Below are 121896 nucleotides of genomic sequence, written 5' to 3'. Positions count from 1 at the left end.
GCACAGTGAGGGGTGTGGCTTAAGGATTGGGGGTGGAGCTACGTGACATTCATCGTTGAATATATTAATGAATTTGTATGTAACAGGTATCAGAATATCTGGGCAGTTGATACCCCTTCACATTTAGAGTTTGAATATTCCTATATAATACAGTTAAGTATCGAACACGTCACAGATTTTAACGCCGCCGTCCACGCGTCTCCTCCTTCGGGCGGCATCGTTCGTTTTCGTTATTGCGATGAATAAAATCTTTAAAGATGATTTACAAAAAAGAACTGTGTCTGTCCACTACAGTATCTGCTATGTACATCTGTTTAAAAAGCAAGCGTGTTACACAGTCGGCCCTATGTACAGCTAAACTCTTCAGGTTGCTTCTCACCGAATATACATATTTACTTATTTTCACAGTTTCCTATGTTTGCTCATATATTCAATATCAGTAGATTTCATTGCCGTTATAATGAATACAAATCTTTTTCTTCGTGTCTCGGTGGCACTGAGCTCCAGCCCTCCCAGCGTCACCTGCTGATATCGATGAGATTGTTGTCTCTTGAACGCCGCTCATGTCCGTGCAGCGTGGAAACAATCTTGATTGTGGTTCAGTTTTTGTCCGTTCACAGCAATCCAAAAAAAAAAAAGAAAAAAAAGCACAGTTTTGAGTTTCAAGTTTACAGTTTTCAGGTCTTCGTCCGTATCATATTCCATGATATTATTGGTTTTCCTCCCCCCCTCTGTTCCTCTTCCATCGCCGCGGTGGGAAAGGTTCGATTCGAACGTGCGACGCGTCGCCGCGCAGCCGAAGAGTCGAGATCGTTCTGCCTCTGGTTTCCGCAGATTTCTGAGAGAAATCGCTGACGCGCAACAGGTCGTGACCTCCAGCAGTGGGATTTGTTGTTTGCGCCTGTCGGCCCCCCCTCGCCCACCGAAGGAGGCCTGTCGGGTGTGTGAATCCTGTTTCTTTGCGATTAGTTTCCGGTCGTCTCGTGGGCGGTGTGATTATTGTTTGTCTCGTTACTGGAATAAGGCACTTGAGAGGTTTTTGGTTTTCACGGGAGCTCGGAGGAGACCAGGGCGAGGCCGGAGCTCTGGCGGAGGGGGGGCCCGGCGTGGACGGCCTTGGGACAGTCGGGCGTCAGCACCCGTCCGTTCTCCCCGACGCTGCCTGTGATGGACAGGCGGGCCTTGTTCCTCATGGCTTCTGTAAATGTGAGCTGGGGAGGAAACAGAGAGAGAGGTTTGTGTGCGGAGAAGCTGCAGAGGAGAAAAGTGCAGATTGGAGTTTTAGGATGCGTTCATGCCAAATGTGTCTGAAATTATCCTCAATCCAGGTGTTTTACAAAACTTCCTGTAGAGCAGAGACGAAGCTAATGAAGGAAACTGCTCATTTGTCCCTCATATAGTCTTCCTAACGAACCGAAAACCCGAAGCTACGATGAGTTTTGCAGACAGATGAAGCTCTGATCTTCATCTCTATCAGTCTGGAGAACTTTCACTCACAGAAACCGATGAGTTGAGGCAATGAGGCGACATGACATGAAGAAGTCGGAGCAGTTAGAGCTAAACTTTGGACCAGCGTGTTGTTTCAGTTTTGTTGGCTGAAGACACCGTGCAGATTGAGCTCCATTTTAACCCCAAACTGGTCGCTTTTGACTCATTTTACAACGAACAAATTAAAGTCAGACGAAGAATTAACTGCCTGAACAATCAGCCACATGTCTCTCAGGTGATCGGTTGGATTTCGGTCGGTCTTACAGCAGTTCTGTGGTCCGGTTTCCCTCAAGGCTGCTCCTAAAATCTGTCAGCCAGCTTGTTTTAATGTGACTGGATTGATATTTTACAGTTTGTGTCTGTTCTGTTGTCTCGAGACGACAGAACAGACACCGTCTCGTCTGCATCTTGCAGCCATCTGTGGCTCCATATCGTGTCGCGGTCGATCAGCCGATCCGTTAAAACGTGCAGCGGTGAGTGAAAGATGACTGAAAACGCAGCGTGTCCGCCCTGTTTAACGCGTTAGCTCGACCCGACGCGACCGCTGCCTCCAGGAAACATGAGCAGAACTAAAACTCCAATCTGCTTCAACGTTATCTGCAACAGCAGCCTCACAACACACACGGCACAGGTACATGTTTGCACACCGGTGCGGCAGAAAACACCTTTTACAGACATTCAGTACAGAACCAAGCCGGCCCCACGCTGCATGTGAATCCATTACCGACAGAATTATTACACAGTGAGTGATAGTTGCAGGCGGTGGGACAGGGAAGCTGACTCAGCAACAGTCAAGCTAATGAAGAGCTGCTGATGGGGGACACGTAACCACGTTGGACAGATATACACCGAACGTGAAAAGATATTTGAAAGTCTAATGGTCAAGGACCTGAGGGAAATATCCGGAGAAAACAGCTCACATCAATAAAAGCAGCTCAGCTCGAGGGACACTTCACTCTGTTGACTTTAGCCTTTTAATGTACAGTGTTTAAACATGGCGGTGTTATATAGGGCTTCCTGTGTGCTCAGGGCTGGGCTCTCATTAAATTCGTCCTGCGGCTGCACACTGATGCTCTATTGTAACTGACAGACTTGAGACAGTGATGTCCCTGAGCTACAGCGTGTACCCCTCAGGTTTAAGTGTGTGTGTGTGTGCTATGAGAAAACACTGCTGTGGAGCTCCACAGACTGGACATTAGATGGACGAATGCACTGCAGCTTGATGAAAGACATTGGTCCTCATTTAACGCGCCTTTCCTACCTGTTCGAGTGCTGTGAGTCCACAGCTGCAGGTGTGAACGGTTACTCTCAAATTCTGTCAGTCTTACGAGCGTTGTGTTGGTGTTTTAGAAATGTCTACATGTTTTTTAACATTTAACATTTTGATTCTCACATTTTATCCTCGTGAACTCGAAAACATCACTTCCCGATCAAATGGCAGATTCTGATAAAGGCGATCAATCGTTGCATCTATCACGTATATTCAACACTGCTGAATCCCTCTGAATAACAGCATGGATATTATCTTCTGGCCGAGGTCAGGGTGAGTAATGCGATTTGGATTTTGGCAGGAAAATGGGTCACACGTTATGCTCGCTTGATAAATGAGGGCCAACGTCTGCAGCCACACAAGCTGCGAAGCAGCAGAGGCGACGTCACGTCTGAGGATGACTCATCGCTTCCTGTCACATTGAGAAAAAGCGCCGACGCAGACCAGGACGTCACATGACCACACAGCGAGCAGATAAGACAGAGGAGTGGGAAGCGGTTTGCCACTGGTCACGACAGTCACTCAGCACGGCGGAGTTAGCACGGGGACACGACAGGGTTCACTTACAGTCTCTGTGCAGGGGAGCTAGTGAGGGGGCAGCAAAGGCTTGGGCCCTCTACCAAAACCCCAACTACATCTTATCAGCTTCCCCGTCGCTGCCATACCCGTTCAAACCCTCGCTAAACTCGGCTAAGTTGGGGACGCTGGGTCTCGGACTCTGGTTTTGGCTAGGCTCGGGGTTATGGCAGGGGCTGCCTGTCTGGCAGGGGTAGCAGTGGTGGTGGTGATGGTGGTAATGGGGGTGTTGGGACTGGGCCTCCACCTTCATTCTCTTGGCCTCGTTGCGCGACTTGTAGCAGAATTCAATGAGGGCCACCAGCATGGCCAGGCCCAGGCCCCCGACGAGGATGTAGAAGACCCCCGCCACGTTGCTCAGGCTGAGGGCCTGGGACGACTTGTCCTGCAGCCGACGGGGAGGGAACAAAAACACCAAAGTGAGCTCTGGTTTTAGCAGAGGCAGCAGTTAGCACACAAACACTCAACATTTATACACAAAGAAGACGACATGGAAAAAAATCTCACATCAACTTCACATCGTGCACACACACCAACACACAAACACACACCAACACACACCAACACACACAAACACACACCACCAATCACACTCACACAACACTGATCATTTATCACTACTCTGCCTCTCTCCTGTCAGTCTGCTGTGGCCCAGCTGGGTGGAGCCATGCTACCTGCTAACAGCCTCGTGGGGGAGTCGGCGAGCTGAGCCACGAGGGGTCGTTCAACCAAATCACAAAAAACAAGGTTTTCTCTGCACTCACTTCCAGCTGCTCCACATGCAGTTTTGGTTGTATGTTTGGTAACGTGCACCACAGATACGTTTGCCTCCACCTCGAAACAGCCGAGCTACTTGAAACTGAATTTGTGGTACTCGCAGGACTGAAACACGTCATTTGGATTCACCTGAAAGCGCCTTTACGCTGTGAGAGAACAGCTGTTTTTATCACACATCGCACCATGTGAGATAAAGTCCTGGGAGTTTCCATCCAGCTGTTTCTGTGCAGATTTTAATTTTAAACATGAAAAAAAAAGACGTTTTAAGATTCGGCCGAGGTGGAAAAGTTGGTGCATCGATAGAAGCAAAAAGTGCATTAAAAACAGGCGAATAAATCATGTGTATGAAGGTCGTGACTAAAGCATCTGCTGAAGCTTCCAGCATCTTCTTCTGCAGCGGTTTAATGGCACCAAACAGGAGAATGAGCGCCACCTGCTGTTTGTCTCAACAAACCGATCATCACGTCGTGGTAGAGGACAGAAGGACAGAGACACACATTCATTCTCATCTTTTTTATCCTTTTTCTTAAAGTGTGCGTTACGTTTTGATGTGTCAGCCTGATGATGTCATCTCAGGTGCGTCAGGTATGTTTTTTCCTCTAAACCTGTGAACCGCGGCAGCATTTTGCTGCAGATCGGCTGCGATCTGGGATCATTTTGGACTGCTGACCAAACATTTCTCTGACGACTGTCCACTGTCTGCTCTAACTTGCACAGCGTAAAGGGGCTTTAAACCACTTTGCACAGTAGAGATGAGCCTTATGAAACCTGCTGACAGCATCGTCTGTGGATTATCTGAAGCAACGCGGACGCCGTTCCCGAAAAGAGATGTTTCTGTCGATATCTAAAAAATGCAATTAAAATTATCTGCATGGCTTCATTCTGTGACTGGAGGTAAATGAGAGAATGTTTTTGTCATCAGGATGAAGGAGCCCTGCGTCTCTCAGCTCTGACATCCACCTTTAACCCCCGTTTATTCAAATGTATGCAGCTGATCTCTCTGAGCTCTGACTCCTGCTCCTCTCTGCCAGTTATCTCCCTCCCATAAGTCGCCTTCGTCCTTAAGGGGCGTTCAGCTTATTACCTCGACACAGAAAGACTGCCTGTCATGCATGGCATCATTTGCAGGTGATAGTGTGTGTGTGTGTGTCCTGCACTTAATGGTCTGATTAAGAGGACGTGGGCGCTGCATGCTGCAGTATTCTGAACGTGGCGGCCTCTCCATGCTCCTGTGAGTCAACAGCGTGGATCAGTCTGGAGCGTGCTCCTACACCTGCTCATCTAGGTGCGACGCACAGTAACGTCTGAACACGCCCTGGGACCATCTCAGGTGACAACCAGCGTGAGTGTGAGCCTTCATCTGCGGCCGCAACACGTAGCTTAGCTGCTGTAAAACTGTTAGCGCCGCTTGTTTCTGCCACGCTGTATCCCTCAGGCTACGCCTTAAGTCTCCACCTGCACGTCTGTCACTCGCTGTTTCTCAGAGTGTTATGTGTGTGCGTCATCGTGTCATGTGAGCCGGCCTGCTGTGATAACAGAGCGCCGCTGCCGGCGTTAGAAAAGTGTGCACAGAGACAAAGAGAGGAGGGGAGGCTCCCGGGCTGCTGGAGACTGACCTTACTTCCCGAGTCCTTGGGTCCACACTCCCCTTTATCGTACCACCATTTGTTTTTCAGTTTGTCTAAGACTCCTGCTTCACTCAGTTTCAATACGGCAAGGTTTACAGGCGTTCTTCAAATCGCGGGGGGGGCGGGGAAGGGTGGGGTGGGGAAAATAACATAAATAACATCATAGGACATGTTATTTTATGTTATTCAATCAGAAGAAGCCCAACAAGAGCAGCTCAGTACTCTTCACAAAGTGACGAAGCCGGGAAAGGGCCCCACTTACGCTACATGTCTCTTTGCTCACTGGTAGCTGTTGGCAGGGTGGGGTTTGTTGGGGGGTATTACAGGGTGGGGGCAGAGCTAACAGACATATAAACGTGGGGCCCCGGCTGCATCGCTTTTCTGGAACGGGCCCATACTGCCGGGACCTTTCTTACAACAAGCAGGAGGCCAGTACTGTCGACCCAGAACTACTGGCTCAGAAAACGTACTTCATGCTTTGTAGTGCGCTTAAACCCCCCCAGTATGGGACTGGTGTCATACTGTAAGACGCTTTTTTATTAAGCGAGGTTAACTTTCAGGCAACTTTTGAACGGTTTTCTGATGCATCGCTACAGAAGCAGCACAGCGAGTATTTTTGCTTCGACAGTACTCGCTCTCCTCTCCGCATTAATAATTTAAGTGTAATTACGACGGTCGTCCCGGCAGATGCTCCTGTTACCAACAAAACACATTTCTCTTTTACCCGCATCAAGGTCACATGGGCATAGCGACATAGCGGCTAACCTTCTCGCCACCGCCTCCGCTGCCACACTCTCCTTTGTCGTACCACCACTTGTTTTTCAATTTGTCCAACAGGCCTTGCTCATTGAGTTTTAACACTGCCAGGTTAACTGCACTTCTTGAAAACGATAAAACATATTTGGTGAGAGGGGGTGAGTATGCTGTCCAATTTGGGAGGGAAGGAAGAGAGGGGGGAGAGGGGGAGGGAGGAGTAGCAGTAAGAGAGGGACAAGGGTGGAAAAGTGCATTAATGCTCTAAACGGTTACATCCCAGGACCCGAACACACACTGAACACAAACCTCTCCCTTTCAATGGTCAAATAACTTTACACAATATTAATATTACACAAGCTGACAGAAGTGTGTCACTTTTTATTTAAAATCTGATATAAGTTAATGTTATCTGTGTCTAAAATTAAGGAAATTCGGCAAAATTGTTCCTTTTATATGCAGGAAGCCATCATGTAGATTTTCAAAAAAACTTTAATCAGGTGACGTTTGTGAAACTAATTCACTCAAAACATTAAAAAGTCAGCTGAAGACAATTTTCAGCCAAATCAGCCATCTGTAGTTAGCATTAGCTTAGGCTAGCTAGCTACAGCTGATGAACTCTGCTAACATCCGCCAACAAAACCACAGTCGTCAGCTAATGTTAGAAATTAAGACAGTTTTCAACCAAATCATTGAGGTTTTTTTTTAAGCATTAGCATTAGCATGCACTGGCTAACTCCAGCCATCAGCCTATAACATGAGCTATAAATGAACAGTCTGCTTTTGTTTAAAAAATGACGAATTTCAGGTGTTAAACCTGCTACTGTTTGTAGCTGATTGTAAACTGAGTCTGTTGACTGTTAACACAGTTATTACTCTTTGCTTTTATTTTTAAGCATTAGCTTAGCATCGATTAGCGACATGGCTCTTGGGATGGTAATGTGTAGTGATGTATTATTTCACTATGGACTGAAATATCTCAACAAATACGACGTGGACCCTTCATGGTCCCCTGAGGTTGATTACTTAAGACTTTGATGATCCCCTGACTATAAATCTAGCGCCACCAACAGGTCATAGTTTTCAATTATCCAGTGAAATATGTCAACATGGACCTGATCGACTGGCACAGACTTTCCTTTAATGTCGTTATCTGGTTTCATTTGTCCAGAAGTTTGCTTTTAGACTAAAGTCGTTTCACCTCTTCAGACCTTGAAAAACTATTTAAATGAATCCAGAGAACTTCAGTCTTTTGTTTGGACTCTGCACTGATGGAATTTGTGACTGGTATAACTTTGCATTGACTTAAAGCTGCTTACAGGAAGTAAATACCCTGAATTCCTTCTGACATTTGATTGAATTCTACTCATGTATACATGCTGATATGTAAGTTCTGCATTGTGTTTTTCTAACAGAGGTAAAAAACACAGGAAACAAAAAGCTTAATTGAATTTTTGTTTTGTTCTGCGTGGAAATTGGACGACTTAAAACATTAAATATTGGCAACGATCGCCGTCAGTCCCGAAATATCTGCATCAGCCGGCGCTTTGAGAAACCGACGCCTCTAAATAATTTGGACCTGTTTTACACATGTATACAGTGAATGTATGTCAGCCAATTCAGAGCTCACAGGATTTCTGAGCATTAAGCTGTTCTGGAAAATCTTGATTGACTTGCATAAAACGACTCTGAAAAGCTGTTTAAAATAAGTGTGCGTTTTAATTTCACGGGCTCTTTGGAGGCTGCTGTCGTGATGTCTGAAGATAGCGTGGAGAGAGAGATTTGCCTCAGCGTGCGTTTTGATCCCTTTAATTCATTTGCATCATTATGAAAAATAAAGACAGTCAGAAATGGAGATGGATCAGAGACACAAAGCAACGCAGCTAATATTTCAGCTTCGGCTGATGATGCCGCTGTTTGAGGAGCCATGTGACGTAACAGCCGTGACCAACAATGGTGCCTGCTCCTCGTGTCGCTGGTGTGTTTCCTCGCTGATATCCGGACAAGTGACTGACAGAAGACGATAATCCCCGAAATAACAAGATGGAGGCCTGGAGGAGGGGACTACCGTGATCTGTCAGGGACTCTTCCTGGTCAAAGCAGTGGCTGAAAACTGGCACCAGCCTGGCTGCGAAACAGACCAGCAGCTGCTCTGCTCTACTTCAGGCTTCACGGGCAGAGGAATTTACAGAAAACAGCTAACAGGCTTTGATTTAGTGGCTGTGAGGAGTTGGCCGCCTGCTCGCATAGAATAAAAACCTTAATGTTTGGCTATTGCTTTCAGTGCATTCTCTAATTGCGGGTGATCAATGATAGCTCGGGCTAATATCTATTTATAGCGCAGAGCTGCTTGGAGCTTTTATAGAAACGTGCTCTTCCTGTTATTTTCTAACGCGTGTTCATTGTGCAACAATGTTCTCGTACCTCAACAGGAATAAATGAAAGTGCGAGCAATCATGAGGCCGCTCTGCACTGGTGTGCAGACGTGAACACACACAACTGTGAAGTTCTGCCTTTCGTATATTTATCCATTCCCTTCAGTGAGACCTTGCCGGCGGGCTTTGATCGATGAGCGTGCGGACTGAAAGTGCAACTCCCCACAGTAATGACACTGTATTCTGTGGCAGGTCTGTAAATTCCACTATGTGCGGGAGGCAGTGACAGAGTCTGGCAGAGTTACTCAGGGCTGAGCATTCAGATGGCTCCCAAAACACTATTTCAGTCATGTCGCTGAACAGAAAGAGCCAGTCAACCGTGAGGGAAAGCTGAAGTAGCATTAGCAAAATATCTCTACTAATTACATCCGTTTATAAAAATGCAAATGATCTAAAATAGCATTTTCTAAGTAAGACATTTTCAGATGAGCTCACTACAGCCTGGAGCGTGGAGCATGCCATTCCAATGTCTCTGCCCAAACAGCAAGCACAAGCACAAAGATTTACCTGGTGTGGAGAGCTGGAAAGAAAAGAAAGCAAATAACCACCCCTGCACCATCACGATGACCCCCACATGCATGCAACACACACAGATGTCAAAAAGCCACAACTTCTGCCCTGAAGCAAACACAGACAACGCCCCACCCACCCACACCGAGCAGTGGAGACACATAGTGATACAAAAGGCGGCACACCAGGGAAGGTGGAATACCATAACAACACGTGGAACATATTGTTACACTATTCCACCCACCTTAACTGTGAACCCTTGGGTGTAGCTACTCCGTAGCCTTTGGAGTCCAAGTTTCCTCCCACTTTCATTGTGTCGCACGGCTTGCGTTGCTCTGTGTACTCGTTCATGGTGGACTCCAGCAGGAAGGCGTATTTCCCTTTGGACTTGCGGACCCGCGCCACGCCCTCGGCCGTGGTCTTGGTGAAGACCGTGGGCTCGGCCGACTTCATGTACCCCCACATCTTCTCGTACACGGCGATTTTTGACCGCTGTGGGGGTTTGATGGAGGTTCAGAGGCAGATGTGGTGTGAGAGAAAGCAAAATGCACAGACAGCTCCAGGCAGAGAAAGCATGGAGGATCAGTTCAAAAGTTTGCATTTTACCACATTTTGGAAACGTGCAGCTGTCCCTGCATGAACTACCTGGATACATAGAACATGTTCTACATGTTGGGTTCTCTGAGGGTCACGTTGTTGCTCTGGGATCCAGCCATGCAGATCATTTTCAGCTTATATGAGCCCTCGACAACTGACTGTCACAAATTCTATGCTAATAATTTAAATAATTTAAAATGCATTTAAGGAGAAATATAACGCCACCAAATGATGTTTCCCATCAGAATTATTATTATTATTATTAAGAATTATTATTACTAACTCATGTGATGCGCAATCTGCTCTTACCAACAAAATCACAACATCTGATTATAAATCCAATATTTATGGACACAGATGCATATGTTTACATTACATTATCTCATATACATATCTATATAATAATACTTTATTATAATTGTGATTTTATATCATTATACGCTATATCACAGTATTTGCTTCTATTTGTTATATATTCTTCATAGTATTGTATTATTACTGTATAGTGTGAGTGTATTACAGCCATATATAATACATATATAACATAATGTACTTAATTACATATTACCACATATATAGAAATGTTATTCATATCTATACCTATGACATAAATAGAGTTGACATGTCATGGCTGCATTACTGGACATCTTTTAAATGATTTTTGCACAATTCACTCATATTGTCTAACATATTAGAGCCTAATTGTACTCATGTTTCCTTTATTCCATGTAAGTAGTGCTTGAACTGTTTTCTTACCTCTAAGATTATCTCCGTGTGAATTTCCCCTCAGGATCAATAAGGTTTTATCTTATCTTTCTACATCCACCCCGACCACCTCTGACAGACCTGCGTGCTCTACAAACTTCCCTAAATTGACAAAACGCTGGCACCAAACATCATCAATAGCAAAACGAATCAGGACCCACTAATTGTGATTTCTAGGACTCGGGGTTGCCTTGGAGACCTGCTAAGCCCCTTTATGTTCCTGGAGATGTTTAACCAACCCCAGTAACACCAACTCACCCTGAAGAACTCTTTGGTGGAGCCAGAGTCCAGAGTGCCGTAGGCGATGTCCGTCTGCTTGGCCAGATCCTCGGCGCTCTCAATGGGAGAAACCATCCTCTCCACGGTGAGGAAGGCAGCCAGGTTGGCCGTGTAGGACGAGATGATGATGAGAGTGAAGAACCACCACACCCCTCCCACGATGCGACCAGATAACGATCTTGGAGAGCAAAAGGAGGGGGGGTGGAAGAAAGAGGAAGAGCGTCGCGGGGGCAGTTTGGAGGGATTAGGAGGCAGAGGGAATGCAGAGGATGGACAAGATTAAAATAAGAGGAACAGAAGGAGGGAATTGCCAGGAAAATGATTATTGGAGTGTTGTAGGAGGTAAAATAAGGGTGAGGGGGCGAGAAGGAAGAGGGATCAGCGGGGTAAGATAGAAAGACATAGAAAACAGTCAGTCAGTGTGGGAAAATACAGTTAGAGGAGACAAACAGAGGGAATGAAATATGACTGTGTAGAGCATGGAGAGACGAGCCACCGCTGTGGACGCCACGAAATGCTGATGTGCCACCACAAGGTGGAGCTCTGACAACACTCAAACCTGCCTGAGCTGTAGTTACCCCTCATTAGTGCAGATTGCCTCATGAAAAAACCCACATGCTCGCGTTGACCAGCTCTGATAAAGAGAAGGTTGGCTACCTCCGCCCCCCGTCCTCCCCGCCTCCCCCCTCTTTTTGTTTATTGGCGGGATGAAAAGAGCTGCAGGTCCCCCGGCCGGCATGGCGGCGGCACTGTTCTTTTCTTGTTTGTTCGCTCAGGGGAGACAGATAGCCCGCTGCTCGGGAGCAGCAGAAGGTCGTGAGGAGAATCTTAAACCATAAATGCTGCATTGAGGAGAACAAACAAGATCTCCCCTCGGTGCAAATCAAACAGCAGAGGATACAAAACCCCCAGGCCTCCTTGTCAGATAGAGAGAGAGAGATGGGGATATGAGGAGGGGAGGAGAGACGCATCTGCAACAGTCAGTGTTTTCTTGGCTGGTGTTTCCACTGTGTCTTATTGCAATCTGGCTATTTTCCATCGTCCCCATACAGAGGGTTTGTTCTCAGTGTATGTGCAGGGTGATAGCATCCTTTCCCTCAACTGATTCCACACCCGGTACATGAGGCTGCGGCCTGAAGAACCTCTTGACGAAAACATTTAGGCTACTTTATTTTTGCCACAGAACCATCAGTTCCACCACAGAATGGGTGAGGAAACCTCCGCTTCCTCGCTCTCTGCCGATGAAAGTGGCTGTAGCGGCTAAGGCGACTTCCAATAGAGGAGTGCTGCAGCAGAGCATGTCTCCTTCCACACACGCAGGAAGCTTTGCCCATGAAATAGACTTACTTGACGTATTAGCTCTGGATTTGAATACAAATGACTTCCCTCTCTTTTTCTCCCCGCGCTCCATTTTCTTTCTCCTTGAGACGATTGAGTATTTCTGCTTCTTTTCAGCACGGAGAATTTAACTGTACAATAATGAGTGAAGGGGTGGAGGGTGTGCATGATAAGATGCCTGGATGACTTCTATCCTCTCTCGTCTCTCTGCTGCTTTATTTCTACTCCATTTCCTTTTTCTACCTGCCAAAGTCCCTTCATTCTCTCTATCAGATCGTCTCCATCGTTCTTGCTTATTTCCCCGCCAGCAGCAGAGGATTGTGGGAGTGTAATAATGGGACCAGAGGAGGAGCGTCTCTTTGCCATCCCTCCAACCCTCTGTGCTGTGTGTTTGCTGGCTGATACCACTGACTTTGATCCACAGTGACACACTGCTGCGTCTTGATGGGCCTGCAGTAAACAGGGAGGACGGGGGAGGACGGGGGAGGGGGGTGAGAGAAGCTTAGCACTGGTAGTTTGGGTAATTTTCAGGCCACATGAGTGGTTCCATTTTTCTCTGAACAATGCTAACACTAATGGAGTCTACGTCATATATATTATGACAATAACGTAACGATCTTTAGATATTATTTATTTGTGATAATCGTTCATCAGAGCTTATTTTTAGAGTTCAGGGGCTGAGGTTTCTTCTAGAGGTCGAACAGGTCGCCTGTTGGGAAAAGTTTCTGTGTTGTCATTTAGTTTATTAAAAAACAAGATCTCAATACGTCCTGTCAAGTTTTCTGTCCTTCCAATCACACTTATTAACAGAGTAAGTCAGTAAGTATGTTGGCCGTTTCCTGTTGTTGGATTTCATGCCAAAGGAACGCTCCTGAGAGGGGCTGTGTGTGACATTCACACCCGCCTCCTGCAGGGATTGGTCAGCTCGCTCTCTTTGCTCAACCAACGGCAGCACTCTGGATGTCTTCCAGGAGAGAGCGTCTGAAAATGTGCACCATTTTAAAACAATTTTTAAACAACATCACAACAGCCTCATTTTCACCCCGCACAGGAGTGTCGCACTATAAACGCTTTCAATTTACAGCGTGGCCGAACACGCCGAAGGACCCGCTTCTGTTCGAGTGTAACCCGACAAATAACCTTCCAGAGGTTCCTCATGCAAAAATACTGAGCACACCGCCTCAGAAGTGGAATATAAACTGAGCGGTGTCATCATAAGGCCCTCATTGTTTCAGTCTATATTGTGCTTTAGCGATGCGCTACATGTTGAACCTGAAGGCATCGCCCCCCCCCCCCCGAGGGTCGCCTGCTGGTTGGTAATCCTGCTGTGCAGCCTCATGCACTGACTGCATGTGAAGCAGTACATGTGCATCCAGCAGCCTTTAAGCAACTAAACCGTCAGAAAACTGAAATCTTGTCCATCAAAAAAAAAAAACTAAAAAATTGAGGAGAAACGTTTGTGAGCTCAGGAGTCGTTAAAGCCAGAGTTGTGTTTTTAGCTCTGAGGGCTGCGGCGACCGTTGAATCCAGTAATGCAAAAAGCCTCTCCGAGTGCGGTCATTACCAGAGTTTTTGTGTGTTTTTGTGCAACATGAAGCTCGGCAAAAAGAAATCTCAAAGTGTTTCACTGCAGTCGGATTCTGCAGACGTGTGAGCTTGACTGTAATGCTGAATGAGCTCGCTTTTCCCACGAGTGGAGGAAACAAGAAAAGCAGACGCGGGAAGTATTAGAAGAAATAAAGTGGAAACAAAACAGAAATTGGCTCCAGTGTTGGGGGAACGGGATTCTTCGCTGCAGTCCGGGAAGCCTCGGGGTATAAAGAAGACTAAATGCAAAAAAACAAAGAGAAGACAGAATAATTTCAGCAATTATACAGCAATTAGTCAGCACCGTTCCCCTACTGGTTAACGCGCTTAAGTTAAATTAATTTGTATTTACTGAACAGGGTAGAAGAGATCTAAAGAGGCCGGCTTGGTCTACATGTTGGTGTGGAGGCATTTCTGCACTCCCCAGGAACAATTTCTGCAATTTATGTTTAATTTATGTCCTCATGTAAATGAGCCGAACAAGAGAGAGAACTGCAACGTCATTATCATGCACGAGAAAGAGTCTGAGCCGTTAACATGCAGTTAATCAGTTTAACTGAGGTGTTCAAAGTGTTCAATCCCATAGAACTTTATTTCAAATTTTATAGTTTTTGTTATAGTTTTATATCACTTATTGATTCCATGTATGCGAAACGTGACAGGATGAATTATGAAATGAAATGATCAGAACATTTGATGCACCTGTGCAGCCATGAAAACAGCGTCCTGCGTTTAAATATTTCACACAGTGTGTGCGTCATATAGCTTCAAAGAGCGGCTGGAACAAGCAGCATATAGAAAATACTGTATACGTTTATTTTCTCAACCTGAAGAAATCTCATCTCCGGCTTAAAACACAGAATGTTTCACATTAATATCAGTGACCAGCCCGCAAACGATGTGTCGTCATGTGACGCGAGAAGAAAACTTCTCTCTAATTTCCTTTGATGTGAGAATAAAACGCTGCTGTCAGAGGCGATCGATCGGGTGGAGAGTGGGTGGAGCTTTTCTACAGGATTTAAGGGATGTTTGAGGGACAGAGAGAAAGAAATGGGGCAGCGACAGGAAGTGGAGGAGTTGATGGAGTGAAGGATGTGGAGGCAAAGGGGGGGCTCTGACCTTGAGCAGAGCCTAAATAAATGAGGAGGTGCTAGTACGCTCCCAGGGTGATGCCCGGGGCGAGGCCGCACTGTTTGACTTATTCATAGCAGACACGCTGTCACTCCAGATTCCCCCCCTCTCCACTTCCTGTCGTCAGCCTCCTGCTGCACCTCGGCTGCAGCCCTGATATCAGACCTCAAATCATCAGACAAACAAAAGCCTGGATTAAAATAAAAACCAGCACGCCAAGTTTGGGTACAAATCACAGGCTGGTGTGGAGTTCTTTCAGAATAATGTACATTTCCATAGCTCTAATACTGCTGTAAGTATGAACAGAAATGTTGACTTCTTTCCACTTCTCTCATCAGAGTTAAGCTACAGGGAGCCAAACTCAGCCCTTCCTGCAGATTTTTCACATTAAAAGCCTGGTCGAAAATGGGGTGAAGATTATGCCCTTTGAGCTGCTGGTAAAGCTTTTAATTTGAAATTTAGGAAGTGCTGAGTTTTGACAGTTGAACATTTTTAAAAATACTGCCGCCCTGAAGCAAAAAGAGAGGGAGCAGATCAGAAACACTGGGGTTCTTACTAAAATCTGATTAAATATGCTCATAAAATTAAGAATAAAGGCTAAAGGCTGCCCCAAGTATGAGTCTGTTTCAAATAAAGGCCTCTGTGTTGAAATAAATAAAGGCCCCGGGCCACTATTTGAGAATTTACACACTTAAACCCTTCATGATCCTTCTTCCTGATGTCTGTCTGCCTGCTCATATGGCAGCACTGGCTGCTGAGAGGGCCTATAGGGTGGAGATGTACCATCAGAGCTAATCCAGGCTCTTTCAGCTGGGATGTTCTGCAGAACCCATCGCTCATGTGTGAATTATCTCCTAAAGAGATCAAATCTGCAGAAGTTTCTCAAACACCTGATGTAGCATCTCTCTGTTCGCCAACCTTGAAGGAAGGTTTGTCTGTTTTATGATGAGTGGGTCCGTTTTTCTGCATTCACATTTTAAACATGTTCAACAAGTTACTTTGAATTCGTCCAGTCTGATAATTTGCTACAGAGCTACAGAGTAATCAGAGAAAAAGTCAGTTTAGCCAAAAAAAAAACCCTATATATTATTTTGAATGAATGTTTTTATCCTGGTTCAACCATGGAAAGTAAATTTGTCTGATAGTTATATTATTTTTATTAGCTTATTTATTTATGAAGCCTGTATAAATATCTAATAAATGGTTTATGACACACTATAATGCAGCTGTTTATTAATGTGTTTGACTAACTAGAACTTTGGTTAGTGTATGAACAGATGATAAATGACAACATAGTAAAACAGTGGTGATAATATAAAATATGTCTTCATTGGAGAAGTTGGTATTATTGCCAAATACTTTCATTAATAAACACTTAATGCCCTTATATCTGCTTACAATTCCATTATTCGAAATAATTTATTAAATGTTTATACATGCTTACATATAAGAGTTAAGGTGCATTAATAAAGTTTATTATTAGGAGCCATGACACCTTGTGTGCTCCTGTTTACTTTATTAATGTGATTTAGTTTCATGAAGTAAACTTTCATCGGGTCAGAATGAACACAAACATGGTGTGAAGCCCCTCGGGAAGCATCCACAGATAAAATCAGGGCTTTTTAGATCATTTCTAGGGCAGGAAATTATAAAAATTAAAATATGTTAGTGAACATTGTTTATTTTCCAGACTCTTCAGGTCTCTCAAAAAAATGGTTCAAATGAAGCACAATTAGTTGAACTGCTCAAAAAATCTCACACTTGCACTCAGTATTAAGGCATCACAAGCAAAAAAGGTTGAACCGAGGTTTCGCAAACAAGAACTGTTTGTGTTTGATGAAAGCTACCTACTGAGCGGTCGGTAACACAACATAAAAGCAGGAAACACAAAACTGGCTCCTGACTTTGAAGCTACAGGCCACATTTGTACATACAGATGCAATCAGAGCCTCGAGCAACGGCAATAATGTGAAAGAGTACTGCAACAAATCAACCGAGTGTGACGAAGGACAAGCACTGCTGACATCAGCGGTGAGCGCCGCTGCAGAGCAGCAGCGTGTCAGCTGGATAACAAAGCTAATTGGCATTGAATTAATAGAATAATGGGAATCTCGCAGATAGACCTCTTGAAAGTCATTCCTCCTTTTCAAGCGCAGCTTTTGTTGGCCTAAACCCACGACTCAAATTAAAAGTTGCGCTTCATCTGTCGCCATCAGGAAATTTGCCATCAGTATGCGCACCCTCTGAGCTAATCAGGATTAATCAAGCCAATCGCCGCATTCTCATTAGCTCGCCAGAAATGTGGCGACTGTGACTCAGCAGAAGAGACAAAGATAATCCATCCGAGGCAATTAGATGGAAGTGACTGACAACACCTGGAACAGCCATGACCAATGAGACGGCGGCGGCGCGGCGCGGCGCGGCGTGGCGGACGACCGCCCTGATATTTGTATTGATATTTTCAGACTTGTGATGCAGTGAAATGAGTCTCAGGAGAAAACACCAGAATAACTTCTGTTCATCTGGGATATGTAGTCAATTAAAAAGACGATCATGTCGCCGTTTCATTTAAGCTCCCCTCTTCTCCTGTTTCCACGGAGACATTACCATTGGAGACCAGGATATTAATCACTGCATTAATTATTATGGGCTGCCTTGAGGGAGCAGAGGGGGTATTAACCCTTATTAAGAGAGAGAGGGGAGAGGAAGACGTTCTGTGCTATGGAGGAGACTCTCCAACACTTGGAGAGGAACTTTAACTACATCTATTTTTTGTAGTTTAATCCGTAAAAACGGTTCAGATTTGATTCGCTCTTCATATGTTTTGTGTGTAAAATCAATTTGAAAAGTAGCTCATATAAAACCTACAGCTAATAAATACATGTAGTGCTGCAAAAGTACAATATTTGCCTCTGAAAGGTAAATTTGTGAACACTTTATCCCCCTTTGCAGTAGCTCATAGATCTCATTTGTGATCACGTCTGTGTGATGATCTGTTGAAACAGCTTTCCGGCCTGGTTCCAGATGTCTGATTCACTGCCCGCATCTCCATCAATAAGTTGGACATCGGCGCCCACGCAGCTATCCGAACAGAAACTGGCTCACGTGAACACAGCACCAGACTGAATGAATATCACATTATCTTAACTATTACCTGCTACATGTTACATGCATGCTACATGATAACTAACCTTTAGCTCTATGGAAGCCTCCTTAGCTCCGCCTACAACAAAACCAGCTGAAGACCAATTAAAATTCACTGGGTGCCAACAAATATGGCCGCTGTTATCATCATCATCATACAGGCTTCTGTCACAAGGCCGGATCTTTTTTCTTATGTGTTTCCAGAGGTGTTTCCCTCAGTGAGTTCATAGGGGTCCAGTAAAAAAAACCACACCTTCAGAAACCAAACTGGACACTCGCTCAGACATTTGGATGCTTCCACAATGTTTCCATGTTTTTAAAAAAGAAATATGGACTTTTACAACAGTGTAGCTTCACAGGAACAATATCAGTACCTTCAATATCGATTCGAAGATGTTTGGTTAAGCAGAGAACGCAGCTCTGTAGCTGGAGTTTGTCAGCTGGTGGCTAATAGGCTGTCGCGGTGGTATTTTGTTTTGTTTGATATCTTTTTTTGGGAATTAAGATTGTTTTAAGAACTCTCTGCTCACTTGTTTTGCTAATCTTGTTCCACGACTGGATTATTATGAATTTTCCTTTAATCTCGGTTGATAATTTTGCGACTGAGGCAGACCCACAAGTGAACAAAGTTATGGCCGTCAGTTATGCTAATGAGCAAACACACCTGCTCGTGAACAGGCGCCGTTCATCAGGTTCAAATGAACAATTTACGACACGTTTGTGCAAGAGGGTGAATTTGACTCGAGACACTCACACGAGCGAGAATACAAAACTCGCTCATATGAGACGACCCTGCACCAGAAACCGTGTGCACGGCTCGTGGAGTTTCCCCGAGCCGCCCTCACCCCAAATTCGTCCCGTTCACCTCTGGCCTCGTCACTCCCTCCACGCCGTCTAATCTCCCCCGTGTGAGGGGATTTGCATGTTGCCCTGTCAGGCTAAACTGGAGTGGAAGCGCTCCTGAGCTCCGGGGCTCGGTGCTGATGGATTGGGAGAGGCCCGTGGGATTAGCAGTGACAGGTGGACCACAGCCGGAGACGGAGAGGCCTGAAATGTAGACTTTTCATTCTGATGCCGACATTGTTGTGCGGCTCTTAAGTCCTTATCTGCTGAACACAGGCAGAGATGTGGTGGGCATGGTGGTGGGTGGGGGTGGTCAGCACACACGTGGACAAAGCAAGTGTACTCCTTAAATGAGTGGCCTCACGGCTGCAGGCCCGCTGTAGTCTCCTCTGTGGGTTGCTTACGTGAGGCCAGGCTAATATCGAAGGTGCTCTAATGTACCTCTGGATCCTCCATCGTGTGTGTTTCTCTGATCTCCTCTGGTGTGGGGGAGGCTGAAAGATAGAGGCTGGTTTGGTCCTCCTTTCATCTCCTAAAATCTTACCAACTCTATTACAGTACAAGATCCATAAGGGCTTAAAGCAGATAAAAGAAGAATTATATGAACGACTTAAAATAACTATAGGAGCCATTTTAGCAGCATCTTAAAATAACCCAAACAACTCATCTGCTGGAACTTTAAGCTCGACAAAGCCATTCAAACAGATAAGAAAGGCTTCACAGGAAATGAGAAGCTGTTAAGAATTACAGGCTTTACCGGTCTATAGGCTTCACCATAACAGAGGATGCTGGTGTGTGATGACGGACAGGAAGCCTGATCTTTGATTGGAAAACAAAGACGACCAGCCCTTAAAGGCTGGAGAAGAACACAAGCCCCAGTTTCTCCACCCTTCCACCAAAGTACGCCACACTTACGAGACACCAGTCTGCTGGCCTGAAGCTCGTGGGACGCCCAGTTTGAGTCTCGTAATTTGGACAAAGGGAAGAGAAGTCACAGACGCGGTGAGAGACAACACCTGGACAGTGTGTTCTCAGCGAATCACACTACGGAGCAGACAGCGAGGCCTTCAGAGCCACGGCCGCTAACGTAACCAGAGCTGGAAGACACGGACACGAGGCGAAGCTGACAGACACCGATGCGACCTAATTCCCTTACAAGCAGACAACATAGTGTGTGCGAGTGAGACAGTGAAGAACAATATGACTGCAGGAGAGAAACAGAGAGACAAGAAATCAATAGCGGCAGAGTCAGGCCGTCTCTCTCTCTGTCTCAAACACACGTAATGAGTGTGATGCCACCGTGCACGTCCAGGTGTACACACAGCATGAGCAGCAGAGCCTGCAGGGCAACACCTGAGGCCACGCCTCTTCATACCTAATACCTCCAAGTTAATACATTCCTCATGCAAGCTAGGTTATGTGCAGTAACTTATCGAAATAATACAAACAGGCTAAAATGTATCATTGGTAGCAGATGAAAACCTCATATTTTCAAGAAAATCAATACATGAAAGACCAAGAAAATAGTTTTTAGAATAGTTACGTTTAAAGGAACAGTTTTTTGGAAAATTTCTTTATGAGCGTGAGATGAAAAGTTTGATATCAGTCTCATGTCTGTGGGTTAAGTAAGGAGCAAAAGCTGGGATGTGTTTAGCTTAGCTTAGCATAAAGACTGGAAACAGGGGGGAAACAGCTAGCCTGTCGAAAGTTCAAATAAACACGTACTAGCACCTCTGCAGCACGAATTAACATGGATCCTGTTTTTAGCTACGCTAGCAGCATCACAGCATCACAATTTATTTTTTTTAAATCATTTTTACATTTTTGTTTGGGTACAGAAACAAACAAGATACATGTAAGTTAGTGAGCTTTAGCGGTTTTGGTAGGCTAGCTGTTTCAACCTGCTTTCAGTCTTTATGCTAAGCTACGCTAACAGTGCACGGCCTGCAGCTCTGCAGTCAGTCTTTCCATCTCACCCTCACTCAGTCCTTCAACCACAGGGTCTCATCTTCAGGCTCACATAATCTTAAACCGGCACAGAGTCACATTATTCAAGTGAAGTCAAGAGTTTGACCGAATTATGACTAATTATGAGGTTTTCATATCGTTAAAGTAACATACTGAGCAAAGTCAAATCACTTCCCACACATTAACCTATCAGACGATTACAGTGAAAACACATCATATGCATAAATTATAATTCTAGTCCAGGTGGATTGTTGTCGAGGACCAACAATAATCAACAATAATTTTCAAGTGTTTTTAAAGTGTTTTCATGCTTTTTGATGGAAGTTTCATCTTAAATGTAAACATCAGTTGTGACTCAAGCTGAGGACAAACTACATTCCTGTCAGGACGGGAACATTTTAATTATCACCTTCATCAGCTGCAGATTTTTCTCCTTGTCCTGTTTAAAACTGCTGGCTTTAAACCAGCGATTTCATTAGTTATTCTCCTTTTTCACTGTCACAGGCTGCTGCTTGTCACAGGAGGGTCAAGACTTGTTCAGTTTGAGTCAATCAAACACGTCTGAAATAACGATGAAGGTCTTAAGTGGATCGGCAGACGCTCGTCCAGACAAACACGGACGCAATCCAATCAGACGTGATGGCACATAGTGATTAGCTTTGGCCTGAAAGTCATGTAATGTGTCTCCAGCCTGAGCACAGAACAGCCGATAACGTGTCTGAGACTTTGCAGCAAACATCCAAGTGCGTCTTACCTGGGGGAGATGTCGCAGCCCTGCTGCATGAAGGCGCCCAGGGAGAACCAGAGCGAGTTGAAGATGCCAAACTCATTGGGGGGCTGGTCGCTTGGCGGACCGTCGGTGCCCTCCTCGGGCTCCTCGGTGTGCCATTCGTACGGGCTGAAGCGGCTGACCAGGAAGAGCACCACGCTCACGCCGATGTAGGCGAACACGATGCACATCCAGATCTCGTAGGCCAACGGGTCCAGGAAGGAGAACACCCCCGGTTTGGATTTTTGGGGCTTCTTGATCATGATGGAAATGCCCAGCGACATGAAGGGCTTGGAGAAGTCGATCACCTCCTCCCGGACCAACGTGATAGTCAAAGGGGCCACGGCGATTTCCGCTTTCTGCGGGGATTCGGACGGAAAGGAATTCGATTAGCCGTCTGATTGAGCCGCTGCGAGAGCACTTCTAAACCCAGACGATGACAGATAAACAAATGCAAATGATGGATCATCTCTCTGGGCTGGCCCACGCAATGATCAAACATCACTTAGTCACAGATATGACACGCCGACGGCTGATCGCCACCCAGCCATCGGTAAACAAAACAACAACAATTACCCCTTTTCTTTTCTCCTCGGCTCGCGTCATTGTATCTGAATTTCTCCCTTGACTGAACAAATCTCAAAGCAATCAAGTTTAGATGGCGGCTGAATACGTCGCACAGCGATCAAGTTAAGACAGAGAGAGAGAGAGAGAGAGAGAGAAAGGAAAGACATTGCAAAAGAAATTCCAAGGCCGTCTCCGAAGCTGAGAGGCTTAACCGAAACTCCGGGAGAATCGGCGAGGAGGATAAAATAATGTGTCAGAGAAATATGCTTACAGCACGGGAAGGCAAAAATGGGATACAGCCACCTCTGAGGTCTGCAGCTGTGGAAAAGTGCATAGTGGCGTGCTGAAAATCCACAAACCAGATTACAGTTAGTGACTTAGCAACACTCGCGACCTTGTCTGCTCGGCTCGGGAGCAAAAGGGCTTAATATCAGCAAGAATTTAAAGTTTCACTGCGACCATCTGACACTTGAGGAGGTCGGAGGGGAGGAAGGGAGAGAAAATGAAAGCGATTTAAGTTCTTTCATCCTCAGCAAAATGCACTAAGACGACAGCCTCGGGGCGTTTAGCGTGCCCTAAAATACACGGCAGGTTAAAAAGGAGGCTGGGCTTTTGTGCCGGCGTTCACGGGGCTTTTGGGGGGAGGACCGCGAGGAACGACCGGTCTCCGAGCAAAGTCAGACGGGAAAGTGCTGACAGCCTCCATGTCCTCAGATGTTCCCATGAACGCTGTAGAAAAAGCTGCCAGCCTCCCCTGCCCCCCCCCCAGACACACACTCTGCAGTGTGGCGACACACACAAACACACAAACAGGTGTGACTGTGCTTGTGAGGGCCCGCCGTCTGCACTGCTCATTCCCTCCCTCCTTCTCCTCACCCGGACGTTTATTCCAAACCTTGTTCTTATTTCTAATCTTAAATCCTTCAGTTTTACCCAAAAATAACCTTGAATCTGTGATGTGGAATACATGCACATGCACGGGCTCAATGAGCAATGAAAAAATCCTGCATGTTAGCGGTGACTTCGCTCTCTTTATTTTGCAACGTTTCAGTCCTCAAACCTTCTTCAGGAAAAATCTGTACAGACCAACAACAGCAGCTGTTTATATTACCAGAGCTGCAAACCTTAATTCAACACCTTGACTGCGACGTTCAAATCCTCATTATAACTCATATTTGAAGCTAATAAGAGTGTTTGAGAGGCGGACAAAGGGAAGTGATCAAAATACACCGTTTTTGGTCAAAGTCTGACAGCTGTGCTTCCTGTCGGAGCATTTATATTTAAGTGATGTTTCCCGTCATGTTTTCCTTTCAGAGCTTTTGGACAGGACGTGTTTCCGCTTGTTAAATGGATGCGAACGGCGGAGAACACAGCTGCACTCTTTATTCCTGTGCTCTTGACCAACCTGGTTAGTCTTTACAGCAGGAGTGCAGCGTACTGCCTGATCGGTCCTGACACATCCCGAGCTGTGCCTCTCCCCGCGCTCGCCGCAGTCGACTTCACAGTGAATCACCGCAGCGCCAAAGAGGAGCAGGCGAGAAAAATGCCACTTTGTGAAAATGCCACTGAGCCGAGCAGAAAAACTGCGGTTCCTCTTTTTGTCTCCGACAAATTGCTGTTGCTGCTCATGTAAACAGAAAACACATCATTTCCTGCACAGCAGAAAGCAAACTGGATAAAGGTTTAATAACTGCTGCTAACGTTTATCTATTTAAATCATGTTTGGACTGTTAATCAAACCTCTAATTTAACTTTAACTGGACCTACATCCAGTTTCAGTTCAGTGAAAGTGACAGAACATTTACTTTGACTGGTTTTCTGTGTCTCCATCCCCGTGACGCTGTTTCTGTCCTTGAAAACATGCAAAAACAAGAACACACACGTTCTGTCCTCACTTTGTTGTCTTGTCAGGCCATGAAATCCCAACATCATCCCAAACCACAGGCTCGCATCCTCTTTGATCCCACAGCAAGGTCAGCATCAGAGAGGCACCTCAGCCCCCCATCAAATCATCACCTCAGACATCCCTTAACAAGCTCCACACCTCTGCTTTTCCTCTTCAGCCCCTCCAAAAGCTCTGCTCTAATGCCCCACTAATTCCCCTCTTCCTGCTAGAATGAAGACCACCAGAGACCGCGAGCCTGTTTACAACTTCATTTCAGAAGGGTTTAATTATCTACACGGCAACCAACACACAGGAGCTGCGATTCAGACAGAGATTAAGTCGAACTCTGCAGATAAAGAAAGACTGTTTGTGCAGAGACTTATTGTCCACTTCGACCTTCTGTAACAGCTAAATTCTACACATAACAGGACATATATATGTTTTAAATGTTAGAAAATCTTTTTTTAAGAACTATAAATTATAGAATAGTGGACCAGAACTGTTATTTACCTCTGCGGACTGCAGCAGAAGCAGCCTTTATATCATCATTTACTCAGATTTCTCATCTGCTGTTGTGTTTATTTCTTATCTTGATCAATTCAGCATCTCAGCAGCACTAATTCCACAAATACAACAACACAACACGCACTTTGCTGCTTCGCTGACAGAAATATTGTTTTCATTCACACATTTTTTCTTCCTTTTATTGCATGTTTCCAAGCTGCTGGCAATGACACTCAAAACGTACTGCACAGATGTTTCACAATAAAAGCCTTGCAGCAGGTTAACCTGCAGAATGGCTCTCGTTCCTTGTTGGCCTTTAATTTGAAACATCTGTGGGTCAAGTTGACTTAACCCTCGTATTGTCTTCCCATCTACTCTGCACCTTTTGTCTTCCCGGTCTGGTTTGACTGCTTGTAAAGCATGAAGTATAAAATAATCATCAAATTCTGTGTTCAACCTTTTAGTCAACTTGTTTCCAACACATCAACATATATTTTACACTTATTTTTGTAATGTATGATATAATAGATGTAATTTATAAAAAATTACACTTCATTTTTGATTAAAAAAAAAACAGAAATTCTGATTATTTTGACTATGGTTATGATCTGAGGCACATAAATTGATGTATTATCACAGACTGGCACATGTCAAAGGACACTTTTGAAATAATGTAAAATTTTTTAATGGCAGCAAATAGTCACACCTGTTGTCCTATAAAGCATGAAGTATAAATGTTTGTGTGTGTGTGTGTGTGTGTGTGTGTGTGTGTGTGTGTGTGTGTGTGTGTGTGCGTTTATTGTACTGGAAAGCACAATAGTATGATCCATTATACCACTTATTGTGGTCGGGTCAAATTTGACCGGGAAGACAACAGATGCTATAAATTTTAATAAAACACACATAATTCAAAGAATATAGTCATAATTAATTTCACTTGCAAAGAGCATCGTATGGAACCATCCATGTCATTTTCAAGCAATTATATGAGAGAAAACCATAGTTATGATATGCAAACACTTGAAAACGGGTCAAAATTGACCCAAAGACAACAGGAGGGTTAACAGGGATCAAAACGTGGGAGTGATTTGAGTTAATTAGTGAATGAAAGCAGCGCGTTTGTTAAATCTCCGAGCAGCAGACTGTGAATGTGACAGCTATGTTGTTTAATACAGCTCATATGATTTTCACCAGGCCTTTATTAGTGACAGGCCCTTATTTATTTGTGCTGCCACAGCTGCTTTAATGGTGAGTTGTTAACAGGGAGAGATATATAAAGTCCACATTTTTATGACTTTACTGTGATTATCACAAGCTCATCAGGATAAGAAATGATGAACAAATTGCTCTATTTAATCTTCTGCCTGCTGAATGAATGAAGTTGAGTCTGGTGACTAATTTCTGGCCATTTTCAGCTTTAAGGAATCGAAAACCAATTGTTCTGTCACAAGCTGCCGTACGAATTTATTATAAGTACTAACAGATTAGAGGAAGACACAGTATTGTCTCTAATTATCGTCATGAATCTTACTGACAGCATCGAATTAAAGTTTGAATGAGATGAGTCAGCGCCGATGAAAAGCTCATTTCTGTCCAAAATAGTGCTTTAGTGAGCTGGAAGACGAAACACTTCCTGTCACCCAAAGAAAACAGTTCTTACCCCGTACACCAGCTCCCCGACCATGCCGTTCCAGATCTTCGTCTCCGGGTCCCTGGCGCCGTACTTCCCGTCGGGAACGATGGAGATTTTGTACTTGATGCCGATGTGTTTGGCGATCTCCGAGGCCAGGTCCACGCAGTAACCCTCGTACTGGTCGTTGCCCTCGTACATCTCCCAGTTCTTCTTAAGCATCACATAGGGACCCTCCTACACAAGGGACCATAACCAGTGAACCAGACCGTGAGACAGAGACACACAGACATGACGGCTGGCATGATGGCTCATCGACACGCCGACAAACAGGAAGACAAACAGGAAGTGTAGCTCGTTAATACCAACCAGGGTTCAGGTTAAGGAGTGTTCCACCACTAGGAGTGCTGTGGAGCAATGTGTTGATGTCGTGTTTGCATTTCATGCACGAGCATGCAGGTGATGAAGCAGTAAACATTCTTACTGATGGTTTCATGCTATTTAATCGATAGACGTTTGGTGGCAGAGAGAAACACTAACTAACTACAAAACATGGATGTACACGATGTACAGTCGGCTTTCAATGTTTTATAAGACAGGAAATGGATTTGACAGTTTGTTCGGCCTCCAGGAGACACACAATATGTTTTCAGAGACAACAGAAAGTGAGCATTTACATTCATTGACATTCGTCATAAAGCAGTTAAAATATAATATTTCATTGACAAATACTTCAACAGAGTTCGGCGTCACCGCTGAGCGGCGCCGCTGGTTCCCTAAAGTCAAGGTGCAGTCGATGATTTCCACCCGAATCAAGTTCACATCACATGATCAACATTCAAATTCAAATTCATTCAAAACTGAATTAATTTAAGTTGCTTCAGGTAAAATAAGCTCTCTTACAAAACGTTTTAAGCTCAGAGATTGGCTCGTACTTTACGTTTCTTCTTCTTCTGTTTTTATTGACACAGATCAGAAACCAGATATTTTCTCCCACAGCTGCTCATCTTTCATGCTGATGATCGAACCGGGAGAATTTCACGTCCACGTCGATAAACTGCATCATGCAGCTTTAACTGTAAAGACTTTAAACTGACTTCAAAGATAATTTGGTGCAGAACAGAAAGGGATGCACGTGGAGTCATGATGACGGCCTCGTGCTGTATGTACGCAGCACAGACTGGAGTTTAGGCAGGAAGGAAAAAAAATCATCAAAGTGTTACTGTGGAAGTCAAAGAGAAGGAAGGAAAGAATGACGAAGCAGAAACGGAGGGCGACATAAAGCTGACGGGAAGTGAGCAACGATCTGCAGTCTCACTGAATGACTTAATACCTAAAACAAGCCTGACTCCACTTAAACACTTCAAGAAATCAAGGGAAGCTACGTCAGTCTGCACCGTGAGCGGCGGCAGGCTGCAGATCGTTAAAGTGATCTAAATCTAAACCTCGTATGATTTCCTAACAGATCCCTTCAGTCGCGGAGGGCCGCCTCTCGCATGTTGAGAACGGGGGCAGTTCATTCCTGTGATGGGTTTTCTTGACATTGCCCCGGGCCGAAGCAAGGTAACCAAAGACTCCTCAGCGGGGAGGGAATGCAAATGCTCGGCCGAGCCTGCGGCGCAACAAAATGTTGATGTGCAATGTAGCGACGCAACAATTTAGCAGTTTCACATCAAAATGAGGCATCCGCAATCTGAAATATGTGTTTGTAACGTAACAACTCATATCGTCACAGACTGAATATAAAGATGGACGACATGTAAACACAATGAGACACATGAGACAGATTAGGAACTACCTTCTTGTTTCAGATTATATTCTGCTTTAGGGAGCGCACGAGCAAACAAACGTGCAAGTATTTAGTTTATTTAAATTGCCACACAGCAAAATTGGGGCCTTTGGGGCCCCTGAGGGTCTGAAGGCTGCCTGTTCTTTCTTTCAAGCTCTAATCTTTGTTCATGAAATCAAACCCCTGTTTTCGACTCTGTCTATAGATGTTCATGTGTTTACATTCTGTCATTACTTCTCTGTGTAGCAGTTTTAAGTTCTCGTGGCGGAGTCAGCCATTCCCGTATGAGATTCAAATTTTCTACCAAACCACGAGAGCTTCACAGCGTTACTGTTCAGAGTTTTATTCCACTGACATCGGCCTCCCTGTTTATCAGAGCAGCTAGAAGTTATTTCCTGCTTCCTCTGTGTCACATTAAAAGCATTAAAGTACAACTGTAGCAGAGATGGCTTTTATTGTGAAGGAGTCACTGGAAACTCAATTTGTCACCAATGTTTTGGTGTTTGATGGTCATGTGACGTCTGGAGTCAGACTGCAGCTCATGACACGATGAAAGAAGACCGATAATTGACTCCTTAATGAAAACGATGAGAGCTTGATTGGCTGCGCTGCAAACGGACACATCCGGCTCACGAAGCAGCCGCTCGAGGAGTTTTCGCTGCCTACAGACTTCTGGGAGATGTAGTATTAAACCACACTAACTGTTGCCATGGTAACGACGACCATCACCAAATCAACCAGGGCTGAAATGTTAAGCAGCACAACTTTAAAATACCTCCTAAATTTTAACAATGGCCAAAAAAATGAATTCATGATACCCGTTTAATGAATCTCAACCATTTTAATGATGAAGCCTTAATTTACAAGTAGATGTTTGCAGATGTGTTGGATGTATTTGGATGTATATCAGAGACACAACAGCGCTAATCCAAGTGATTCATGACAGCGGGGTTTGTGACAGCAGCGGCAGCCAGAGGAGCAGAGGCAGCGGTGGAGATAAAGGATGCAGTCAGTGTTTCTGGCATGAGAAGAGAGCGGCGCTTCAGAGGTCTTCACAGCAAAGGCCAGCGTGGCTGACAGGCTGGTCAATAATCCCAAACACACTGCTTCACTCACCGCCTAATGAGGCTAATTAACATGCCATTAAAAGCACACACACACCCACCCACACACACCACAGGGCCCGCTTGATGTCACAATCCATACGTACGTACGTCAGGAAACACACTTCAGAGCAGCTCGGCCGCCTAAAATCTGCCTGTGTGGTGCGTTTGTGTCGAATAACCAGAAACAAAAAGAAAATGTAAAATAACTTGACCTCCAAAACACTGTTTTCTGAAGCAAACAGTCAGCAAAGCTTCCCAGTGAGTGACTCCTTCCTGGTCACCAGCAGCCACTCGAGGCTCTAATTACATTTTGATTTGATTAAATGTGGTTGTGTGACATTGAAGAGAGGCAGAACATCGAACGCACCAGTAGAAGAAGTATTTAAAACTGTCCTTTTTTTCACAGGACGTGCACACGACCGGCTGCTGCAGCGGGACATCGCGGCCTTGTCATGTTTTTCAGCTCAGCCTGGAGCTTTAATGAATGCCAGCATCGTTAAAGCCGAGCCTCGACCTCATATTCCTGTACACCGGCAGCAGCTTCTGTTTGCTCTCTCTTTATCAGATTAACTCAAACCAGAGGTGGATTTAATTTAATTTAATTTGACGAATGCCAAAATTGGATTATTAGCAGCATTAAAGCACTCAGCTCTTGAAAATGCTACATAAGAGTGAGAAGAAGCATGAAGTCCTGCAGGTGGAGATCAGCACACTGATGTCTGCATATTAAATTATCAAGCCAAACCTCAAATTTACTCCTTGCAGATACAAACAAACAAAAAACAAGCCGTGATTTGATTTTAGTGACGTGTTTAAAGTCCAGTTTCATTCAGATTAAGATGGAAGAATCGATAAACACGTTTTTTTCCCCTCTGTGGACCACTAGTGATTTTGTTCACGACTAAACGATATAAGAGTTTCTGAATGAGGCTCAGCTTCTGTATGTAGCTGCATCGCATCGTCCAAACATGTCGTCCTCCATCAGGATTCATTGAAGAAACGCTAAACTAAAGCATAAAGACGGCAGCATCGTTACTTCTCGCCCTCTGGCAGATTGACGGTGTGCCAGGCTTAGAGTATGATGAAGGAGTTAAGAGCCAAGACACACTTCATCAAATCTTTCAGCCTCGTCCTGCCAGGAAGACGACAGTCAGATGTCGTCTCTGGGAGCTCGCCGTCACGTCCGGGACACACTGCCTACCGTGTGCGCTTCACGGGACCTCCGACCTTTTCATTTCAGAATGTTACAGCGACGCCGCCTGCAGCCGGTGAGCTGCAGCAGCTCAGCGAGGTAGCCGTCACGCACAGGTAGGCGTAGGCAGTGTGTCCCAGGTGTGTCCCCTGTGTTAATGCAGCTCCAGGCAGCTGCAGCCTGAGACACTGCAGAGGACAAATAATAGCGGTGTACACGATAAATGAAACCCGCCACACAAAAGAAGACGGCAGAATAAACGGCCTCGTGAAAGAGATTTCAGGGCTCTGAAACACCGTCTTATCTTTGGCCCCAGTCAGTCCGACCATGTTTGAGATAAAGTCCAGTTCAATTCAAGGAGCTAACAAGCAGCTATCGGACTACTAGCGCCCCCTTCTGGACTGAGTCCCGCTGAAAGGCTGCAGGAGGCAGCTGTGTGCCGCTCTTTAACTGTGTGCTGTTGTCAGATTGGCTGCTTTTATTGGTGAGGAGAGGAAGCGTGTAACTCTGCAGAATACATAGCTAAAATATAGCCTCTGGTTTTGGGTTAGGGTCTAAAATTTGGCACCAGGAGGGTTCGGTGGGGTCTGGTTTGATAAGTAAGGGCCGGGGAAGGGTCTCGGTCTCAGCAGAACTCGGCAGAATTGATAAAACAAGGATGACTACAACAAAGCATCGATGCCACATCTTCTTTTGTTTTTGTTCTATTGTGCAAAAGCCTCACGAGGTGCTTTAAAGTTCAAGTTAAGAGAAGCCAAAAGGTATTTTTTGTTCACTTCCTGCCTGTAAATGTACCGTCAGACGACAAAACTGCTGCTGATCTCACTGCTGAGCGTTCAGGACATAGACGGGTCGACACGCTGAAACCAGAGTCTGCTGACAAACTGGTGCATTTCCCAACGTGTTAAACTGCTCCTTCGTCGCTGCTCCTTACAACTTCCCGAGACACGGAGGCAGCCCGGATGTAATAAAACAATGAGACACTTCATTGAGTTTATGCTAAACAAACGTTACTCTCACGAACATTAAAAGCGGGAGTGAAAGGCAGCCGTCACAATGTAACTGTAATATCATGCTGCATAAAAGCGTGATGGATATGAACTGGGATGATTATGAGAGCATTAGTCTTTCTAAGCTGTTTTAAAGCTTACAGGGAGCCCTCTGAGTGTGTAATGTACCGTACACGCCGGAGCAGGTAGTCGGAGAAAGCGACAGATTTAGAGCAAACAGGAATTCAGTTAGACATAATGTATGTTCACACTCTGGCAGCGCCTCATTTTACAGCTCGGGGTCCGCAGAGCTCTGCAGAAATCACAGATTCAAACCGGGATGGGGTTCAAGCTGTGATCGGCCACACAAACACACCGGGCATGACAATGTATGAGTCCAACACACACAGACAGGTGCAGTGGGAGCTTGTTTCTGCTGGTAAACAGACGCTGTGCTGTTAGCCCCGCTGGCTGTCCGTCCACGAGGACCGTCCTTAAAAGAGACAGTGTCTTTTTCCCTCCGTTTGCATTTCATTTTCCTCTCCAGGGGCTCCATTACGGCTCTGAGTGGCTCCATTTCTTGCTCAGTTTTCTGAACGGGGTGTCCATTAACATAGGTGCCGCGTCTCTCCTCTCGCCCACAATCTTTAGGGCTTCATTTTGGCTCGTTGTCGTGTCCGTCACTCTGCCATTAAGGGCTTTCAAATCCTGCTCGCGTCCGACTGGGGCTCAGTTTCTTAAAATGGGGTTCCGCATCAGGGGCTGAAAAGAGGGAGGATTGTGCTGAGCTGTGACTCTCCATTCCCACCTCCTTCCCTCCTCCACTCAGCTGCTACATGTACGCTCAGCCATGTCAGAGTCACTGCCACAGCCAGAGGTTCACATGCCATGCACAGGCCATTCATTTCAATCATGTGTACAATGCTTGTGTGGAGCTCTTTTATCTGTGCGATAAGAAGGGAAGCGTCAGTGACGGCAGCTGCTTAAGGAGCTGTTCGACTGCTTGTCGAGATGTTTATTGGTGCAATAAAAGAAAATCTAAGTGACGGCAGTTGATTCTGGAGTTGGATGATGGCTTATTGAAGTTTCTACTGGGGTAATAAAAGGAAAGCTTTCTGTCAGAGTCTCTCGACTGAGTTTACGCTGTCGTGACAAAGCATGTGTGATCCCTGAACTCTGGTCAGTCACAGAGCACAACAGAGGGGCCTTCGTGGGTGAAGTGCTGAAATCTGAGCATTGCGTGGGAGTATGATGCATCCTTGAAAACTTCATCTGTCCTCCGTCGGGTACTTCTACTACAAATCCTCGGACACAATCAATGTTGGAGGAGTTATGTGTGATTAAATGTGGCTGTTTTGGCTAAATATGTGGACCTTTGAGGGGAGTTATTGAGGCTGCTCATGTCGGTTAATTGGTATCTCTACCTTATCAACGATGGACTTGAGAATGTCGAGTGTCTGAGTATTACGGCACAGAGGCCCTCACTCTTTGCTCTAAAGGCTGCTAACAATGTTTTACGCAGCTAAAAAAGCCAAACTCTGGTGCAGGTTCTACATTATGTCTGCATCGACGATAAAATACAGCATCAAACGAGAACAAATCCCCAGGAATACAAGGTTCGTCAGTGCTAAGGTGAAAATAGTGAGCGTGATGTTGGTACAGGGGAAAGGTGGTGGAGGATAAGCAGGTTGTTGTGAATGCAGGTTCTGATGTTGGAGGTAGGATGTATGACGTGCAGCCCCTGAACCTCAGGCTCCTGACTCTGCATATCCCTCAAGTATTATGTGGTCTGCAGGAGCACTAGATAATAGAGTCTCCTGGCATTACAAATTGATAAGAATATGACTGCATGCATGCATGAGTGTGTGTGTGTGTGTGTTGGGGAGAGCATGCCGGACTCTTACCATAATGGTGGTAACTACAACGGTGCGGTTCTCCATGCCTGAAGTGTCATTTGGAAGCAGCGGAGAGTCCTGGATCAGCACCAGTTTGTCTGCGTCGTTCCAGTAGCCGATCTGCAGGAAGAACTGAATCTGAGAGTTTGTATGCGTGTTGACGTGTTCATGCTAACGCGCCGTATAACGCTGCTCGCTCTGCTATTGGCTGCTGTGGTTGATCGGTGCCTCTGCTGGTTTTAAGCATCACTGAAATGGTCCAACGCTGCTGAGTCTCGTGAAAGCGCCTCAGTAATGGCACATTTCAGAGGGACTGGTTCTAATCACGGTTAACATTACAGACATACATTTGTTTTAATATTTGTTTTGTTTTTCTTTTCTTTTGTCTAAATAAAGACAAAATGTTTTGTTTACAGGCAGCCTGACTGATCAACACTGTGGGATACACGGTGGCCATGACAACCAGTCGTGATGTGATCAGACGTATGCCTGAGTACAGATGAAACTTCCATCATTCGGACACTTTACATGTTTAATTAGTTGGAAGACGAGCTGCTGAAAAATACGGTTTCAAACAATCAGAAAATCAGTCAGACTTTTTAAAAAAATGAACATTTTTTGTGTTTTCCAGAATAAAGTTCGATTATATGACAAAACGGTCTCAAAGGGTCTAATTCAAGCTTTTTTCTGAGCTTTCAAATGCATCTCAGGGTCCTGGGCGTCATTATGTGATCAAAGATCAAACAAAAGCTAACAAAAAGCTAACAAAAGCTAAAAACAGCTAACAACAAATCTAATAAAAGCTAACGAAAAGCTAACAAAAAGCTAATGAAAAGCTTCTGAAAGCTAGCAAAACTCTAGTGAGTGGACCTTTGAGGTGAGATTATTCCCCTCTGAAAAACGTCGTAGTTTTATGAGACTTAAATCAGGAATAGAAAAATAAAACTAAAATTACAGAATAAAACTGTAATTCCATGAGAAAGCTCTGAAAACAGCTGGTAGGTGGATTAAGATTATTTTGTTTGTCAAGCTGCTGTTTGAAAGCCAAAACTCAAACTGTTTGTAATTTTTGAACATGAATTCACAGTTTCTGCGGGCTGTGAGTCACGGCATCATCACGGCGTGCTGTGATGCCACTGAAATGAGCGCTAACGCTGAATCACTGCACAGCTGCAGCTCAGACGCTGCTTCCAGTTTCATGATCCACGTCGTGCTGCTTCTTCCTGTCAAAAGCCATTTCAAGTTCAGCTCATTTCGCTGTCGTCTTCAGGTCAGAGTGGCCGACCGGAGCCGGCGGACGTGCCTCGCCGCGGTCACAATATTAGCAGGAAAAACCGCTCACTGCCTCATTTTTAATAAAAAGCCAATACCCACAAATATTTCGTCAAACCTACGTATTGATCTTATAATAGACAAGAGCTTTGACGGCAACCACAAGCAGCGATAAGTCAGCGAGACGCGGAGCGAGCCAGCTGGCTGCTGGTTGGCCGCCGCTGGTGGGGAGCCAGAGGGAAGGAAGAACTGTGATTGGCTGATACATCCCTGTGTGCTGGGGCATCAGGATGATTGAGGAACATGGAAAATGTAGGAGAGAGGCGGTGACACACATGCACACACGCGCACGCGCGCACACACACACACACGCGCGCGGGCACACACACGCACACGCACACACACACACAGTGTCCTGACAGGACCCTCGCTGTGCTGCAGGAAGACAGGCCAAAGCAGCGTTTGATTGATGGGAAGTCCTCTCTGCTTCCTGACTCCCCCTCCTCCCTCCTGCTCTCTTCTCCTCCCTCCTCCCTCCACCTTGATTGCGCTCTGTTTCATTTCATCCTCTCGCCATCACTCTCTCAAGTGCTCCCTCTCTCTCTCTTTCCCCCATTGTCCCTGAATCCACACACATCCATCCTCTCACACCAGACGCAGAGATGCTGAAGCTGTTTTACAACCTACTCGACGCTAATAAAAACGCTTCACTGCGCGCTGTGACATCAGCACGCATGCATCGAAATATTATTCCGGCTAAAACATACAGACTAAGACAAACATTAATCTGTAACACATATGAAAGCAGTGTGTGTGTGTGTGTGTGTGTGTGTGTGTGTGTGTGTGTGTGTGTGTGTGTGTGTGTGTGTGTGTGTGTGTGTGTGTGTGTGTGATGTTTTACCCGCCGGGGTCCATTATTCTTCAGCTCAAACACGTCCATTGTGTAGTTGACCCTGCGGCCATAGTGGTCAAACTGGACATTACCTGTTAATCCCTGCAACCGGACCTACACAAACACACACACACAGGTGCACACACACACACAAACACACACACACACGCACACACGCACACACACACACACCCACACACACATTGATTAAAGCGGGTTATTTACTCCATTTTCTAGAGAAGTTTGCAAAAAAACGTCTTTTTACAAGATGTTTTACCATGAAAAAACAAATCAATACAAGTAAATGAGAAAAAATGTTTTTTATGTAACTTTATGATATCTTAAGTTGTGAATATTTCCTGATATTCCTGCCGTGCTGAAGATTCAAGATTCAAGATTTCTTTATTGTCATTGAGCATGACATGTCAATGAAATTTGCATTGCAACCCCCATGTTAGAAACTAGATAATAAGAAAGATAAGAAAGATTATAAAATACAATTAAGATACTAGAATAAAATAAAACAAACTGCAATAAAAATAATCGTAAATGCAATTAACAATATACCAGAGTGAAAATATACTAAGACAATAAAATATACTAAACAATAAACAATAAAATATACCAGTGAAATGTACCAATATACTAAAATGTATATAATTTAGTTAAGTGTGTGTGTACTTAAATGTTAAGTATGCAGAAGGTGCAGGTGCAGGTGGGGAGTGCACCTCCCCTCTGCTTCCTCCTCTCACCTGTTTGAGGGTGCGCTCCATGTCGATGCCCTGGTTCCACGGGGCGGCGGGGTTGGCCAGACAGTCGCCGGCGTTCCCGCGTCTGGAAATGTCCACCTTCTGCCTGCGCAGGTTCCTGAAGGCCTCGGCCATCACCATCACGCCGTCGTACGTCAGCGCCGAGGTGTACTGCGAGACGAGAGGGGGGGGGGTCAGGTGTAGCTACAGTCACATACAGACACTGCAGTGGACGGTGGCTCAGCTCTGGCCTGTTAGGTTTATTAAAAGCCAGACAGACCATTTGATTTGTAAATTCTGCTGCTCTGTCTGTTTCATCTTTGCGAGAGGACACACCAGAAAACCGTATGAGACCAATTAAATGCTGATTTAGCTGGACGGGCAGAACTGTTCTGCAGTATTTGCCGGTCAGACCTTGTGAAAAACAGCCTCCGAGAGCACGGCGAGCTTCTGCAGGGCCGAGCTGTACGTCATAACGCCGGCTGCTGCAGAGCGGCAGCAGCTTCGCTCCGCTCATTATTTTCTGGAGATGGAAAGGAGGAGAGGGAGAGAAGGGAGGAGCGTATTCCCCACAGTGTCAGCCTCCCAATTTCCCCTAATCTATCTGTGACCTGAAGACTCTGCGTCGGCTCTGATTATTTGCGTGTGCAGAAATCACTTTCTCCATCATGAGCCGCACATTTCCCTAAAACTCACCTCAGGCGTGGCAGAGAACTAATTGAGTGAATGACGAAAAGGCAGCAAGATGGAGCGAGAGCAGGGGAAAGAAAGGGAAAAGGCGAGTGTTTTGTCCAGCCGGATAGCAGTCTGGCATTAATTATCCCGGCTAGCAGGAGTTCATTAACTTCGCCTCCGGCCGGGGGTGACTCCTATTCATTAGCCCACTGCTCACTGTGACATTATGGCTCTCTATGGAGACTGCTGCACTCCATCCCCCTGGTACTCTCTGACAAGCTGCCCAAAGCAACACACACACACACACATTCACTCAGCAGAGGTGCAGGATAAAGTCACTGCCAGTCAGGACCATCGTCAGGCTCAGAGCCGCCCGGGACACAAGCACAGACTGAGAGGAGGGACAGAGTTCAGCCGGTCCAGACTGACACCTTCAGACATGCTGGATTCTGGCAAAAGTATTGATGTTATCAATAAATAAAATCAGACTGAATCCACTTCATTATTCACCACGTGTCAGCGTGTTTGTGGCTAGGTAGCTAACTGGCTGTGTGGCAAGTTCCCATCACCTTTCTTAATCCCACCCACAAAGCTCTGATTGGTCGATTGTTTTCCCAACCAGGAAATGATCCTGGTAGACCAGCACATCAGAATAATGGCGATAGGTCAGAGGTCTGGAACCGGGCCAGATTAAGACCCTACATGGCGTCTTTGGAAGTTGGACCCCGTCTCCTAGTGCAGAAATATGATGTGATCCCAAACCAACTGATGATGATATGATGAAGATTTAAAGGTAGTCTGGTTGAAACCAGAGCTCAGCCAGCCCAGCTCAACGCCACGACGCCTGACGCCTGGCACCCCCACCTCACAGCAGGCAGAGACAGGCTGAAGGGCAGCTCCTGCTGCTCTGCTAACGTTAGCATGAAGGCAGCGCAGCACCCATGCTGATCCAGTAGAGTCCCTTAAAGACTTGTGCTAACTAGCATCTCCCCTGGCTCTGATTATATTCTTAGAGCATGAGAAGCTTTAGCCTTGTTAGCAAAGTTAACCAAAAATGCCTTCAGCTGTCTTCTTCTGTCACATGACCCTCACCTTGCATGACATCGCTTTCCTCCACCTGTGACCCCACCAGCTCCATCTACCTAATCTGCACAATCTGATCAATGTGAGCAGAAACAATAGAAGAAGGAGTCTTATTAACACCAGGTGTGACGACTCCCCCCCGTCACAGCAAAGCTTGCTGTCAAACATACATGCAGGACTCTCTCATTAGTTCGCCGCCTGCTGGTTGTTGGCACTTTTAATCACACGGCATTAACATTTGTCTTTGCAGAGTGAGTAAACACGTCAGAACGAGGCCCAGCTCACCGCCGGTGTGAATATATTAGAGGGAGGAAGGGCTGACTGTGACTCAGGCTGTGGACAAACCTAATGGGGAGCAGAGTAATTTAGTCTGAGTGGATTTCCAGGAGAGAGAGCAATTTATCAAGAAATGGAGTGGGGATACACACACACACGCACACACACGTACACACACATACGCACACGCAAATAACACAAACCCACGCATAATATCATGTGATATCAGCCCGTGGTGTAAACTTTTAATATGAACCACCCCAATCCATCTCTCTCTCTCTCTCACACACACACACACACACACACACACACACACACACACACACACACACACACACACACACACACACACACACACACACACACACACACACACACACACACACACACACACACACACACACACACACAGTTTCCACTCCACTGCATCTGCTTTTCCAAACAGGACTCTCTTTGCTGGGCTCAGATTTGCTGGTGGGGGTGTGGGGGGGCGGTTTGCTGCCCGCGTGGCGTGATGCCTTCTTGCCCCGCCGCCGTTTCCACTCTGAGGGCCTGAGGAGAACGTGAAGTGGGTCAGTCCGTCACATCACTGCACATGACAGCGGTGGACGAGATTGGAGCGGAGCAGATTGCTGCTGATGATGATGATGCTGCTGATGATGATGATGCTGCTGATGATGATGATGCCTGTTCTTGTGTGTACATGTTCATGAATGTGTTTTATTGTTGGCTTCATTTCTGTCTCAGTGCTGCTGCTGGTGCACACGTTACAAACTAAACCTGGAGGAATCTGTCTTTTTACTTATTTAACTCACCTGTAATTCAGTTTTATCTGCATTTCTCACCTTCCAGGTAACTTCAGGTTTCAGTTCATTTCACGACTGAAAATCAAACTGCAGAGATTCTGCAGCTTAGTGTGACGTTTGACTGCTGGCGCTCCTTTTTAAAATGTTTTTCTTTAAGTGTGTTCTGGGTTTGATTTTGTGCTTTAGAGTCCCTGCTCACAGCAATGCAAAGTAATTAAGTACATTTACTTCAATACTGTGCTTAAGTACAATTTTTAGGAACTTTACTTGAGTATTTCTATTTCCTGCTACTTTATATGTCTACTTCACCACATTTCACAGAGAAACATCAGACTTTTTACTCCACTACATTTACGCTATGAGGTACTGGTTACATCTCAGATTCTCAGATAATTTATTTATACTCAACAGCGAGACTGAGCAAACGTCCCAAATCACAGTAACGTACATGTTGTGTTTCATTTGATCTGATTCTGGCGTGACGTACTTTGGGCGGGGCGTCCGAGCCCGGGTACTCCCTCTGATCCAGCTTGTTCCAGCGCTGCATCAGTTTGATGACCATGGGGTTGCTGAAGTCGACCAGCTGGAAGCCGGTGACGTTGGCGCCGCCGTGCATGAAGCGCTCCAGGTTGATGTCCTTGAAACCCTTAAGGGGCAACGAGGAAAGAGACAGCGGTCATGGGGGTCCAGCGATGCCGGAAAGAAGCAACAATAACAGCTGAATTACCAATGATTTGATTTCAGGACATTATTAGCCAAGACGAGCTCTGAACCACGAAACTACAGTAGTTTAAAAGCATCCAAAGGATCAGGAACTGATTCAGGACCATCATACTACACATCATGTCCCTGAGGGCTGAGGCTCAGAGGGACACGAACATGTTCTCAATAGTTTCAAGTCTCTGATCCTGTTATTAAAGTATTTTTCTGGACAGTTCTTCAAGGATAGGTGCACATTTTTTCATATAGTTCCCACAAGCCCATGTGTGCGCTGTCCATACTGGCCTTGAAGAAATCCCTTTGTAACGTGATGCCAATAGAGACGGGGGACAAATCCACAGTCCCCATTTTCTCATTTATAAAAACACATTGAGACAAAGATAATTAGAAATCTGAGTCAAACCAAATGAATATTAGAGCGTTTTTGTGGGAAACTAGCTTTTTTCACCACTTTGGTCCTGGATCAGTGAATCTAATGCTAGTACATGTGGTCTGGTCCTGCTCCTCCTGCACATCAACACCACATCACTGTTTGAACAGACGAACTGAGACAACAGGGAGGAGGCAGAAAGCAGGAGGAAGACGCGATGAGCCAAAAGAAAGAAGCAAACCAACAAACAAGCAAAGCATCAGAAGCGATGTTCTCTCACCAGGTTGGCCATGATGTAATGGTAGCCTTTGACATGTTTCCCCACGCTGACAATCTGCAAGGAGGCGGAGCAGAGCTCAGCGTTAATCCGACTGGATTACAGCATAGCATACGTTAATTACATTAAATGATGCATGTGACAGGCGAGCGCGTGAGCCCCGACACGGTGCGACCGTCAGGTTTCATCCATAGAAGATCGGACGTCTGAACAAATGAACGGGCCATCATGTCAGCATCTCGCACAGGAAGTAAACACTTCACGCTTTCAAAGACACAACACACACACGTAGAGCCACGGAGCTGCGTCTCAGTGATAAAAACTGATTCTGAAAGCTGACATCTGCTGCGAAATCCCACCGGACGTGCAGTTAATAAGGGCGCGAATTAAGATGAAAAAATGCTTTGAGTCTCTGAGAAAAGCTCGGACTGATATCAGTTCAGCTTCGCTGCTGTCGAAGCATCAGGTGGTGAAACTCTGCCGCTGCTGAACCCTCACAGCTGCAAAATGCAAGATTAAAATATGAAAATAGGCCCGTTATATCAGTCTGAATCACAGCACGGCGCTGCAGGAGGGATTAGCGTCTGTCCACGTCACTGAGAGGCGAGAACAGCTCCAATCAAAACTATTCACAGTCAATTTCAATTCAGTTTTAAATTCTGGTTCTTGGTTCCTGGTTAAAACTGAAAATAAAATAAAACATCTATAAACACCTTTAAAACCTTTTGACCGTCCGACCAGCACAGAGCAAACAAAGGTCGGCTGGTTTGACCAATGACGGCACATAAAGATGGACGACGTCAGAAAGCGAAGCCAAGACGTCACCATCGCCCCCTGGTGGCTGACTGCAGAAATAAACCCCGCCCCCTCAATGTTAGCAGGCTAAAGTAAAAAAAACACAGTACACATCAAATACATCTTTTTTTTCTTATCATACTGATTTCATTCCATAAAAAGTCAGTGTAGTGTCATGATTGACAGCTCTGGCAGGCGGATGGGCGGGACCTCGATGCCGTGGCTCCAAAAGATAGCAGCGCACGTGTCGGATATTTTGCTTCATTTTTGTACAGTGGGAGGAAGCAGAGACGTGTCGTCCATCTTTATTAACAGTCACGGGGTTTGACAGCCGTGAGCATCATGAGTGCAGTTTATGTACTTCATAATTTCTGCTAATTAAAGTCGTCAGAACTCAACTGCTGAAGCTCCTTTCAGACATGAGTGACTTCATGTATCTGTTAAAGTGACGGCTGTCAGTTATGTACAGAAAATGAGTTATTAATAATCATTTCTGTTGTCTCACAGGCTGCAACACTGATGGGTTTTAAAACGGGTTTTTGCACGGAAGCGTTAATCAATGACGGCCGCGACCACGAGAGACGCTCATGGTCGCTTCTCTCACCTGCTTCTCATCAGTCTCATTAACCTCGTGCTGCTGCAGCCTTCACGTTAATGCGGTGACATTTAATTTAAACTGGTGTCGAGTTGGAAATGCTAGACACGCGACTGCTGTGACTTAAAAGTGAAAGTGACTCATTCACACATGAAAGCGACAGAAAAACTGATGACACATGAACGCAACACGGTGCACGTCTGAGCGGGGCCTCACAGCACCTGTTCTATCTGAACTTCCCCTGGACTTTCATTTTAACTTTAAGCTAACAGAGTCCTCATGCGCTTGTTAGTTTCAAAGCTACGGCACAGTTTGCACAACTTGCAAATTAGCTGCCAGCAAATTATATTCCCGTCTGTAAATGAAACAGGTTTGCATTCAGAGATTTTCATGCTCTGACATTCAAAGTAACATCTGGCTGCTTACGAGCCTTGATACATACTGACCACGCTGTTAATAAGCAGCTAATGAGGCCCAATTATGTATTCAAGTTTGGCAAGATGTAAATGTGAACAGGATGACAGTCGGCGCGAATACAAGCTAAAATAGATGTTTATGTCTTTGGCAGTGACTCTGACCACCGGCGTCGTCCCCCGGGCTGTGATTGGAGGAGCAGCGAGCAGGAAGTCTGCAGCTCTGTGGGACACATCTGCAAAGTAAACTGTTAGAACTATGACAGATGCTGGAGTGGAGATTTCCTGAATAATTGAACAATCACAGAGACGCCGGTTGCCCCAGGGAAAGGTGGAGGGGGTGAAGGGATGAAGAGGAGGAGGAGGGTGCACCTCATATTCTGAGTGTGCTCATGCCAAATAACACCACCGGAGATCAGAACAGGCGGCTTACAAGCTCAAAACTTTCTAATTAGCACAAACATGCTCAAAAAGCAGAGAAACAAACATGTGAAGGATCCTGTGGCTGCGTTTCAGAGCACGGAAAATAATTTCAGGTGATGTTGCTGATCTGATGGCGTTAATGTGACGAGTTTGGGATTTAAAGGTACAGAAAAAAAATCTCATCACATTTAGTCTTATTTCAGCTTCGTTCGTCGTCTCCGTCAGGTCAGATGAGACTTCACTCACTAAGTTGCTGAGATCTTGAAAACACAGTGACACCGTCATCAATATAAACCCACTTATCAAAGCACACGCCGCCATGTTTTCAGCACCAGGTGCAGCTTTGGAGCTTCCCTGTTGTGGCTATGTTCACACTAAAGGTGAAGCTGCCTCCTCAATGTTAAATCCTGCTCATCTGTGACTTATTTTACTTAAAGTAGAGCAGCTATTTCTCTTACTATTTCTAAGAGCTGCAGGTCTGTGCTGCAGTCTGATTACAGCCTGCTGCCTCTCTGGTCGTATGTCAATAAAGTTTATTCAAACCACAGCTGTCACACAAAAAAATGACTCATTTGCCGCCACTTCTGAACAGCATTACATGAGCAGTGTCTAATGTGGTTGGTTGAAAGGAGGAGCTGGAGCGTCATGGTGGCATCACCTGTTCCAGCATGTTCTGCAGTCTCTCCGCCTCGAGGTCGATCACAAACTTCTTCTCCTGCCTCCGGTCCAGATCCTCCAGCAGTCGCCGGTAATTGGCGTCGTTGAAGTTCTCCACGCAGATGGCGCTGACCTGCCAGTTGTTTTGTCCGGCCTTCTCCATGATGGCCTGCAGGATGGCGTATCCTGAGGGGGTCCGACGCATCAAAGGAGGGGAAGAGAAAAAAAAAAACAGTTTAACTTAACAATACATGAGAATCTGAGTGAACAGTTTTATTCACTGGATCAAAATCTTAATAACATCGAACATCAAATCACATAAAAAACAAATGTTTATTGACTGATTCGGTAAAGAGCCGCCACGATCGCCAAGACTCTGCACCTCACGGTTTCCATCCTGCGCCAGCGCAGGAGGAAGTGCTTTATGTAACCAGGTGAGACGAGGTGACCGGAGCACGTGTCCTGGTCCAGACCGGAACCACAATGAGTCCCAAACCTCAACCTTCCTGTCGTTTCCATGCACACATGTTGTAGAGATAATTGCTGATAAGATACAACTTTATTTAAAAATATATACACATGCACGGTCGCCACCAAGGTTGAAAAACTGTGAAAGTAGTCCAGGATTTTACCTGAACTGTCCAATAGCAAAGACTTTTCAGAAGGTGGCAGATATTAAAGTTTTGCAGACAGTTTGGTGACAAGCTAACGAACCAGTAAGGATTAAAAAGGTTTTTTTTTTTTTTGCTTGGATTCAAAACTGCAGACGTAACCTGGAGTTTTCTTTTAATCCAACAGAAGCACCGTGTGAGACCTCGACGCCTCGCCGATGTGCTCACAACATTTTATTTGTCTTCTTTTCTTCATGCTAGTGAGTGTTCTTCTTCTTCTTCTTCTTCTTCTCTGTTTCTTGGCTCGTTATCGCCACCAGCTGTGTTTGCATGAAATGTGTGTGTGTGTGTGTGTGTGTGTGTGTGTGTGTGTTTGCATGTGAATGGGAAGTTTTATCCCGTATGAATGAAAGTGTGTTATCCAGTAAGAGTCAGTGTGTGTGATTTGGATCCAGATTCAAATGTTTTAACATTTTCCACTGTTACAGTAACATCGAGTGTTCCCTGAATGCTTTATTTTTAATGAAACTGAGGCTGATGAACTTCCTGGCTGAAATACGGCTCACTGGGCTCGATGCAGTTATAAAACACGCGGCTCATAACTGCAGGTTTGAACCACAAACTGGCTTCAGTTGACTCAACACGTTTGGCACAACTACATCTTTCCCATCGAAAAGCAAACTCTCAAGCTTTCATCCTGTCCCAGCCGGTCCTGGCTTTTGGTCCAGTCGGGGAAACCGGCTCGGGTGCAAGACCAGACTCTGGAGGTGGAGGGGGGGCGGGCTCGCTGTCAGGTTTGTGTATAAAGAAGACGAGTGTCAGAGAGGAAACCAGGGAGCTGTGAGGGCGGCTGTTCTCCAGCAGGAACAGATGTCCCCCTTAAACGGCCCCTCCTGGTGGCCATCACAATCTGGCAACCCGTCTCCCTTTGCTTCCAATTAGTGGATTAACCTGTGCTCTGGCAACCCGGCTCCCTCTCCACCTCCTTCATCCCCTCCCAGCCCCTTGCTCCCCATTAGAGGGATGTCGGGGCCAGGAGGGACTGCCGGATGAGGCGACACACAAATGGAAACACACACATGCTCACGCGTGCAGGTATCACCTGAGCCTGTCCTCAGATACACCTGCAGGAGAATCTGACGAGGTTTTTACTGTACGAGCCTGACAGCCAATCAGCTCCTTCTATTAACTCACGTGCTGTTGAGCCATTCATCCATTTTGCGTGCTCTCCTTCTCTTTCTAAACAAGCTGTGGTTTCTATCTGTGTGTTGGATTTCAGGTGTGAAGATGCTGAGCAGTAAAACTGTCTGTTAACTGATCTGAGTCCATGTTCACACTGCGCATCTGTTTGTTTTCTCCAAGGAGGAAAACGCAGAGCTGATGCAGCTTTCAAGACATCCAAAGCCTGCGCTCCCCCCGGCGTGAACACACCTTATTTACCTGCCTTAACGTTTACTTTGTGGCGTTTGTGTCTACCTGCCCGGGGACCGCAGGATGATGGCGCCTGGTCGCTAAATCTGATTCAAAGCTTCTCTTCTTATTGCTCCAAATGCAGGTTTTTGTTCACGGTCCCTGACACATAAAGATAATACAAAGGACAGACTGAGCAGGCCGCAGACTGACGGGCAAAAAACGGCTCCCTGTGGTAGCTGCTCTATTGACCGTATTGACTGAAGTCGTTTCAGCTACAAATGAGCAGCTGTTCTGGCTCGCTGTTAGTGTGTCGCCGTGGTGAGCCATAGTTTATGTCATTACACGGACGTCTACACCAGCATCCGATTAGTGTGATGATAGTGTGACAACCTACATCTTAAATAAAGCAAGCGGTGGATTTTATGTAGCAGACGCACACAGACTGCAGCGTTTTATTACTCTCCAGCTGAGTTTTTAATGTCTGCAGCTGATCGGTTTGAAAAGGAGAACCCTGTAAGTGATGTCTTGAATATAAACGTGATGACATAAAGCAGAAAAACTGAGGCCAGAGCTGCACGACATGTGGAAATAAAGCATACTGTTCATGCATACAGGACTGTAGAGTGGTACCTCCACCCTGGCTGCTCTGGACTCTGACAAAGCTGCATCTCAGATCCCGAACACGTATTTTTCTGATGTGACCTGCAGCCACAATCCAAAGCTTTGCAAACATTCAAAGGCCGCAGTGTTGGAGGTGGAGTGACGGCTCTACGGTAGCCTGGAGGATTACTGCGCAGCACCAGTGCTCCTTTCAGAAAGCCTAGAAACTTCCTTATTTCTTATCTAAGCTTACAACACAACCACAATTTGAAATTCACCATGTGAGACTGGAATTTCCTCCCCACAGAGAGACTGAGACCACAGCGCTGTTCGAGGACGAGGAAGACGCCACAACATCCGGAGTTCAGAGTTCTTCTTCACCAGGTCTGCGAGGCTAAACGACCTCCAGAAACAAGGCTTTCAGCTGCTTTATTTCTTGTCAGCTGTCACTGAAATCAATCTGCCGATATGCAGATGTACTCGTTGTCATGGTTTCATCCATTCAAAACAAAAGGTTTGATTTAAAAGAAATAAAATGTGACTAATAGACATTTTTCATCAAACAGCTAAAACTGAGTCAGCATCAGGAGTCAAAGCAAGATGCTTCTCTAACAGTGTGACATCCCATCATGTCCTATTGTGCGACACGGCGCAGGAAGCACGGCGGCGTCGGTCTAGCCGAGCGAAGCGTGCAAAAGGCCAGCTGATTACCAGCTGATAAACGCGTAGCCGCGGGCCGCATGTGTAGCGGCAGCCAGCAGCAATCAGCATCAGCGACGCGGCGACGGGCGGCCGGAGGCGGACCGGTGCGAGCGTGTTGTGCTGATTGGAGCAGAGCTGGACACCGGAGGGAAGCAGCATCTGGGTTCATGTGTGTCTTTTCCTCCCTGTCGTCCCATCGCTTTCCCTCCATCCTTCCTGCTTCCTGCTTCCTCGCTGACTCTGTCGTTCACTTTCTGCTCTCCACAGAGCCGACAGAGAGGTTTACACTCTAAAAACAGCCATTCATCATGGCCGCCGCCGCTGCCACTCCATCTGCAGGAGGAGCGTCGCCTCCTGCTCCTCCTCTGCTCCCTTATTTCCTCTTTGACTCGTCTCTTCACCTCCCTGCTCCTCTGTTCTTTTCTTTTCTCCCTTTTCTTCTCCTCCTGTTTCCTCTCATCTGATTTCCTTTCCTCTCCTCCATTTCATCTCCCTCCCTCCTATCTCCCCTCTTCTTTCCTCCCCCCTTGCTTCCTCTCCTCTCCTTCCTCTCATTTCCTCTGCCCTTCTTTGGTTTTCTTGTACTATCGTTTCCTCTCACCTTGTTTCCTGTCCTCTCATTTCTCCTCCTTTACTCCCTTCCTGTTTCCTCTCTTCTCATTCCCTCTCCTCTTTCCTCTGCCTTTCTTTGATTTTCTTGTCCTATCCTCTCCTATCATTTCCTCTCTCCTCATTTCCTGTCCTCTTATTCCCTCTACTCTCCTTCTCTCCTCTTATTTCCTCCTTCCTTCCTGCTTTCCTTTTCTGTCATTTCCTTTCCCGTCCTCCATTTCATTTCTCTTCCTCTTGGATCCTCTTGAAGTATCCTCTCTTCTTTCCTCCCTCCTTGTTTCTTCTCCTTTCCTTTCTCTCTTCTAGTTCCCTCTCCTCTTCTTCTGTGTCCTCCCATTTCCTCTCCTACTCCTTGGTACCCATTATCTTCTTTGTCTCCTCTCCTCTCATCTTGTCACCTCCTTCCTTGTCTCCTCTCCCCAATATATCACATTTCCTGGATTTGTTTTATATTTCATTCTATTTGTATTAACTTTATTATTTGTCCCAGAGTGAGTGTGTGTGTGTACGTGTATTTACAGAAAGCTAATAGGAACAGGAGAACTCACTACACACACACACACACACACACACACACACACACACACACACAGTGCTACAGTATCCAGCCTGTGTATCTCTGGTGCTTTGACGCAGGGACTCAGACTGGCGCTCATTGACTGAGCTCAGCCATGCGTGGGCTGATTCTACATTATAGTCAATACTGGATGAATGCCTGCCTCTGTGTGTGAAAAAATCCTCAGGCCAAAGTGCTGCAGCCTGCACCCAAAAGCCCTCTGAAAAGCACTCGCATGTGCATGCAGAGCATTAATACGTGCACGTTCAGCCCGGCACTCACACACACACTCTCACAAAGACCTCGTGACATATTTGAGGTTTTTAAAACGCGTGCCTGAGCACACGGTTTCTCACGCCGCTCCTTCATGGACAGAGGCGGCAGAAACTCCACAAGAAACAGAGAAAACAGAGACGATAATCTGCAGCCTGAGCTCGTACAGCGATGGTGATTCTCCATTTAGCTTTTCCAGCCCGGCGCAGACAGAACGCCTCGTGACTTTTCGGATTGTGAAAAATGCTTGTGCAGAAATTTGCTTTCACGCTGCGCCAGGCGGCAAAACAGATTTCAAGTGATCAGCGAAAGCTGGTGGGCAAAATAAAGCAGTGAGGGACACGAAAGGAAAGAAACGAAGGAGCAGCACTTTAAAAAGGAGAAATTAAGGAAGAAGGAGGACAAACGAAAAACTGCCTTTAAATACTACTAAAAGAAAAAAGCTATCCAATAAAACTGTTCATCCAGTGTGGAACAGCAGCATGGACTAATAAAACTCCAGGTCATCAGCATGTTTCATTCAACCACAGCCAACAGCAGACCCCCCCGTGGTGAGCCGGTCCTGCGTTTCATATCTGCTGCATCCAGCGTGTCATATCCCTGACAGCCGGCGTTTCCCGCTGTTAGGATGACAGCGGCTCCGACAGAAAAACATCAGCCGTCAGTCAGTTGAAATAAGTTTCTGCAGCGCGGCGGACAGCGCTATCAGTCGAGCTGTCACTTTAAAACAATCAAACTCCGGCAAGTTCACAAAACACATAATTGTTCTAATGAATCTGAACCACAGAGTTTATTCTGCTGTCGCTCCGCATCCTTTCCTTTACCACAACGCGGAAGTTTCAATGAATTTATTAAACTAGAAAAAAATAGTCTGACATTTAAACAGTAATGTGTCGTCACAGTGAAGCATTACGGACGGATAAAGTCGTTAAGGCTCGTCTGTAAACAGAAGATTCAGCACTTTTTAAAAGAAAGCTGAACATGAAGCTGCACCTGAGATGAAAATGGATTTTACTGAATTCATGAGGTGAACCCAAACGACAGGAAACACATTAACAACAACAACGACTCCGGACGGATGTGAAGCAGTTCAGCAGAGATTCAGGTTTATGAGACTCAGCTGGATCTGTGAGTAATCATGTGACACCTTTTCTTATTCGTGATCAAGCGCTAATGAGGTTTCTGTTCATTTTTATGAGAAACACGGCGAGTTCAGTGAGTCTGAGAGAGGAGCTGAGATCATTTTCTTTATTTATGTCTTTGTTTAAATAACTGCAGGGTCGAGTAATGAGCTCAGAAGAATAATGAGCAATAAGATGGAGGGACACTGTAACGCTGCTGCGAGTGCAAAGACGACAAAACTTAGTGGCCTGCTGTTCTTTATCGCTCCCGTCTGAGCTTTGAATCGGTGCAAGCAGAAATTTCAGCGTTGCATTTATTGCCTCATGAGTGACAAGCTAACGTTGCTGTGAGGGAGTCAGCGAACAACCTCGCCTTTACCCATAAAGGTAAGGCTGCAGAGAAATGGAGAAGTGTTGAAGGTGAAGTCCAGTTTTCTCCATTTTGCATTTGTGAAAGGAACAACAATAGCCTCGTCTTCTGATAGGAGACAGAAACAGGGCCTGCAGCAGGTCAGACGATGTGCTGCAAAACAAGTGTACGTAATTCTTTTCATATCTGAGCTCTCAGCAGCAGGAACACGGTGCAGGCTGCAGACTGAAGCTCAACATGCGACGGCACCGCGGTTAAAGGAGTTTCTGCAGAGTTTCAGACGTCCGTCAGTCATCTGGAACAGACGTGCTTCTACAAACGCATCAGCTCTGACTGGCCTGAACGTGTCACATGTCAGTGCACCAGCCTCTCAGGGTGCTATCAGCCACCAGACATGACCGCGAAGGTTTTCTCATGCCTCCTTTTCTTGTTCTGTTCCAGTCGGCCATTATTTTTAATTGCTTGAATTTGATTGGCTTCAGATGCGTCATTAAGGAGCTGGAGGAGGCAGGTGCCCGACCAGATTATTCACATCTGGCTGGTTTATATTATTTTTTATAATAGGCAGTTATGCAGTTAGGCAAACGTATTATTCTAATTATGTCAAAGCACACCCCCTTTTCCCGGTGCTATTGGTTTCTTCCAAAGGTTGCAGGATGAGACTCGCTGTGTTTCAGAGCTGCAGGAGATGTTAGCTTGTTACAGATTCCTTTTGGAGCCTTGCAGACGGATGTTAGGCCATGAAAACCCTCAACTTTCATTATTATTGCCTCCCCTCTCGCTCTGCAGTCACTTCAGGTGTGGTTACAGGTTATATGCTCTGAAGCTTGTGGTGATGATGGATCTTTCAGGTGGATGAACAGTTTGGGAAGCAGGTTACTGCTCATCTGAACTCCAGCTGTTAGCATGTTGACAGCTTCCTTCATCTGTGGCTTTATTATCTATGTTCTCTAGATTAATTAGCATCGTGGATGTAGGTTTTTTATGTGAATTTATGGCTCTTAACATTTTGAGGTGAAGCTGACAAGATTTCTGTGTTTTTTAAGAAACATGGCAGCAGCGTAGAAAATAAAGTCAAAAATCACCATTAGAGCACAAATGATTGACAAGAAAATCTCTAAATTAATATACAGAATTTACTCTAATATAACGTGAAAGATTACCGAGTTTAAAAATATGATTTACTGAAGTTTTAAAATAGTCCCTGCATGCCATCATTTTCCTCCTTTTCTTTGTTTGCATGACGCTGCTGAAAGCTCATAACGTCTCCAGCATATGAAACAATCATTACAGACGCTTTTAAATTGTGAGGCAGAGACCTCAGTGTTGAAATATCACATCATAACATCGCTGAATGCTGATCCAGAGTCAGCTGAGATACCAGATTGAGGCTTCAGGCGGCAGGTCGTGTGTCCTCTGAACCTCTGCTGTGTTTTTGGAGAACACTCGATCAGATACGAGAGGAGAGGAGGCTTTTTACCCAGTCGAGCGTGTCCGACCTGAGATAAGAGAAAAAGAGGCAGGGAATGAGTTGTTCTGAGGGGGGGGGGGGGCGGTCCTGATACGGTCCTGACTCCGCAGCCCCCGTCCAGCCCATCTGCTCCGAATGAAAACCCCTGACTACCTTCTGGAAAATGTATGAAAGCGAGATGTGGAGATGTGATCCAAGCAGTAGCCCATATCCATTCTGCCTTGTAATGGAAATGTGACACGGGGGGGTGAGCCAGTACAAACCTATTGACTGTGAGTGTGTGTGTGTGTGTGTGTGTGTGTGTGGTGAGGCAGAGATTGGGAGAAAAGAAAGAGAAAGAAACATACGAATGAGAGAACGACACGGTCCTCGTCCTCAGGTGGGGAATCGAGCCAGGTGGCAGATCGAGGGGGGGGCCAGCTGCACTGAAACATTGATCGCTTGGCGGCCTCGAGACACGCTGTGGCCAAAAAACAGCCGTTATTTGAATGTAACCGCCTGCTCATGTGTAGCTTCTGCTCAATCAGAACAATGAAAACCAAAGACGCAGTTTGATGATGTCATGAAGGAGCGTGGGATCATGGGAGTTGTTGTCTTCATTGTTGAACAACCACCACAGCTGAAGAAAATGTATAAAGTTTTATTCAAGTTCCCTGACGCCTTCCTCCCTGTCTGAAGTATCGTCTGGTGTTTCTCATGTCGCCGCTGACAGGCGACCGAATCAAACGCACCATAACCTCGAATACAATCCCAGATTTCTTAACAATTTCTCATCAATTAAAAACTAAAATCAAACCATGCACATAATCCGTGCATATCTAAACTTCACAATCAGTCATTTGTCAGTGGACAAACAAATCTCTTAAACTTTGGTTAAGTTAAGGCAACTAAACCTACCAGATGAAGGTTAAAATAAACCGACGTTAAGGAGGAGACGGATAGAAAACGCACTTCAGATCAGGTCATCCTCACCTGCCTGTCTGACAAACGCTTAGATATAAAAGCTTCCACCCTCAGCTCTCACCTCGGTCGGTGTCGTACAGGAAGACGAACTTGTTCCAGTCGTAGTGGTCGAGGAGGGACAGGAGAGCCCCCCGGATGGACGGCCGGAGCTGCAGGGTGAACTGGCTCTCGCCCTCGGTGGGGAAGCTGGGCGTGATGAGGGAGATGTGCAGCGCGCTGCAGAAGGACGTCAACGTGTGGACCGAGCGCTTGTCGTACAGGCCGAAGATGGCGAAGACACCGCGGGAGTACTGGGAGCAAACTGGGGAGGAAAACAACAACAAACATCCGTTATGAAATGAGAAGATAAACAGAGAGAAGGCAGAAAAAAGCATTAATTTCTGTGGACTGGGTTTGAGGAAGCTTGAAGAGGCTCGGGAAGGCCACGTCAGTCATTCGTGCAGTCAATATGATCCACATTCCTCCAGTGTCAGTGCTTTAACTTCACTTTGAGCCACGGATTAAGATTAAAGATGCACTGATCTATTTTTGGCCACTTGGGGGCAGCAGAACACGCTGTTAACATGTGACATCACCTTAAAGAGCAAAAAGTGTCAAATTTACACATCCAGCAGACACGCAGAAACGCTTCTTGGAAAAACATGCGACTCTTTATCAGCCAGCTGGTTTGTTGCTGGGCAGGTAGCGTTCAGGTGGTTTTATCAGGCAACACAACGACAACGGCTGCCTGCTGCTGAGCAAACAGACAACTTTGTGGATGGAAACCAAAACAAGGTGCTGAAAGGTGATAAGTCTTTGCACAGTGGCGTCATGTGATTCATTGGTTTCTTCTCTAATCGAGCATCCACACACGTGTTGTCAGGCTGTGAATCAGCTTACTTTCATGTTATTAAGCACGTTTCCTCACAATAATTTCACTGCGTACGAGCGAAACAACAGGACACACAAAGAGGGCTCATCTTCTAAATGGACAAATCCTGGTGCCACAGCGCCGCGACTAATCCCGGCACACCTGAAGTGACGTTTCCAGTTTGCGATGAATAGAAGAAGAACGGGCTCGTTAACGTGAGCGGTGATAACCGTCGTTTTTGACAAATGCGACTGAGCAGATGATGGAGATAAAAGAACGCTCCGTGTTTGAATGACAACTGATGGCGGGGAAACACGGAGCAAAAATCACCCCAGCAATGAATACTGTACTTGGCACCATGACTGGAGACAAAATAACAAACCATTATCCCGCTGATTACCACTTTAAATCCTTTCAAGAGAACCTCTGAATGCAGTAAACAGAGATCAAAACCCGACGCATCCGTTTCCTCTCATGCTTTCATCTCGAAAGCTGTTCTCTTCCCTCGTCTAAACAGCAACAACAGCACCAACGCTTCCTCGCGGCGCGCTCAATCTTTGCCTCGCTGTTGTGTAGATATATTCCACATTAACAAAACACATCGCATTCACGCTGCGCCGCTTCACCACATCAAAACAGCACAAACTGAAGCTGCATCTATTGTCTTTTATTGGTCAGACTTTGAATTCAATGGGAACTCTGCGTTATCATAAAGTCTACACGAGCTCCGCTGTGCACACGCATGCAGCGCGTGCTGCTTAAGGAGGTCTCATTATAGAAAGGTTTGGCTGTCTACGAGAGCCGTGCTATAATTGCCCACTTTTTACACACAACAAGAGAAAGGGAAGATAATGAGCATCCTCTGCCAGTTTCCGGGTACGAGGAGAATCAGAGCGAGCGGCAAACCGAAGGAAGAGCTCAAGATGCTCCTCTTGTTAAGGGAAAATGGGGGGTGGGGAAGCAAACAAGACGGCCGCTTTACTGACAAACCCATTGTTTCCATGCAGAGTGCAGTACTTTACTGTAGAGGCAGAGAGAGAGAGGCTGTGTCTGTTCTGATCTGCCTGCAGCCTCGGCGAGACAAACAAGACAACAGCCAGGGAGACGGCGAGGAAAGCCACGCGTCTTCTGTTGTACACACAATTAAAGTACACGGGGGCGCGGCGGCAGGCGAGACCCCGCCGTTTGCGGGGTTGGTTGTCGTATCACAGCTGAAGTTTGCTTTTCCTCGTCATGACTCATTTAAAGTCGAATGAAGTCCACATCGGAACCTGAACTCGTCCTTCTGTACTGTAGAAGTTCACGACACATTTATAGTTATAGCTTTGCTTATCGTTCCTTCAGCTGGATGTTTGACCTTCGCTGACTTTTCACCATGAGCTGCTGAAGAGGGAAAGTTTCTCTCTGCTCAGTTTAAAACATGCACAACGTTATTTCATGGGTCGTCTATCATTGTCCAACATGCAACTTCACACAGGTGCGATGTAGAAGCTTCACTGCAGACACACTCACCTGCAGCGTGGACCTGAACAAATCTACTCTGGCTAACTTAAAAGCCGAGGACGGACGGCGTTCTGTATTAGACGATCAAAGCCTGCAGACTTTAGCTTACGGCTGTTGACGTATGCAGGTACGTTCTTACAGTGAGCTCTTCAATGCTACAGCTAGCTTGCTAATTTGCTACTTCACCTGCAAACTGACTTTAGCCAAGGTGCAACACAATATGTGTGTCTATCACACTTTATATTCAGGTACATGTATTCACCAGTAACTAGCTGCTTATTAGCATGCATGTTAGCAGCATATATTATATTATTATTATATATATTATAAAGCACTTGATAATGCCTTATTATTATTACATTGTAATTCATATAAAGTAAGTTCCTTACTTATTTTCAGCAGTAATCAGAGGGTTACTGTGGGAAACTGTTCATGCTAATGGTGGTTGTAGCTGTAGAATACGGTAATGCAGAATGAAGCATTTAAAGTGCTTTATAATGACTAATAAAGAGAAAATATGCGACCAACATGCATGGTAAACAATTAGTTAATGGTGAATATATGTACCAGACACCATTAGCGAGTAAAAAAAATCAATTACATGTTTAAGTAAAGATTACTGGTTGTTGTTCAAAGGCTGCTGTCTCTGTCAGCCAATGACAGTGCAGCTTAATGCAAATCAATTTTCAGTTAAATCACTTGATTAACAGAGAAAAACTGCTGTTATCTGCACGTGTGGACACACCTGCTCCCTGCAGGGGCGGGTCCAGAATGAGGTTAGGCTAACCCACATTCCAACCCAGTATCCTAAAATAGGATTGGCTGTCTGCCCAGTGGGAGGCGGGCCTTAGTTTGAACCAACTGCTTGATGAGTATTTCTGATTGGCTGTTGTATTCTTTTGTTTGTAGCCGACTGTTGGAGGTACAAATTATTGTTGAGGACTTAAAGAATAAAGTGTGGAAGCTTTATATCATATTTGTATGGAGAGACTCTGACTAAACACAGGAATGTAGGAAACTGTAAGTTAATGCAACGATGGTAATTAAAGCAGACGTGAGAAATGATAAATTCATGCTTTTCTGATGTGTGTGAGTGTGCACACGTGTGTATTTCAGCCCTGTGAAGAGTCTGGACACGCTACCGGCTCCCTGAAGACCACAGTAACATTTACTGTAAGGGTGTGTGTGTGTGTGTGTGTGTGTGTGTCCATATTGAGGGATGAAGGCTCGCAGGATTCGTGGTAGAAAGAGCATCCACTCAACCAAGAAAGGAGTCCAGAGGTTGGAAAATCCACACAGCCCACTGATGTCCCCTCAAGGGATGGAATGACACACACACACACACACACACACACACACACACACACACACACACACACACACACACACACACACACACACACACACACACACACACACACACACACACGATGCTGCGATGCAGAAATACCAGTTTGAATAACAACATATTAACATGCATGTAAAGACGCCTGCTGGTCTGAGATCAGACTCGTTCTGACTTTGTCTCCCTCTGCTGTGTTTCACTCTAATTGCTGCTTGTTTCATCTCATCAGAGTTTTTTTTGGATGGATCAAAAACAATACTAATACTCCCACCATAACCCCTGATAATGTATTCCAACTAATCCCACCATGCCTTGAAATGACGTGTCACATGACGTTACATGATTCACTTTGTGGTAAATATGCAGCTGCTGCCACTCCAGCATGTAGCAGTCAGATAAATGGGACTAATAAAGCAGCAGCGATGGGATTGATTATGGCAACACTGATAGAAATACACCCATAATCACATTTACATCACTTAACATGCTGGAGGACAAACTACATACAAGTGAATGTGCAAAATCAGTAAAACAACACAAATTCTAACAACATTATGAACAATTTTGCTGTTCTCACTGTTTCCTGTTCAGAGACTTTTATTCTGAAGGGTACGAATCAACTTCCAGTCTTATGTTTCCCATTTCTGTTACGCTTCCTTATGTATTGCTAATATATTTCATATGGAAGTTAATATGAAGTTAATAATACTGTACAGGAAAATAAAAGACAGCGGTGGAGGAAGTACTCAAATCTTTAAATTATGTGAAAGTAGCAAAACTACAGACTAGAAATACTTTGTTACAAGTAGAAGTCAATTCATTTATCAAAATACACTTCAATAAAAGTACTTATTATGCATAAAAGCCCACTTTGAGATAAAATACTGTATATTATATAATTGTATTATAATTATTGATGCATTAATGTGTTCACCGCTTTAATATTTTGTATGAGTAACAAGTACGTATATGTATAAGTACCTCATTAATCATCAAATCATGAGTGTTTGGCAGACCTGAAGCAGCCGTCTGATTGGCTGGAAGATCCCAGTATGTTCGACTGTGTGTTGAGTCCAGTTCTGAGAATAACAAAGGATTCCTTCAAGGTCACAGTGAAACTCTGAGGAGCTGCCAGCGAGGAGCTCTGGCACGGTGGACGGTGCAGCACGGAGCGACGGTGGATGCCAAGTGGCAGATGAAGAGCGTTATTCATGTCATTAAAACAGACTGCCTCGGCCATGAAGAAGGACTCCATCAAAAGCAGAAGCAGCGAACAGCTTGGCCCATGTCTGCTCGCCACTGAGTTTGTTCAGAGTCTTTTCCCGATGAAGACGAGGATCGCTTCATGAGTTCCATTCAGCAAATCACTGCACTTAGTATGAAGGATATATTATCTGCAGGGCTCATCTCCGTCACTGTGCACTGTTTTACTATCACGACAACACTGAAATAATGGAGCTGAAGTTTATGGAAGCCTGTTTGAGGCAGGGTCGTGTTTTTCTATTTGTTTCTATGAGAAATCGGCTGCCATGTGATAGACCTAGCCGCCTGCGGGAGGAATGAAGTGACGGCTGAAACTGAAACGCTTAGCACAGCAATTTTCCTCCATGTAGACTGTCACTCGTCTTCACCTTCAGCAGCGGTACGATACCGTTGCTACGTGCAAAACATCTCTCACACTTAATGCACTGACGTAGCTTACTGCGCTAGCTGTGATGCTATTGAGCATTACTCTTTTTAACCAGAAGGTGTCAGTGTTGGATCGTGATGAGCAGCAGACACAGACTGTAAAATATGTATAAAATGTGCTGTATAAACCAGAACTGTGGGCTGATCATTGTCCAGGTCCAGGACTGAAGTTTTATGGGATGCCACATGTACTCGACACAAGTTGTAGCGATAGCCACAGCAACAGCAGCAGAAGAAGAACGTCTACAACATGCATGTGCTAAAGTTATACTTTAATATAAAAGATACAGTTTATTATCATTAGCAATGAACTCAACACTGACCCCTTTCAGAATAAAAGTTCAACAGTAAGGAAAAATTATATTGACAGTTTCTGTTAGATTATAATTAAAATATTATAATATTTGTATATAATATTATATATCTAAGTTCTCATGATGGCCACATCTAAACTCCCATCAGGCTGGATCATATTTTGCCAACATCACTAAGTCTTTGTTGTAATTCACGTTTTTTCTGGCAGCTGTTGTCAGTTCAGCTGACCTCAGCTCGTAACGACGACTCAGATGATTCATAAAGACGCTCGGTTGAGAAACGACGTCAAACTCATGTGACTGCTTCACCAACAAGCTTGAAGCGTCATTAAACAGACACAGATTTTATTAGTAAATCTGACATTTTCTGACAAAACTGCTTCTCTGATGAGCGAACAGCAACACCAACACAAGCCTGGTTTTCTGCAGGTAAATAGTGAGGAAACATCTTTATGGTTTTGCACAAACCTCCAGCTCTTGATAACCACGAACAAACAGCCTTCAATGCTAAAATCAATAAGACTTGATATTGATGGGTCCATTAAAACAGTGTGTTTTGATGAACCTAGCAGTGGTTTCATGTTTCTCAGCAGCGTCACAGAGGAGTCGAATCTGATGAGCCAACGATAACTTCTGCACAGCGAGATAAATAATCAGAAATACAGAGTGTTCTTGTTTATATGGCTTCATATGTGAGCGTCTGTTGTTTGCCACCTCTTCATCATTTTCTCACTGCTGCAAAACATTCAATCGTTCATCGGTTTCATTGTTGTTATTGGTGAATATTGGACTTTGTCCATTGAAAATCCAGAAACACGACTCCATGTGGAAGCTAATGTCGTTCCATGTAAACAGCCGACTGTTTGCCGACACATTCACGAACTCTTTCAGATGATAATACGTCAATGTTGCATGAACAACTTGTTCCATCGCCTCCAAGCGGTCAAACAGGAAATCGATTGATGCAGTTTACACATCACTGACGTCTCGTGCTTAAACACGGCAGCTGAAGGTGATTGGCCGATGGTGCGACAGATAAAACCCAGTTATTGGCTGAATTCTGGACTGATGGAAGTCTGGAGTGACTTTATGAGTAACATAAACATGAGGTCCAGCCTTCACAACACTTCATCTGCCTGGATTAATTTAATTCACACAGGTTTTATTCCTGCCAAGTGGAAATGAAGCGGCTCTGCCGGGATGCAGGAGGGTTTTAACACACCGAGAATTAAAGTGAGAGCAGGCGAGTGTGTCGGGAGAAACGACGTCACGCTGCTCTTCAGGTGGAAGTTTGACTCTTTTCTATGAAACATTAAAGTGTGATATTTGTTAAAAATGGGAAATATTTAATGGGAAAATATAAAATGCATAAATAAAGACTGGATCTAATGGGAAAAATGCAGATGACTTATCTAACTCTTTAGTCACATGTTCTGCTGCCTTTTAGCTTTGGTCGTAGCTTCCGGAAAAACCCATCTTTACGCACCTGTAAAAATGTCAGAAAAATGTCGGAGTGGCTTTGACAGAGTCTGAGATGTGACACGTCCCACATGTGTTCTGAGACAGGAAGCTGCAGAGATCCAGAGCCGGACTGCTCCAGAGCAAAGAGCCAGCAGAGGCCAATACAAGCAATCCATCAGAGTCAAGCTGTATCAAACAGAGTTTGCTCCGTGTGACCTAGTCGTGATGTGACAGCAGCGGTACTGACAGCGAGTGGGCGGCCGCTAGTGACAGGCCGGCCTCCTGGACTGGTCCATTTAGTCCCACACCAGCAGTGACCCTGAAACAGCATCCGCTGGCCTCACACTCCACTGCACAAACAGGTCAGAGCACACACACAATGACTGCAGCTCGCTGTGATCAATGGGCCAGACGGTGTGTGTGTGACACACTAACGGAGCAAAGCGACAGAAGCCCTGCTGTCATTTTACATAACTCATCTGAAAGCAACTCGCATCGTCTCTTCTAGCAAAAAAAACAACCTCGTGTGAGTGAATCTGACTCAAGAGCATCTTCTGTCTGAATCATCTGGAACTCGACAAGCCCTCAAGCTGAGCTGAGCTAAGCTGAGCTAAGCTAGGCTACGCTAAGGTGAGGTACAGTCAGCTTTCCCAGCCTGGTCCGAGTGACGAGCGGCTAAACTGCTTCGTCATCGGGGCTCTGTGTAATTCAGGGGACGGTTGCATGTGGTCGAGTGCCAGTGACACACTTTCCCCTCGGTCCCCCAGGTGCCAGACCCCGCCCACAGCGGAGGGCAGTTTGATGGCGACTGCCCCCGACCTCTGCCCCGTCAATATATCGACCTCAGCTGCACAGAACAAACCTCCATTATTTACCACTTGTTTTAGAGCAGAAGCAGCTCACGCCTGCTGCCACAGAGTTAACTGAATTCTGACTTTTGGCAAATAAAAAACTGATTCAATCAATTAGATTTCAGGGAAAGGGTGGATGATGAATAATAATACTTTTAACCTGCATTATTTATGGCATCTTGGATTTCTTCTACTGTAACTGTACAAGACCCATCAGCTGTTCAAACCTTAAATAATACTTATATGAACCTTTATTACTTACTTTCCTATAATAAGATCCAGATAAAGATCAAACCTGGAACGACTGAATCGAAGCACTGCACAGCAGAGACAGTGACTAACGCGCTTGTGTGATGGTTCGTCAGCTCACAAAGACGCAAGCGGCATAAATGGAGGTCTTTTATGAAAAAGGATGGAAAGCACGAGAACGGCGCTCCTTTGGGTCCATAATAGTTCCACTGAGGTAAAAATCAATGCAGACCTCTGTGTGAGCGGAAAAGAAGCCCTCACGACTCTACCGGCCGCACACAGGCGGCCATTTTGAACAGGCATCAAGCACTCGCTCAATTATCTTTTTAATTCATCACCTCAACCGATGCGGCGGCTGTCGGACACAGTTTACCGTCGTGGCTTCACCGAGGCCAACGTTTCCTTTATTCAAAGGTTAATCACTCAAACTGGATCCGTTCTGCCAGCCGGACGACAAACTGCTCAAAGACCAGAATCAGCGTCACTGCAGCTGAGCCACAGAAGTCGAACTGCCTCATATTTACTCATAATCAGTGACTTCCGGAACAGTGTCCACCTTCATCACCTTTAAACGTTTGTGCGCAGCTGCATGTTGCACAGCGGACCACTCCTCGCTACGACAAGTAAAAACCAGCAGAACTGCAACACATGCAGACGATATAACCTCTGAGCCGCGGCTGGTTTGACCCTCACAAGCACCCAGAAACACCACCAACCCTCGGAAAGCTGCACGATCCACTAAATCTGTCATTGTGCATCAAATACACACACAGTCGTTAATAAGAAAATACCAAAACAAACAGGATCTGCAACAAAATGATCTTTATCTTGTTTCTCGGTCCACTGCGCGACTTTCTGTCCGAACATCCTGCTTACAATAAACAAACCGACCCACCGGACAGAAGACAGAACCTCCTGCACACAGACAGACCCAGAACAGACCCAGAACAGACCCTGGAACAGCTTCAACCGACCGGCTGCACACTGAGTCTGTGGTGCATTCACAGGTAACAGAGCAGCAGCACAGACATCTGAAAAATGATGCTACAAGTGTGTATCTCAGACGCACGCACGCACGCACAGTTCAATTCAACACATACTGCTGCCTCCTTCATTTCCTCTGTGTGTGTGTGTGTGTGTGTGTGTGTGTGTGTGTGTCCGACTGAATAAGGCGTTTGTGCCATGCGCTTGTGTGCATTCAAGTGCATGTTGCATGCATGTACGCGTTTGTGCGCTTGACTTTTCCTTTGGCATCAGACACACACACACACACACACACACACACACACACACACACACAAATAAAGAGAGAGAGAGAGAGAGCGAGTCCCACTGGACATCATTGCAGCACATTCCCACATAATGCATGAGCGCCACTGTCAGACCGCGTCTCACTACACACACACTCACTTATACACACATGTGCACACACATGTACTGCGCAGCGCCGTATTCTGTCTGCTTCATTTTGTCTCCCACCATGCCCTGGGTTAAAGAGTGGTGGTGCAGGGCAGCAGGGAGGAGAGATGAAGCTCTGCGCATCATTTACACACTCCTCCTCCTCCTCCAATCAGGCCGAGGTTGAATGCTGGAAGAATAGAGGTAGTGTGTGTGTGTGTGGTTAAACACAGCAACGTCGGTATGACCCTTAAAACTGGACCCACCAGAATCTGAACCTTCAAATCTTATAATCCTGCAGAAACACCTTTCATTTTCTGGTCCAATCAAGAAGGACAAACCTGAAGAAAAACAACAGCAACAAACAAACATATTTCTGGATGTGTGTGTGGAATCTGTTCAGAAAGCCTCATCACAACCCTGCAGCAAATAAACGTTATCAAGCGAACTGCGCCACATCCATCGCATCAGAGGCTGTCGGCTCAAGATATTGGCAAAATGATGGTGTGTATTTGTGACGTGCATAAAATCGCACGATCAGAAAGTGAACTGGAGCTGCACAATTTCACTAAGTGCACTCTGCAGCCAGTGGAGTCCTGCTCCCGACGCTGTCCCCCCCCCGGCGGGAGAACGCAGATGACAGATGGGTAAAATACAGCTATGATCAGCCATTCAGCAGCCACCAGATCTGCTGCTGGCCTATGACCTCCAGTATACTCCTATGGACCAAGGGGGGTGGAATACATTAGATTTCCAAGTCAAAAAACACAACCGCCCCCCAGCCAACAAATATAACAGCTAATGATGTAGCAGAGATCCTTAGAGGGGCTGTCAAGAGGCACAAAACACTCCAAATTGTGAATATTTTAAGTGCAACCACCAAGGGATGAGTGAACTAAACTCCCCGTAAATCCTTTACCACTTAGCATCCATAAAACATGAGCCAAGGCGGGGGCGAGCCAGACGGAGAGCGGAGAAGTTACTGGGAGATAATGGAGAACAGCCAATCAAAGCGGACATGCCTCGTGCTCCCGCAGAGGAAAAACTGATGGAGAAGCAGCCAGAGACTCATTCTGATGTGTCGCAGTAAGAAAAGGCACACAGGTGTAAATAATGAAATTAACGACGGCTGAATTCCATTTATTTGCTCCGTCTTCGGGCGCCTGGTGTCGTTCACTCTGGCTCGCTGTCATGGTTTACTCGAACAGAGCAGAGCCGTTGTTAATGTCATTAGTAACACCTGTGCTTCTCCCGTTACGACAGGTGAAAACATCCGCTGTGAAACAGGCCTGCAGTCATACGGCTTCTGCTTCTGTTTCCAAGTAGGGGGCAAGTTCCTGGAGCTAACTGCAGCCCTGCTCAGTGCGTGAAACTAAATCCAAGCTCCTGGTTCTTTCAGGGGTTGCCGGCAGTGCTGTTGATAAAGACTAGCCAATCACATCGCAGCAGGGGCTGCTACGACAAACACATCTGGAGGAAATGAAGACACAGCCCAAGGATTAAAAGATATGATAAAGTTTCAGAGGAATAAAGAACTGCTAAGTGGTGCACGGGGCGCCGTGATGGGCCACCGTCTGGCTGGTGGCGGACCCCGCAGGGCCCTGGGTTCTCCGGCAGTGAATTAACTTGTATATCACGTTCTTGTAAATGCGAAAGAAAATCAATAACAATATCAGCACTGCTTCTTTTATGGTGTCTGTTCTGTAACCAGTTGTTTCGCGTGCTGAGAGGGTGAGGTCAGCCCCACTGGCGCTCATTTATTGAAACACATCCGACAGCTTGGATGCTAATTTTACCGTTCACTTTCGCTTTCTCTTCAGAATAAATTCAGCTAATCTGGAGGTTTGTTACGCACATAAATACCCAGTAAGATCATCTGAGTTCCACTGTTTCTCTCGAAGAACCAACACTCTTGGACCTTTTTTAAACCTGCAGCCAATTGTGGCCACTTGGGGGCAGCAAAAACAAGCTGTGAACACATCCCATCAGCTCATCATCTATTCAGCTGACATGGTGAACCCAACAGAGCAACACAATCATTCATTTACGGCCATGTTTCTGGCCACCTGATGAACATTCCCTCTCTTTTAGCTCTGTTTTTGGTCTCCACCAGCTCCTGAGGGAACTATCTGGCTCTGTAGCTGCTAAATGCTACGCTACATTCACCAGCTAGCTCCAAACTTCATCTGTCTGCTGTTTCTCTGAGCTTCTAGGGCTTTTTTTTAGCCAAAAAATGCCGTTGTTGTCGGAGTTGAGGAGCTGTTGAGTGTGAAGGAATTTTAATTTCTGCAGCCGCTGAATTAACATGCAGCCGAAGTAAACTGACAGATTTTTTCTTTTTTTTTTTAAGGAAACCACATTTCAGCGGAGGAGAGTTTGATGGACAGATGGCTGCCAAATATTGACAAAGTGTGAAAAACAGACTATTATGTACGGCGCCATGAGCTGGCGTCCCACAGAGCCTTCACACATGCGAACATCTCAGCTGAGGAACAGTCACATTGAACAGTGAACGCACATCACAACCGTCCGCTAAAGCATCAGATATCTGCTCTATAAAGGCTGAGAGAAAAACGAGCTCCTTTAACATGAACTGATGCATCGCTTTCACATTAACAGGTTGTTTTTTATAGATGTTTCCACAGTATGTAAGTTTAAATAGTTTGGGAGAATCTTCCATTCATCAGTTTGGTCTTTATTCTAAGAGCGGGTCTTCTTGTTGTAGGTCAGGTCATCTTTCCTAACAGTGATAATAACATTTTACTCACAGAGTTAATTGCTGATGAGCGTTGAGTTGGGATCAGTGAGAAAAGGTCATTTATTTTTGGGTGAGGCATCGGTTTTTGTTTTAAGCAGGTGAGTGAAGCTTTTTTCCTCTTATTCTTTTATACATTTCACTCGTTCTTCTTTCCCTTTCTCATCACCTCCCCCAGTACAGAACTAACAGAATAAAACAGGAGGAGTGTGTGTGTGTGTGTGTGTTATTTCCAGCCTAACGCCTCACCTGAAGACCTCTTTTCTACCCTTTTTTCTTGACGACCCTCTATGAACAAAAACCTGCGAAGCTAAACGGGTCCAGCCCTCGCATGAAGCTGCGGCACACGCTAAAAACACACACACACACACACACACACACACACACACACACACACACACACACACACTCTGCGAGACCCACATAAATACCCACATGTGAGCACGTCGGTGAGAAAACCAATAAGCTGCAGCACGGCACCCCTGACGATCACACCGCTGCTGCTTCATATCTGCACGGCCTGATTTACAGCAGCTGCTGACATTTCTCTGCTCCACAGGTGACTTGGCCAATATAGTTCATCCAATACAGACATCAGCAGTGTCAAACAGCAGCTCCTGCACTGTCTGCTGCACATAAATACGCAGGAAAATACATCCTTTCAGAAGGATGTGATATGTGCTGGACGATATGAGCAAATACAGACACTTTCTTAATCGGTGGGATGCAATTTCTCATTTAAATCCATATAATAACTAAATGGTTACTTGTTTAAAGAATGATTTAGAATAATTTACTTCATAATTTTAAATTTCTAAAAGCATGTTTTAAATATATTGTTAGCCTTGAAGTGATGTCTCTAACAGAAAATGGTTAATCTTATCCACAGTGTACGTTATGCAGAAGCCTAACAGCATCATTTGTGCATTGTACGACCCGTCAGCAGGAACAGAAAGTGTTCTTTATGCCTCATCTATAGTCCAGAGGTTTTAAAGTGCGAGGGGGGACAGACAGTAGCTGCAATTTGCATCAGACTTTGTGCTCGTCTGAGTCATAACTCAGTCACATCCGAACACGCAGACATGTTGGACGTATTTTTAGATTCAGAGTGACTTACACTTCCTGAGGATATCATTATCTCCATGTCTGTTTCTAATCAACCATCCATGAATTTGTTTAGAAATCACAGGAAAAATATGCTCATTATATTCCAGAGTTCGCGTCAGAATCGTCACGTTTTTGAGTTTCAGTGAAAGTTGTCCGCACATCGACGGGAAGCCTGCGAACAGGAGCTGCTAACTGCCAACTCGCCATATTTTTAATGGTTCTACCGTGATAGACTGCCATGAAATTTGATTCACACATTCAAAACGTCCAAAGCATGAAGTGACATTTCCACTGCCAGCAGGTCAAAATGTCCAGTTATGCAGTGACATCTCTCATCATCTACTGCGTGTATTAGCTCATAATCGATGCAGACATTTACGGTCTTCAGGCGATCAATCTGTGCGACTTGATACGCTGGCTGTTGGTCTACATCCAACACAAAGCTGACATCTTGTGGGTTAGATTCAATCCATAACCACTGGATATGACGTGGATACATGTGGAACATGTGTGAACATGTGGCATCAGCAGCTATGTTCCCTTTGGGATGAATTGGGTGATCTCCTGACTTTTCAGTTCAGCGCCATCATTGCACCAAAATTTCAATTTAACCACTGCTGTTACAAATATTAGCATGCTTGTGCATGGTTTTAAACATTATGTGCTAAACATGAGCACGTTATCATGCTGACGTTAGACACAAAAAGCACCAAAATGCAAGAAAATTGAAATTCAAAAAGTAGCCAAAAGCTATGTAGCGACAACAAAACATTCAGGAAATGTTGGTAAACCCGGACACGGACTGGTGGGATCATGTATCCTCTCATGAGCTCCATTTATCTCGACTACGCTGGCTGGAAAGATCACCGCTAGCTGCGAGCAGTGGGCCACATTTGCTGAGCTGATGCTACGCTAAGCTAACCACTGAATGTGAGTGTACGAGCGACCATCGCTGATAAATGAACACACATCGCGCTGCACAGCGGCAGCCAGCAGCAGCCTGCTACGAGACCAACACAGCTACAACGGCAGCGTTTACGTCACACATCAACACCAGAAATGCAGAAATGTCACCGTGGATGCTGACGGTGGGAACAGTGAGGAAAAGCAGCTGAGAGAACAAAGAGGATGAAGCCAGACACAACAGCTGATACCAGGTGGTGTGTGTGTGTGTGTGTGTGTGTGTGCACACATACAGTCAGAGCATGTGGACTGTTTGCTTTCACAGTTTATTTAATCATTCTCCAACCATGTGGTCACTTTAATAAAGAAAACACAGAACTTTAACTTGCAGGTGTGCAGGGAGCAGTCAGTGATGATGTGAGGTAAAGCCACATCAGAGGTTCGTCTGTGTAATCATAGTGTCCTTTAGTGGAGGATGGGGCTCTCTTAGCATGCTAGCTAATAGTTTATGACTCACTGGATGGTCAGAAAGCACAGCCTGGGCCTGAGGGAAGAGCTGCACCACGAGGCCTCCACCTGCTCAGCTCAGTCAGGTGGCTGCGGGTCGTCCGCCCGCTCAGGGGACCAGCTCGGAGCTGCGCCGCGGAGCACAGGCGAGCTACCCACAGAGGAATATTATCGCTAATAGGATCTGTTTTAGGTCACAGGAGCGCACACATGAGCAGACACACATGTGGGCGCACACACTGAGGCATCATGGGAAAGAGCGTTCAGAAAGAGGAAGCACACTAGTTGAAGAAGCACTCTGCCTCAGTGATTTTTGAGACAGTGTGTCCACCCACACACACACACACAAACACACACACACACACACACACACACAGACAGACACAGCAACACACATGCACGCATAGACACACTAACAAGAGCCGGGAGATTCTCGGTCTGAGGACAACAGTTCTTTTTCGGCTGATGCTGTCAGATCTGCTCATCCTCAAAGATGCATGGAACTCACTGGGAACACACACACACACACATGCACACACGCGCACGCACGCACACACACACACAGGGTCTTCCTGAAACTCTGTTTAAAAAGCAGTATGAGAATAAGATTTAGGCAAACAAACAGATGAATATTCATGGCATGCAGTGTGTGTGTGTGTGTGTGTGTGTGCGCACGCGGGGTGACGGGAGGTAAATCAAAGCTATGAGTCAGAAAAAGGAGGGACAGGGGGATGAGAAGGTTCAGCGAGGACGGGACAGAGCGAGGGCAGTACAGACAGTGATATCTCAGCAGCCATAACACGGCAGAACCGAGACACACTCGTTACCTCCCTCCATCACCGCCGCTCCCAGCCCTCCTCGCTTCATGATTCAACCCTCCTCCTCCTCACTTCCATTGCGTCACACTTCCATTCATGATGGTTTTAGCTTTGTTAATCCAGCCAGGTGGCTCCTATTTTTTTTTCCTTTTAAAGAATTAGTGATGCCTCCATCTCAGGAGGTAACAACAAAGAGTGATGACGTCCTTCCGTGATTCAGTCTATCTGGTAGTAAAGAGACGGACACCTACATTATCTATAGACCTACTGCTCATTGATGCAGTGCAGATGGATTGTCACGGTCCCCAGAGAATGACTCATTGAACAAGATCTTCATCAGGTCAAAATTTCTTCTCGATCAACACAATATGTAAAACTATGTCCCTGAAATTTACAGAGTGCGTTCATGCTCCCAGAGGAAGAACCCTTTCTTTCTCTATAGAAACGTTCATTCTTCTCTGACCTTCGGGGTAAAACTTTAACAACTCTGCACATCTTCATATCTCACAGTCTAATGTGCAGACTGCTGTAAGATTTCAAAAGCACATTCAGGCTCCCCAGGGAATAAATCCTTCTGTTTTAGTTGATCTGGTGACCTTTTGTCTAATGTTAGCCTTATATTTAGATGTTCATGACTAGTAAAGCTCTAAGAATAGTTCAACTAGCTGGTTCCTTAGTGTGCTGAAACCTGCAGCCTCTGGATAATCCTGTTTCTGCAGATTATTATTGGGATATTTTACAGAGACTGGCAGCCGATATTAAATATATTACTTGAAACTTGCAATAATTTATATTTATAATTTATATTAGTAATGGATTAAATGTGTAATGTGACAGGAAACATTTTTAGCATCTTTTAGCTTGTGTTCTTTTCTGGTCTTCCCTCATTGGACCTTGTTTCCAGCAGCGGGAGGCAGAAAAGCTTTGATGAACCCACTGGATGCTACATGTGCAGCACCAAATGGTAGAGAGACAAAGCTAGTAGCTAGCCGGTGAAAGACGTGGAGCATTTACCAGCTAAAGAGCCAGATATTGGTGGAGGTGGAAACCAAAACAGAGCAAGAAAAAAAATATATATATTGATTATGTGGCCAGAGACACAACTACAAATGCATGATGATGTTGCTCTGTGCATGCTGATGATTAACCAGGCAACTGTTTGCTAATCCAACAGCTTCATGGAGCACTAATATGTCAGATATTTTGTTTTCAGCTAGTTCTGCTGCCCGAAAGATGCTAAAAAAAAAAAAAAAATCGCCCTGCAGCTTAAAAACAGACTTCAGTACAAAACTACAGCCTCAAAACATTTACAATGAAATGAACTGACAGTGTTAAAAACAACTGAACATGTCAGATTTATTAGACTGCAGGTGGATCTAATTAACTGATTACTGTCACTGGAACAATTCAGTATTTTCCTGAGAGATGAAAAACAATGTGATGCATTAAAAACCGTGTTTCATCTGCTTTCCTGTGAACGTGGACCAGACCCCCCACTGCTGTCACACAGCTGACGTGTTCTGTCCTGCCGCTACCTTGCACTAACCGCTGTAGAGATATTTGTCCTATTTTTAGAAAACGCTGAAAGCAGCTCAGACAAGCAGAAAGTATCAAAAAAGCACACCAATATATTTGCAGAGTTATCCAGCGAGGGGGTGGGAGCGGTAGGAGGGGGGCAGGCAGAACTTAGAGTAAGCGTCAACTTGGATTGCCAGGGAATGCCGGGAGGAGCTTCCATCGCTCAGCTGCCTTTTATCAAAGCGAAGAAAAGAGGAGAAAATGCTGCAGCGGCTTTATGGAAATTCTCTGTATTTCAGTCATGTGTGTAAATCTGCAGAAGTGCATGTGGATTTCCATCACAGCTCATAACAACAAGAAAGCCAATACAGTCCTGTAACAAGGTCATCATCTCAGTGACAACAACAACGGCCACACTGCTGCTAGCTGAGTGTTAAATGTAAGCTTGTATCATCATGGCGTCCTATCATTTCCCTTTTGCTATTTTTTATATCAGCTTATGTCAAACAAACTGAAATCTGGCATTAAATATTTGATTTTCACTCAGTCCCTCTGAAATGGACCCCTCTGCACACGACTTTAAACTGCAACCAAAGAGGAAACAAACATAAAAATCAAACACACGTCTGTTTATGTCACAACAGCAGCGCTACAGAAGCAGCACATCGACGAGCACAAGCAGGAACGTTTTAAAAAAGTGAACGTGCACAAGAAGTGATTAATTTAGTAATGAGATGCTTTCACCCTTGGGTGGTGAACATAGAAGGTCATGGGGTGGATGAAAAAGACGTCAACCAACAACGACCTTCAGGCAGTGCTGCTTTCACACACACACTAATAAATGCCAGTGTGTGTGTGTGTGCGTGCGTGCATGCATGGGAGATGGAGAGCTCAAACACACAGATGTGATGAGAAGGACGAGAGGAAGCAGGAAATAGAAAAAGCTGCTATTGAAACAAGCTCTGGACCCACTCGACTTAATGTTACATGTTCGCTATCGTAGCTTTGCGTGTTAGCATGCTAACATTCAATTTGATGACGTGCAAATTAACACTTTAAATTAGGCAGGAAGTTTTAGTCGCTGTGTCTCAGAAGCCGTTACAGAGTGACGGTACCAGCAGCGAGTGCAGCTGAGGCTGATGGGATGTCATTAGCTGCTGGACAATGTAAATATTAGGCTTCACCCAAATGTAACACAAACTATAATCAAATTTCGAGGAAAACTGCAAAAGAAGATGCAAATTAATGCGCATTTCCAGGGCTAATTAGCATTAAACATAGGCAAAGTAGAGTAGAGCTGAGGCTGATGGGATTGTCACTAGTTATTGAACAATGAATATTACTAAACAAATTGAAACTATAAAGGTTTCTACCCAAAGGCAGCACAAATTCTAAACAAATTTCAAGGAAAAACTGCAAAAAAAACATCAAATTAATGCACATTTCCAGTGCTAATTAGCATTAAACACAAAGTAGAGCCGAGGCTGATGGGATGTCTTTAGTTTTCCTGGTATTTGCACAAACTAAATGAAAGTACTGGACTAATTGAAATGATGACACTAGAATAAAAGTCACCAGAAGTACAATTTATCCTGGAGGGGAAACAAATTTAACGTACAGTTACTGAGAAACAATCAGAGTGGACAGCCGACCAACTGACATGCTCACCTGACTAAAATTTTAACGAGCTTTAATTAATATGAGGCTGAAAAAACTGGTAATGTTTATTTTACTGATGCTAGCGATAGCTCATAATTGTGAGCACATCGTTTCACAGATGAGACAGTGAGTGAACCGTGAATGATTTCGTATGAAACATCAACAATCAGCTCCAATTATCCGTCTGACCCCGCGAGATGAACAAGCCTGAGAGGTTAGAGGAGAACCGCAGAGACGGCGAGGAGGAGGCTGAGGCTACGAACCACGGGAGAGGGCGAGCGAGAGGCAGTGTGAATGAGAAGCAGAGAGAGAGAGAGAGAGGCGGTGGTGATTGAGTGGCGGTGCTTGGAAAGCATGCCTCCATTTAAACCCCGCCACAACTTGCAACCAGATGGGAGGGTTAATGAGAAGAGAGTCATGCCTGAACACGACGCCACGGTGTTGGGCTGCACCAACAGGGAGCACTGAAAGACCCTACGGGGAGTGTGCATATGTGTGTGTGTGTGTGTGTGTGTGTGTGTGTGGAGGGTTTACAGTATGTGATGTGTGTGTGATGAAGGATTGAAGGTTGATGGTAAAAACTGCGTCACTGGCAAACACCATCTGTGTGTTCAGAGGAGCGTGGACACCCAATCTCTTCCACACATAAACACACAGAGCGACACAGTTACCAGGTCTTTAGGAGTAATTGTCGAGGCAGAGGAGACTTTCCCCGTTTTCTCAGCTCTTCCCGGGGTTTAAACTGCCAACTGTCGAGCTGCGAGAGCTCTCGCACGCAGCTCCATCGCACTTCCTGCGCTACTGCGGTGAAATATGCGGTGAATGTAAAGTAAAGCAGCATGTTTTATTAAAACCATGAATAATCCAGACCTCGTGTTGCATTTACACGCCTCACGGCACAACATGAATTGTTTTCTCAGTCCAACGTGATGCACGAACCAAAGGTGAGCGCTCACCTTGAAAATGACAGGCTGGCCAGTGTCGTGACACCATCACGCTGTTGTTTTTTATGTGTTTTCTCTTCCTTTATTTACATGCTTACAGTCATATCAGTGCAGGAAGCTGTTATTTTTATTGTCCTGCTCAGAAAAGCCATTTGGCGTCACAGCAGCACTCTGCATGTGGCCTGTATATCCAGATGCTTTTAACAGACATGCAAAGTTGGGGCCCCACAGTCTCCATCGTGCTCTGAGTGACGCGGACACGGAAAGCAACATGTAAGCTTTGGCTGTGGGCGAACACATTTAGCATTAGCACAGATGATGCATTAGCCACCAGCAGCTCTTGTTTGCACTGTAATCATAAACAGTCAACTTCTAATTGTGAAGTTTGATGACTAGGAGGCAAAATCTTCAGGTATAAGTTGCCTTTTTAAAAAAAGGATGATTATTAAATGGAGTTAGGTTCATCATAGAAGTGGCGTCTGCAGTCTGATATTAGTAAAATATTTAAGGGAAAATTAAAGCTTTAAGGCTTAAAGAAAATATATGTAAATTCTGCTGAAGCACGACGTCAGGACGGGACATGAATGCGCAGTGAAGGACAATTTATTCAGCTAATGGGACATCAGTTATTGTTTACAGCTACTCGTGCAGGACAAGGTGACCACTACAGGTTTTCAGGACGTGACAGTTTCCCAGTAAGTGTCCTGAAATTGTCCTGTTGGTGAACTGGAGGTAAGAAAACACAGAAAGTGACACCATCCACACATTCTGTGCCAGCTCCAGCGTTCCACCTTGCGTACACTACGCTGAGTCAGGACATAGGAGTGTCTTTGTATTTATTTCTGTATTTAACTGTGAACTTAAATCTCCTGTTAGACAACGTGTGTGTTTTAATAACTGAGCTGAGTCTGACGATCAGAAATCCCAGTGACCTGCTGCAGAGGCAGAGCAGCACTGCAGACACACCACACTCCGGTAAAGTTGGTAGCTGTGAGGATAAAACTTTAGTGCTGGACAGTCGAAAAGAACACTTTACTTTGTACCTGTGGAGGGGGCACCTGGTAAGCTGTCACCTTCAATCCTCATGGGAATATCTGGCTCAGCTCCAAACCAGATACTGCATCCACCTCCAAACTGTCACACTCTGCAGCGTCCTCTCCTCCCTGATGACTGTGAATGTGTCCATTCCTTTCTTTCCTCTGTATTTGTTCTGCTGCTAATGCCGTCTCTTCCTCGCCGTGGAGGGGGGGCTGACACGGTGGTGAGTAACTCAGCTCCTTTGGTCTCTCTCCTCCTTCTGCTACTGTTACACGTCAGTTAAGCTCAGTACAGTCAAGTGCTTCAGCCGGTGTGTTTAATTGCTTTCCACTTCCAAGAAGCCTCCCTGCTGGCCCGGACTGAGAAATTCATCCATCAGATGATTGGGGTGAGACTCATAAAGTGCTGCTGTGGTATTTAATTTGGGACAAGATCCTTCTCTCCACTTTGACAAAAATAACCCACTTCCACAAAATCGTCTAATGCCCATCTGCAGCCTGATGACCCTGAACTGCTGCCCGGGAACCAAAGTGTAACCAGCTAACGACTTTCTGAAAGTGACTGCCATCACACACAATCATGACCCACCAAGTGTCCAAATGGAAATAATCTGTCACTTCAAGGTAATTTTCAAACCCTGTTTTTGTGTTCATTCTCTGTCTTTATTTCTTTTAATTTATGTGAAGCACCTGGTGCAGGTGATTTCTTTGTTGCAAAGCATTTTGAGCTGCAATTCTTGCATGAAACGACACAAATAAAATTAATTATTATTATTATCATTATCTGCATTATTTAAAAATGTTCCAACTTGAGCAAAATGTTTTCTACGTACATGAACGCATTAATATAGAAACAAGTGGCCCGCTGTTATTAGCAAGCTAACGGCTACTGCTACAGCTGCTGCGCTGCTAGTCTGCAGACAGGTACATTAGACGTCTAATGTCACCTCTACACCAAAATGTCAGATTGTACACAATCTTAATGGTCCATGGTTCCATGATCATCTTAATATTCAACATCTTAGCATCTGACATCCCAAAAAGCCCACACCAAGACCGCAGACTGCCTCTTGGCCTGTTCGCTGGGCTGTAGCCTGCTAGAAGCACAGGATAAAAATCTGACCATTTATGCTACGTTATTAGCACTTAGCGAGCTAAATCTGGAGTCAGGTACAGAGCTGGGACAATGTTATTGTTTTGTAGACTCAAGACTAAGAAGTCCTGAGTCAAGTCCCAAGTGAAGACAAGATCTAAACTTTGTGTCTTGAGTCCTCAACGAGTCAGGACGCCCTCCTCATGTAAGGCAACCATGTGGTCAACAGAGTAACAGCTAGCATAGCATCATTCCTGTGAGACGAGTGCAACCATTTGTCATTTCTGAACCGAATGTTTTGCATGTTTCCGTTTGAGTCTTCATACAAAACTGATAATCTGAGGTATCGTCTGTTGTCTGGTCTGCAGCACCAAATGCTCCGCTCCCTCCCACTCGCACAATGTGATTGGCTGCAATCGGACTGATTCAAAGTACAGTCGCCAGGAAAATGAAGACTTTCTCATCTTTGGGTTGCCAAAGGATATCAAGTAGTTCCAATTCAGAAAGGCTGAAGTCTGAGTCTTTTGTGTTAATGTCAAAGCCGAGTCTTTTTCCATTTTGCCAAAATTGTCCGATTCATGGCTGCTGGCCGGAGATCACACTTCTGGTTAGCTCATTGAAACTCTGTGAAAAAGTGAATACCAAAGCTGTCACAAGTGTCTGATTGGCCTGTTGAAAACCCTGCGGCTACAAACTCCAACATGGATGCAATCAGGAATCTCCCACCACTCGCTGCTGGTCGGAGAAGAGCAACGCGTTTTCTAAAGTGTTCACAATGTGAAAGCACAGTTTGGTGTTGGATGAGCAATCACCAAAAACAATGGCTGCTGACGGTAAGTACAGGTCATCGTGAGATGCCCCTGCATGTTTATCTCGCCTCTGTGACGGACCAGCGGCGTTCTATCACGCTCGTCACCCTTCGCGCTCCAAGACGTCTTTATTGGTATGTGCTGCGGAGGACAGCTGGACCTCCTCATTTCTGTATAAATCTCCATCTGCGGCAGACAGCGGCGACTCTGACCTCATTACGGCTGGTAACAAGCCTTATCAACGCCATTTGGTCTCAGGATTTATCTTGTGACTCCCCCCGTTACTCAGACGAGGCTCACGCAGCGCTGACGCCGGCGGCCTGAGAAGCTCGAAGGTTTTCACCGTAGAGTTCAGAGAAGACTGACGAGGTCTGACAAAAAAAACTGAGATTTACACTCATATCATCTTTAGTCATGCTAGCAGCCAGTGGTGGGTTTTACTCAAGTAAAATTACAGCAACTCCCATAAGAACCTGCTCGAGAAAAGTAAAAATGACCATTTGACCAAGTACAAGTCAATGCACTACTCAAAGTACAAGTGTTTTAATACTGTTCACAGATATTTTTAATGCACCTCCAAGTCTCATTGCCTCTTTCTGGAACATTAAGCGTTACTCTGCAGAGCATCAGGTTAAAAACAGACACTGAGCAACATGGCTATTTCCAATGCATTTTGCTTTGCATGTTTATTATCTGTAATTGAGCCATTTCTGTTTGATAAAACTTTTTTTATCTACTTGAAGGATTGATTGATGAGATCACTTTAAAATATCGCACTGGCTCGCTGCCTAGTCAGCGATTATTATCTTGATGTGGACGTGCAGCCAGCAGAACAGCTTTCTCTGGTTTTGATCTGCCTCCTCCAACAGAACAGACGCCCAACACAACATGATTAATCCTAAAGCATCTATGAACACAATCTTCACAATGTAAAGACAGCACAGCAGCGGCTCATTGTGGAGTGAAGTAGGATAAGTCTGCGTCACAGGTGAAGCCCATCAGGACTGTTTATCCAGCCGTATTTACTCTCCCGCTATGCTCCTCCAGAAAGATTGTTTCTGATATGAGAGGATGAGAGCGGAAGCCAGGATCAGTTTCACTGGTCACAGTCTATTTAATGAATTCGCCATCGGTCGTCTATAAAGACCAAACATGCTTTCAATATACCATTAATGTAAAGTGAAAGTGTTTCTTTCAGCGGCGCAGCCACCAGAAGCAGTGTGCGCTCCCTGGATTTGAGCTGCATTAGCAGAACAACCAAATCTTAAATTGAAAAGGTATTTGCTTCATTTTCCCAAGTTCTGCATTTGCTCAGCTCGCTAACATCTGGCACGAGCACATTTCTGTTTGTGCCACAACAGAGGCGGGTTGAAGCTTTCCTGGTTAGCAAAATACAAAGAAAATAACACGGTACCTGCAACGATGACATAAAACGTTTTGCAAAGTTTAAAGTAGATTACTGGTCCAAAAAAAAATCATTAGCAAATGTTAGCATGCTAACATGCTAATTTAAGATGGTGAAAATGAGACGTGCTGAACATCAGTATGTTAGCGTGTTAGCATGCTGACAGCTGTGGCTAAGTGAAGCCTCTGGGAGCTGCTAGCATAGCTGTAGACTCGATCAACGACCTCATCTCCACAAGATCTGATTTACTGTCGTTTCCTCGTCACAAACATTTGGTTTGTGGAACACATTCAGAGCCATTTACAGCGCTGTGTGTTACATGACTTGAAGCACAACAGGGGAATAAAGGCGAGCAAGAGACCATGTGACGACAGCCTGAACTAACCTGCAGTATTTAGTGTTGGTGACACCAATAAATCTGCAGCCCTGCTATTAACCTCTGCCTCGCTGCACTGCATTATTGTGTCACTATGATTCAGTCGGGTGTAATTTCTGCTTTTTCCCTCACGGAGTTCCACGCAGACGTTTCAATTCAGCTCAAAAGAGAGTCGAATTTTCCAAAAGCTCCGGTGAGCGAACCGTTAATCACGGCTGAACAAGGGCTCCTTACGTTCACCATCAGCACTTCTTTATGTTACACTAACTGTCAAAAGGGATCATTTCAAAATAAAGGTCATCTTGACAATTTGAAGTAATTTAAAACATGATGTTAATCTGCTTTTAGAGTTTATTTTGGTCCTTCTCTTGATTAACATTTAAGTCAAGCCGAGTCACTATCACGGTCTTGACTCGATGTTTGACTCTTCTTGACTTCCTGCCTAACATTAACGGCTGCATCCTGCACAAAAGGCTCCTCAAATCCAGATCAAAGGGTGGTGCAGTTTGGTGTAAACCTCGCAGCTTCGCCTCACAGCAGAGCTACAGCACACAGAGAGCGAGGAGATGAAAATGACTCGGCTGAAGTGGGACCGAGGATGAGAAACATCCTGCGGTTTTTCCACTGAGGGAGGAAGAAACAGACGGTGACATGTTCATATAGCGTCACATGTCTGAGTGCAAACCCCCGTGGAGAGCAGAGTGCTGGTGGATCCGCTGTGGCAGGAAGGTTTGGACAGCATTTCCTCAACATTACTGCAGTTCAGCTGCAGCTTTCAGCGAACGGCAGCCCTTCAGAGGTGTGACGCACCTGAGAGGCGTCACAGAAATCCAGCCAGATGAGATCGCTGTCAGTGTGGACGTCAATCGTTTAAACTGCTGCAGTTTATCTATTTGCTCTGCTCTGCTGTTCACTTACTCGCAGTGAGGTTTGAAAGGTTTAACTGAGTGTATTCCTCACAGTTGGTGGGTTAAGAACAATTAAACACAGGGTTTATAAACAGATGAGGATTTTACGGAATCAGATTAACAGAAAGTGTCTTGATCGGGTCTGATCCTGATCCTACAGACCAGTTAGATGGGTTCTTATGAGCATATGCACGCATGCTAACCTGCAGATATAAATGCATTTTGCTAATCATCGAGCATTTTCTTGCATTGTGTCTGCTTTTACTCTGCAGTAATTCACACACATCGTCCTGCTTTTCCTCTGCTGCTCCAACAACCGGTTTCCCTGCAGAGATCATTAAAGTTTCTCATTTTTCTTACGGTCTCAGAATAAACAGAAGCTGCGAGAGGAGGACACCTGACTGGATTTGGTCCAACATTCAGGGAGTTTTGTGCCACAACAACACAACTCTATTCCCCCGCCGCGACCTATCCACGTCATGTGTGTGTGCAGGTGTGTGTGTTTACACTTTCTATTAGACTGGTGTCAAAGCACATCAGAAAATCTCTCCTGGCTCTCGCTTCTATCCCGGGAGCTTCTTCCACGCTCTCTCTCCCTCCTCCTCGCTGTTTTTCTGCCTATTATCTTTCAGTCCCATCAGTCGCCCAAACAAACACCAACTTCTATCTAAACCATCTGACGAGGAAGCACATGATCAGGGTCAGCGCGGGGAGTAACAGAATACCTGGAACAGCGTGATGTAAACTTAAACCTTTCACCTTGTGCACACATTACCACATTTCACGAGTCTCACAACATCGACTGAAACCGCAGCTTATCTCACAGGTGCTAACTCATTAGCACTGCCTCTAGTGAAAACATGCTTTTTCATGGGGGGGGGGGGGATTTTTAAATTAGATGTCACCAACATCTAATTTAATGAAACATTTACAGGTGAAAGCAAATGCTAAGAAATCCAGTTAGCTAAAGTTAGCACCGGCTAGCTGGCTAACCTGCTACTACTGAACTACACGTTGAGGCTGTAGGTGGGGATGCTGCTCACTGCGATGGTGTTTGAGTGGAAACACAAGCTGCAGGTCAGGATAATCTTATGGCAGTTTGAGGGTGAAGAGCATCCTTAACAAAGCACATTTAAATGCACATAATCACTGATATTAATCTAAGTGCACATTTGCATATAACATAAATGTAAAGAAGTGATGCTGTAGTGGACAAGTATGACAACAGCTTCCAGGTTGATAAAAAAAACAAATTTCCCCTCATGTGTCCTCCGATGAATGCAGGAAGACGCACACGGAAAAGCTTCAAACAGCTTTTATCTCGTGTCGTCAGGCTTCTTTTGTCGGACGGGGTCTTACGTAATGCAGGTTTAAGACACTTCGGATGTTCTTCACCAGGAGGAGCATCATCTGGCCTGTCTGCCTCATTAACCCACCCTCAGCTCCCCATGGAGACAGGAAATAACACTGGGAGGAGGCCTGGATGCATGGAGTGGTATGAATGATGGGTGTGTGTGTGTGTGTGTGTTTGGGGGACTGATAGAAAAATGGGGCAATAGAGCTGATGTACAGAGGGAGGGAGCAAGCGTTCCTGCAGGTTACGATCTGAAGTTATTATGTGATTTGGAAAAACGTGTCTGAATGCATGAAATAACAACAATAACACTGAAGAATCAGTCCAGCTGAGCCTGGTTTTAAACTGAAAATGAACAATTAAAGTAATAATCCTTAAGATTTTCTGATCTGTATTTCCAGTCTATGATCGCCTCTCTGAATAGTAGCTTTCATTGTTACTGTTGGGGGTCCGTCTGTCCTGATTTTTATGAAAACCGATGTAAGCGCGTCCTGGACCGGATTCAGAACACCGGAGGAGGTGCAGGCTCAGTTTTACATGACAGCAGATATCAGATGACGCGTCTGTCTCGCCTTCTTTTTTAAAGAGCAACTCTGCCTCCTAGAAATTACGTTTATGTATCACTAAATGGTTGGATTATTATCACAGCCAAGCTTTTTTATTGTTATCAGTGAACAGAGTTGCAGGGAGAAGGTGGCCAGGGTGGACGGCAGCCAAACAAAGCCCAGGACTTTGACACCAGAGACCAGGATTCACATCCTGAGTCCTGAGTGGTTCAGTTTAGGCAGCAGAAAGATTATGGTTTCATTTAAATGTGAAACTGTGTTTCGTGATTCAAGCGTGTGCAGACAAACATACAGACCAGCAGACCTAAAGACCAGACCTGAACCAGCAGCATGTGCCTGAACATAAACATTAAACGTAGTGAAAGCAGATATTTCAAGCTGGAAAAAAAGAAATAAGTTGTCGGTAAATTTTACTGAGTCGTGATCAACATTTCTGGGACAGGTTCATGAACTAACAGCGACCACAGATGTTGCCACGTTAACCAGGACTGAAATCTTCTTCCACTAAAGTTTCATAATGTTGGCTTCTGCACAAACGAGCAGTAAAGTGATCTTGAACTGGTCTTTTTCTGGCATCCAGCAGCAGCAGCAGCTCAAAAAGCGCCTCGCTGCAGTCACACCACCCTCACCACCCTCTGATGATTCGAATGCTGAGTCTCAAATTGGTTGATGTCAAGCTTGGCTGGATTCAAACTAATATTTTCTCTGAGATTTTTTTTTTTGCCAAAAAGTGCCAAGCTTTCCCCTTCAGGTTAAATTAGTAAAGAGGCCACATCAAAAGAAGTCTGTATTTTTCACATTTAATACCTGCATCCACCCCTGAAAGTGGTTGAAGAGTTGATTTACTGTTAAAGCCCCCCCTCGTCACTGTGGTGGCATCTCCTGACACATCCGTCTTGAAAATTTTAAATCTCAGTGTTGCATAACAAAATTATTTCTCACCTTGCTCGTCCTGACAGCTGACAACAAAACCTGAATTTTCCAAACCACCGCCGCCGGCAGTCTAACAGAGCAGCGGTGCAGCAGGGAGCAGGTACTCCTGCGTGCACGCGCTTTATTTCACTTATCCTGCTCAGTCACGTAAACCTCGCATGTCGGCAGCTTCTGTTCATGAAGGATCCTCTATCTCTCCCTTTCTATCTGCAGCCATTTGCATTTCCAGTCTTATTGCTGACAATATGACAAATCAAAGTCAAACATGCTTTCCGTCTCTCTCTCTCTCTCTCTCTCTCTCCCTCCATCTGTCCCTTTATCCCCTCTCCCTTTTCACCTCCATCTCCTTTCTCTTTCAGAATCAAACATCTCAGCGGTCCCAGTCATGCGGCGTCGGGGGGAATTTATTCTTTCCTCTCTGAGCCATTAATGTGCATCATCATGCAGCCTGTTCCCACAGGATCGGGCAAGTCAGCGGATTTACTCTGAGAGCAGAGGAGGGGGTTTAGGATCTCCGGTCGGGATTCGCGGACAATTCATTATCATTACCAGGGTGCGGCAGGGCAGGAAGGGGGGGCCGCGGACTGTAGGACCGCTGTTCGATAATATCCGTTTTGATTCTCTGACTGAAGTGAGGAGCAGGGAAATGTCAAGGGCATCGCATAAACAAGGCGCTTCCCTGCTCGCTCTGCAAATCCACTGCAAGCTGTCTCACAAATAAGCCTTTCTGTCAGCTGTGAGAAAGAGCATCTGTGTGCACGAGGAAGAAAAATCTAATCACAGACTTTTACAGTTAGTAACCAACAGCAGCATTACTGCGGGAAAAAATACTTCACTTAGCATGAAATGCTGCTCCTGCGAGCAGGTTATCAGGTTCATTTATTAGCATCATCACTATTATTTGAGGAAACTCGTTGGTCTTCTTATGCGATAGTTCTGCTGTGCAGGCGTAGGCATGTGCACTGCGGCGAGGGGTCTCAAGGAGGCTTTGCCCCCCCGCTTTTTGCCCTCTTGCTTGTGGGTAATGCTGAGCTGCTGTTTCAGGACCGTGGACAGTGCTGAGCCCCACACAGCTGCAAACAGCTGTTTCTACGTGCTCTGTTGTCACGTGAGTGCTCTGATTAATAAACTCAGTCACTACACCCTGTCAGCGGGCGGATGCGAGGGGCAGGGGGAGGGTTGCTGCGTCCCCACCAATGTTGAGACCAAACCTACGCTCATGACACGTACAGTTATGGTGATGCAGTCATCTGCAATGAAACTCTTAACACTCAGGCTCCAACAATGCTCAAAAAACGTCTGACAACATGAAACGGCGCTAAATTTAAAATATGCTGATAGAATATACAGAATAAAATACCAGGCTGAGGCAGGAAGGTGTGCAGTGATGATAAAATAAGGTTTGTACATGTATACAAACTGTGACAGTGATGTATACTGTGCTGTATGCAGATATAAAGAGAAGTAAACGGGTAGAAACCAGTAAGAAACAGTCATGTAAAGGTGACGATCCAGATCAATAAGGTGTGAACATGTGTTTCATTCACCTTGAATGCACATCAGTCACGTTCCTCTTCAGTTTTGTGTTCAAGCATAGATTTTACAACCACAGTTATGTTCCAGTGCTCGACCCGTTTAGTTCACACAGTGTGGGATGAGCCACCTGAGGAAGAGGAGCAGTCTTCATCTCGCCCTCCAAAGGAAGGGATTCCACCTCCAGACTCAGAAATGAGAAGAAACTGTTCGGCTGAAGAGGACTGAAAGTATTTCTTCTAAATTATTACAAAAGAAAAAGTAAAATGCATCAGAGGAGGAAGACGCCACACTACAGATAACAGGACAGGTGAAACAAAGGTGAGATTTATGATTTTTTTTTTTTTTAGTTTTACAAGAGAAAACACTCCAAGGATGAGTGTTTCTTTTTTTTATGGATGTCCTCACCTCTGATGAAGAGCACCGTAAGCTTTTCTATAGAAAACCTGGACTGTCTCCAACGCAGCGGATAAGATCACAAGATAAACACAACATCAAACTTCAATCACGCTTTATCGAGGTGGAAATCACAAATCGCTCCTCTGATTGGAAACAGTTTGTTTATCTCAGTTTAAAGATTCAGAAACACGGACTGTGTCGTCCTTTCTCTTTTTATCGAAGCTAAGCGAGGAGGAGGAGGAGTGGCGTCGTTCTAATGCGCTTCAGTGCGTACAGGAAGTGAACATCAGCACTCACAGCCTGCCGTTAGTCCAAGTCGTCCATTCAGTTCAGAACAAAACCGGCCTGTAAGAGCACTGAACTCAAGGCCAACAGCTCGTTTATGACAGCTATCAGATTCTGATTGGTTCTGAGGTCTTCGCTGTCGTTCAATGAGGAAGAACAGCCGCTCTGTGATTGACAAAGCTTGATAGAGATTCGTGCATACGTGAGCTGAAAACAGTGAATGACACTGATCATCTCGTTACAATGTGACGTTCTGCTGGGAAACGTTGGGTCCTGGCACACATGGGGAGGCCACTTTGATGCAGCGCCCACGCAAACTCCTCATAGAAACAACGCTCTGCTGTGGCCTCCCCCAGCAGAGTAACACAACCAGGAAGTGCCCTCTCAACCCGCAGGATCCACCACCAACACCAGAGGACGCCCCCTGAGACCCCTCGGCCACGCCTCGAAGGGTCAGAGCTGTTCTGGCAGGCAGATGGACACAGAGACACCTCATGTCCGGACGTGTTGAGTCTTTTCTAACGTAGACAGAAGAGTCGTGTTAGATTTTTAGGCTCTTTATTTCACCACAAAGGCAGCAGCAGCTTCTGTTTCCTTCCCTTTCTTTAGGCAGCGGCACCCCGAGCATCCTGAGCTCAATAACAGCCATCAACCCCCTCATTTGAGCGATTTTCTATGGAGTTATTAAGCCACCATTCACAACTGCAAAAAGGCTCAACTTCTGCTAATCAGCTCATCCACTCGCTCCCTCTGTCCACCGACCAATGAGGGGTGTGTGTGGCGCGATAAAAGGGCAGTAATTCGCCAATCATGTTGCAATCAGCGGCTCTTCTCTGGTAGCCTGCTGGAGAGAGCGCGCACACACACACGCACACACGCACGCACGCACACACGCACGCACGCACACACGCACGCACGCACGCACGCGCACGCACGCACACACACACAGTGGTGCACACTGGGTGAATGGCTCACAGATAACTGATAACTAGTAATGATCCATTCTAATAATAGTCTCATCATTAGATGGAGCAGTAGTAGCACAGGGTGAAGGGTCAGCGTGTGTGTGTGTGTGTGTGTGTGTGTGTGTGTGTGTTTGTGGGGGGGGGTCCTGTGTTTCATCACTGACTGTATGTCTGCCTATAGAGACGTATGTGTTTGCTAATGTCGGGCAGCAGACTGTGAAGGGTGCAGGAGTGTAAGCCTGTTGTCCAACTGAATCAATACTGACTGTTAGCAACATACAGTGCTAGTGTGGCTGGGTGAAATGTGTTACAGGACAGGACAGGACAGGACAACACGGGGCAGGACAGGACAGGACAGGACAGGACAGGACAGGACAACACGGGGCAGGACAGGACAGGACAGGACGGGGCAGGACGGGGCAGGACAGGACAGGACAGGACAAGACAACACAGGACAGGACAACACGAGGCAGGACAGGACAGGACAGGACAGCACAGGACAAGACAGGACAACACAGGACAAGACAGGACAGGACAGGACAGCACAGGACAACACAGGACAACACAGGACAACACAGGACAGGACAGGACAACACAGGACAGGACAACACAGGACAACACAACACAGGACAGGACGGGGCAGGACGGGGCAGGACAAGACAACACAGGACAAGACAGGGCAGGACAGGACAACACGGGGCAGGACAGGACAGGACAGGACAACACAGGACAGGACAGGACAGCACAGGACAGGACAACACAGGACAGGACAGGACAGGACAGCTTGTTTCTGAATGGTTAAGTGAAGGTACACACACACACGCATTTTGAATTGCGTACATGAGTACGATCTGGATAATAAACTACAGTGTTTTTGTAGTATTACTATCGATAAGTATTTTTGGCTCCTTTTAGAAAAACAAATCTCGAGTCCTGTTTGATGCATTGATATAAAAATATTGATAAGTGCTACATTAATATTAGCTAAACTAAAGCTACATTGCAATGATTAACGTGTGTTCTCTTTTTATTAGAAATAAATACTCTGACTGTCATAATCTGAGCGACGATGGGAACTTGTGACGGCTGACTGAGGTTCAAACATCTCTCTGGAAGTGACGGAGGATCTGCTGATCAAAGCTAAGAGAAGCTTTGGGTTGAAGAGACGTCTTTCTAGCACAGAAACAGCATTTAAACCTGAACGGACAGCAGCGGCGTGCCAGCGGGACTCGAGCTGAACTCCTTTAGATTAGAATACGTGTCTAAACGAACCAGCGTGATCATGAGCCTAGTCGTGTTTGGCCTAAACAACCCACATGTGACCCTTATTGCTCGTTTCCTGCCATCTAGAAACGTTTCTTTGTAGTTTCACCTTTAAAAACGATGGAGAAAAAGATCCGCCCAGATTGAGAAGAACCATTTGGCTCCCCTCCATCTTTTTTCCCCTAAAGGGGGAGGGGTTAAAGGTCAAGAGGTCATCATAGCTGCAGGCTGGGGAGAGTCAGGTCACGACTCATTCCCTCCTGAGGCCTCTCACCGTTTGACCTCTAACTAATGAACACAGCGGCTAATGAACAAAGTCCTCGAAGGGTTTCTCAATCAAAGCACCTAAACTCACTCTGGAAATCTAACGGCCATTAAAGCAGAGCCGCCGCTTGGACACGCCCCCTCATTTACCGAAAGGCTTTGCTCTTCATTTGTCTTCACGGCGTCCGCGGCGGCGCCCGGGTTCCTCGTCTGTCGCTTTTCTATCAGAGCTTCTTGCGTAATTTGGGAAGTAATTTAGCCTCCTAATGCTTAATTAGCTCATTAGCATACAGTGAAAAGCTGCGTTACACTGCAGTGAGTCATCACAGTTTTACAACATCTCATATCTGCTGTGACGGACGTTTTAAAGGTTCATGCAGTGGAGGTGGAGCTAACAGGGATATTGCAGAAATTCTGGTCAACTTGAGAATAATAACCTCTTTATCTGTAGTGATGATCTGCTGCTGTACACCTGCACACTTCCTCTCAGGATAACATCATGCGTTCCGGCGGCATTATTAGATTTCTTTCATGGAACAAGCTGAAAACACAACTTCTTTCATCTTGCATGTCCAATATTCACCTCTGTTTTTATCACCACCAGCTCCTTTTATAAGCCACAAAACAAATGAGGAGTGAAATAAGCAGTCAACACCGCGGCAGAGCATGTCCGCCTTCACCAATGACAGACCCAGAAACCTGGATTCAGACAGCCCTGGTTTCATACGTCACCTGAGGAACTGGTCCAGCCGTGTGTGCGGCTGAATAACTCCTGCATTGTTATTGTGCAGCTGGAAAAACAGCAGAGGTCTGTGTGTTTAATGAGCAGGGTCGAAGCTGCAGGAGGTGTGAGCGGAGATGTGTGGGCGGAGCGCATAATGCATGAAAGCAAATGTGTAAAGTTACATCAAAACCTTCTAAATGTGTAATTTTGATGAACAGAGACGAGTTTTTAGGGGTTTCCAGGAGAGGAACTTTAAATTGTTGACTTTTTAAAGGCTGAGGCTGGAAACCAGGTTGATGAGAGCAGCGATGCTGAACCACAACAGCAAAGTAAAACAGAAACAGAAACAGAAACACGAAGCCGTGTGATGCTAATGTAAAAGTACTGAGTGCAGCTGCTGGAAACAAGGTTGACGAGGGTGAAGGATGCTAACGTGGTCACAACAACCATGCCAACTCTGATGTGCTCGCCATGTTAGTATATTTGCTTATTAGCTGTAAACTGCAGCTGAGGCTGATGCACCACAGGACTGATGCTGATGGCGGCGCTGCAGGAAAAGTCAGAGCAAGTTACTACACTTCATCCTGAGGGGATCATGAATGCTCGTGCAAAATGCCGCGGCAATCTCTCCCCAGCTGTCGATATGTATTCAGTGTGGGGCAGAGTGGTGGACTGACCCACTGAGTGACCGACATGGCCGTCCCTGGAGCCAGGCAGCTAAGTGTGGCTTCAACCCACAGATACACGGATGAACCAGCCGGGTTTGTTTGAAAAGGAGCCTTTAAAAGTGGTTTTGAAAGAATGGTGTTTGACATATAGGCCTATATATTGTTCAGCCTCAGATATCCAGTATTGGTTTCTAGTGAAGGTATTGATTAGCGCAGATTCAGGACGTCATCGTTAGGTGACCTGACTGGACCAGGACCACAAGCAGGAAACAACAAACATGACTCCGCCTGTAACCTGATGCCTGTTAGGCTGGAGTGTAGTGCCACAGTCATCAGGCGCTCAGTAATGTCAGCTGTGCAGCAACATCTGTCCAGAGTTTGCTAACATTAGCCACCAGAAGCTACTGTCATACCAGACTGGTGAGGCTGCAGCAGGAAAATCCTTGAATGCGTCGCATTGAAATGAGCAAAGGTGTGTTTTCTATCTTCTGAATTCAACTTTTCATCTGCGAGAGAATGAATGAGCCACTTCTTCTTCTCCTTCTTGCTTTACATGTGAAGAAAAATAACCTCTTCAGAGTGAGATGAAGAGGGCAGAGGCAGGAATGCTCCTTTCACAGCGTCATCACGAGGGCCCAGACATGCATTTTTCTTCATTCCAGCCTCCTTTTAAGCTTTTTATCGGGCTGATTTTTATTTTGAACACGAGCCTCGTCTCTGCAGCGTTGTCTTTTCCACTTGATCTACATACCAAAGGAATATTTTGCAGCTTGGAACTTGAGGATGGCGCCGTTGCATCTACTTCCTGTCATCTGAGAAATGTGACAGCGGCTCATGCGTGTCGTACGTATGAGTGTGTGTGCGAGCGCTGACAGCATCCTCCAGCGTGTGAGAACAGCTCCCCTGGCCCGAGCGTGTTCCTGTTAAAACCCATCTGTGAATTCACACGACTTATTCACTGTGATCTGAGCGCAGACCTGCTGCTATCTCCCTCCCACTCCCCTCCCGCCTCTGTCGGTCTCTTAAAATATTCTCGCCATCTCTGTCTCGCAAAGCAATTCTCTCCGATCCGTTCGGCTTTCATTAGCGTTAATGTTGCGTGAACATGTTGATATTAGCAGCTGACTGATGCGGGTGTTTGAAGGTCGGCGTGGACTGAGCCACGTAGCGTGCTCTGTAGCTTTCAAGGTGATTTTTCTGCTTTTGTGCGAAATAATACAAGTTTAAAGCTTATTTAATTATAGAACCAGATCACACTGACATGGTTTAAAATTTGTGATTTCATTGGATCAGTTTAGAGATCACATGACCTTCTCACGTTGAATCTCGCCACAAAGAAAATAGATTATAGCAAAATCTACACTTTAATAAATCAGCTCATCTCTTCTGCAGAGTTCTGCAAACAAAATCTGGTTCGTTTATCTAAAAAACACTTCAACTCTGTCTCAAAATGCTAAAAATACTAAATCACAGGTGAAGGACGGATCTTTCACAGAATTCCTCCCATATTTTAACCCTGACTGAGGTGATTTAAGTCCACCCTGCCTTAACTATGCACTCGTTTACTTCAATCATTACATTTGCCCAGTTCTGCTTTCCGTGGCTTTATTTCCGTCTGCAGCGATGCAAAGTGACGCATTAAATATCAAACAGGAGCTCAAAGAGGCTAAACTTCGAACAGAAGTTTCTAAATGATTAACACAAAGTAACTGGCATGACTTCCTGTCCTAGTTTGGAGAAAATCCATCCCAACATCCTCATATCCAAAAATAGATTTCTAATTGAGCGAGGAGCCGGTGAGGCCGCTTCACACCCCCGGTGGCTTCTGAGCGTTCAGTCGTTGCTTTTAAACGAATCGCCGGCGTCCACCTTCGCTCCGTCCAGCGTGGCCTGCTGACACGCTTTCAATGAGCAGACACACACATTCAGGAATTATTCTGCATGCAGAGTGTTTGACACCACGTGTTCCTGGAAGAAAAAACACATTCTGCCCCCCGAAAATTAAAAGTTGGATGCACGAGAATTAAAACAATTTAGCAGCTATTTGGTGTGATGTGAACAGTAGAAGAAGAAGCTCGGCCTTGATGAGTAACTGTGTGACTTGTGCACTGTTTCACTGTGTTTTAGCAGCTTTACTGTTTAAATTAAATTTCCTGCTTTGCCTCGATGGTCTAAATGTGTTTCAGGTTCTTTTCCTCTCCGATGAGTAAATTCTACGACTTTATACTTCACCTCTACTGCAGTTCAGAGGGAAATACTTGCAAATACTCCATACATCTCAGCAGTTTATTAAATATGATGCATTTTTATGAAGGAAACCAGGAAACTATAGAGGAAGCTGCTCAAAAGTGTGTGAAAGTGTTATAGCAAAATGCTACTTACATATTAATGCATCAGTATAAACAATCCAGACGTGATACAAGAACATTCACAGCTGCATTTTTCTGTAAAAAAGTACCTTTGATTCTTTAAATATATTTTGCTGATAATACTTACTACTACTGTTTCTTGTCTTTAGTGAACTTTTGTGTTTAAAACGTTAAAACTGAAGCCAGCGATGTTTCCATCAATCAAACAGCATCTGAACGATCACAGTTAACTGTTGCTCAGTGCAAGTTGTCTTCCTCAACCTTCCTCCATTAACACACACACACACACACACACACACCTCTGGGGGCCACTTACATAAGCAGTGCACAGATCAGGAGGGGGAGGGGCAGGGAGGCGGAGCGGAAAAGACGGGGAGGAGGCCGAGTTGAATGAGAGGAAATCAACAGAGGAATTACACTGAAGATATTCTACACTTGTGTTTCTGTTTCCCTTCGCTCGGAGCGAACGGGTGGAAAACGTGAGCTTAGTTAATGCAGGTTTTGTTTGAAATATCTAAGATTTAATCCACACGTGTGCGTCCACCATGTGAGGTCACTAGAATCTTTAAATGGAATAAGAAAATGATTAAATCAGTTATGAAGTTCTGTATTTCTGTTCTTCTTGGGCTTCATTGGCGTCACCTGGAGTTTGTGTTGTGCATCAATTAAAACTCTGATGCTACGCTAACCGCTTTAAATCGCCGTATTATATATTACTGTTTCTCTGACTGCAAAGTCGACGCTTTTATTGGACGTCCTTGCGTTTTGCCCGCCACACAGAGGCGGGGGCCACTTTTCATCAAAATGTCTTGACTAAATTTAGCAGCGCCGCACCGACGCCCATTTCAGGAGCTGGTGATGAATGCCGACACAGCTGAAAGTGGAAAAGTCGTCTTTTCCTTCGACCTGAGCTGGGTTACTTCCATTATCACGCTTACATTTTACCTTTCACCGTGCTAATGAATCCCTTCTCTGAAAAATCCCTTTTCCCCCCATCACCTCCTCTCCCTCTTACCCTCTACATCTCCTCACGCCTCCATCCTCCATCCTCCTCCCTGCTTCGCCACATTAATCTCTCATTAGCAGCCCCCTCCCCCTCTTTCTCTCCATCCTTTCTTTCTCCTAATACCAGCCATTACACACACATGTATACATGGCCCAAGGTCTGTATATTTTCATCAGAAGAATCCGGGGGGCCGCGGCCAGCCACTTAAAAGGCAGCGCCACAGAGCAGAGGAGCCCCTCTGAATGGAGCCCATAGAGGGGGGGATAATAGACTTAAATAGAGCCAACATGCTGCACAGCTGGATTATTTGCGTTCATGCACACACACACACACACACACACAAACACAAGCACTTTCACTGGAGTACGGACAGGGAACGCGTTTGTTCACGTGCGAGCAGCCGAGGAAACGCAGCGTCTGCGATGCTGCACGAGCACCTATAGGAGCACAGTCTGCTCGCTCTCTGGACCTGGAGTGAGTCAGAGCGCCGCGCTGAATATAAATGACTTGATGCAGATTAAGATGTCACTGTTTGAATGAAGGCGAAGGCAGGGGCAGCGTGTGGGAGGTCAAATCAACCGCTTCCCACCCCCACACGCCTTTTCAAACCTTTGTCTGGCTGTGTGGTTGAGAGGTTACCACGAAACACACAACAAGGATCGGCGGGATGAATGAACCGCAGGCGGAAAGGCTGCGCACGCCGCTGAGGCCTCTGCAGCTGCTCAGGGGCGTATTGATTAGATTTGGATTTTATTTTCTTCATGGTCGTGGTTGCAGTCTCTCCATAGTCTGTGTATCATGAGAGCATTGAGATCTGACACTCACCTTCACCCAAACTGGGTTCCTCCTCTGAAATCCCTCCGTTAGAGGCACGTTTTATTAAACTTTAAACTCTCTAATCATTCTGCTGCTCGCTGCATGAAGAAATTCTCACCTTTCCTCTCACAAGGTCTCTCCAATGCTTTTCTGTAGATCTAGTCTCATTAGTCAACGTGCCTGTGAAGTAATTAAAAACCAGTAGGTCACTGGCTTGAATGCTCAGCAGCAACTGGACTGACGTCACACACTGTGACATGTAAAGGCTGGTTTAAAGCAAATCTGCGGTTATTTTTGTAACTCGCCGTCGCTTCATATCGGTAATGATGACGTCTTCGTAATTACTGAGATCTGCTCGCTCTCATGACACCATCAGACAGACGATCAGACAGGTTATAAACAAGTCAACAAGTCAAACTGTGAGTGCAGGGTGAAGGTTCCTCTCACTTCCTGCCTGCTCTGATCCTTTGTTGCCCTGTTGGACCTATAACGCCCCACTGGACCGACAGAAAAATGTGGGTGTGGTGTGTGGCTCCCTCCCCCTCCATCAGCTGATGTGCCCTTGAGCAAGGCACTTAACCCCCCCAATATGCTCCCCAGGCGCTTAATTGCAGCCCACTGCTCCTGTGTGTGTTTCACTGCATGGTGCGTGTTGCATGTGTGTGCGTTCCCCCAGTGACCCCCAGTCTTGGGATCAATAAAGTAAATAAACTTAAATTTAACACATCTCTGCAAGTCATTCTGTGGGCACAGAGTTATTTTCATAAAATGTGCCAAACTTTTATTTGATTTAATTAACTACTTTGGAGGCTGGACAAACATCAAGGAGACCACATCTGACGCCAAAAACCTTCCACGAGCAGAGCCAGCTCAGCGGTCGACACCTGAGCTGGAGCAAAGCTGAAGAAAAGCCAGCTGGCGAACATGAAATCAGCGTGTGACACATGTAAAAATGCAGATATTAACTGTACGTACGTCTCATTTTCTCACTCTTATCATGCTGTAACTTTGACAGGACGTGTTAGTCTGCACCTCAGGGGACAATCGTGATGCTCTGATGCCAAAGATGTGATGTGTTATAAGCTTAAAGCTCGGTCCAGGCAGTGAACATCCAGTACTGCACGCTGTAGCTCAGCGCTCGTCATTGGACGTAAAACAGAAGGAAATCCCAAAAACAATCAGATCTGGTGGGTGGAGTTTAGCTGCAGTCTCAGTCCGAGAAGAAGAAGAAGACTTCTGATTATTCCCGTCACGCCTTCTCCTCATTTTCACTCCACTTCAACGTGGAGAATCTGAGCTTAAAGAATCATCCTGCAAACTGTCGCTGAGGTGAAATCTCCTCAGTGAGGTATTTTCTCGAGTGTATCACCTGTATTGTACTGAAAATAGTATCACAGGAGTAGCTCTGCTCTCCATTTTCTGCCTTTTCTCCACTTTGATTCAGGACGCTTCACTGCTGATGTCTGTACCTCGCCACCTGTGCGCACACGCTCCGCCCGGGTCACAATCACCTGGACGTCCTCACTGACTTTCATCCGGAGGAGGCGCTCGCATCCGAGGGACAAACGGCGCACGAGTCACTCGAGTTCAAGGACTCGCCGACGGTCTGACTGACCTGAACTGCAGCGCATTAGCAGCAGTGGCACCTCGACAGCAAGGCAGAGATCCATGAAACGATCCCCGCGCTGGCTCAGAGTTTCACCATAAACCAGGCAGTCTGTCGTTTTGGCATTTTACTTCCGGCCTTTCCGGCGCATGTGAGGGACGAGGATTTTCTATCTTAATGCCACTTTCTAGAAAATAAGCACAGACTGGAATCTGCTTCCAGCCTGCGTGCATGCCTCAATCTGAGACTTTCATTTCAGTCTCAGTGAAATGTGGCGTAAGCGATGCATCGTGCAGCATTCGTAGATAAATATTAACACCGCAGTCACTTCCAGGACCTCGGATGCAGCTTTTATCACAGAGTCTGAGAATCGCGCCTGAAACATCGTGTGCAGGAGAATCAGTTCAACCAAATGAAACCAAATAGACGGACGGAGACCAATTAAAGACTCTGAATGGAACCTCTCACTTCTGACAGGAACATCGTGTCGTTTCCTCTTCTTAGTCCTTCTTTAAAGTGAACGGTTGCTGTTATTCAATACGTCTCTTATTCTCAACAAACCCCTTAAAAACAGCAAAACCAGCACTGCACTAATCTGACTTCCCTCTCACATCTGTGGCACTCAGGTCCAAATCTGTCCGACGCTCCTGAAGATGAAAACCTTTAGAAACAGCTCACAAACATATACTTTTGTTTTTTAAAGAGGCTCAGTGATTAGGTTCAGTGGCAGCTGGGCAGCTGCAGTTTTAGGATCAACTAACAGGAGAATGACGCGCGTTCGTTGGGGTCTATTTTCAGTGGCGGATTAAAAAACATTTGGCGCTCTAGTGAGAATTGACTCAGAATAAATGACAGCGTGTGTGTGTGTTAATGAAGGAACGTGTCATTCAGAGCAGCGTGTGACTCACCGATGGCGCTCTGACACAATCAGCCTGCCGGGACGATCAGCTCGTTATTGGTTTTTCATGGATTTATTGATAATAAGACACAACATAAAACATGATTAGTCACATCCTTTAACGTCAGAGTTTAAAAAGGACTTCAGCATTTCCTGGATGGAGGAAATGGCTGCAACCTTCCTCATGTTAATATATGAAACAAACATAAAGGCCACATGTCCATCACATCTTCTACATGAGCGCCACCTGCTGTTTATCTCAACGTGCTCAAATTCTCATACTCTCAGCACAGCAGCGGATGGAAAATCACATTAATTTGCATTAATTGCATTAATTTCTGGAAATTCAGTCAAAATTAGTGCAACGTTTGGATGGAAACCTGGCTGCTGTTGCTCCAATCTCGCACAGGTTTTAGAAAAAACTGAGCGAAATATGGCGCTCAACAGTGGCGTGCACGGGGGGCTGGAAGCCAAAACACACGCTAAAGTGCCCCCTGGGAGCCAAAACACACGCTAAAGTGCCCCCTGGGAGCCAAAACATGCGCTAAAGTGCCCTCTTGGACGCCAAAACATGTGCTGAAGTGCCCCCTGGGAGCCAAAATGTGCGCTAAAGTGCCCTCTTGGGAGCCAAAACGCGTGCTAAAGTGCCCCCTGGGAGCCAAAACGTGCACTAAAGTGCCCTCTTGGGAGCCAAAACGTGTGCTGAAGTGCCCCTGGGAGCCAAAACGTGCACTAAAGTGCCCTCTTGGGAGCCAAAACGTGTGCTAAAGTGCCCCCTGGGAGCCAAAACGTGCACTAAAGTGCCCTCTGGGAGCCAAAATGCGTGCTAAAGTGCCCCCTGGGAGCCAAAACGCGTGCTAGAGTGCCCACTGGGAGCCAAAACGTGCGCTGAAGTTCCCTCTTGGACGCCAAAACGCGCTCTAAAGTGCCCTCTTGGACACCAAAACGCGCTCTAGAGTGCCCCCTGGGAGCCAAAACGCATGCTTAAAATGCCCTCTTTAGTGGCGAGAACACGCTATATGTGCCCTTTTTTTCCTTTTCGCCCCTGCCCTTCAAAAAGTCTGTGCACGCCACTGGCGCTCAAACACATTTAGAGCAAGATATAAGATTTCAGAAGCTGTCTTATAATCACAACATCTATAAGATGTGCTATATGTTGGGACATTTCCTTTGTTAAAAACAAACAGTTCTCAAAGGTCCATTTGTTGGCAGAAGCCCAATTTGCCCCCACAGTGCAAATAAATCTTCAGCCAGTGGGAGACCCTGAACACCACCGCAGAGAGAAACAAATGTCTCCACCAGCGTCTCATTAGTTAATGATAATTATACCGAAGTGTCACAATTAACTGGATACTGATGCATTGTACCGCCGTATGAACTCTGAACAGGACGACCGCTGAAAGCTGTGACATAATCAACAAAGTAAAATGCTATTAGTGGCTTTAATCAGATGCCAGTAACACCAGTAACCCCAGTGTGAATGATACAGAGACCATACGGTGAATCGAACAAATGAAAGAGAATTCATCAGAGTGTCTGGCTCTACTGAATGATTATCAATGGCAACGGGAATATACAACATTTGTCCCCGTCCTCCCACCAATTATCCCCATCAGGCGTCCTGACAGCAGCACGCCGAGCCGCCGAATGGCCTAATCGCTCCTCACAAATTAGCTCCTTCCCTCATCTTCCCTGCCCAAACGTACGCCGTGCCCTTAAACGTCACGCGGTATCGCTGCCTATTCATAACCATTATCTCAGGGCCGTCGACGACGGAGCGAAACAGGGGCCGAGGAAGAGAAAAGGGAATGCTGGCGAATGCAAAACGGGGGGTGGGGGTGAAAACAAGCGATGCGGTTCGATCTCAGATTCCCCGCTGGCCCTGAGCTATCAGAGCCATTGACTGGCTCATGTAATTCTGCTCTGATTTGGCTCGGCCAATCAATGCGCTGCAGACTCACTTCCTGTGACTGTGCGGCCATTAGACAAGAGCTGAAAAATCCCATAGTTTCTTCTGTTCCTGGAAAAATACAGTTTACACCACCCACGCCTCCACTACAGGACGACTGCTGCTCTCCTCTGACTGCACCGGTCACTGAGAGCTCCGCTAACAGCCGCTTCCTGTCCCGCTGCCTCGTTTCACAGCCCGTATTGACCGGGCAAACACAAAACGCCTGTTTCCTGGGTGGTGTAGCCTTGCAAGTTGAATACAAGCAGATGCAGAAGGATTTACTGGAGTGCAGATGTTTCACATTCTGCAGCCCCCGTCTCTAAGATGCACTTTTGTGCAAATAATAAAGAATGTTTTCAGCAGCTCATTAAGAAAAAATACTCAAGCACTTCTGTGGATCATTATGGTCATCTATAGATTTCCTTTAAGTAAGCAAAGGTACCGTATTTTCAAGTATTTTTAAACTAAGGCAACATTGATATGCATGTATATACTGCCAGCTGTATATTTATATGTGCACATGCACAGACTATATCACACTGAAATTGTTGTACACTCATTTTATATTCAACTCTTGTGCTCATAACCTACTTCTCCGTCTTTATTCTATCTGCTGCTCATTTGCCCACAGAGACCAACGCAGCATCGTCTGCTGTGATTTCATCTTAGAGGTCACGCAGATAAATCGGCGTTAGTTATAAAAGCATTACGAATGCTCGCGTCAGCGTGTTTTCAAGGTTTCCAGTGAGAGAGACCAGAGAAAAGCGAATTGCAAAAAGCTGAGGTGAAATGGGCCCGGTGAGGAAAAACTTCGTCATGACTTGGTCAAATCTGAACACACAGACATGAAACGCATATTTCAAGATTCAGTGTGCTTTAAGACATTATAGCAGAACTTGCCTGAGAATCATCACATTTTTGAGTTTTCTTCAGTATTAATTGATCCACTGATGGCTGCCTTTAAATCCACATGTACACTGTTAGCAGCTAACAGCTAATTCAGCAGCTTTAAATGGTGCTAATTTAGCAAAAGCGTTTGGAAGTAGGAGCAAATACCTCAAAAATACCAACTTCTCTGAATCTCTCTCTCACACACACACACAGACACTCACGCGCACACACACACACACACACACACACACACACACACACACTATTACCAAACAGACATAACAGCACTTCATTCTCTGCTTAATTTAGCCATTGATTTTCTAACACCAGATCAGACCGTAGATAGTACAAGACATCAGGCTCTAGTGTTTTATGGTCTTTGTGGGAACCCCCACCCCCTGCGCTCTCTCTCTCACACACACACACACACGCACACACACAGACAAATAAAGGAAAGAAAGAGGACGTTTCCCCCGGGATCACCACAAAAAAATCACTGCCGACTACTGTTAGGAGATGTAACCGTGGCAGAGTGTGTGATTGTTGTTTGTGTGTTTACAGCTGCTGTCCCCTTCAGCGTGTGCAGCTTCACTCAGATCAGATGTGAACCAGCACACACACGCACACACACACACACACACAGACACACACGCAGACACACACAGACTCACATACACACACACACACACACACACACGCACACACACAAACACAGACTCACACACACTCACAGACACAGCTGTACTGACAGACACACACACACACACAGACTCACAGACACACACACACAGACAGAGAGAGAGACAAAGACACACACACACACACACACACACACACACACACACACACACACCCAACACACACACAGACACAGACAGAGACACACACACACACAGACACACACAAAACCCAAATATGTGTCCTTTTCGACACACACTTCCAGCTTCTTCATCTGTGCTGATGCCAGTAATGACGCTGTAACATTAATGTCTTATCATCTTATTTCTGTCATGACCTAAACTTCCTCCACCAATAACAATGATCCATTGTTAATAAAAACAACAATATTCTCACTCATCTCAATAAAGCTGGAAACATTTTCAGCAAACACCGGCAGCGTGATGATCGGGCAGGTTGTAAACAGTTGTCTCAACCACTTTACCTGGAGGAGTGAAGGTGAGCGAACCTGAGTTTGTCTTTAAGGTGCCGGCGCTGCACTGAGTGTGTGAACGAGCACAGCAGGTCGCTGCTGAACCAGGATGTCAGTCTGAGACCTGAGACGGCGTTTCCAGCAGACCGCTTCTCATCCAGCGTTTAACTAACCTGGATGTTTGTTTAAAACAGCAGCTAAAGCAACATCTCAACATTTTGGAATAAATGTGCTAATTTGCTTTTTTTTATGAGAATAAGATGAAAAGATTTATATTGACGTCTGTGCTTTAAGTACAGAGCTGGAGTCTGGATGTGATTAGCCTAGCTTAGCAAAAAGGCTGGGAGAAGGGGAAACAACTAGCCTAGCATGTTGCATCTTGTTTGTTTAACCTGGTACAAACCATGTCCCGTTTCCTGCTCCTTACAACAAGATAATGATGAACTATTCCTTTATTATTATTATTATTACAGATGGAATTAAGAGGCCAGCTGTGATGAAGACGTCTCGTTCGGTCACATGGTTGTTGCTTACATGAGATCACACACTTTGCAGTACAGGAAGCTTCATGTCCTGTGTTACCGGGCCCATAAACCCCACAGTGCACAAACACAGCGTGAAGTCATGTGACAGACTTACAGGCGTTGGTGACGGCGAAGCTGTTGGCCGTCTCGATGTTGTCCACGTGAGGCACCAGGTTGAACGGGGCTTCCGAGGCGTTCGGGCTGGTGTTGTGCAGGAAGATTGCCAAACGAAAGGCAGTGTACTCCTGATCAGTGTTTCTGATGAACAGACCGCCTGGACAGAGAAGGAGGAACACGGGTCAGATGAGGAGCATTTGGGGGGGAGGGGGGGCAGCAGAGAATAATCCACAGACGGTTCAGTAACCGCCGGCGAGCACAGAGACACAAAGTGAACAGCAGCTGGAAACAGAACAGTCTGCAGATGAGACCGAGTGCTGAGTTAAGACTGACCCGTCCTCGCTGAGAGGTGAGAGCCAAACCACATGATTTGATTCCATCTGAAACCTTAGTGAAGTTAAAACACTCCTCCCTGGGCTGGAGCCTCCTCCAGGCTCCTGATTGGAGGAGAAGAACTGGACTAATATGAGCAACAACTCCACAGAACAGTAAAACACATTATTCGTTACTGTCTCCAAAAGTCTCCACTCAGCTGATATCAGCGCATGGCGCAATTTCTACGGGCTGCGTAAACACGCTTCCTGCTAACGCAAAATGCTAACGCCAGCATGCTAATATGCCCATCCATGTTCAACAAGCTGAGCATGCTAGCATGGCAACATTCGCTAATTAGCAGGAAACACTGAGTAAAGGTGAGGATGATGGGAATATCAAATTTCTTGCAGGTGTTTGAAGCACCGGACAAACTGAACTTTTGACCTGATGGTGGCGCTAGCTGAAAAAACGGTGGGTCACCAAGTTATTACAGGTCATCCTGTGGGACCGTCAGCATCTGCACCCAGATGAGACATTTCACTATGAAGGAACAATGTCAACCTGCTGCACTGGAGGCAAAGTCAGGTGACACAACCTCTGGGAATGATGAACACCTGACCCAAACTGTGCTGGTCACCATACTCAGAGGGGTTCATCCTCTGTGGACCATGAATGCCTCTGCCTCTTCAAGGCCATCCACCCTGTAGTTATTGAGATATTTCAACCTGGACCAACCCACTGACATCCCCATCCCTACGCCCGTGATGCTAATGTGGCTACAAACTCCCTGGTCACGGTTGGGAAGGATCCTGATCATGATTACAGGAAGCAAAGGTCCCTGATGGTTTATCTTGTGAGGGGTTTAAAAAGCTTTTAGCAAGCGTTTAATAGGGTTGAACAGACTTCTTTAGAAGCCGTGGTCAGAGAGGAACCTCCATCATGTTAGCGCCGACCACAACTGGCTGGACAATATATGGGATGCAATAAAAGGCTAATATTGGTTTAGTAAATCACTTTGCCAATATCCTACTGCTGACAATTCAGTGCTAAAAGCATCGCAACTCATGACTCCACTAAGCTTTGTGACAATGCAGGATACAGTCTGATTAGCATGTAAACCACCTTTGTTTCATCCTAATGCAGGCAGAAAAAGTGCTATATTACTCATCAAACATCCTCCAGGATCAGCGCTGCTTGTTATTCAGTGGAGCAGCTCCAGTGTCAAGAATCTGATTTTTTTATTTTTTACATTACAGCCTTGTTCATATACGAACGTCGTGGCTACGCCGTTCACGGTTGTGCAAATGTCAGCGGTGTTTTAGGTTAGCAGCAGTTTGTTTCACATTTGAAAATCTAACTTCAGGCTGTATTTCCTGGGATGAGACAGTATAAATGTCATTCAAAGCAGAATGCCAGCATGCTCTTTTTATGGCTGACCTCTTTAAAAGGTAAACTTCAGAATATTTTACTCCTTTATGATGCCCACTCGTGAAAATCCCTTCCATATTTTTGCATAATGATCGTTGTGGCACTGGAGCCGTTTTGATTTCCATGTCGTTTGCACTGTGCTGGTTTCATGTCCCATCGACTCACGCTTTCTACCAAATGCTCACAGGAGGTGTTGATTCCTCATTTACAAATAAAATAGTTTGATTATCTACCGATCAGTGGGAATGCCCTTTACACGTTTCAGCATCTTCATCGCTAATTGAAGCAGGATAAAAATCAAGCTTTGACCCATTTATTCAGCTGTGACTTCGCCTTCTGCTGGATGTTACACAGAATGAGATTCAGTACAACGGGACACACTGGAGGGGCTCACACTTTGAAGTTTCATAAATGCCATCTGGTTTGCCAAAAACAAGACTCCAGTGGCTGCAAAGCGCCCGTTTGTTTCTGACCCCGTTTCCAGCTGGTATGTTACCTGGATGATGACACCTGGATGACAGGCCTTTGAATTCACGCCTGACATTTTAAGTGTTCTGGTCATCTCAGCTCCGCTTGCATTGTGACCAGATCTCCACACGCAGATCTGCCCGACCTGTCAGCTGTCAGAGGTCGAGGGAAATAATCCAGGATTTTCTCGAGGGGGGCGCTAAGATGCGCAAGATGAGAGTCATGTGACAGATGGAAACAGCCAATGATATCTATAGGCTGCTTTCCAGCTAATGTTACTAACTATAAGAAGGTAATCAGAGCCAGTGGAGAAGCATGCTAGGACACTACAGCTCAGCTCCCCCCGTTGGTCATGTGACCTTGTCTTGCACGTCCTATTGGCCCCTCCAGAGTCTCATATATGGTGCTGCTGCATGGTCTCTATTTATTTTTCCTTTGCAGAGGAGGACGCCATCTCTCGCTTTCTGACAAGCAGCTTGAGGCAGCAGGAAGAGGTTAACCTTTCAACATATTGGCTGTTTTTTTTTTTTTGCGATTGTGGTCACACAGTATAACATCCATTCACACCTGACTGAGATCCATCCTGAATGTGAACCACCTCCAGACGTGTTCTAGCCAATTGTGCGTGCATTTACACCTGCATTAATGTGTTATCCAGATCTTATCCAGACACAGGTCACGTGTTAATGACAGGTGCATATGTGGGAAGGTAACTGGTGTCAGTACACCTGTCAACACCAGTTTCACCTCAGTGAATAAGCCGTGAAGAGAGTTTACATCCACATACACACAGCCAGGCTGCTCGCGTGATGCTAGTGATGTTCTCTGAGACCTTTAGTGTCACTTGGACTATCAGTGTTCACATTGAGGGATGTGATGAGTTTTGCAAACAGAATGTTCATAAAAAAGATTCTTAATGAGTTCCTCTCTTGATTTTTTTTTTGCCCCGTCCTCCATGTAATGCATGCTGGGAAAGGCTGCAGCCACCATGACACTTAAAAAAAGGACAGCAGAGCAAAAAAATGAATGAAGAAAGCATGAAAAGTGGGATCTAAATACTCAGGATCCGCCTGCACATGCATCGCCGGCGTCAGAACTCCTGTGGCAGCTGTGGTCCGTGTTTGCCATGACTGTAATTGTGCACTTGTTTCTGTGCTGCATGCATGTGTACACAGCAAACCCCCCTCTGCTAATAAGTGTTGATTTTTCTGTGGCAATTATTTGAAACTGATGAGTGTTGACTGGAGAGACGTTTGCCCTCTCTGAGAACTGATTCAGAGTTCTGCATAAAACTGTGAAAAGTTAAATGAAGTCTGGTGGGTGAGGAAGCACTGGTTCATTGTGGACACTCCCAGAGGTCAATTACAGGCCTGAGATGGGAAAATAAGGACACGGGTATAACATCAACACATTTTGCTATCATTGGCAGCTATGCTGTTAGTCAGACGATAATGGCACGTGGCTATAATATCAGGAATCTGTCTGAAATAGCTTTGTTTTCAAATTCACCCACAACAGTCGTTTTGCTTAAATCAGCTGAACACTTTGCAGGAGCAGCAGTTCCACAGATGCAGGTTTAAACCCCCACCCAGCTCAAGTGTCTTCAGTTCCAGGGGTGCTGTTCTGTAACAGACCCTGACCTCTGACCTCCCTGCAGGGGCCGGGATTCCAGTATCACATTGATATAAAAGGACAAGGAGAATTATTTGAACAGCTTGTCATTTTTCATCAGCCTGACTGCTCCTGATGTGCCTCAGCTCCGCTACAGCGGGGGGAGCAGCGGAGGGTCAGACCACAAAAAGTCCGCTTGAGCAAATGTTTCACTGCAGAAGGTTTTAACACCGTCGTCAGGCTCTAAGAAAACAGTTCAGTCCAAAAAGCACGAATGGCTGCTTCTCTAATAATTGATTTTTCAGGAGGGCTGTGATGATCAACAACTGGAGGTCACAGTCTGCCCTTCTTTTCATTCCCTGCCTTTAAATCAACGCAGTCAATCTGCCTGCCGGTGAAATGAAAACCACGAATCCATCATCTTTATTTCCTCCCACGACAAACACTGTTAAGTAGTTAAATGCAAACATGGAGACGTTTAACACAGACGGGAGGGAAGAGGGAGCGGTGGAGCTGGAGGCCTGTGGGACCGTGGCAGAGGGGGATTGCAGCGCCAGGACCGGGGGTCTGCGAGTGTTAACAGCAGTCAATGCACAGGCAGCCTGCATAGGGAGCACACACACACACACACACACACACACACACACACACACACACACACACACACACACACTTTGCTGCTCTGATCTGCTGCAGTGGCGGAGTGCACCGGGATACACACTCCAGCCTGCAGATACAAAGCGCGTTAGGTGTGTGTGTGTGTGTGTGTTCACATGCACAGCATCAACAGAGGCAAGCAGCCCGTCTGTGTGTTCAGAGGAGAAAGAGAAAAGGCTGCGGAGAAATCAAGAATGTCCACTTTGAGTAGTGCTGAGGTGTGAAACGGCGCCGCGCAGGACGTCCACACATTCATTCACACGATTCATCCTCCGCTTAGAATTAACACGAAGGCTCACACTCACCGATCTGAACGCTGCTCGGGAAAGCTCCCATTGTCAGTCCCCAAAAGCCAGAGAACATCAACAGAAAGCAGTCGCCAGAAGAAATCCTCATTTTGTTTCGGTTATAAACTGATGAGAGACATCGAGCAGGTTTAATTAACACCCCCGGGGCACAGGCAACATCACAGGGTGCAAAAAGCAAAGAGATGGAGAAAGAATCAAACGGCCCTTAAATATCCATGTCTGCTCTGGATGCCTTTTTCTTGATTTCCCCCCGCAGAGCCGCTCGTTTGTGCCGTCAAACTGCGTCCGTCCGTCCGGCGCTGGAGATTTTGCGCACAACACCACCAGGATGGGGGGCGGGTGAGGGGGGGAGCATCAGCCAGCGGCGGCCAGTGCGTCTGGATGCGGCTCAACTCACATCACAGCAACAACACACATGCGCCTTTTTAGCCGACCGGGGCGGGCAGGAGGGGCGTCAGTCGGTCCGCTCAGCACCGAGCGGCGGAAAAAGTCCCCGCAGCTCGTTTAACACCAAAACTTCCAGAGCGGCTGAGGTGGGGGGAGGCTGCACAGCGGTGACTGATGGCTGACAAGAGGTCGGTCTTCTTGCCTCAGTGTGACAAATGACTACAGATAGAGGAATGGATGTTCTTTAGTCCAACACAAGCCCTGCTCTCACGTGCTCTCCATGCGCAAATCAGTCTGCATGCAGCCGCTCAAGGTGTCATTTAAAATGCATTAATTGCATCAATTAATAGGATGGTAATAAACAAGTTGCAATCTATAGTGTCTGTTTTCTGGGAACTATCTTTCTCTTGCAGCATTAAAATGGCTTCACGCTGCGTTATTCAGCCCAATTTGGTGCCTTGTGTCATTAGGTTCCACGCACAGGCATAGAACATCCTCCCCAGCAGATAAATTAAGAAACGGAACAGCCCTGATTTATAGCTTGACCGGTCATTGTGATAAATTGTAAGATGTGGGAAATACATACAAAAACTCATTAAGGACGCAGTTCTTTCAACTCGTACATGGAGCACAGCAGCATCACTCTGCATCTGCACAACAAATGTTCCCTGCAGCGTCATGTGTCAAGGGTTCTGCTCGATACAGAAACATAAATGTGCAGTGTCAAAGGTCACTAATGTGTCACCTGCAACACTTAACACTGAAGGTGTCCCGTGCGCAGTTCCTCTAATGGCCACTAGAGGCCGGGTCGACTCTACAAAGACTGATGCAGAAAAAAAGTTGCCAGTTTATTAGGTTCACCAAGCTAAAACTAATGTAGACAAATCCAACAGTCCTGCGATAAGCCACAACTGCTTCATACTGACTGATGATTCTGTTATTTTGTCCACCCCATTCGCATCAATGAAGGTAGGCTAAATAGCAAAAAACCCTCTCTGTGTAAGAAATACCACTTCTATATGATAAGCATGAAGCGACATCCAGGACGGTTAGCATAGCTTAGCATAAAGACTGTAAAACAAGGGGAAACAGCTGATGGTTTAAAACAAATAACATGATTTCAGTGAGAAGAATCACTTCAGTTCATCTCCAGACATTTAATAAAAAGGGTCATTTTGAAGTTTGTTAAGCTTCCTCTGAGATGAAATAAAAAAAAAAACAGAGTGATGACACGAACATGAAGGGGGGGGCTTGCCACCTCGGGTGGTGCAGTTAAAGCAGGAATCGCAGGAGATACTGAAGCTGCAGTCGGCTCAAGTTCTGCTGATTTGGAGGTTTGTAGCTGCCTCAGGTGAACCTCCTTGAAAACGAGCAATTATAAGTGCGAGACACTGCTGGGAGCAGCGCAGCAGGTTGATTTTGCTGCTTACCATCACTCAACCATCAGCATTCAAGCTTGCTGGAAATCTGAAAAAAACACAGTTTCTGTTCAAAAGGAGGATCAGCACACGTTCTTCATCCTTCCATCTGTTTGAAATTCAGTCAAGACAAGCTGTGATGTTTAAGACCACCACTGGAAGCCTAAACTGCAGCGCTGAATCCAATTAGAAGACACCTGGAAACAGAACGCCATATTGATATTTATGTCATTTTTAAAAGGTAAATCAACTTTGATTCAAAGTGCAGGAAATTTCAGCTTCTCTGCTCTGCGTGGGATAAAACTCTGAACCACTTCTGGACAATCTGTTTTCCCAAAATGAGATTTCTGTAACGATCACAGCCAACTGGTGTCCAGCGACAGCTTGAGTCGAGCCCAAACTCAAGAACAAACCTCCATGCTCATGCTTTTTTTCTGCATCCAGCCATATTTTTGGCTGCAAAGGTGTGATTTCCCCACAGAGATCAATAAAGATTCATTTTATTTACACTCCTTAAAGAGAATGCTGCTGACGTTTGAGAAACAGATTTGATTCCAGTGAATAGGCTCATCGGTCTGTCAATACTCACTCACTCAGCATTAATGCAGTTCTGCAGAATTTGTTCCATATACAAAATCAGTGTTTGGAGCTGAGTGCAGGTTTGCTTTGAGTTGCCTCGGAGCAGAAAGTCGTTTCTCACTGTGCACAAAATCTGCAAAAAGCAACAGTCCTCCGTGGACTGTTAGGCAGATCTCTCGCTTCCTAATTGCAGCTCTTGGAATTCACATCATATGTTCATCTCTCTGAAAAATATTTACTTTGGTAGCGCTTAAGTTTGAGGAGCGAAAAGCACCAGTTTGTTGTTTGTTTCCTGGTTTGTGGCTGCAGAATAAAATGCAGCTTCAGTCAGTTCACCTCCAGGAGATAAAATGTCTGCACACACTTTACACACCTCTACTTTTTATTACAACCCATCAAACCAAACATCTTTCTTCACATGTTGTTGTTTTCATTATATTTTTTATGTCAAATGTTCAGCTTCTTGCATGTAAAATAATAGTTCTGTTTATTTTTTAACTATATTTTCAGTTTTGTTGTCCTTGTTTTTTAGCATCAGTACATTTATTTTCTATCTACCTGGAAACTAGAACTGTGTGTAACACTGACATCGTGTCTGCATACATGAGGAGTAAATCTCTGCGTCAACATGTTTAAATTGATTATACTAATTAACGGATCATATCTCATTTGTTTAATCCGAACACAAACAGAAACATGAAGATGCAAATTTGCGGTTTCGTCCGCCCTCACAGTCATTCTGTGTCCACAATCACTGAAGAACGACACATGAAGAAAAACAAATACGTCCACCTTCCTGGATTCACCTGTCACATACAGTTACACCTACACACCACACACAATCATCCAGCGCGCTCACACCAGTGATCCTGGATCTGTCTAAGACCTGGATCACATTTCCTATAAACTCTGTCACTTCCTGTTCTACCTTCCCGCCTCTGATGCCTTGACTGGAACAAATGAAGATGATGTCTACAGTCATCAATGCAGAGACACAGAGAGGCTGTAGATCTCACAGTTACCTCTGACGTTCTGCAGTAACTGACCAGTCCACCACTCAACCAATGGAAAACACTTACAGTGCATTAAATGTTGGGATTTTCTCGCTCTCCTGCAACAAGAAGCCTTTAAAGTGCAAATTAGACAGTAAAAAAATGTTTTCAAGGTGTGTCGCCTGCCCCGTTGTTAGATCTGCGCTTGCAAGAAGAAAGGTATTATGAGTCGTGTGCGTGTGCTGAACTGCAACGATCAAGAACAACTTATGTCCACGATGATAAAAAAGGAAGTTTCCAAAGATGAAGGCATGAAATTGCCTTTCAGAAAACTGCTTAACGAGTTAACGTCAACACCTTGTCTGCCGTTTCGTTTGGCTGTGACGTCGTTGTCAGCGCGTTGATTTAAGAGCCTTAATAAAACAACTTCCACTGTGTGATGGATTACTAATTCCAGGTGTGATTCATGTCCCTTTCATACTAACACCCATTAAAAACATCAAAAAGAGAGAAACACAGTCTTCCTTCAGATAATGGATGGCAGCGATGTGCCAAACACATCAAATAACAGTTTCATGTCGACTTGAGCAACAGTCCGATGCTGTAAGGAATCTATTTTTATCATAACTGCACATTTCTATATGTTCACTACACACTCATTAAAGGCAGCGCTGCGATGAACAACCATAAATCGATGCTTTTAAATATACACCCAGCATTAAATATCACACAGCTCCTGTCCGGCTCCGGCATCCAGCTCACGGAGGCGCAGTTTTTCCTCCTCGTATAGATGCAACATCAGTGTGATGTATGTCAGCCGTTTGCATCAGACTCACTGGCAGTTAGTCTTTTACATTCAGTTCATTGTTTTCTCTTCCTGTCGTAGCACAGTGACACATCGAGAGGTGTTTAATAAAATCGGCCACAGTCTTTCTCACACTGAGTGTCAGCAGGACTACTCGTCACATGTGCCACAACTTTAGATTTAGAGGTTTCTGGTGGAACATGTGAGATTTCAGTGTTTTAAGTACAATGTTTTGGATTTATTACACAAATCAATCCTGACGCACGCTGGAAGATGCATGAAGCTAACGGGCTAAATGCCAGCAGAGGCAGACGAGGCGACACGAGACCAGGCGGCAGAAAGCCATGGCTGTGAAACCAAGGAGAACAGCTGAGGGATGAACTCAGAAACGCGATGGAGCGAGCAGCCGCCACCACCACCACCGCCACCGCCGCTGCTGTGGAGGCTTCTTCTTTAGAAGAGGCAAAAATCACCTTAAAACAGGGGCTAACTGAAGCACAATGTTGTCAGTTAGGAGCAGTTCAATGATCATTTGTGTGCACTAACACTATACTTAAGTATAATTGGGGTATTTCCACGTCGTGCCACCTTTTTTCTCACTACATTTCAGAGGGAAATGTTTAATGCGAACATGCTCAGCAGCCGTCCATTTCAGCTGCAGCATCAGCATCCGTCAACAGATTAACTGCATATCCAGCCGGCAGCGACCCTCCATCCTCAGTCACAGCACCTGCTGCTCCACTTTCAAGACCAAAACCCAAAACCCAGTTTACTGGCTGCACCTTCTGCACAGTGACGCCTCAACTCACTCAGACTGGACAAAGCAAAAAATGAGCCAGTTCAGAGACGACTGCAAACATGATGTTATAACGCTCATTAACGGAGTGATGAGTTGAAACGTTCCACATAGGGGCATCAAGCTGCAGCTCCAACACGCAGCCAGACTGTACATTTGATCTGGCAACTGTGGCGGTGCGACCACATGACCTTTTCGGTTCAACGTGGACACGTGTTTTCTAACTTTGAGAAATGTCTGATGGACTGTGTGAGCTGATGAGCGCGTCACATGTTTGACTTAGCGAGCAGAAGTTATCTGCACAATGTGTTCAAAACGTCTGAAGTCAGTTTACTGCCGACTACTGACAACAACTACTGAGCGTCTGCGAGGGAGCGAGGGACAGATTTCAGACACTTGTCTTTTTGATCTGGACCATCTTTTGGGGCTGAAACCACAGTTTGTGTGTGAACAGTCGGAAACTGTTCGTACACTGAGCCAGAGCAGCACAGTGGCTGGATAATGGCTCCAAATGGCACAGTATGCTAAAACTGGACTTCAGAGGAGCTTCTCTGACACTGCTGCTCCTCTCCCTCACTGCGCTCCCAGTGGACGACGGCCTGAATCTGACCGACTTTATGAATGAGGTGTGTGTGTGTGTGTGTGTGTGTGTGTGTGATGGATCTCTGCCATAACTCTGGAGCTGAACAGATGGGAAGACTGCAGTAGGTTTTTCCTGCTCACATCAGGGGTGACTGAGAGTGTTGTTCAACCGCTGTTAGGGAATCCCGTACACACACCGACGTTCTCTACATGCGTGTGTGTGTGTGTTTGTAGGAAAGAAAAAAAAATCGAGTTTGCAGCTCGACACGATTCGTCCACCCTCCTTTCAGCGGACTTGAGAATTCAATTTCCAGCTCTTGACACTCGGTTTTTCTAAGCTGGTTTGAAAAGTATAAGAATGCTTTGGACAATTTCCAGTGAAAATAAAAAAAACAGAGGCAGCAAAGGAAAAGGCAAATATATATCTATATTTATATATATGTGCATCACTCCAGCAGCTCCCGTCTCCGTTGTAAAGCATCCTTTCAACAGGACCAGTGAAGGGTCTGAATGGGACTTCAGACACTCTCTGTGCGTATTAAAGCCCTCAGATGAGCCGTGTTCAGCGTAACATCTGATAGCTGTGATTAGACCCTTGAAAAGTCACTCAAAGTTAATTTAATGAAGCTGAACTGGACAGTCTGGACTTTCATTTAGGAGAAAATGGAGGTTGGAGGTCGTCTTTCATCGAGTCATTGACGTCTTTCATTGAGTGATTGATGACTCGGGTCACATATTTAGAGTATAACTGATCACAACTCTGAATGATTCTCACCCAGAAGCCAGACAGCGACGGCAGGAAACACCTAAACTGCATCTTTAATGACAGAATATTGGCAGCTCAGCTCTGAATGAAGCTCCTTTACTGCTTATGGGATTTTAGCAGGTGGTTGTTTTCTCAGGCCTGAGCACGGGGGTCCTCCCTCCGGCTGCCGGCTGGCAAACAGCGCTAACAGCGCTGCCAGGAGCGAGGAGCACCTGAGGAGCGACTGCAGGCCGTCACAGGTGGTCCCCCCCCTGCCGGTTTGACGCCAGCCTCCTCTTTCTCGTGTTCACCAGCTTCTCTTTCCTCTTGATGAGGCCATTTGGTGATAAAACGACGCATTTCCATCACGCTGCTAACGTTCCAAAGCGAGCGATTTGCTTAAGTAAACACATCTTACGTGATGTGAAGTGACCCCGGTGATTCTGTGCTTTGGAGGTTTCTGTGGTAAATGGAGCTGCTAATGGTCTGAATCAGCTGAAGAATATGAGGAGCGGCAGACAGATCGGACAGGACTGTGTTTGTGAAATTGCCACTTATCAAATTAACTGAAAGGTTTTAAAGCATGAGCAAAAAGGAAGTAAGACTACACACAGTACTGCAAAAACCAGCATCTGTTATCTTGGTGAGGTCAGTTCAGGTGTGATTATAAGATTATACAGACCGGCTTCTGTAGAAATACTGGGACCAGAATCAGCTTTATTGGCCACATATGTGCACACATACAGTGGATTTGACTCAGTGCACCTACACACAGCTCCAAAAACTACTCACAGGAAAGGCAGCATAACAGCTAGGTACGCTGCAAGTCTTCTGACTGACAGGTGAACATCCAGGAAGGCTGCATCTCCACCAGCAGCCTGACACACACCTGCATCTCCACCTGCTTCAGCCCCACACACTCCGCCTGAGCAGTGGCAGCGAGCACATTCAGGCATCTTTCTCTGAGCAGACGCATCTACAGTTTTTAGCAGGTGCACTGCAGCATTACAGTGACGAACACAGGAATGCATCAACAACACAATATTATTCTGCAATGGATCATTTTGCATGAGTACTTTTTCTACTTTATAAGTGTATTTATACTGTATTACTGCTACTTTTACTTCTGTTTTTCTTCCATCACTGATAAAAACCCTGAATCTCTACAGTTCATAACAAACTTTTGGATTTTTTTATTCTAAATAATGTTTTTTTTTTTAAATAATATTATCCAGGGAGGTTCCCATTCATCATGTATTACATTTTCAATAAATCAACAAAATTTGTATTCTACATAATACACAAGTTGATTAACTTGTATCCTGTAATGACAGTGAGTAACTGTACTCAGACCAGACATATTAGTCTGGTTGAAATCCTGTTTTTTGTTTTGCATGCGGCGTCATATTTCTCAGCAGGACCAGCACAGACATTATTGTCCATTATGAGAATATTACAAGATTCACTCCTGTTCTTTCCTCACATTATGATGTAATTTCATCAGAGTGTGTCGGGTATTTGGCATTGCAGTTGAACAACACGCTCCTGGGCATGTGCAACTCGTGGCAGCATTTCTCATTAATACAATTTTTGTGTGCAGCTGCCAAACAGAATTTTAAAACGTTTTTATTTTTTCTTCTCAAATATCTGCATGCATGTGTGAACTGAAGCCTGGTTGCTGAAACCTGGCGGCTAGCTGTCACTCAAAGCGGCCATGCTCATAACTATGCATAACTTTAAGCCTTAATATATAATTTAAATTAGTGAATTTTGTAAAAAATAAAAAATAAAAAAAATTTAATTCACCCGTGCAGTTGTCATTAATGAGGAAAATAGCTTTAGAGATGAAAAAAAAAAAAAAAACATTTTTGGACCAGCCTGTAAACATGTTTACTTCTGATTTACATTTGGGCATTTTAATGTGGGGGTCTATGGGGATTGAATTGCTTTTGGAACCAGCCTCAAGTGGCCATTTGACGAACTGCAGTTTTTTGGCACTTCAGCGTTGGCTTCATTTTTCAGCCCCGACGGTTGATGATGCTTATGAGAAATGATTTTTCTTCCTCTAGTCGTCTGTTTTCACTGAACTTTTCATACGAACAATCAAGCGCAACGCCGCCGCCGAGGTGGTCGCACAACACGTCGCACAAACTGCAGTGGAGTTCTTTTAAAGCAGAACTTGATGACTTGACTTTTGTGCTTTTACCATGCGTGGGCTTTGCAGTTAAATGGTTTAATTACATTGCGTTTATTGTTGATGCACGATCCAGAGTCTGCACACTGTGTTTTATTTTGAAAAATTTCCCGGATCCTCTACACTGTTTCCATGTTTGACTTCCTGTCTCACTCGATCTGACTCCTGGCTTTTTCTATATAGCAGTTCTTAATACGTGTCATCTGATTTACGGCACACAGACCGGAAGAGCCTGTGTTTACATGTTTACAGTTTCCCTGTGATCAGAATTTCAGAGGATTCAGAACTGATCCTGAGCTGCTCCTCTTCTTCAGAGACACGTATGTAATAAAGGGAATGTTGATAACTTTGGTTCTCTCAACAAACTTACTGAATCTGTTAGTTGTAGGCCGACATGTGACCTCACTGTATGAACATGCTAAACCAAAGTTCAGCCAGATCAAGATCTTCACGACATGAGGTGGGGAAACACTGCTGCCTTTGTCCACAGGGGGCGCCAAAATCAACACTAATTTAAAGCTCTTTGTTGTTTAAACACAATGGACGTTTTGGTGATAAACCAAAGTTTTGGACAAACCGAATCTTTGACCTGATGGTGGCACCGGAGGAGAAGTCAGTCATTAAAAGTCATCCTGAGGGGAAAATGAATGTCAAGACAATTCATCCAAAAGTTGATGAGATACTTCACACTAAATCAAAAACGTCAGCCTCATGGCGGCGCTGCAGGAAAAGTAAGGTGGTCACCAAAGTCATTCGGCTTCATTCTCTGGGCACCTTGATCGTTTGTGCAAAACCTCACAGTGAACCATAAAAGAGTTGTTAAAATATTTCAGTTTCCAGTTGTTAGCATGGCTAAAAACTTGGAAAAGTCAGGAATTTTCTCGACTATAAATAATTTATTAACCTGTGGGGCAAAACTGCACTGTAACAGGTGCCTCCTCCACAGCCTTCTGCACTGTGTGTCACCAGGTTAAATTTAAAAGCCACCTCGCTGGACGGCTGTATGGGCCAATCAGCAGGAGGGAGCTGTTCACCTGCAAAGAGCAGAGAAAGCTCTGAGTTTTAAGTTGACTAAAAAAAGACTTCAAACGTATAAATTCTCATCATCCAGGCAGAGACAGAGAGGGAGGTCAAGAGGAAAAATAATGTTAAATTCATAAAGTGCTACACAAACCATCCTTTGTAGCCGAGTATGTACAACAGCAGCAGTGATTACCCCCTGCATGAAATTCAATTTCCACTGGCGGAGCCTTCATTAAAAATGTATCCGTTCCAACACTTTGAGGCATTTTTGATTGCTTTGACCAAATTTACTTAAGATTTGTGTCTTGGGATGAATAAAAAGCAACAGTTTCTGAGGGCTGTAAAATTATTTTTCAGGCTTCTCGTACTCATTAGGCTGATTATCGTCAGGAGTTTTGTTCCACACTCGTTTGTGGTTTGTGGATAGAGATTTGTTTTTTTTTTACACGCTCTCTGTTCTGTTAATCGTTCCGGTGTGATTCAGATTTATTAAAACAACAGAACGTTTAGAACATCCCAACGGGATCAATACCTGCTGATTATAGATTCTTATCAGAGGATTTTCATCACATTTGCGTGAATGTTACTTATTAAGAGTTTAGAGGTTTATAATTAAATAAATCATTTAAGAAGCTTCCTACACTCAAACGTATAATAAGTCATGTTTCTGGTTTAAAATAAAAAAAACAAACAAACCTATCCGATATATTTTGTTTAATTCTGTGCTTCATCATCCTGAAAGTTTCAAACGGTGTTCAAACAAAGAGAAATCTGTCGTTTTATTCAGGGTAACACCTGATGAGCCATCAAAGTCAGGAAGGACGTCGGCAAACGTGACCGAACATAACGTGAATAAAACTTTATACAAAACGTCGTCCATTAACATTTCTCCCTGAGTCACGTCAGGTAGATTTAGCGATGGTGGCTGTTTAACAATGAAGATGACAAGATGATGATGATGAAGATCCCACAAGACTTCATGACATCACTTTTTGATTGGGAGACCCCTGGTGGCTGAAACGACACACTGCAAGTTTAAGTTCAGAGTTCATCTTTGCTGTTTTACGACACACTGACGTAAAATACAATTTCTAATGACGTTCTGTAGCTTTGGACATTTGCAAAATGCATTATACTAAACAGGAAACACGTCATTATGTTTAGGCTTGATGTGTAGAGGAAAACAAAAGGTTACATAAGCAACAATATGCTGAAAAATATTAATAAAAAGCTTAAATCTCATGATACACTGAACACAAACCACATCCGCAGCAGACTGTGAGTAAATTAAAGTATAGAATTTAAAAGCAGCAAATCCTCCAGATTAAATGAATAAACTCTAAATTAACGGCTTTAAAAAAAAAACACAATATTGACTGTCGGTTTGAAACAAACAGCGTCTCATGTTAAAGGCGGATGTTTTATTGATCGCCTCACTTTGGTGACTCTGTCGCTCCATAGCAACGTCACCCGACTTCCTCCTTTGTTCCCGCCATAATTACTAAAAACCTTTAGTAATTACTGCTGTCCTTTAGCACGCTTATTGTCATCAAGAGTTCCCAACACGTCTCTCCTCTCACAGATTGTAACTAACATTTCTGACTCTGACTTGGTCTCCTTTTTTTACTGTTAGTGAAATCAGATTTTCATCGCAAATATATCTTAATCTTAACCAAATGTCTTCAGATGCCTTTTCTCTAAATTTAATGTTTCCACGTGACAGAGGAGGAGGAAATATAATCCAGGCCACATCATCCAATTTGTAGTGAGGACACATAATTCGTGTCCCACAGTTCTCATATCAGATCAGCGATGCGTCTCTATGTCGTGTGGGGAATAAAGAAGCAAAGGTGAAGAGGAGGAGTGCTTTCTTTTTTCTAATTTAACTGACCTCGCCCCTCTGCTGTATGTAATAATAAATATCACGGACCCCAACACGCACAATCTGACACCATCGCACCCGCAGTGCAGTCATCCGGATTACAAAATGAGGTGGCGACTTCATTTTAACTGACGCCGTAACTGTGAGAGCCCATCTAAATTGCCAATTGCCGTGCTTTGTGTATGGTGTGGGATGCATGTGACTAGTCATGCAAGATATTAGTCATGCGACCTGAAATGGGGATCTAGAGCACAGCTCAGGCAACGACTCGGTAGCGTCACCAATCGCTGTGAATGGGGTCCTGTGGGCATTACTACACGGTGTATCAAGGAGGCTTACATAAGCCCACTTCCACTAGAGACGGCTTCACCTCCAGAGCAAAGAGAGGGACAAAGAGCAGAGGAGGAATTCATTTGTGTCTCCTCCACATAAATAACCCACGAGTGGATCAAATGTCAAATTAAATGGCTGAAGTCTGGCGAAGGCGCATTATTGATTTCCACAGCCGGGCGGTAAATGGGGGGGAAATAAGGAAAGAATTAAAGACAGAGGGTGATTTGACTGTGCTGGTCCCAGATAATAATCAGCCCCAGCGCCAGGGCAAGCAAACGCTGAGAGGGAGGGGGGGGGGGAAGAGTAAGGAAAATGAAGGAAATAGAAAGCGACAAGAAAAGACAGAGGAGATACGAGGCCCTGCAGCAACCCCTGAGAAAAGCTCACAGAGGCGAGGTCTGACTCACAGGACGCTTCGCAGGGGAGCAGCAATTTCAGCTTCCATATCAGAGCCGGCAGACCCTCACCCCCCCCCGTCAGTCTCCCCCTTCATCCGGTTCGAGATCTATGTCACAGGTGCAACAAGTCCTCCCCATCAAGCAACAAAAGCCTCTGTTCCACATCTGTGGACGCGAGCGCTCACCTCAGCTTTCAGGTTAGAAACACAAGCTGGGAGCCCGGCGTTCACATGACCCCGATGAGTCACATTTATCCTGAATTATCCTCCGCTCTGGGGTGACACACCTGTAGGCAGGTTTAGGAAACGGTGCGTTCACCTCACATATATCGAACTGAACGGTTTTCATCATAAAAATGACTTCTGACTACTTGCAGAAGCTTTCAAGGTAAGACGTGTTATTTGTGTGTCCACATAAAAACCAAAAACAAGCCACTTATTTAGTGCCTATAAGATTTGGGACAGTAAACCCACGTTGGCTCGCAAAAACACTGTTTTGTGTGTTTGCTCTTTCATATCTTTTAGCCCCGACTGGCTCACTTCTTTCTGCTGGGGACGCTGGTTTGTCATCACAGCTGTAATAAACCATCATCTGCTGGATTTTTGGCTTGTGTTTCACAGTATATTGATATATTGATAACTTCTCCAGTTAGCAGATGGTTTGGGCAACGGCTGTGGAGTAGCTCAATTAATTTGAAAATATACACCTATCATCTGGTTTTAAAAAATCCATGTTTGTGTTTGTGAGGAAAATAAAGAGCAAGATAAGATTAGAAGTAACAGAGAGGGTGAGCTTGCTACTGATAACCTAATAACAATCTTCCACCTGTGAGCAAATCAAACCGAAAGGCAAAAATAAAAAGATTTAAGTTTAATGGATGAAACATTTAAGAGAAGGAGCAAAGGCAGGATCCTGCAGTGAATACAGGATCCTGCTGACAGCTCCGTGAAGCCTGCAGGACTTCTCGTCTCAGTGAACCATGAGAGTCACCTGTAAAACTACAACTTGTTGACGTTGTAATAAAAGAGATATAAAGTGTTAATTAGTGAGTTTTACAGGTGCTGGTAGGCGGATTTCCTTCCTTTGGGACTGAGCTAGGCTAGCTGTTTCCCCCTGTTTCCAGTCTTTGTGCTAAGCTAAGCTAGCCAGACTCCTGGAATACAGATTCATGAGTGGTGTTGATCCTCTCGTCAGCCTCTCAGCATGTGTCATAAATAAAATGAAACACTGCTAATGATAATGAGCAGGTAGCAGGTTTTCCCTTCACTTCTTATTCCAACATAAAAAATGCTTAAAAACGGCAAAAACTCTCATTTAAATTCCAAGAATTTACATACTCTTTATAAACCGCTGGTTAGACAGTCATGCGTGTGTCAGGTGATCTTAGCCTGCCGCTGCATTCAATACGACCATGTCCTTGACGTCCTTCATCCTCTGTGATCCCACAGAACATGTGAGACAGGCGGTCTTAACATACAGCCACGTGCGAGGACCCCTCGGTGCTGGAGAGGACGTCCTGACGGCAGATCCATCATCCGGATGACTTTAAAACATTTTCAACATGACTTTCAGGTCTCGAGTTGAAGCGTGAACTCACTCAGGCAGTTATTCCCATAATGTGAATGCAGCGTTATTCTTATTTAACGCCGTGTTCTGCGAAGACCTCCGACTCAGCAACTGAACTCAACCAACAAATTTCTGTTTCATTGAGAAGCTGGAAAAACGGCTTTTTCTGTGTGGGCGCTTTGTTGATTTCCCACAATGCAAGCCGAATATGTTCGTCTAACGAATAAAGCCGCCCTTAAGGGAATCTTTGCAAGGATGCAACAGCCCCAAAACACATGACCCTCATGGTTTAACACACCTTCCCACAGCAGAGCCATGTTACTATGTGGGAATCAAGCAGAAAAAGTCTTCATCCGATTCCTTTTATTTTGATATGCTGCAATGAAAAAGGTCTCTGGATGAAAACGAGACTAACAGTCTAAATCTCCATGACTGCGCTCCACATAACGACAGCGTGACACACAGTGAAACACAGAGGCAAAGTGTTTCCTGAGTGTGAGACTAGATTAGAGACAACCGGACGGTTAAAATCAAAAGGTTTCATTCCCCTGGGAACGTGAACGTGCTCGACATGTGTTTGTCATGTCAAGATATTTGACATCAGGGTGGGAAGGATGTGTCCTGACTGAATGAGTCAAATTCATGTCCATTTCAGACTGAAACACTAAAGTGAAGCTGCAGCAGGAAACACCAGCGTTCAGGTGATTAAAAGATGCCTTTTCCCACACATGGACAGGAATTTAGAGAAGAAGAGTTTTCATGAGATAAATGATGAGGTGAGAGATTTAACCTTGCACTTAAATTTTGTTCAGGCTGTTTGCTGCTTTCACTGATTGTGTTATTATTGTGCAGCTTGCACAGCGTTTTGGAAAATGTCACTTGAAGGCACATTTACGAAATTAATTTGAAATGATTTATTATTCAGTTTATTTCTCAGGGACAGTGCGCATTAATAAAGATTACTATAAATATGCCAGAATTAGTGGCTAGTTTTTCTTTCCCACTGGAGCCATCATTCCCCCCTAAAAGTCTGTTTCAGTGTGAGTTCAAACTCGTATTTTAGGACATTTCTACGTTCATTTATGGCAAACTGTGGCTCTGGAAATCAAGCAGGAAGCTTTCAATCATGTCTCACACGATTCATCAGCCAATTCAAGTGAACTCAGTTTGGAGTTGTTGAATTCTGATCATTTTGTCTGGACACGCAGATTCGACCTTTCTTCGATGGCAGCGATGCAAGATGACACATTTTCCCTTGACTGGCCAGCAAATCGGCACCAAGTTCAATTGATTTGGGAATTCATTAAAAGTGCTGCAGTCGGCACAGGTGTGTTCTGCTTGCACGCTGCAAAGGGACCATCTAACTTCAACCAAGCAACGAAAGGCACAAATACCACACTCAGCTCTGAGAAAGGATGAATAAGCACTCTGTTTTTAATCTTTAACAAGTGGCCCCTGTTTCCACGGGAGAACGCCCTCAGATGTGTACGTTAAACGATTTTAATGGAGACGATTTCGCGGGCTGGGGTTGTTTTCCTCTGCAGAAACGATTCATCATGCAGCTCCTCAGGTAGCATCCCTCGCTGCTTCTATAAAGTCTTTGCCTGATACTTACCCATCTTCTCTGTCAGCGCAGATGGGTTGAGTTCAGAAGCTCCTGCAGGAGGAAGGTGAGTAATATCGTAATCCTAATAAAAGACGCTCTTAGATAATAATTCTCTTATTGATCTGTGCCTTCCCAAAGTACCCACAGGCACAGTGAACTCAAAAGACTGAGCCTGTTTACGTCTGCAGGCCACACAGCAAGACCTGAAATCAATTAGTGCACCGCAGAGAACATATTTTACAGCTGCGCTGCAGCAGGAACAGTGCGGCCGCACGAGCTGCTTTTGTATGTTTCTTTAGTGTCAAGCTGACGGCTTCCTGTAGCCACCAGCCATCTCTTACTGTGCAGACCAAGTGGAGCCCATCACAGCAGCACTCTGCTTTCATGCCCCCAGGATGGTGTATACATTTATTATTTGTCCAAGTGCACATGCGCGTGTGTGCTCGTGAATGAGTGAAGCCGTATGTGAATGTTTGTGTTCTGCTATGTGTTATTTGTAGTCTTGGTGGCTGCTCCGGGCTGGATTACCCTGTGTTGTAAGTAGAAAACAGTCCTGGTGTTTTATGATAAATACCCTTTTCTTGCTGCCAACCTCCCCATATAACAGACACACACACACACACACACACACACACACTGTTAGCTCTCAACCAGGTCGGCCTTCTCTCTGATCTCACACACATGACATTTTCTGCGGTGAAATTCATTTGTTTTCCGCGGCACTGCAGCCTGCATTCTCATCAACCGGCACACACTCGTCCACCGAAGCCTCCAGGGCACTGAAAGCTGAGGTCGGCCTTCCAGCAGGGACAGTTATTCAACTTTAAGCCTGCCATTTAGACCAGAGAAGAAGTAAGAAATAAATGCAAAGGGCTGTTTTGGTGGAAAGCGACGAGTTAAATGAAATGAAATCGAAGAAGGTCGTTTTGAGTGAGAGATTCATGAATGTGAAGCCAGAACGCTGCACGTGGCTTAAAGATTCAAGATTCTTTACTGTCATTGAGCATGACATGTCAATGAAATTTGCATTGCAACCCCCATGTTAGAAACAAGATAATAAGAAAGATAAGAAAGAATGACATTAAGATAACTACAATAAAATAAACCAACACGCAATAAAAATATTCGTAAATGCAATTAAAAATATACCAGAATGAAAATATACTAAGACAATAAAATATACTAAATAAACAATCAAATATACCAGTGAAATGTACCGACAGCAGCTGAAACATACTAATGTATTTTAACGGTAAACAATAAAATATACCAATGAAATGAAATGTACCAATATGCTAAAATGGATATAATTTAGTTAAGTGTTTGTGTACTTAAATGTTAAGTACACTGCAGGTGCAGGTGGAGGTGCAAAAGTGCAACACAACGAGGAAGGATTTTACAAGTTATCGCAATCATCTTATCATCACAAGTTGAATGAATCCATTCATGTTGTCGCACTCAGACTTTCAGATGACCGCCACAGCTCCTGACCACATTATCACAGTCAGCTGAGCCAGTTTCAACCTGTGTTTAGCTTTTTCCCACAGAGCTCACAGAGGGAAATGAAGTTAAAGCTGCACAGTCTGAAAGTCCAGACGGACATGAAGCAAAGCTAATAAATATGACTTTTTATGATTTATGCACAGGTGCAGTAAAGGTTATAGTAAAAAAACAGTATCATGAAAAAAGATCTCTGTCTGTGAAGCTACAGACAGGAAATGCTTATCTTAGCTTAGCATAAGAAGTAGAAGCAGGGGAAACGTAGCACAATCCATCCACCACCGTGTCTAATTAACACATTAACACGTTTGTTCAATGTGCACAAAAAACGAAAGAAATGGAGGTTTTATGAGGGGTTGTAACTCTCGGCCAGGCGCAGCGTCAAACTACTCCTTTTAATTCAAACACTGACATATGGTTCATTTGAAAACTTGTGCTTCTTTGACAGATAATGACCTTTGAAGGCAGCTGCCACCCAGATGAAAAGCTTTGAGGATGATAAGCTAACAGAGCTAAAGCTATAATTAAATGCCAACTAGCAGAGCGCTGAAAGGTTTCATTCGTCTTTTTGTCCCCGTTTGTCCCCCGATGATGTGAACTCATCCGCTTCCTGACGCTTCCACGACGAACCAAAATGCCGGGGCAGAAAACTTGAGTTGAGGTTTTTATTATAACTCAAAATAATCCGGCCTTGTTCATACGTGCCCCCCCCGACCTTGATGTGTGGTAAATAACCCGAGGCGATCAACGTCCACGGAAACATTTAAGTCAAGTCAAATGAGTTTCAAGACAATTAAAACAAAACGAGGATCCAGCTTTTGTCCGGGGACACGTTGAGTCACCAAAGCCTGGAGCTCTGCCTTCAGATAAACCCTCCCACCTCTTCCACATGCTGTACGACTCGGCAGCTCTTCACTGATCTACTGCCTCATTGATCCCCACCCCCACCCTCGCCTGATCGCTTCACTTTCTGTGGCAACTGGAGGCTCCTTGAAGCATGAATCGGGAGGAGGGTGAGTCCTTCCTGCTCACTCTTCTCACTGTTTCCTTTCTCCTCTTTCGTTCTCTTCATCTCGCTTTCTTTCCCGTCTTTCGCTCATCTCATGAATATAAAATGTGGACTGCCTGCATTGCGCTTGGTTGCTGCCACTGCAGAAGGTCTTAACCATTAGTGGGAATAATCCGGAGCTGTGAACGCCTGCGTTCTTTCTGAACTCTGCTCTGACTGGCAGGGGTTGGCTGAAAGAATGAATGCCACCATTATCAGCTGTTGGGCTGCGAGTGACTCACCGAGCATGAGTCATTATGTGCTGTAGAGGATTCGACCTATAAAAACTAGTGACTTTTGTAAATAGGTTAACCTATTTGTATGCTACCACCTGTCCTTGCGTCCCTGGAGTCATCGTTCTGACAGCGCTGAACTTACAGCCAAGGTTACGTTTGTCGCTGATGCTCATCATCTTTAAATATGAGCATCTCTCTGAGGACGACGGTGGTTCAAGATGAAATATCTCAGAAATACTGGATGGATTGTCCTCAAATCTGCTCCAGATATCCAAGGTCCCCAGAGGATGAATCCTACTGACTTTGTGGATCCCCTGAGCATTCATCTAGTGGCAGCAGCAGGACAGAGTTTCCTCTTATCTGGTGAAATATCTCATCATCTACCAGATGAATTGGTGTGAATGTCCTGCAGACGACGTGTTCTCATAACTCTGGTGATCCCCCGACTCTCCTCCCGTGCCATCAGTCAGAAACCATCAGGTAACATCTGTAGCTTTAAATAAAATGCATTGACAACTGTTGGATGGATTCCCATGAAACTTGATGCCCCTCAGAATGAATCGTTATAACTTTGGTGACAGTTTAGTTTTCCGATACTTGGGTTTATGACCGAGTAGCTTAAACGCTAACGACATCCCATCACTCTTCTTTGTTTAGTGCTAATTACGAAATGCTAACAAGCTACAATAAGATGGTGAGCATAGCTAACATAATACCAGCTAAAAGTCAGCATGTTAATGACATTGTGAGCATGTTTGCTGATGACGCTAGCATTTACTTCAAAGCAAAGCTGTGAATTAGCACAGACGCACAGAGCTGCTAGCATGGCTGTGGGCTCTTTTTAAAGGGCAGCACACACAGGCAGCATATGACACACACCAAAACACCTGCACCAGTCCACACACACAGGTGACGTGCATAAACATGACAGTAACTTACACACCACTGATCTACAACTCGACAGGCTCGCTGCATCCCTGCTGCGACCGCCTCCACAACGAGGTCTCAGTTACTTTGGAAAATGTTCATATTTGTATTGGTCTCACTGTATTAGTCAAGCTTTATAAAACAACAATTTTTCGACATCTGTCCAGTATTTCCCACCACTGGAAGCTTCTCATAAAAGCA

General features: G+C 45.2%; 1 protein-coding gene across 3 annotated transcripts; it reads right to left on the bottom strand.

Moving 5' to 3' along the window:
• Positions 1–645: 645 nt before the first annotated feature.
• On the bottom strand, positions 646–102766 carry gria4b (glutamate receptor, ionotropic, AMPA 4b). Of its 3 annotated transcripts, none has more exons than XM_041952397.1 (16): positions 102676–102766; positions 97890–98048; positions 52172–52411; positions 43420–43604; positions 40539–40592; positions 39656–39814; positions 36332–36499; positions 35589–35693; positions 33425–33535; positions 26475–26681; positions 21844–22217; positions 11058–11256; positions 9682–9929; positions 6505–6619; positions 3582–3719; positions 646–1211 (listed from the first exon to the last, which is right to left on the bottom strand). In XM_041952397.1, the coding sequence occupies exons 1-16, from the start codon at positions 102764–102766 to the stop codon at positions 1047–1049; spliced, it is 2718 nt and encodes a 905-aa protein (XP_041808331.1). In that variant the 3' UTR covers positions 646–1046. The 3 variants fall into 3 exon arrangements, with proteins under 3 accessions (XP_041808331.1, XP_041808330.1, XP_041808332.1); XM_041952396.1 differs by lacking the exon at positions 6505–6619 and adding an exon at positions 5728–5842; XM_041952398.1 differs by lacking the exons at positions 646–1211; positions 3582–3719; positions 6505–6619; ... (2 more) ...; positions 21844–22217; positions 26475–26681 and adding an exon at positions 32250–32282.
• Positions 102767–121896: the final 19130 nt, after the last annotated feature.

Source organism: Chelmon rostratus, chromosome 14, assembly GCF_017976325.1.
Source record: "Chelmon rostratus isolate fCheRos1 chromosome 14, fCheRos1.pri, whole genome shotgun sequence".
Classification (NCBI taxonomy): Eukaryota; Metazoa; Chordata; class Actinopteri; order Chaetodontiformes; family Chaetodontidae; genus Chelmon; species Chelmon rostratus.
Note: the sequence above shows the minus strand (reverse complement) of the source record. Positions and strands in the feature narration are given on the sequence as shown.

Excerpts from the sequence above, each read along its gene's own strand:
- gria4b (XM_041952397.1), bottom strand. The coding sequence starts at position 102,766 with ATGAGGATTTCTTCTGGCGACTGCTTTCTGTTGATGTTCTCTGGCTTT. Across the intron at positions 52,412-97,889 it reads CTTCGCCGTCACCAACGCCT|TTTGCTCCCAGTACTCCCGC; the intron begins GTAAGTCTGTCA and ends TTTCCTCCCCAG. Across the intron at positions 40,593-43,419 it reads TGCAGAACATGCTGGAACAG|ATTGTCAGCGTGGGGAAACA; the intron begins GTGATGCCACCA and ends GCCTCCTTGCAG.